Source organism: Lissotriton helveticus, chromosome 1_1, assembly GCF_964261635.1.
Source record: "Lissotriton helveticus chromosome 1_1, aLisHel1.1, whole genome shotgun sequence".
In the NCBI taxonomy this organism is placed as follows: domain Eukaryota; kingdom Metazoa; phylum Chordata; class Amphibia; order Caudata; family Salamandridae; genus Lissotriton; species Lissotriton helveticus.
Genome location: NC_136057.1, coordinates 1,487,793,840 through 1,487,938,018, shown reverse-complemented (window position 1 = coordinate 1,487,938,018; position 144,179 = coordinate 1,487,793,840). Strand labels below are relative to the sequence as shown.

Sequence of the window (144,179 nt, the reverse complement as noted above, 5' to 3'; positions counted from 1 at the left end):
ATAGCGATGTTAGCGACTGTTTCCAGTCGCTAACATCTTGGCACGCCCACTTTGCATATCATTAGTGATAAATATCACTGACGTGCAAAGTGGGGCCCATGATGGTCGCTATCTCCTATTAGCTGTCGCTAACTGGTGTTAGCGACAGCTTGGTAATAGGGAGATAATTTTATCTCCGCTTTCTTGGCTTTTAAAGCCAAAAAAGCGGAGATAAAACCCCTTGATAATATACCCCTAAGTTCCTTCTTTTGCAAATACTGGAATGAATATTAACCTTTAATAAAACCACTCAACTTTAGTTACTGATTCATGGTCCTTATTTTGTGGCCAAATGGGCTAAACAAACGTTAATTGGCTTTATTGAATGTCAACTCCCTTCTGCCTCACAGTCAACTAAAAAGATTCATCAGGTGAGACATAGTAACCACGTTCCAGCTCACTCCCCAGTGGTAGCATGTTGGATGGTTGGTTACTAAAGCAAAGAGAGTTAGTGCGATACATTGTAGACCTGTCCAAACCCAGCCGAACTCCAAAAAGCCCATGTTTTGTGTAGAAGAATTGGTGGAGTTCCAGCAGTTCAGGAGACACCTGCAACATCGTAGTAGTGATATCAATAGGGTTGCACGTTGCAATTGCTTATGTTTAAATTGCGGTATTTTTGTGGAGTTTGCATTGTGTGATGCAGTAATGTTTTAAGTGTTGTTTAATTGTGGCACTTAATATAAAGAAGTTGAATTTGTTATCATGCTCTATGTAGCCTAAGATCCCAGGATAGTAATGAGTTAACAGTGTAGAAAACAGTGTTGCAATTGTCTGCTGAGTTTTGTGATGCTAGTTGTCAGACGTCGTCAACTGCTCAATTGCGATGGCGACATATCTTTTGTCTGAGAATAAGATGTGGTTAGTGTAATGGATGTGTTGCGCAAGGGAGAAGCTGCACTGATCTGGGTGTTTCTCTCTGGTGGAGGTTTCACTGGAGTGTGTGTCTGAGTAGGTCGGAAAATGTCACAATTTATTGTGTGATTGAATACTTTGATATCTTTAGTGGAGCAGACAAAGTTATGTGCTGAAATTGCTTTGTGTTTTGTGCTACGTGCTTAGTGCTGAGGGAAGAATGCGTTTGTGAAAATTGGTTGGTTGGTGTTGAACCATACTGTTATTGGTTGACTATGTCATAGAGCGCCACATTGTTACAGGTTGTTGATTGGAACGGGAATAGTGGGTAAAGAATTTTTTCCTGATTTGAAAGTAAAAGTTTGTTGTCATTATTATTGAACAAAAGTCTTTAAGGCTATATGAGATTTGATATGGGGAGATGGGAAATTACCCATTGGAGAGAGAGAGGAGGCATCACCTGAATATACGCCAGGTCATTATATGACTATAAACATGGGCCTACATACATGTATTTGGCTGAATCCATAGCTTAAGATTACAGAGAAAGAAGGTGCATTGATGTTCCCACGCTATGGCACATTTGATTTGAGAATTGTAGGAAGGTAGGATTCTTCTGCATGTGTACCCCCACTTTTTGCCTGGTGCTAAGCTGGTTTTTGACTAGTCTGACTGGGATCCTGCTAATCAGGACTCCATTCTATCTGCTTTCTCCAAAACCTGTTATGTTATTTCCTTTGGTACACTCCAGATTGGATACTGGAGTACACTTGTCAGTCCCTAGTATATGGTATCCATGTACCCAGGGCAGAGGTACCCCAGAGGCCTCCCAGGGGCTGAAGCATGTATTATGCCACCCTGAGAGGCCATGCAAAATGGAACCCACAGGCCTGCCACTGCACCCTGTGTAAGTTGGTGCATACACTACTTACATAAGATATAGGTTTGCTATATCTAAGGGTCACTGAATTTAAATCCTATAAGTTACCTCTATAGCAGGCGTTAACGATCCTGCAGGCAGGGTGCTTGGTTCTCAGTGAGAGTGTGCCACTGCATGAGCAGGACACCCCTGCAACCTACAGAGTCTATTCTCCCAGGTTGTCTGTGAGGTAGCCATTTACAACATATAGAGTGGCATTATGCAACTGCGAGATGACCAACTCTAAAACAGCTGAAAGCAACCTTATTGTATTTGGTGTCAAACATTGTGGAATCATACCACCACACCGGTAACCGGTGTGGGAGGTATGATTCCCCTCCTCAGAAGCGATCTTCGTTGGATCTCTGCTGTTCCCGGTACCAGCCTTCTAGTCCTGGGCAGCACAAAATGATTGCTGCCGACAAGAGACACATTTCTGCCCTCCTGCTGCTGAGCCAAGCTCGAGCAGTGAAAGGCAAAACAATAGGCATCCTGTCACGGGGGTGTGACCACCTTCCAGACAGGATTTAGTGTATTAGGGCTGGGTGGGTGTGCTTGCCAGCAACCAAAAGTCTGCACGAGGGGCACATTTGGTGTCCCTGTGCATAGTCCAGTTCAAACCAGTCCTGGGAGCTGTAGACTCCTGCTCTGGCGTGAAACTGGACAAAGGACATGGGAGTAACCACTCCCCTGTCCCGACCCTCCCCTAGGAGGGTCCCCTAACTCTGTCCAACCCTCTCCTGTGGGTACAAAAGGGCTTACCTGGCTGTAGGCCCTAGTTTTGACATGGACAAGATTCTGAACCAGAAGCCATTGAGCTTTGCTGGACTTCGCTGGACTTTGTTTGGGCCTGACTTAATCTCTCTCTCAGCCTGAAGCATCGTCTGTGCCTAGCCATACAGGCTCTGCACAGAACCTGTGGAACATCAAGGACAACCAAAGATATCTCCCTTGGACTGAAGGAGTCACCCCCATGCACCCACAGGCACCACATCATGGTTGACTAGTCTGGTGGTCCTGAGCTCCTACAGACTCTGAAGGATCCAGCAACACCGAGCAAGTGCATTGAGATCTGCGTAGCTCCAACCTCTGGCACTATTTTCCACCAAGAACTCTGGCCTCCTCACACTGAGTGCTGCATGTGCTGCTGTTTGGTGAAATCGCTCAAGGTCCTCTTGCGAGTCCTGTGCCTCCAGTCTGTGAGTCCCCTTGAGGGTCAACTGTGATTTTCTTGGGCTTTCCTAGTTGTTTCAGGCCTGCCCTAACTTCCCTGGCTTTGGTGAGTCTCTTGAACTTTGCTGGTCTGAACCATAACCTTCCTTGACCTTCTGCGTGGGTTGCCATTGCCAAGGCTTGTTGGTGCTCCCGCTGGACACCGACCCCTCAGCACTTGTTATCCTTTATGGGACAGCTCGTATCCGGCTCCTGGTTGACCTCGATGTCTCCTGATTCCAGTGGCTGCAGAGTTAAGAACTCCATCAACGCACCTGAAGCACCCGACATCGGTGGGCATTCGTCTACCGAGCCCTTGGTCACTCCTGAGTGACCCAGACTCTGTCCCCTCTGCTTTCAGGTACTCTTTGACAATAATCCACCTTTGGATTCCAACGGACACTTTCCCCTTCCAGCATCGGCTCTTCTTCGAAGTCCTCCATTGGGTTCGACAGTGGTTTCCGACGCCACTTCAGACCTATGCGCCCGGCTTCCCTGGGATAAGTAACTCTGGTATTACAGTATCAATATGTGGGGTGGCTCTACAATCTTCTAACTTCCATGGGGTTTCTTCAAAGTCTGCTGGGAAGGGTCTTTAAACTCTAAAACTTCAATTGCAGCTTCCCCATAGAATTGTACGGAGCACGCGGTCGTGTTCTCACACTGCACCCCTCCTCCGTGGGATCCCTACGTACTCACCTTGGGTGGTTCCTTGGGGATCCCAGCGATTCTACGTCCTCTAGAAACTGTCTTGACTCGAGTTGTGGTTCTTATACCACTATTTCGGTATATGGTTTGGTCTCCCCCTGGAGCCCACTGTGTATTAGTTCTATTTACTATCGTTTCTGTGCTACAGTATTGTGGGCTTTGTGATTATCTCCGTGTAGGAGCTACTGTGTCATACTAGAGAGTGTTATATTAATAAATACATATTTTTATAACTACTCTGTGGTTCTACTTTCATTTAACCAACACAATAAGGTTTCATTCTGGTAAAACAAGCTGCTTAACATTCCTTCAAGACAAAGCCTGAAGGCTGCTCTCCACACCTACCAGTTGGATGGCTTTCTGAGGTTATCTTTGACCTCTTTAATCACCATAACGGTTGTTTGGACTGGTGAAGTTGCCCACTTTAATTAGTGGACAGCATATACCAGGCCAACTTCTCACATTGTTGTGCAGCGGTTGGGATTCAAGCCTGCATTGTTTTACACGGTAAATCTTTGTATTGGTTAGTTGAAAAACCACTAGTACTAGGTACATATAATACTAGCTTATAATAAGTAAGTTCTCCTGAACTTAGGTTTGGGTAAGTCAAGGGTTTAGCACACCCTTTCTGCAACCTCAGAGAGTTTATTTCCCACTAGATTAGGTAGGTGCATCACCTCACCACACTTAGTATGTCTACTAAAGGAGATGCCAGTGGCTCTCTGCCTTCTAGATACAGGGAGCTTTCATTCCAAGAATTGAAAGCTCTGTGTGCCTCTAGAAAATTGAAGACATGGAGAAGTGCCAACACTCAATGTCTGATAGAGATGTTACTGTTAGATGACCTAAGGAAGACTCCTGGGTCAGATGAGCAGGACAGAGTGGTTTGGACAGGTAATGAGGACAGTTCAGAAGTTGACACCTTTTATGACCTGGAATCTAACCCTGACCATGGAGAATCTGATGGTTCTCACCTGGATAACTCAGATCTTCAAGAGGAGGATGGAGGATGCCATGGAGGGCCTCTCTTTACTCCTCTTGGAAGAGTGCAGAGTTTACCAAGTAGATCTAGACCTCCCTCTGCATAGCCTAATCACTAAGGACAGTCTGTAGGGACCTCTGTATCTAGCAAGAGGGATCACTCTTATGATAGGGAATTAGCCCTTGCTAAAAAGTATCTAAGAGTCCAAAGAGCTAGAAAATAATTGGTGGCAGCAACAGTACCCTGCAGTTAAGGAACATTCCTTTGATAATAGGAACCTGAGCACGATTGTCCCTCCCTACCATGTTGGGGATGACATCCACAAACGGATAACTGCTTTGGAGAGGGCCTGTAAAGTTCAGAGGGTCCCTCAAGAACAGTGGTCAGCTATCTTTTGGCTCTCCTTTGCTGACAAAGGTAGAGATAAGTTCCTCACTGTTAGAGAAGAGGATGCTGATAATTATTCAGTTCTGAAGATTGCTCTCATTGATGAGTTTGGCTTACCACTGAACAATACAGGATTAAGTTCAGAGACACCCAGAAGACACAGACTCAGGATTGGGTAGACTTTGTGGACAGTGCTACAAAGGCTCCTGGAAGGTTGGTTGCTTGGCAGTAAAGTGCATGACTACTTAGGATTGTACAATTTGATTATGAGGGATCAGATCCTTAATAATTGTCAACACCAGCATTTTTCCCGCTGTACCTGGTGGACTCAGATCTGACTTCTCCCCAAGAATTGGGAAAGAAGGCAGATAAATGGGTCAGAACAAGGATTTAGCACAGACTATAGTTTAGTTTAGTTTACAGTCTTATATAGTGGTTGAATCACCCTTGGAAGGGTATCTCAGCGCTCAGGATATGCAGCAGAGGCAACGGCAGTGGGCTAGTCTAGAACAGAGCTGTTTCCAGGGCTTTTCTAAATTTTCGATGGTCTGGGCATTTTCTTAAAGCAATAGGGAGTTGGTTCCATATTAGTGGCGCTTGCTACGAACATGTCTGGCCTCCTGTTTGCGTCTTCTTTATTCTGGGGATCTTAAGTAGGGATTTAGAGCTTGATAGCAGAGCTCGGTTGGGGGTTTAATGGTGGAGCCTCTCCGCCAGGTAGGAGGGTCTTTTGCCCCATATTGCTTTGTATATTAGGCAGCATATCTTGAACTTCACACGCTTCCCTATGATTAACCAATGTAGCTGGTGGAGGAGGGTGAGTAAGGCTGATCTGTGGGGGGCATTTAGGACTAAGCATGCAGCAGTATTTTGTATTAGCTGTAGGTGCTTTACTGAGGCCTCGTTGGCTGCAATTATTAAGGAGTTACAATAGTCCATCTTGCTCAGTACTAAGGTCTGAATCAAGGTCTTTCTCACTGTGTCTGAAAGATAGGGAAAACTCTCCTCAGTAGGCCTAAAACGTGAAAGCATGAGCCCACAGTGTGTGTAACATGTTTTTTCATGGTGAGGGTCTGCTCGAGGTGCACTCCCAGGTTCTTAGCTGTGGTAGCGGGGGTAGGGGCGTTTCCCAGTTCCTGTCGCCACCAGTGAAGTGTCCACAGAAGTGGGGCGTGTCTGAAGAGTAAGACCTCTGTTTTCCGGGCATTCAGCTGGAGGAAGTTATTTTCCATCCATTGTGAGATTGCTAGCATGCCGGAGGAGAAGGTGGATTGGGCTGTCTGCAAGGTTTTGTTGAAGGAGATTTGAGTTGGGTGTTGTCCGCATAGGATATTGGGACAAACCGAAAAGTTCCTTAATAGAGCTGCCAAGGGTGCTATGTAGATGTTCAACATAGTTGGGCTTAAGCATGAACCCTGGGGGTACCCCCTTAGTTAGTTCTTGTGATTTGGACCGTATGGGCCAAAGTTAATGGTCTGGGAACGATTAGAAAGGAAGCTAGCCATCCATTTAAGGGCCACTCCCCCTATTCGTGCCTCCCTTATTCTCTTGAGCAAAGTCTGGTGGTCGACCATATCAAAAGCGGAGGAAAGATCTAACAGCACTAGAAGGGTGGGTTGGTTCTGATCTAGGGCAAGCCTGATGGTATCGGTGATGGCCACCAGGGCCGATTCTGTGCTGTATTTGGGTCGGAAACCCGATTGAGCCAGTTCCAAGTAGCCAGCCGCTTCGATATGGTCGGATAGATGTTTGTTGACATGTCTTTCTAGGAATTTGCTCAGATAAGGAAGGAGAAGATGGGGCGGAGGTTTGAGACATTTTCCATAGGCATTTTGTTGTTTTTCCGGATGGGGATTACCTGGGCCGCCTTCCATTAGGGAGGTAGGTGTCTCCAGAGATTGGTTCAGTATGGGGCAGATAGGGTCTGAGAGTAGTTTGGCAAGGGATGCAGAGATCCTAGCAGGTAGGACATCAAGCGGAGATCCAGATTATATTTTGCACATTATTGTTTCAGTTTCTTCTGGGGGGAAGTTCAGCATCGTTTTCGTTTTTAGATTATAACTTGGAGGGGGTGCTGAGAAGGTGCCTGCAGAAGGGGGGCTCTGGTTGAGGTGATTTTGTTATATACGGTATCAATTTCCAGTACAAAATAGTCACTTATTTTATAACAGAGCAATTGGGAAAGGCCTTCTTCTGATGCACATGCTTTGGGGTTGGTGAAAGCTTTCAGAATTTGATGCACGGCTTTAGGGGTGTTTTCGGCTTGGTTAAGTTGTTGGGCTATATGGGTTTTCCGGGCAAGCTTAATGTTTTTGTGATAGAGGGTAAGAGCGACTTTATACTGTTCTTTATTGGCTATGAGGTGGGTGTGGCGCCATTTCCTTTCAAGGTTTTTGCAATTTGTTTTTTCCTTGTGGAGTTCCGAAGAGAACCAGGCTGCCTGGGCTGGTCTGGGTTTGATATGACCCGCTTTTAGTGGGGTGATTAGATCGATGGCAGCTATGGTAGACTTGTTGAGGTGAGCTAGGCTTACTTCAATGTTGCTATGTGGTAGATCATTAGTGATAGTGAAGGTAGATGCGAAGGTAACTGGGTTGACTTTATGCCATTGTCTATATAGATATTGTTTTGCGGGATAAGCCGTTGTGGTTCTCTGGGCCCCTGTAGCTGGAAATCAATAAATGCATGGTCAGACCAGTTGACTGACTTAGGGGCTTCAAATGTGAGGAGGGGGGAGTTAGAGAAGATGATTTCTAGGGTATGCCCTGGTATGTGAGTAGGGCCATTGTTAGTTTTATTGAGATTCAGTGTGGTCAGGTCTGCTAGGAAGGATGAGGTTTCTGTTCTGTCGAGGCATTCGCTATGGACGTTAAAGTCTCCCAGCAGTATAAAATTGCTAGAGGAGATTACGTGTGGGGCTATCAGCTCCATAAGTTGGACGGAGAATTCTGCTAGAGGTCCTGGGGGGCGATAGACCAGTGCCCCTTTCCAGTTGTGCTGGGGTGAGAGATCTACTTTTTTAGCAACAAGGGACCCCAATTCAGTCAGCCAGGGACCTCGGGGAACAATTTTATGAAACCACAACGGTCCCATGCATGGATTGATAAACAACCAATAAATATAGACGAAATCAATTCTATATTTTAGAAGGACATGCCAAGACGGACAGAGGTCATTCGGGTTTACTGAATAAACAGAATTCTCAAGATAAAACAAGAATACCTTCCACAAAGCCCCTATGTGGTGCACAAGCCTGTGCCCAACACTCACGGGGTGATTACAGTTGGAGAGAACAGGAAAGGTTCAAAGGCAAAACAAGCGTTTTCTGTTTACATATGCATTGTACAGAAAATATCAAGCTGCACCGTTACAGAAAATCAAACAATCAGATATTTGTATAGGGTGCATGAGCAAGTCGACGGCGTTTCGGTTCCACTAAGGAGTCATAGGAACCATCATCAGGACAAACAATTAATTTTGCCTTTTTCACTAGACCTCAATTTTGCCGAGGCAGCGCGTATTTGGTCAAGGCACAAGTCGATGCTCAGTATAGCCCGGACCGACAGCCCCACTTAAGGCGGCGGGTGCCTAGTTACACAATCGTAACCGGACGACGCCAGGGCAAGCCGATATATTCGGTCATGGAGATGTTCCCTGGCGGGGTGAGAGATCTAGTCTGAATATCATGATTTCGATCTGTTCATTGGAACGTTGTTCTAGTATGGAGATTTTTGCCCTGTCATTATAGATAATGGCAATCCCTCCTCCTGTTTTGGGTTGCCTATCTAGGCTGAGAATCCTATATCCTTCTGGTAGGGCAATGGAGATTCCTGGGGTAAATGTAAATGTAAATGTGTGTATACTTGTAAAGCGCACTGCCCCCCATCTCGGGGCCTCCTGGCGCTGTATACCGCTGTGAAACCCATCCTGGCTTTCCCTCTGGGATGCCCCCTCCAGGGCACCCCCAAGGTGAAGCCAGGCATCCCAGCACTGTTGGGGCCATTGTGGAGATTAAGCAAGCTATTGCCCAGAGTTGCAGAGTGGGACTCATGATTAAAGTAGGCACCGAGGCGAGAATTATCGAGTCCGCGGACATTGAGCCCAAGACCCTGCCGCATCGGGAATTGAACCCTAGTCCCGGGCCTGACCTCTGCTTCAGGGTTTGCCACTTCTAACCAGTGAGCCACACTTCTGCTGGTTGGCTTCAGCCACGTCTCAGTAATAAAGCCAACATCGGGGGAGTTGGTATCTAGTAGGTACCATATCTCAATCGTATGCTTGGGGAGGGATCTCACGTTTCCCAGAAAGCCTTTCCGGGTTTGCCAGGAGAGCGCAGGTTTAGTATTGGGGTTCGGGGTCGAGTCTCCACGTTTCCTTGCCTTTGGTGGGTTTGGGTTTGATATGGGATTAGGGGGTTGTAGTGCAGGCTGTATTTGAGCTAAGTTCGCACTCTGATGCCTGCAATTTAGGCATGAGAAGAACCCTTTAAGGTCTGGGAGGTGGTGTGTACTAACCTTACACTAAGCTGGCACTTACCCTATAGGTAAGTGTCAGCATCCTCAGGGAACTGATCCTACTCCTTGTGAAGGGACTGCCCCAGAGGTGGCCAGGCCTGTCCTGACAGGACCACTGAAGACAGGGGAGCCTTCTAAGGAGGTACCCAATCTGTAGTATCCTGCCCCTCTCTACCCAGCCTCAGTCAGCCTAGAACTTCAGAGGTCAGGGATGTCAGTGGACCCCAGAAGGCCCACTGCCTGGAGGAATCCCCTCACCCACAGATTAGGAACCCCCAGCCTAGTCGTACTAGACAGGTAGATAATCCTCAGCAATCTGAGGGCTTCCTCTTACCTTTAGGCAATAATATTCCTCAGATGGACTTTGTTAGGCAAAGGAAAACCTGGGACCAAAGTGTCCCAAACCTTCACTGGCCCTCCATTGTTCCAGCCAGAGAGGATCAACCAAATGCTGTAGGCTGCCAGAGGTTGGCCCCAAGGGATACATATATGTCAGTCATAGAAAGGAAGGCCTCCGTGTGGCAAGTGCTCTGAGGAAGCTGAGACCAACCTTGGTAGGGCCTCACTCCCCAACTCAGACACCCAATCAGACTCTTTCTTGGCTCAAACAGCTTTCAGGCAGTCACCCCAAACCTTTGAGAGGATCTAAGACGCTACAGGGGGGAACCTCTCTGTGGACTATAGCATAGGGGATATCCATGCAAGTGCAGGTCCTTAATTATATGGCCACTTAGGAAATAAAGCCTCAACTGGGCACGAATAGCCTTATCTCCTTTCGTTTGGGGGGGTTATGTAGCAAGGTAAGATCCATCTGCATATGTACCCCCACTTTTTGCCGGGTACTAAGCTGGGTTTTGACTAGTCTGACTAGGATCCTGCTAATCAGGACCCCAGTCTATCTGCTTTCTCCCTAACCTGTTATGTTATGTACTTTGGTACACTCCAGATGGGATACTGGGGTTCCCTTGTCAGTCCCTAGTATATGGTACCAATGTACCAGGGGCATAGGCACCCCAAAGGCCTCCCAGGGTCTGATGCAGGTAGTATGCCACCCTGAGAGGCCATGCAAAATGGAACCTACAGGCCTTCCATTGCAGCCTGTGTAGGTTGGTGCATGCACCACTTACTTAAGATATAGATTTGCTATATCTAAGGATTACTGCACTTAAAGCCTATAAGTCACCCCTATAGCAGGCCTCACAAATCCTGAAGGCAGGGTGCTTGGTTCTAAATGAGAGGGTGCCACTGTATAAGCAGGACACCCCTGCAGCCTACAGAGTCCATACTCCCGGGTTGTCAGTGAGGCAGTCATCTACGACATATAGAGTGGCATTATGCTACCGGGTGAGGCCAAACTCTAAAACAGCTGAAAGCAACCCTTCATGTTTGTGTCAAACATTGTGGAATCATACCACCACACCGGTAAGGGGCATCTGTGGTGTTCCTGTGCATAGTCCAGTTCAAACCAGTCCTGGGAGCCATTGGCTCCTGCTCTGGCGCAAAACTGGACAAAGGACATGGGATTAACCTCTCCACTATCCAGAACCACCCCTGAATCTGTCCAACCCTCTCAGTGGGTACAAAAGGGCTTACCTGGCTGTAGGACCCTAGAGTTGACGTTGACAATATTCTGAACCAGAAACCACTGAGATTCGACTGTCTGGACACTCTGGACTTCGTCTGGGCCCAACTTCAACTCCCTCTCAGTCTGAAGCATCGTCTGTGCCCGTGCACCATACAGGCTCCGTGGAAGACCTGGTTAGCATCAAAGACAGCAGAAGATATCTACCTTGGAGTGAAGGAGTCACTCCCCTGCATCCACAGGTATCACATTATGACTGACTAGTCTGCTGCTCCTGAGCTCCTATGGACTCCAAAGGCTCCAGCAACACAGGAGGTAGGTTTCTATGTCCCTCGAGGTCCAAGCTGCCATCTTACCAAGTTTGGAGACAGAATCCCTCTTGGGGGCTGCAATACCCGTACCCCTATGCACCGCGTTCACTTGCAAGTGCATATGTTTTTTGGTATTTCCCGAGCAAGTGCATTGGGCTCCAAATAGCCCCAACCTGTGGCATGCACCATTTCCTACCAAGAATGCCAGCCTCCTCAAAGTACTTCGTGGGCTGCTGTTTGGTGAAATCACTCAAGGTCCGCTGTGACTCCTGTGCCTCTGGCCTGTGAGTCCCCTTGAGGGTCAACTTTGCTTTTCCTGGGCTCTCTTGGTTGCTCCAGGCCTGCCCTGACTCCCTTGGCTTTGGTGAGTCTCCTGGACCTTGCTGGTCTGAACCGTAATCTTCATTGACCTTCTGTGTGGGTAACTGACCTGTCCACCGAATCGCAGAGCATAAGGGAGATGAGGGGAGACTAGAGCATCTCTGACTTTTGAGGGAGCCGAGGGGAGAGCCGTGCTTCACAGGGCACCACTCGGGAGCAAACTGCAACTCCCATTTTCCCCCTGTCAGCAGTTCCGTTCACCTGTTTCTGCCTGGTAGGACCTCCCAGGACTTTTAAAAACAAGCAGGCTCCTGGGACAGTCTAATTGACCTGGCCACCGAATCGACGAGCAAAAGGGAGCTGAAAGGAGACCAGAGCATCTTTGACCATTGAGGGAAGCCAAGGGGAGGGCTGTGCTTCACTGGGCACCGCCGGGGAGCAAACTACAACTCCCATCTCCCTCTGTCAGCACCTTCGGTCACCTGTTTCCGCCTCTTAAGACCTCCCAGGACCTTTAAAAATGAGCAGCGCTCCTGCAGCATGGGACATTCGCGGCGACGTGCCCTGGCAAAGCCCTGGCCAAGGGCGGGCCCGTCCACACCCGGAGGAGCCCAGAGGAGGCTGGGCCACCCCCCTAACCTCTGACCATCACGCTGCCTGTAGCCCAAATCAAGATGGGTATGAAAAAGTTACCTTCTAATTCTAACTCAGGACTAACCATATCCACCAACGATTCATTTTTGACCAAAGCGACCTGCGCTATTTCTAGGGAGATTGCCTTGACAGAGTGCAGACTTTCCCTGGGGGATGGAGCCCTTGGTTCTAATGATGAGCTCAAAGATCTCCTTATCACTGAACCCATATCTGCTGAGCCCAATATATGTACTACTACCCATAGTGACTTACCAAAAAATGTCACAGCTCCTGTCACTGATACTCTTCCCCTGCTTAGTAATTCCATTCCAGCTAGTCCTCTTCCCCACTGACAGTGAATGGCAAGAGGAAGAAAGGTCCCATAAAAGAGCCACCCTCCATAGAGCAAAGAAATCCAGGGAATCATCACCTCACCAACCCAGAGCTGGGCCAGGCCCTGAACAGTCGCGGACACTGTCCCCCCCTAGAAGACTGTTTGCAAGACTTTCTCTTTTAATTACTCCGATATTATCCCACCTAGACATTATTGAACCCAAATTGGAGAACTTACCAAGTACAAGTAGAGCCTCAACATGGCAAACCCCATCCACTAATCAACCACTAATCAACCATCACACATTACACACACTACGAGTAATTCTGTCACCACCTGCACCCCCCCATCCTCAATCAGACTGTATCTCAGCACCGGACGACCATGGGAATTCCCTCGAATCCTGGGTTACACGTAAGTGGGGCACCCAGCTAATGCGGGGCAACATCAATAATACCCTGCTCTAATGTCTCTTACACCCTTCCTCCCTATAGCTGAGAACAGACCAGTAGTTTCTAACCCCCCTGAGGGTTGGGAGATACCACTCAGAGTCATGTCAATCATTCTCAGTCAGTACTCACACAGAGTCATTCCAGACATCAAAATCTTGATCTCCCACCAGCGGCCTGCCCACTTTTATTGGTTTTGCTAAATGTCCTGGTACTTACTCCCCTACAAAGAGAATTCACCACCCAGCTCATGGCCAAAGCACGCTACTGGTTAACCAGACATACGAAGCCCGGGCCCCTGATTCAACATAATCTGTTAATGGTAAGGAGAACTCCCTGGGTAGGCCCCCTCTTTAAAATGTTATGAGGGTGATGGCGTTGTTTTACATTTTGACTGTCCCCAATTGGTAAAAAATTTACTGTCACAACCTCCAGTATCCATGGGCTTCTTTTGTCAACCACAAACACTGTATCAGGGTGGGGCCAAACCAATAGCACAAGACCTTCATTCACATGCGAACACATGGGACCTATTATTGATGAATTATTATATTAACAACTTCACCGACCCAGCGATTGTACGACAGTCTCTGGATAACCTGTTAGATGACCTAGTGGAGTCCAGTACTAAACCCCTATATATATTCTGGATGGGAGATTTTAACTTAAAACTATGTTCTCGAACCTCCGTGGAGTTATGTGGAATCCTGGACCACAGGAATGCCTGTATCCCCCATTTTTACCATGATGCCCAGTGGAACGTCCTCAATACCATACCAATGAAATGGCAACTTGTGATTCATAACATTATAGATCCCCATACGGGGTCATTTTCTCCCACTTTTCAAAGAGGTGAATACTTATCTACTTACCTGTTGACTTGCCACTGGATTCAAGTAAGCCGGGCTGAAGACGGCTGAAATGCCAGAAACCGGTCCTCTGAAGCTTGTTTCCGGTCCAGGGAAGGCATGGCTTGGCAGTTCGGGCTGGACTGTTCCCATAAGGCACAGGGTCAGACTGATTTGCATATGGCCATGTCTGAGCTGTGGTGGCAGAGTGGGCTAAAGAACGGTGATGGATTAAACCCAGATCTGTTGACTGGGTGTGAGTGTTTGATTGGTTCAGATGCTCCGTCCATCACCACCCCCTTTTGTACCACTTTGTTCACCATAAGTTCGCAGGGTATGCTCAGACGTGAGTCCCTTGCTCACTTTGCCACTCGATTCAAGCAAGCCGGACTGAAGACGGCTGAAATGCCAGAAACCGGTTCTCGGAAGCTTGTTTCCGGTCCAGGGAAAGCATGGCTTGGCAGTTTCCGGCTGGACTGTTCCCATGAGGCACAGGGTCAGACTGATTTGCATATGGCCATGTCTGAGCTGGGGTGGCAGAATGGGCTAAAGAACGGTGATGGATTAAACCCAGATCTGTTGACTGGGTGTGAGTGTTTGATTGGTTCAGATGCTTTGTCCATCACCACCCCCTTTTGTACCACACTCTGCCATAGCCAGGAAGTTTTTCTAAAGCTTTTTACACAAGTACATTTATGTGGTATTGTACAAACTATAAATTTTTTCATTTTTGATTCTTAAGTACCAGTCAACCATCTTGGAAATATAAATGAAAGTGTTCCACATATATCCAATCCAGACCACAGAATTCCACATCATGCCATAAAATTCAACAGCACATCACATAATTAAACTTCACTACATACCACTCCACGACACAAAATACCAATCTCACATAATAACACTCCATACTCAATACCACATAATTACTATCCACACCACACTATTCTACACCATACAATTCCACAACTAACAGTTCCAAACCACATCATTCCACTACACGCCACGTACATTCATTCACTCCACTCCATGGGTAAAAGTCATTGTCATTTTACAACGCCAATCCCATCTGTCTCATGTGGTTGACTTCAGGTCTTCTAGCACAGTTTCTTTCCTGTGCTTTTTCAAGGTTTCCATCCCTCAATCCCATGCTCTCGTCCTCTCCTTGGGGTGTCTTCTGCGTACAGAATTCCACAACTAAGAATTCCAATCCAACCCACATAATTCCACTCCACAACACATACATCCACTCCACTCCGAAACAAAACACGAGGAAAAAGACATTGTCATTTCCACAACTCCAATAGCTCTAACTCTTTCAAATGCGAGACCTATTGGCCTTGCCAATGCTTGCTAATATTGTGTTACTTCCTCATATGTGTCCATAAAATGACCTTTTGCCCTGAATTTGGACCCTTCCTCCTAAATTATTACAGTGACTTTTAGATGTTGCCTTCTTGTCAGGTGATCCCTCTTCTGACTAATGGTGCCGGTATCCAACATTAAGAGGCTGCATTACTATTAGTATAGCCTGACAGCCTGCTACTCACGCTCTTCGGTCCTTTTCATTATGACTGGGATTGAAACGACGACCTCTCTTGATATCGTTTCACGTCTGATACGTTCCCACTGCATCGCTCTGCCATTTTTCGTTTCCTTCATTGAGCTTGCATCAGCAGCTGCACTTGTTCAGAATTTTACAATTTGACCACATTTTTTTTTACTTCAAAACAGATGGCTTTCAAAATGCCTCGCATGGATGAAGGCTGCGGCAGGAACCGTTTCATAAAGGAGACTTATCGTGCTGCCCGCAGTAATAAATAAAAGGAAATGTGGGATTGATGGAAGCGCGCACCAGAGTCGGGGATCAAAAATACCTTTAATCTTGGGAGACATCCTGCGCTTCAAAAGCGCGCGGCACATACACATCTCACAGCGGGTTTTCTCTCTCAATCATCTTTCTCTCCCCCGCCCATATTTCGCTTGCGCTCTTTCTCGCCTCTCTGTGGCATTGTACGCACCCTTAGTCCGGCTGAGACCGCTTACCACGAGAAGAAGCCGTAAGACTAATTGTGTGCTTTCACCAGCCGGCAAAAATCGACCACCATTATAGGGGAATGGTGGCAACTTGTAGTAGTATACCCCAGAGAAGGCTCCAAACCCGGCAGCCACGCGCCGAACCAGACATCATTCATCCTTTCACATGAGCGGTCAGAGAAAGAGAAACCTATTTCCAGGGCTTAAAGTGAGCCGGGTTTCGCCGGTGCGGAGCACGGCAGCTTTTTAAGGAGGCCTCGAAACGAGTCTCTATTGGAATCTGTTTTGTGTCCTGGCACAGGCCGTCCGTCTTTTCCGGACTGCTGTGACAGTAGGCACTTCGATGTTACGTGCTCACTAGGGTGACCAACTGGCATTGGTTCAAATTCAGGACGGTGAGTGTAAAAATTCAGGACAAAGGGTAAAAATTCAGGACACAAATTCAGGACAGGAGGTCAAAATTCAGGACAAAACTTCAGGACAATAGGTACGTTTTACAGACACATCAGAGGTCGCGCAACAGTATATAAGTAAGCCCAGCCATTTCCAAACATATTCAACCATTTGCAAACCTATCCATCATGTATCCTTCCATCTATCATTTTACTCATCCATCCATTCATCCATCCCCTCATCCATCCTTTCACTCATCCTCCATTATCCATACATCCATCCACCCTTTCACCCTATCCATCTGTACACTTATCCATCCACTCTTCATCCCATCCATCCATCCATTCACTCATCCATTCAGCCATATACCCTTTCACCAATCCAGCCATCCTTTCACTTACTAATCCTTCCACCCATCCACTCTTTTAGTCATCCGTCCATCCTCCCTTTCTCTCTCCATCGACCCTTTCACTTAGCCATCCTTCCTTCCATCCATCCACCCACCCACCCATCCATCTACTCATCCACTCATGAATCAATCCATTGACCCTGTCACTCATCCATCTATCATTTCACTCCTTCACACATCTATTCATCCTTTTGTCCATCTATCTTCCCTTTCACTCACTCGTCCATCCTTACATCCACCCTTTCACTCTTATGTCCATTCATTCACCCTTGCACTTATCAATCCATCAATCCATCCATCATTTCACTCATCCACCTACGCACCCCTCATCCACCCAACCATCCACCCACCCACCATCCACCCACCCACTCATCCATCCTTTCACCCACCCACCATCCAATCCACTGATCCATCCTTTCACCCACCCACCATCCACCCACCCACTCATCCATCCATCCTTTCACCCACCCACTCATCATCCATCCATCCTTTCACCCATCCACTCATCATCCATCCATCCTTTCACCCACACACTCTCCATCCATCCATCCTTTCACCCACCCATCATCCATCCATCCATCCTTCCCCTCATCATCCAGCCATACTTCCCCTCATCATCCATCCATCCTTTTCCCTCATCATCCATCCATCCTTTTCCCACATCATCCATCCATCCATCCTTCTATCCACCCACTCATCACCCATCCATCCTTCCCCCATCATCCATCCATCCTTCCCCCCATCATCCATCAGTCCTTCCCCCATCACCCATCCATCCTTCCCCATCACCCATCCATCCTTCCCCCCCATCACCCATCCATCCTTCCCCCATCATCCATCCATCCTTCCCCTCATCATCCATCCATCCTTTCACCCACCCCCTCATCATCCATCCATTCCCTCATCATCCATCCATCAATCCTTTCACCCACCCCCTCATCATCCATACATTCCCTCATCATCCATCCATCCTTTCACCCACCCCCTCATCATCCATCCATCCACCCTTCCCCTCATCATCCATCCTTTCACCCACCCCTTCATCATCCATCCATCCATCCTTCCCCTCATCATCCATCCATCCATCCTTCCCATCATCTTCCATCCTTCCCCTCATCATCCATCCATCCATCCTTTCACCCACCCATCCATCCTTCCCCTCCATCCATCCCCTCATCCATCCATCCATCCCCTCATACATCCATCCTTCCCCTCATCCATCCATCCTTCCTTCCCCTCATCCATTCATCCCCTCATCCATCCTTCCTTCCCCTCATCCATCCATCCTTCCCCTCATCCATCCATCCTTCCCCTCATCCATCCATCCTTCCTTCCCCTCATCCATCCATCCATCCCCTCATCCATCCATCCTTCCCCTCATCCTTCCATCCTTCCCCTAATCCATCCATCCTTCCCCTCATCCATCCTTCCCCTCATCCATCCATCCTTCCTTCCCCTCATCCATCCATCCTTCCTTCCCCTCATCCATCCATCCCCTCATCCATCCATCCATCCCCTCATCCATCCATCCATCCCCTCATCCATCCGTCCTTCCCCTCATCCATCCTTTCATCCATCATCCATCCTTCCCCTCGCCCATCCTTCCATCTCCTCATCCATCATCCTTCCCCTCATCCATCTTTCCCCTCATCCAACATCCAGCTACCCTTCCACCCATACATCCAGCTATTTACATTTTCTCTCCATCCTTCCCCTCACTCATCAATCCATCCATCCATCCATCCTCTCTCATTATCCATTTATTCAATCTTTCATTCATCCATTCACCCTTTCACTAATTCATCCAGCCATTCACCCATCCCTTCACTTACTTACACGCCCACCTTTCCATATTAATTTTGAGCGCAGCCCTTTTGAGAAGAGGCCCATCAAGAACTTCACCCTCGCTGTAGGGGCCGTTCCAGGACTGGGACAGAAGCCACCCAGGGCAGAGACAGGAGCCATCACAGGGGGGGCAGGAGCCATCACAGGCGGGGGGGGGGGCATGATCCACCACAGGGGGGGGACAGGAGCCATCACAGGCGGGGGGGACTGGAGCCACAACATGGGGGGACAGAAGCCATCACAGGCGGGGGGGTGGACTGGAGCCACCACATGGGGAGACAGGAGCCATCACTGATGGGAGGACAGGAGTCATCACAGGAGGGGGAACAGAATCCATCAGGGTGGGCACAGGGGTGGGCATGCAGTATTCTATTATCATCTTGGGCTCCTCGCCCCCTCCTGCACAAGACAACGAGAAGACAGGCTCTCTGTCCAAAATGCCACCCCCCACTGTGATGTATAGTACTTACAGGAGATACTCGAAGAGAACTGATTGAACTGATTGTCCTCCATACTTTGTTCATCAGTGTGGGTGCGATTGTGCCATTTCTTTATTGTATTACTTTATAGATTTCATGTTTGAAGAACCGAGGTTTGCTTACAATTTAGTGACAGTAATTAAGCTCCGTGAAGAGAAGCACGTGCTGCCTCGGTGTAATCAGGGGTGTAATCTGGTCCAGTCTAGGATGTTTGGGGCCCTGGGTAGAAATGGAATGTGTAAGGCCCCTCTAAATAGCAGAGACATGATGCATTTAGGGCTGTTTGCATGTGAACAGATGTCGCTGCTCCTGAACCTGCAGCCCCTCCCTCTCAGTCACCTTCGAGCGCCTCTTAACAGGTCATCAAGGGCTGGAGGTGTGAGGGTGCCATCCCGCTGGGCCTCTCCAATGCTGCTGAGTATCTGAGGAGCTTTGGTGCAGCATCAGAGTGAAGAAGGGAGGTGGGTGCAAGCTGTGCCGGCTTTAGGGTGAGGCAACCGGTGCCCGGTTAAAATGACGGACAAATGGCGTCCGTTAAAGAATCCTTCACGGACAACGGACAGACGGCCGAAATTACGGACTGTCCGTGAAATTTACGGACGGTTGGTCACCCTAGTGCTCACACTGCTCACGCCTCACTAGTGGAAAAGTTAGGGCATGACGTCATGCAGGAGAGCGTTGTAGGAGAAGGGAAATCCTTTCAAGAGAGTCATTTTCTCTCTGGATTTCCCTTCTCTTTTTGAAACTCAGGAGCAGCAATATTGTCTTGGTGTCACCAGGGTTTTAAGGGGAAGCTTTTTCAATATTGTATACAAGCCATAGTTGCTGCTTATTTATCTTATGCAACTAACAACCATTAACAAAGCAAATAGTCCTGACTTGTTGTAGGTATGATGTCACTTTTTTATCCTATATCTGGATTCAATATCGGAAACAGCAAAATACAAGTCGGGCAGCACAGTATGGTAAGGACAGATTTTTGGTTTACGTGTTTTTAAGACACACCCTTAATTACATTGGTCACCCCCCTGTGAGAGACTCCCCAGTTTTTTCATCCCACTTAAAACCCTGCCTATTTCAATGGAGCCACTGAGCTCTCGACCAGTGTATTTTTTGTGACTGGCCGCCGGAGCATCTCAAACACAAGCTTCTGCTCATAGAGCAGTAGTGTGCTTATGTGCAGAGTGTATTCTGCTGAAAACAGTTTACAGATGTCGGGGGCATAGCCTCATGCGCATGGAGGCATTGCACTATGCAAATAAGGAAACTCCTTTGCTTTTGTACCAGTGCATCTGTGCCATATTTTAGAGTTGCACTAAGACAATTAATCACATCTATTATAAACACTTCTACAATTTGAGAGGTATGAAAAGTAAGATATGTGCCAATAATCACAAAAGTTTGGTCAAGTGCTGATATATTCGTAAAAAAATTTCAATTTCACTTCCCTGATTGCCACCTCTATCTACCATCTCTCCCATGTCATGTCTCCTCCACTTGTCTTCCAGGAAGCACCCAGACTCCCCTGATCAATCACAACGCAAAGCTGCAATGCTGCGTTGTGATTGGTCTGATTGCCGTGGTTTGGCACTCAGATGAGGAATGGGAGCCTGGGTATGTTCTCCACCCAGGCTAGAAGGCAGCCTGTGTGGAGAATATGCAAAGTGCGCATGATATTTAGGCTGGCCTGACAGGGCAAGCCAAAGCGTCTTGCAATATCTCATATATGTATTTATGCATCTCCCCTGTTGCTTTGGTCCTAGCTGCTTAGCCAGTGTGACTGTTCTGCGTTGGTGTGGTGATGATGAATGGAATGTTTAGGTCAGCACTTAATTTGTGAAAGAAAAAGTGCCGGTGCCCGAAGCTTTGCTCAGATGCCTGCCGCCAATTCAAATAAACTGTTCGCATGCCAAATGCCAAGGCTGACAGTGTTAAACCCAAGTAATGTCTTTTTAATCAATTACTTGAAACTCCCTTACCCTTTATACAACTCTTACAGATTCCAGCAATCTCCCTTTGTGGCAGTTTTTCCTTCTTTGCTCTCCTCCGTGTTTCAGATTTGATTATTTCCCCCCTCTCTTCCACTTGTAAGTATCTGATGGGGAAAATAAGTGCTGGACCCTATAAATAAGTGCTGATGCTCCCCACCAGAAACCACCGGCTGTGAGGCGAGGTGTGACATTTGGAGTATGGGCTAAGCAGTAGGAAGGCTGCTCCTGGTGGAGCTGCTCTATATGGATTTACCAACTTACAACTAAGACTAAATAAATCATCTTAAACTACATCTCGACAACTGGATCTTCATTATTACAGTCATGCACACTTTAGAGTGCAGCAACCACTCCTCCTCCCCTATGTCAGAAGAGCCAAGCCCTGCCCACCCTAACCAGATGATACTAAAGGGAAAATTATAATAACTTCAGTTATTATCATTTTATTTTTTCTTTAACACTGGTCGTGAGCAGTAGGGCGACGCTCCTTCGCTTTAACAGAGGAGCTGCCACTGTAAACTGGTAGAATAAAGGTAAACCCAAATTTGGTTAATGGCCAGATGGTGGACAAAGAGGCTAGTCCAGGAGTCACTAACACTTGTACTGGTGAGGCCTCTGGGGATGTGTCTGTTGAAAGCAGTACTACTCTGAACACATCAAGTGGAAAACTGGAAAGAATCCAAGAGGCCTTGAGGATGTATTCCTTAAGGGAGTAAGTGTGGAAGTTCACGAGGATCTTACGGGGTTTAGACCTTTGAGGACTTTGTGTAAACGGATCCCTGTGAACCCGCTGAATGTCGATTGCCAATTCTTCAGTTGATTGACTTAAGCATAGTGATTCCTTCAAAAGTAGGGTAATAAACTGTTTGATGTCTGACCCCTCTGACCCTTCAGGAACATTAAGGATTCAGATGTTGCTGCGTCTGGCGTTGTTTTCCAACGTTTCCATCCTTTTGGACCAGATCTTCCCTTCTAAGTTTAACAAGATCCTCTTTAGCCTGATCCAAATGAGTCGATAGTACAGCTACTGACTCCTCCAATATCCCTGTTCTTGACGTAAGACCGTCGATCTTATTGTCCAGAGATTCACAATAATTCCTGATCTCAACCTGATTTGCTGATGACTCGTAGAAACCTTTCCTTATATCCAGAGATAGAGAAGAAAACATTGCTAGAAGGGAGGCGGCTGTAATACCGGAGTCCGGGCCCTCTACAACAGTGCTGGAGGGGATAGTGGGCCCGCCGTGCTGAGTCCCCCCTTGGTCAATCTTTTCCTCTACACCTGCACCTGCACCTGCCCCTGCCCCTGCACCTGCATAAGCTCCTGCGACAGCTACAAGCCCTTCATTAGTAATAGAAGAGTCGCTGACAGTCCTGTTGAGAGATTCCTCACCCACCAAAAGTGGCCCCAATGAAGTTAAGAAATCTACAGATGGCTGAGCCACATCTAGAGACGGGCCAACAAGTGCTGTGCCCAATTCAAGGGAAACCTTTTCACCAGGGCTGGGCAATACCAGCAAGCTGCCCGGGGGTGGACTAGATAGCAATAACAATAATGGCTCAACATCAGCATCTGATGAAGAAGAGGCTGCCTTAGAAGCAGGGACAAGGACAGTGGCAACATTTACTGGAATAGACATAGCACGATCCTCTGAAAGGTCAAGCACCTGTGGAACTGCTTTAAAGTTGGAACGTAGCGATGGAGTAATTTTAGTTCCCAAACCAAGCACCACTTTAAGGTTCTTAGTAGCTTTAGAGGACCTTGTCAGTTTTGTCTTCACCTCAGTAGATAAATATGAAGAAGGCTTCTTCCTTACAGAGGACACCACAGGACTCACAATGGGAGGGACAGCCTTTACTAGCGCCTCTTTCTTTTTCCGCCCACGTTTACTTTTATTTTTATTTTGGTGAAGAGACAGCTGGGGTGACACAGATACAGCTGGAAAATAAACAGAATCACCTTCCTTACCGCTTCCGTTTGAACCGGTTACCTCTGACCCCTCCGCCGTCGCGGTGGAGACCGTCTGTACCTCCTCCCCAGCCGCCTCACAGCACCGAGTTACAGCAGAGCCGCTGCAAGAAGCATGCACGAGACTTCGTGCCTTCCTGCCCCTTCTGAGCTCCAGGGCAGCCGAAGACCACAGCCGCAGGCCCAGCGGGGTTATTCGCAGACTGGAAAGCACTTAGTCGCCTGCGGGTGGAAAGAGTGGAATAGGTGCTCCTGCGAGAGCACAAAAATATGGACCAGGCATAGACAGGAAAAACAGACTCTCTTAGCGGTAAGGATAATTAACCGAACACCGCGTTTTCCCCACAAAACCAGTTTAAGCGTGAATTATCGCCTCTGTATAATCCTCGAAAAATCTAATGCACATAACTCCTGGCATAATAGGCAGGGCGGCTTCTAGCCGGAGCTCAGTCACGAAGCGCCGCGGCAGCTCAGCAGGCTTCCGCCATGTTTTCCCCCATCGAAAGCCAAGCTATTCTCATGCTCAATCCTCACTGCTGGAAACAGCAAGAACCAAGGAGTCTAGAAGAGAAGTGTTGGACCCGGCCTCGTGGCGTGGTTCATCTCTGTCCCTCCACACCCTGTGAGCATAGGCCTGTACCCCGAGTCCCCTGCGCAGCCTCCCCGTTAGTGTAGTCTGCACACCGAGCCTGGTCGACCTACTCCCGTTAAGCCTAGAGCCCCCTAGAACCTCGACCAGGCCTGCCTTTCCCGCTCCACGTCCGGCTCCGAGCGCCTAACCTTGCATGCCCCACAAGGCCCGGACGCCATCTTCCCTTCCCGACATCCCTGTCTCCCTGGGCCTAGCGTGACCCCGGCCCCTGCGAAACCCAGACTCCAAAGGCGCGCCAGTCCCGGATGGGGGGTAGGGCTCCCCGAATGAGATAAGCCAGGGAGTTTCGATGGCACCTCCGGCCTCCCCTGAGAGACTGGTATCTGTCACACCTTTGGCCCTCCCCTGTGGGCCAGTTTTGATCACCCCTCTGGCCTCCCCGAGGGCTGGCTCCAGACCCGCTGGGCGTCTGGCAATTCCCAGTCCCATCTTTCAAAGGGATGAAAGAGCCGACCGCCGGACCCCGCCAACGACCAGCCCCCCCCCCGGGCAGGAGACCTCTGCCTGCGAGGGTCCGGAGATCAAAGAGCAAAAGGACTATAACTGGGCCCGCCCGACAACTAGCGGGCAGTTGTATCTTGGACCTGAAGCCTGCTGATCTGATCACGGCTGACCCTAAGAAGAACTCATCTTGAACCTCTGAGCCCTGCTGACGCTGTCGCGGCTCCCTCTTTGCCTCAAGGAACTGAACTACCTGAGCCCTGCTGACGCTGTCGCGGCTCGAGCTGAACTCGTAACCATCAGAGCCCTGCTGACGCTGTCGCGGCTCGACCTCTAAGACCACCGGAGCCCTGCTGACGCTGTCGCGGCTCAAGCTTGAACCTGCAACCATCTGAGCCCTGCTGACGCTGTCGCGGCTCCTCACGAACTTTTCCAGATCAAACCCTGCTGATCTCGTCGCGGCTCGAGGAGTACTCTGGTCCGGCTGGACCATCGAGACCACCATCACGACCGAGCCGACCTGACAGAGGTGAAGCAGTCGGTACGACCATCATCCCGTACCCCCCGGCTCGAGGATTGAGAGCTGTGCGCAGGGTACGCCTCGTACGGACCCAGAGACTAAAAGACTGTCCCGCTTCCCCCTTCCCGAATCCTCAAAGACTTTGTGGTCCCTCGATCACTGTGTATATAAGAGTGCTTTCTTCATTTATTGCTTATGTAAAGGACTGGTTACTAGAATCCAACGGTGTGGTGTCTGTTCGTAGTGTGGTGTGAGCTCAGTGTGTACGATCCTAGACCCGAAGTCCTCCCCGGTGAAGGACCTTTCAATCAAGACTCGGCAAGTTCTGTGGAAGAGGTGGGTCTGGGGGTGACCGGGTGAGCATAACCTGGCCCTCTGAGATCGCCCTTCCAACAAGAAGCACTAGAAGCAAAGTTGTCCCTCTAAAAGTGGATGTTAATCTGCTGAGAGATGACCAGAGAAAGCTATCTGACCGGGTGCAAGGCAAGGAGAATTTACTAACTACACCACAAATGTACTAGGGAAAGAAGTGTCGGACTTTACTGACATCCATACGATATCTGGAGTATTGGGGTGGAACATTGCAAGACAGATTGAGAAGTGATAGCGTGCAAGTGGTGAGTCGTGCTGAAAACATTACTATTGCAAACATGGTTAGATACATTGCGGGCTGACCGACACATCCCCGCAGGGGACCCTCATAAGAGGGCGGCTCCCTCAGTGCCACAAGATGGCACACGAGGCAGCCCAGTGTTCCGCGACCCCTGTGCGGGTCTCGTGCATCATTTCCGGCCGGGTGGGGGGTGGGGAGAGGTAAAAATTCCTCCCCCGCCCACCTGACGGCCTCTTTGTCCCCTCACCCTGTCGCCGTTTGTGTGCCCTCTGGTAGCTCCGTCCAGAGTCCTGGTCGGGGTGCTGTGATTTCCACCATTCACCGGCTTGCTTTCTCTTGCGGTGAGTCGGGGTGAATAGGGTGTGTCGGCGCTTTCATGGCAAGGGAACAGCGGGGGCGCAGAGGCCTTTGCCCCTGCCCTGCCCCCGGGAGGTTCTCCAGTGCACGGCCTCAGTATTTTCGGGGGCATGTAGGCTCGCATGTGTGGGCCCGCGTTTTATTTGCGTGTGCGCTGGTGCGGGGTCCCATGAGAGGCCTTGGTGGGTGAGATGCTGCTTGCCGCTATGTTTGAGCGAGAGATCGCACGGCCTTGGAATGTTCGGGGGCATGTGGGGTCGCTTGTGTCGGCATGCGTTTTTTTTAATTGAGTGGGCATTGGTGTTTGATTCATTGGAGAGGCTACATATGATGGGATGCGGCTTGCCGCTCATCCAGGGTCGCGCGCGCAAAGAAATCGCCCCCCACAACCCCGTTTTTGTTGTCCTCATGTCAGCGGTCCCGGGAGTGATTGGAGGCATGTGGGACCGCTGGGGGTTTGAACTTTATTATCTTTTGGCATAGCTCGGGGAGGAGACAATCACGGGTCTGCTGGCCTAGACCCCGCTTCACGGTTGCAGTACGACGGTGGCTGACTTCTGCTTCAGAGGGGTTTGTTAGCTTGGCAAGTATGATTTCAGACCGCCGGTAGGAACGCTTTGAAGGTTAGCCCGCGGCGCCCGAGTAGGCAAGGAGGCTTTGGATGTCCACTCTTCACGGGCAGAGGTGCAGCGTTAACGAGGGCTCGTCGGTGAGCGGAGCATTGGAGTCATGGTGCACACTGAGCAACAGTATTTGCCGCACTCTTATATTGGGAGTCGACCAATATGTTGGTTTATCGAAATGTGCCTTGTTACTGGGAGTCCCTGCCCCTCACAGGGTGAGGAGGATATAGAAAACCGTGTTTATGGTGGTGTTCATGCACCTACTGCTCGGCCATTTATCAACACTGGGTGCAGTGAGGTGTTTACGCCACAGGGTGGCACTGTTCTTCTGTTACGGTCACTTTACATGCCAATGGTTGTCTTTGTTATGTTAATGGGGTCTTTCTCCAGCATCTCATCACCAGCACGGTATACAGTAACATAGGGCCAGATGTAGGTAGGATTGATTTACCGATTCTTAATTACCGAATTTTACCGATTCGGTAATTAAGAATCGGTAAATCTGAGGGGTGGGTATGTAGGTATTCTGGATGTGCTGGAATACCGAATCGGAGAAAATCGGTATTTACCGATTCGGTGAATACCGATCGGTAATGCCCATTCATTCCTATGGGCTTTGAAGCCCATAGGAATGAATGGGCATTACCGATCGGTATTTACCGAATCGGTAAATACCGAATTCCACAAGGGTGCAGGGGGTGTCACTTTGACACCCTCTGGCCTCCCCCAAAACAGGCTCGGTGCCATGTGGCAGGCATACATGCCCCAAGGGCAGGTCTGCCTGTCATATGGCAGAGGTGTGCATGCACACCGGAATCTGTATTTTACCATCAAATTGGATTCGGTAAGGCTTGTGGGACTCAGAAGAGTCCCACCTACATCTAAAATTTACCGAATCGGTAAAAATACCGATTCGGTATTTTACAGAATTGGTAAATTTACCGATCGGTAAATTTACCGATTCTGTAAAATAGTGCCCCTACATACCGATAACCCATTTACCGGTCGGTAACGGCCGAAATCGTCCATTACCGGTCGGTAAATGGCCTGAAATGGCCACCTACATCTGGCCCTTTATCTCTATGCAATGCCTTCTTTTTCAAAACAATTTTTATTGCATTTTTGTCAAAGAAAAAAAAATCAGACTCAAGGCACAATCCGCTAACATGCCCTCACAGGGGTATCCATTAATCAAAGCTCGCAGCTCATATCCACTGGCACACGCCGCGTCGGTCCTGATATATCCCAATATACCCCAGCTCCTTCTGTGGCCATAAGACCCAGGAGTACAGTCTTGAGGAGGCCGAGGTGTAGTTTCCAATTCGGCTGCGGGTCGTGAGCACCCGGGCCGGCATTCCTTTACAAGTGTCACTGCGTTGCTCGAATCTCGTAAGCCCCTGGCCCCGATCAAGTGTCAGTGTATGCCATCCGTAGGCGGACCCCCGTGGGGCTCCAAGACTTCAAGCTGTGCAGTGTACCAAGAGTCAACCCATAAATATGAAGTAAGCCCCAACTACCCCCCCTCCCCCCAACTCTCACTTCCCTCCCCCCCACCCTCCCCAGTGTTGTTGACGCACTCCAGTAGGATCTTGACCGCATAAAGTACCTCAAAGTTGGAAGAAATGCATGGCCCTAACCGTGGGCGGGCAGACTGCGGAAGGCAAACACTTCGAAAGGAAGGAGACAAGGGGTCCCCATCGGAATGCAAAGTTCTTAAAGTCTTCTCGGGATATATCAGACATGCGCTCTAAACTCAACAGGTGCCACAGTCGAGAGTGCCAAAGGACATAGCATGTGCCACCTTTTGCTTCCAAGCTGCTGCAATAGCTAGTTTAGCAGCCCCCAGGCAGAGCCACATAATTCTCTTGTCGGCCCTGGTCTGATGTTCCAGTAGGGGATCCCTAACTCCCAGTAGGGCCTCAGTCATAGAGATCGGGACGGGGAATCCCAGGATGGTCTTAATCTGTGCTAGGATCTCTTCCCAAAAGGGCCGAATGGAGGGGCAGTCCCACCAGACCACATCCCCTCCAGCAGCGATCAGAGGTCCCGGGGAGCCTGTCCTTTTTCTCGTGCCATATTAGGTCCAATATTGTACGACCCGCTATGCTACGGTCCATATGGAGCCAGTGCTTCTCCGACTCCTTCTGAGACCATTCGACCAAGATACGAAGCTGGGCCGCCTTATAGTAGAGCTTAATGTCAGGGAGACCAGCTCCCCCCTCTATTTGCGGCCGCCGAAGCATGGAAAAAGCGAAGCGAGCCCGCCCTCCTTGCCAAACAAAGCGCAGGATCATGGATTTTGCTTGTGTGAAGAAATCCTCTCCTAGTTCTATGGGGAGGGCCTGAAATAGATACAGCAGCTTGGGGAGTAATGTCATCTTAACAGCGTGTATGCTCCCCAGCCAGGAGAGAAAGAGCGGTTTCCATCTAGTTAGGTCCGCCTGGATGCGGGAGAGTAGTGGGGGAAAGTTAGCTGCAAACAGTTTCCCCAGGGACGGCGTCAGGTGCACCCCCAGGTAAGATATGGAAGAGGTCGCCCATGCAAAAGGCGTTAGGGATCGGAGTCTCACGGAGTCCGTGTGGGAGAGGGTCCGATTAAGGATATGGGACTTAGTCAGGTTAATCTTAAAGCCCGCTGCTCTCTCAAAGGAGGTAAGTACTTCCTGCAGGAGCGGGAGTGAAGCCGCTGGGTTAGCTAAGGAGAGGAGGACGTCGTCCGCAAAGAGGGCGATCTTATGGGACTCCTCGGTGAATGGCAGACCCTCGATCCCCCGATGTTCCCTTATCGCTATAGCCAGGGGTTCAATGCTAAGGGCAAACAACAGGGGGGACAGGGGGCAACCCTGTCTGGTCCCCCTGGAGTGGCAAAATGAGGCAGACTGAACTCCGTTCACGGAGACTTTAGACGTTGGACATCTGTAATTAGCCTGAAGCATTCGTATGAATGTGGTGGAAAAGCCGAACCCCTCTAGTGTGGTCCACAGGAAATTCCAATCCACCCGATCGGACGCCTTCTCAGCGTTTAGGCCGACCAGGACCGCCGGAATATTAAACTTGTTGGCCTTCTCGATCAGGTGGATGATGCGCCGGCTATTATCATGCGTTTGGCGCCCCTGTATGAAGCCAGACTGGTCCGGATGAATAATGAGCGGCATGAGGTCAGCCATGCGCTTGGCCAGTATGGAGGAGTAGAGCTTCGCGTCGAGGTTCAGGAGAGCAATGGGCCGATAGGAGGAGCAGCAAGTGGCGTCCTTACCAGGTTTGGGTATTACTTAGATTACCGCTTCCGCCATTGAGGCAGGAGTGTCACCCTCCGAGGCCATCTTATTAAAGAGTCGGACAAGGCGATGACCAATGTCCGCCAAGAACGTCTTATAAAAGACCGCGGTATACCCGTCTACACCAGGTGCCTTATGAGGTTTTAGTGACTTGACAGCTAATTGCACCTCCTCCGTAATGCCTTATTTTGAGTTGTCTGGCGGAAGGGGTCCGGGTGATTTCAGGCACGTTCACATGTTTCTGTGTTTACCCATGGGAAACATCTCTCGATTTGTCTCTCACATATGCGGCTTGTTCAACACATTGCCGAGCAGGGGAGTTGGCATGGGTAACGTACCGTTGATCCCCCCAAGCGTGTCGGAGAGTAATAGGGGGAAGTGCCTTGGGGTTTTCTCCCATCCCTTCGGGATTGCCCCTGGCTTCGCGTTGGTACATTAAGCTTTGCTTCCCCTTCACCGTTGACCTAGTATAATTGCAAGTTCAACGGCGAACATCCAAGGATGCATGCAGATGGGCTGTGTTGGGTTCTGGTAAGCCCCAGTTTTCCAGTGACGAGTTGGTGTGCTGGTCAGGAGGTATTGGTGGGGCACGAGGAGGAGTACATCTTAAAGTGGTACGCTCGGTTAGTGCAGCGAGGTGCCGGATTGTGTGTAAAGTATAGGTCTAAGCAGCGGTGCGTCCATTGGGGCGTAGGGGCGTAGCCCCACTAAGCCTGTGGACGCACCTGCGCTGCGTGACATTGTGAGAGCACCGACGATAATAAAATAAAGCGCCGCTTGAATCTGCTTGCGGGAAACACCCGATGTAATAGGGAGTGGCAGGGGGTGGGGCTGGCTGGCTGGTGGTCTACAGTCTGCGCATGAGGAATTTAGGAGGAAACTTTCCGGTGCATGCGCGTTAGCGTGAAGTTGCAGTTCCCATTAGAGGCTGGAAGGGGCCAGGGGGTGGTGCTGTTTTATCCGGGCCCCGTCATTGGTCATTTTAAAGGTTCCAGGGCGAGTAGTCTGTGTGCCTCTCTAGCCAATCCTGGCGCTTATGCAGCAACAGGATTGGTTGGGCCACCGCAGGCAATCCATTATTGGATGCCGCGTGGGTGGGGCACACTGGCTAGGCTCAGCACATCATGGCCAATCACTGTGACTTCAGGATGGGAAGCCATTCAGTGATTGGCCATTCGGGGACGTGCGCCGTGACATTGCAGAGAAGTTTGAGTTTCTAGTAGGGGCCGGGGCTCCCTCTCCGTCTCTCGTCTCGTGGCAGCACCGGCGGCAGTAGCACGTCCGTCCAACGGCATATGAAAGAACAACTCCTGCATTAGAAAGAGCGGCCCCTGGTTTCAGGAGGTGAGTGAGTGGGGTATATTGTTACGGAAAGTAATATAAGCGAAAGTTTGTCCATGTCCGCATCTCCTTATGCCTGCCTGCGGCCTGCCTTAAGAAGTCGGGCAGAAAGAGCTGTCCGTTACGTAGCACTAGGACAAGACGATAGCTGTGTTTACTTGTTTTTTAGTTCTGGAAATTAGTCTGCTGCAGTACACTTGGCATCTTCCATTTTGCTAATTAAAAAGTTCCTCTCTATCGCAGAAATGTGCCAGTTGTGCTTCATTTTCGGTAAACTGACCTCAAGCACAGTCACTCTTAGTGGCTCATTCACTAAAGCACTAAAGTCTTCCCTTCAGTGTGCCTCTCTCCGTGTCAGACTCGCCCTTTACTTTTGTCTCTATTCTTCCTCCACACTGTCACTCCCCTCCCTCCTCACCTGTGCTCCCTGCGCTCCAGTCAGTAACCCGAGTGAGCTCAGCGCTGCAGTTACTTAGGAGGTCGTCTCGCAGTCAGTTGTTTCTCGCTCTAAGTCGCTGCTCGTCCCAAGTCCGGACCCCGAGGGGAGAAGCTGCCTGTGAGGATGAGGCGCCCAGAGACGATTCTGCTGTTGGGGGTCCTCTTGGCCGCCCTCCTCGGAGAAGCAGGTACCTGCTCACTTTACAGCTCATTCACAAAGTAATAGTAGGGAGGAATGGACAGTGGGTGGCACAACCTCCCCGCCCTACTTCAGGATGTTCTGGAAATTTCAATGACAGGCCATGGCTAGCTAAGTAGTACTATGCATGCACTAGGGTTCATGTCTTTAAGGAGCTCGCTATAGCCCAATTTACTAACAACGTGGCGGCCACGGAAGCATATTTTCCTTGCTTGCATTAGGTCCTATGACAGTAGTACCACACTGAAATTGCTACGACGTCAGAGTTGCTGAGTCTGACTTAGCTTCATATCTATTTATATCTTTTATTTGCTCAGCTCCACATGTCACCGATCAAACAGCTTCAGAGCGCTATGGATGTTACTAGACAGGAAAAGCTAACCTGTGACAGGTCACATTGGTTACTACTCAAAGATAGGCTTGTCAGTTGATGCGTAGCCTTATCTTGTAGCTGAGCCATGAATAATCAAACGTGGTTTGATGTTCCAGCTGTTCTTAAGCAGGGCTTCACTGCACATGAACACCTGCCATGGTGTAGCGAATGGGAATCTGGATGGGTGGATGCTGAAGGGGGAATGTCCTTTGCCTGTTCTACAGAGGCAAACTCGAGCCGTGTAGGGTGTATTGTCCCTGTTTGCTCTGTTGCACAACTTCAAATGTGTGCACTGGTCTCAAATAAGGGCAGTGCGCCCTTATTACTGTGAAAATGTGTTCCCCGAAGGCAGACGCAAGCTCAGAGCTCCCCTGGAGGCAGTGCATTAGAGAAAGACGGAGCAGCTGCTTAAAGCAGCCATTTTATTATGGTCAGGCAGTGTTAGCTTGTTCAGGTCTCTCATCCTGCATGCCCTAGTTTGGGAACTGTAGTGTATAACAATGATAACAGAGGAAGGCAAGCTGTGCTCAAGATCAATACCCCGGAGTAACGTGCTACTTGCCGAAAAAGCACTTTGACGCCTCGTCAGGGGTAGTAAGTGCTAAATAAATGCAATTACAATACAATACACTGGATGGCCCCTTTAAGCAGAGGAGTTATGTGGAAGGATAGGTGAACAATCACAAGAGGACTGTTCAAAGGGAAAAGCGTATTTCAATTAAATAGATTGAAAAGAATGCTACCTATTAGTGATCTAATAGAAATGTTCCGAAAAAAGCTAAAGGGAAGTGTTCGCATTAACGTTAATAAACAAAAAAGCGAGAAAGGTGGAGGGGGAAGAAAGTAGGGCATGGGTAAGATGGCAGTTTCAGTTTGCTTATGGAATCAGTTCACATTTAAATAGAGGCGAGTGGGAGTAAGAAGACAGAAGTAGTGTAAAAGGAACAAATCAAAGGGTGTCTCCGTTTTCAAAAAGTACAGTTTTTCTCAGACAAACAAATCTTGCTTTAACCACTTGACTGTGAAATAATGAACTTTATTTGGCACAATAAGTTGCACAGACTCGGAATATTTTACACATGGTGCGCTTCCAGCTCGACCTTCCCATGAGCCATGTTTATATGTTACAGGGTCTGCTGATTTCAATGCCCATGTAAAATTGACTGCACAATTCCATGCATCAGTCTTGGAGGGCCTCTATAAAGTAACACATAAGCTTCCATTATGTGATCATCAAAGAAGGCAGTGGGCATTTATGTACCTGTCTGCGCTGCACTTCCCTTGTGGCAGAACTCTGTACTTCCAGATCTGTGATTGTGGATGTAATTGGCACGTATTTTGGTTCATCCCCCTCTGAATAGCATTTGCTCCATCACACCCTCTTGCATGACTGAGCCCCAATCTTCATCACGAGGCAGATACATGGGAGCAATGTGTACATACATAACACATTTGTTTGTGTGCAGATGTGTGAAGATTTTGTTAGTCATTTCATACCAACTGCACTAGTTATTCTGTTTCGGTGGTGTTTAATTATACATGTGGGCCGTGGCTTGTGGCATTGCACATTTTCACTGCTTCCTGCTCAGTACAACAGTAAATGTTGCTGCACCCACCATAATGTGCTGCATAGCTAAATACATATAAGGTCCCAAAGGCTAGACTGATTGGATTGCAAATGCTTGTTGTTATGGTGATACTTCCAGCCAGGGACAATGGCAGACCCGCCCAGAGTTTTGATTTGCGCTCCAACCAGTCCAAGAGTTTGACAAAGTTTATGGACCAGATGTCCAGATGTTGAACACGCGGGGTAATGTTTGCAGTATCATCCAGTGCAATACTACCGTGGCATGGTCCGATAACGTGTGCAGCAGGTGCAGTGCGTCTATGGTCCAGGATGCAATATCACTTGTTACAAGCCAATAATACAGTCTGGACCAGGTGCTGTGATGTAAAGTGATGCATGTACCCTCTCTGGCATCTGGATTTCTGCTACGCCAGATATCAATATGACTGTGGACCAGAATGATAGTGTTTAGTTGCTGAGCTGCCCTAATATGTGGAGAGCGTGATATATTCAGACTCAAGGCAAGAGAGAAAGGATAGAAGGGTGAGGAGGAAAGGTTACACGGCCAGTGGTGGGGTGGGCTTTAGTGACTGGGTCTGTCAGGTTCCCGCATCTTCTATCCCCTGGACTCCCTCCTCGCAGAGGAGGGCCCTGGCCTCTCTGCTCTGCTGCACCTCTGGGCCAGAAGTGACCTCTGCTCTTTTTCACCTCTCAAGGTGAGGTACCACCGGGGCAGGACACCTGTGTGTTTATTGAGGCCCGGCTCACCTGTGTGCCTGTAACACACCTAACGGGGTCTGAAGAGGCCTGGCTCACCTCTGTGTGCCTGTAACATCTACAGGGTCTGAATAGGCCTGCCTGCCTGGCTCACCTCTGTGTGCCTGTAACACACCTCACAGGGTCTGAAGAGGCCTGGCTCGCCTCTGTGTGCCTGTAACATTTACAGGTTCTGAAGAGGCCTGCCTGCCTGGCTCACCTCTGTGTGCCTGTAACACACCTTACAGGGACTGCCTGCCTGCCTGGCTCGCCTCTGTGTGACTGTGTAACGCATCTCATACATTATAAAGATGCCTGTCTGCCTGGCTCACCTCTGTGTCTGTAACACGTCTAACAGGGTCTGAAGTCGCCTGGCATGAAGGGTGTGAGCATAAGATGAAGTCATCTCACACACAAAAGGGGAGAGGGTCTAAATACCTGTCTACCACCCCGAACCCCCAGTAACAACTACAATAACCACACAAAAGAGGGGTGGAGACAACAAACAAAAAACACACTCAACACCCCGGTGCAAGTACTGGCACGCTTCTGGGTGGTGAAAAACTGCCCTCACTCACACACAATGTGTGTGACATGCTTCATCATAGGGTCTGCTGCGACGTCCGAGCGTAGCCACACAACGGACGGAGCATAGGGAGGGGGAACAGAAAATGTATATACACACAAACACAGACACTGGACGTGACCATAAGGTCCACATGCAATGACTCGAGACTGGACACAACAAAAGACAACTCAAATTGCAGTAGGTAATATTAAAACTGACTCATGGATACCAAAGGCAACTTTATTATTAGGTTCCACGGACAGGATTAAAAAATTATAGGATGGTGGTGTTATAAGTGGTAATTAAGACCCACTAACACCGCACTCTCACTGCTTGCGTCATAAGATGTAGGCCTGCTGATGCAGGGTTACATGGAACCATTCTTATGGGGCTGTGGTACAGAGCGGGGCTGTGTGTTATGGAGCAGGCACTCAACATCACAGGGCTGATGCAGTTTGCTTTGGAGCTGTAGCATAATGCGGCAAGGAGCTCTGGCCAGTGCCATATGACGTTGTGTAGAGGGAGATATGGGGCTGCTTGCATAATGTATCACTGCAGTGTATTAAGAGGGCGTAGCACAGTTACTTAGGGTGGTACAGCTTGTTACAGAGTAATATAGAATTGATGAGTACAGTATGCACTTCACGTGGCCTGCACCCTGTTGACTTTTTCAAAGGCAACTGCATATTGCCTACACCACCTTCTCTGCATTTGTGGTGCATTGGAATGTTAAAAACAAGTATGCTGTTTGACTAGTGATGCATGAGTACGGACTGTGACTGTTTTACCATGTTGTTAATCCAATAACTGATATTATGACTTTATAGAGAATTTCCAGCAATGTTTGCTCAGAAATACACAGCCTATACTAGAGGGTCATTATGATATACATTCCCGCAGGGGCATTTGAAAGGTGTATGTTCTAGTCCGCCTTTTTGCACGTGGCTTCAAAACGCTGTTATAATATGGATTCTTTAATTCTGCGTTTTGCGCATCTGGGGCCGCGTGACCAGCCCTGGCCTGTCTTACTTTTAAATGTTGTTCATGTGCCCCGAGGTTTATTCCCTTATAGATTGTTACTTGCACTTTATCATACATTGGTGCTGCGTGTCGTGAACTCTTTACACACATTTGTAAGAGTAGTTTTTATCTAATGAAATATTGTTTAGCCTGTATCATTCACAAAGGCAGTGTAGTTGCTATTCTCTTCTGCTTTTAATCATGATGCTATTTTAACAATGTTTTAATTGTTTTGATGAATTATGAAACTGTACTGTATGTGGTGTTAAGGATTTTTTAAATCCGAAAATAACTTGAGGATGATGACTAATAGTCGCTAAACAAACGATAGTCTGAAAAATGATAGTGGTGAATTCACGGGTTGGTTTTTTATTGATTTGTTTTTTATCTGCGCCCTGACTGTTGGCCCTATGGTGTCGTTTGTCAGTGTTTTCTTTCTGTTTTTCTGTCTTGGCCCAAGTCTGGCTTCTGATAGGCTTTCAGTGTTAGCTGTTAACTTGCTGATCTGAAGGCTCGAGTACCCATTAATGTTTGCAGCACATGGTGGTTTCTCACAGTACACCACATGTCGACTGCCCCTCCACATTTATTCATGTTTAAGGGTAGGTTATGTGTATTTGTAGAGCGCTCCACCGCCCACGAGGGTATCCAGGCGCTGTGTACGGGTCCAGCCACGCCTAGAGGACCTAGGGAGAGTTATTCGAAGGACCAGTTCTTCTTCAGCTGTATGTGTGGTGGGAGTAAAACACAACTTGTTCTTTATCCATCACATCTTTTGTTTTTGATGTGCGTGTAAGCCACTGCTAATCGCCCAAAATTGGCCTCCGAGCACCTGAGGAGTACATACAGAGCCGGCTTTAGGGCGGTGAGACTGGTGCAGCAGCACCTGTTGCTGACCTTGGTGGGGGGCACAGTTTAAATTACTTATGGGTTTAAAAGGACTCTGATTTTGGGCAAATCACTTAATCTCCCTGTGCCTGAATGTGTCCCTGTGTAACATAACCGGTGCTCATGTAAAGTGCTCCAATACCTTTGGGTCGAGTTCGTGCTATATAAATCTGCATTAAAAAAAAAGGCTTATTGTATGTTGATGGCAAGGAAACCAGTCGCACCTTTTCTGCTGGTGCGTTTGAATTACAAGGCTCATCTCTCCCGTTTTGTCGCTTTCACTCAGAGTTTTTTGGGAATATCCTGATTAAGTGATTTGTAATGAATCTGTCACACATATATTCCTCATTGCTTCCCCAGTGACTTCCCAGCCAAAAGACAACTGGATCCCCTTCCAGCAGTATCTGAGTCTGAAATGTGTCTCTGTTATGTAATGCTCACCTTAAATTTAGCCTTTACTACTCACATCAGTGGCACCTCATTGTTTTGGTTGTGGGCAAAGTTTTATAATTGGGTAGCTCATGTGCATTTTCATGACTAATGGGTGGGACAGATGCTAGTCTATAAGCGATCCTTGGGGATGGTCTGAGAACGGTTCAATACATTTTACTCCTCTGCATGTACCATTGTTGCTTGCTTGGCATCAGTCATGGGTCATTGACATCCCATTCTAGTTGCTAAATGTTCTGATTTAAAGCTGTGAAAACACAAGGAATCTATTTACTCCACATCAAAAACTGTTTATTGGTAATGGGGTAACAGTCAGTACCAATGTTGTAGGACAGGATCTTGATATGGCTGCCATCCTTCCATCATGCTGCCTTATCCATGGTTGCTGAGTCCATCTTAGAATATCTTCACTCTGTCAATGCCACCAATTGCAATGATTTGATCTTTCCTTGTGTCATCACCCACAACAACTTCTTCTACTCTTAGAGCTGAGATTTTCATGAAAGTCTTATAGTCTGAATTCAGCACCTGAGCGTTATAGGGCGGAATGTATGAAGCTCTGTGGTTATACTGCATAAGCAGCTACCTATGTTATGCCATCTATTAATGTAATAACAGCACTTTCACAATTGCTTTATTAACCTTCCTGCTTTCTCAATTTTGCTTGAAAATGCACGATTTTTCTTCTTTTTTTTCAAAATTTTCGTGGGGGGGGTTATCCCCCCAAACCCCCCTTTTGGGGTTCGGGCTCGCTCGCTGCGCTCGCTCGCTACGGTGCAGTATGCAAGTCACTTTGCGCCCCACCACTTTGAAATGTCACCCACCGCCCCTGATGACAGGCGCCTTGAGCATTGCTTGCCTGTGCCGTCGACCGGGGTGGTACTAGGCTTTTCTGGAATTGGCTTTGGGGATCTGGCCACGTCTCCGCATTGTCCTATGGCATGGCACAGAGGGGCCCGATTATTTAAAAAATGGCGCCCACGCGCGGAGGTCGCACATCCCCCCTCAGGGCCTCGAGGCGGAGAAGGGAGCAGCACATCCCGTTCCCTTTAGGGCTCACAATAGGGTTTGTTGGCCCGGGTGCCTTTACAAGCTGTATATCCGTCCTCGGTCGTCGTTTTTACAGTTTTAGTGGCTGCCGTGTCCGGGTAGCTCGGTGGTTTTGTGCCCCTGCTATTTCGTGGGAAAAGAGTTTTTAATGCACTTTCATGTATTAGGCTGTCTGGTTTTCCGCCGATGCTCTTGTGGGCTGAGCAGTCGAGAAAATAGGCACGTTATCTTTTCAAGCTGCACGCACGTGTTCATTGAGGGTAATTTGTTATACCTCTAGGCAACTGAAGGTTTGGTTGGTCTGTCTCTGTGTGCAAGGTAGCGGGACTCTCAGACCAGTGTGCCACCTGCCAGGAGCGCTGTCTTTAGTCTCTATCGGGTGTAGTCATTAGCGGAGCTCAGAGCTCCTAAGCGTCTCGGGTCCCTTGGTGTCCTTTATTAGGGTCTTGGGCTTTTGTGGCTCAGTTTAGTCGAGCAAAGGGGCAATGCAAAGGGGCAATGCATGCAAGCGTGCTGCCTTCAGAAGATGGCGTATATTAGAGCTGACGGCACTGCCACTGCGGCCCAGACCGGTTGCCTTTCCTCTCCGTTAGTCGTATGAGGGCTAGAAGTGCTTTACACTTAGGTGCGTGCACAAGAGTGCCGCTGTAAGCTTGTTGTCAGGTTTTAGAGACTGCAGCACGGCGGGGCAGGATGCATTTGTGAAGCCACCGCTTACATGTTGCAGGGTGCAGGAGTATGTTTGGTTTCTACTCGCTGCCATGTCTGTTTTATTATGTTGTTTTTATATTAAAAACGTTATCAAGTAAGGGTGGCTCGAATGACAACCCTCAGGCCACGGTCAGTCATAAAACAGCACTCACACTGACCTGCCAGCTGGCCTAACGGCTAGGGCGCTCAACCTGGGGAGCTGGGTTCGAGTCTAGATAACGACGTCAAAAGTCCTGTGATTCTGGGCAAAGCACTTTATCGCCTTATATGTTTGTGTTCTCACGTTACCTAACTGGTGCCATTTTGTAGTGCTCTGTTACCCTATTCGGATCGGGCCTAAGATAACCTTAATCTATTTCTTAGCCGTTGCCAGTCGGTGCATGGTAGGTTGTCATGCAACTATCCTTAGCAGGCGGTTCTTGCGCCCCTCCTTCTTTCTACAAAACATTGCGTCTTGTACTATATAGTTCTTTTTCTCGAAACATGCTACGATGGGCATGTGGCTAGTTTTATCCGGCCTGAGGCCTTGCTTCCTCAGCGCTAGGTGGCCTTCACCCGTTCCGGTTTCAATTGGCTGTTTCTTGAAGTAGCCACATGGCAAGGCCAGAGAGCGTGGGTTAGGCCTGGGTACATTGTGATACTTGACGCCTCTCCTTTCATGTGGCTACAGATTTTTCCCTTGCGGAAATATGAAACGGAGGGCAGTGGGGGAGAGAGTCTTTCATCTTCCACCCTGCCCTGTAAGTTTCTGCGAGTTACATTTTTCTCAAACACAAGAACAAACGTTACGTAGGCAATGGTGGCACTTGTGCAAAATGTAAGAAGTAGCCAAAAGTGTGGTACAAACAAAAGTGAAGTGTGCATGTTACAATAGAGTACCAAACACAGGTAGGAGGATAATACTTCAGAAAGGGCAGACTCAAACCACATGTACACACTGGGAGGACACTTACATAGTCCAGGAGAACAGAATTCTCTATAATAAAGGTCTTCCCGCAGATAATAGAGAGGGCATGTCATTTTGTAAGTGTCTTTGCAAGGGGAGAACGTTGAGGTCAGTTTTGAAGGCCTGGGAGGCGGAGGTGGTTATGGGATGAAAACTAATTAAAGTGCAACGGTCATTATTGACTTAGCATGCGAATAATTATCTTGGTTTTTGCCTCAACCAACAGCTTATGAGAATGTGAGGTGGCTATCTAGTTCTCGTAGCTGTCAACCAGGCTTTAGCCTTGTTAGCGTGGTGGCATGGATGGCCCCAGTCCCATGGGATACATTTGCATACTTGGGTAATTTATTGTTGTGTTTTCTCCATAACTTGCATCATCTCGTTTATTGTATCAGTTATGTTTAATTTAATAATGTGGATTGCCTAGGATTGTTACTTTTCATATATATGGCCCCTGTCCCATGGCAGTGAATTCATATTGGTATATAGGGGGGCAGGGCTTTTAATGAATGTGTTGTCTCAGATGCAGAAACAGCGATGGAGAACCGCCCTATTCACATGGGGGGCCACCTGAAGTTTCAACAGGTATAAGGGCCATAGCACACTGGGATTGTGTGGGGCTGTGGGCACAGCTGGGCTGCGCATAGGTCAACTATTAAGGGGTGTGTTGCATGTCCTCCTCAAGTCTCAAAACAAGGGGCAGGTACTTGGGCATGCTCCTTGCTGTATTCAGCGTGCGTATCACAGCTGGGCTGCGCGTAGGTCAACTATTAGGCGGTGTGTCGCATGTCCTCCTCAAGCTCAAAACAAGGGGCAGGTACTTGGGCATGCTCCTTGCTGTATTCAGCGCACGTATCTCAGGCATGTGTATGTAAGGGCATGGTATATCTTAAGCACTGCATATTGCATACGTCCGCCAGTCCTGCAAGAGACAGGCATGCCCATTCTACACTCTTCGGTGGAAGGCTAGCAATTCTGGCGGCTACTAGCGATCCGGGCATGGTTGGTTCAAAACCAAGTCACTTTTGGGCAGCAGGTAGGATTACCTGGGAGAGGACTACAACAATTAAGCTTGAAGGGATTTGGATGGGTCACCCCACAGGGGATGCAGTGACTGCCCGGACTTGATCAACATTAATACATTGTGACTACAGGACGACTACTCATTCATTTAGGACATTAGTCCTTGATTGCAACATGAATTTGCATACTGCAGGGGAGAGACTCAAACACACTTTTACCTGCCTTAATAAGACTCAGCATTAGACAATCATGCATGTTAGTTACTGCCTCCTGGATAGCAATTTATTTCATTGCCTTGGCCCAGTTGCACCTGGGAGCCTCACAACGAGGCCAGGATAAGAGATTATCGCTCTATGGTATTTTGGGGCATGTCCTTTTGACATGTACTAGAGGTTAGTACATGTAGACAGTTGGCTATTTTTCCCAAGCATATGTTACTAGCAGGCGATGCATTGCATCTACTTGATAGGGCTCGTGGAGTGCATTACGCTACGAAGTGCAGCTAGTAGATTTGTGTTAACAAGCTTTGAATGGCTCTATTCAGCTATATGTTGAACCCCGTTATGTTGCTGTGCGAAAGAATACCTGGACACAATAAAATACAAAAGTACATCTTTCCTGTCATAGCAATCCACCTGTGTCACACAAGGGGGAGGGTCCCTTACCATTTTCCCCACCTAGTGTTGCGGGGTACACACTTGTCACCTGGTAACTATTAACCCCAGAGGTGAGAGAGTCTCCCTGGACTTCCATAAGTGCAGCTAGGGCCCGCCACTGCTATTATCAGCAGCAAGTTCACCGGCGCTCTATTTACAGGGTGGTTGGTTCTGGTGCGTGGCACCGTCCCTCAATTGTCACTACATAGCACTGTCTGGCTTTCAGAGAAGACCGCTACAACAGCCACTGGGTAAGTCAAGATCATTGGTGACTTTGCCTTTGGTTTTATTGGTTTGTCGTAAATTCTGTGGCCAGGATATTTAGACACTTTCGGCACGGTCGGCCAGATAGGGTTGTGTCGTAGCAGGAGGGCCTGTGATTGATTTGTCTGGGTTTCACTTGTAGGGTCCAGATGTGGGCAGGTAATAACCACAGCCTTATAACGAATTGCTGGGGTTCACATGCAGTGGAGGGCCCTTTGCTCGGTGCACTGGTAATAGTTCGGCCTGAGTCACATTTATTTAGTCGTTATTCAGGATCTAAGGTGGGGAGATCGTAGGCAGTATCTCCACGCCGGGAAGTACACAGTGAGAAAGTAGTAGTGTCCAAAGTTGCCCAACTTGAAATATACATTTGGTAATAGCTGCCTTGGGTCCAACGAGTGCCCAATCGGGGTGACTGGTCAAGAGACAGACATTATTAGTTACTCGGCATGGTGTACTAGAAGGGAGTTTGCATAAGAAGGTCCCAACTGCCTTATACGCATGATGGAGACAATTAGTGACATGCCTAGAGGTAAGCCTTGTGTTTTGGGACGGGATGCCAAGGGAGGTAGTTTGGTCGGCCTACACAGGCAGGTGATTTCCCCAGGGGCTTAGCTAAGCTTGCGGCCAGGCAGGGGCTTGCACAACCAAGGTGATTACATTAAGGGCAAGCACGCACCAAGTGATGGATGCTCAAGTTCATTCAAGGCAGACAATTACATCTGCGCAAGCGCCAGTGAGCTAGGCAGTGGTGGTAACTGCCAGTTAAATTGTGGGTTGCGGTGCGAGAACCTGAGGAGAACGTGGGGTCAACATAAAAGGGCTTCAATGATTGAAGAAGTTTGTTTTGGCGGTCCGACTGTCCAAAAAGGGTCAAGTGTTTTGCGTTCATGTGTTTCCCCCTTTTATACGACAAAGACACACGGACACCCGTTTCTATGTCACTTTTCCCAGGGCAGGTTAGTACCTAAGGTGGGAAATGGCCTCTGATATTCCTCGCCAGGACAGGGATAGCCGTTCACACGAGCTGGAGCCTGCAAGGGAGAGAAAGGTTAGAAATTTTGACGGGGAGCGCTGGGCTCAAAACCCCCTCTCAACGTAGCGGGGGTTATACAGCTGTAGGTGTCTTTGAGGGACGGGCTAATGCATTATAGGGCTGTAGTGGGTGACACAGCATTGGCAGGGACACCGACGGGTCCCAGCGAATCCACCATACAGGATTATAGGTAAACATGTGACTCACTATCTTGTACTTTGTCACCATTACTGGTTGTAGGAAGGTGGATACCTGACTATGGTTACCCCAGATTTTTTGCCTTGTGTTTAGCTGGTTTTCGACTTAGTTGGCCTGGGATCCTGCTAATCTTGGTCCCAGGCTATCTGCTCTCTCTTTAAAATGGACTCCATGTACCCTAGGTGCATAACTAGATTGGATTGGGTCACCTTATCAGCCCCTGTACAGTGCACTATAGGTGCCCAGGGCATAGGTGCATCCAAGGCCTACCAGGGGCTGCAGCATATCTTTTGCCACCCCTGGCTGGCCATCCAAACTGACACAACTGGCTGATCACTCAGCTGGGGCAAGGTCGTGTAATCACCCCTTGCTTAGATCTGGACACATATGCACCTATAAGTCACTCCTATGGCAGGCCTTAACAATCATGGAGGCAGAGTGCTTGGTTTTATGTGAGATGGTGCTCTAGCATGAGCTGAGCCTGTCTTTAGAGTTCGGAACCATTTCCTTACTGCTGTTCCAAGATATTGCCATACCATATACTCTTAAGTGCATTATAATCCTTGCGGTTATTGCTAACTTTGGTTTGGCTTTATCAAAACATGTCGTGTAAGGTGTCATACACTTTGGAATACTACCCCCTCGCGGGGGTAGCATTCCACCCTTCTAGAGGGAGAAGACATGTTACTTTACTTAAAACGCGGTTAATCCTAACCAGAGCCTCAGCATCACAAAACGGATGCTGCTGCCCCGACACAAGTCTGGCCTCCTGCTGCTGACCGAAACCTGGCAGGGGAGGCTTGGACAAAGAGTTTCCTGTCACAGGGAGGTGTTACACCACCCCAGACAGGAGATAGTGGATTGGAGCAGGGAGGGTTGAAAGAAACTAGACACTGCCTGGGGCACACAAGGTGTCCCATGCAAAATCCAGTCAAACCGGTTCTGGGGCACTCCAGCCCCAGCTCTGGCGTGAAACTGGACAAAGGGAAAGGGGTGTAACCACCCCCTTCCTGGGTCCCACCCATAGGAGGGACCTAGCAGGCAATCCAGCCCCATGATTTGGAATAAAGGTAGGAGCTGTGCTAGTGCACATCAGATTATCCTGACTGAAACTTTGGTACAGAACTCTGGACCCTTCGACATCCCACTCGACGTGGAAGACTGAAGAATCTCCCTTGTGGTCAAGGAGTGACCACCCTGTGCAAACAGGCATCATCCAGCGCCCAATGGTTTGCTTTGTTGCAGTTCCTGCCAGAACTCGAGCAACAGAGATAAACAAGACCAGCTCCCCTCAACTTCTAACAGCCCGATCCACAGTCCCAACGAATCTGAGACTCGTGGAGGCGACGTGAAGCGTGGAGCCAACCATCTTGGAAAAACTACAAAGTACTAGCCGTGCAGTTCCCGAGGATTCCTCGAAGCTGTGCATTGGGGTTTGAGAAGCCCCAGCCCCGAGCAGCTTTTGCACCGAAGATCTTCCCTCCACACTCACTGAGTGCTGCGTGGGGCCCTTTTGCATTTTTCTGCTTGATGCGTTGGTCCGGTCACTTGCACGTTGGCTAGTGGCCCCAATACCGATGATCCTTTGAATTTACAATGCTAGTCTAGTTGCTCCAGACTGGCCCTCACTCCCCTGAAAAGGAGCAATCTATCTGACCTTGCTGGTCCGAACAAGAAGCGATCTTCCAATCCTGCGTGGGTTGCACTTGCCAAGGCTTGTAACTCTGATCCAGAAGCCGACACCACCGACAGCGAGAGCCTTCATGGGACAGCTTGTGATCCACTCCTGGACATCCTCGATGCCCCAGAGTCCACGTGGCAGCGGAGACAAGCTTCCCATCAAGCACCTGATTGCGCCCGACATTGCCTGGTTCCCTCCTGGTCACTGGCTAGTGACCCAGACTCTGTCCCCTCTGCTTTCAGGTACTCTACATCTTCGATCCACCCTTGGATCCAACCGGACTCTTCTCTCCTGGCCACCTGCAGTATCTTCATCTCCAGTCTCCATAAATCTACACGACGAAACCCGACACACTTTGGCACCTATGCACCCGCTTCCTGTGGGTGAGGTAACGATCTAACACCGGTGCTCCTGTAGTGGTTTACACCTCTAGTGTCTAAGTTAAAAGTGTGGTAATTCTATTCCAGTTGGAAGACTCCTAAAACTGTAACTCGATAACTTTTACGCACCATTGACTTTGCATTGGTGCATGCGTGTGCTTTTAGCGCTGCACCCGATTCCCGCGGGCTACTCCAGTCCTAACTGCTGTTAGTCCAGTGTAGTCCCAGCGATTCCCAAGGCCCCAGGCCTTACCACAGTTCGAAAGGTGATACTTATACCACTTTTTTGATATATGGTTTGAGTGGCCACCGGCCTCATCCATAATTGTGCAACTTTCATATGTTATACTGTGCTTTTGTTTAAACGCTTGTGCTTCTATACTCATAAAGAGTACAGGGGATTATTCTAGTAATAAATACATATATTTTTATAATATATAACTTGTGTGGTGTCCTTTCATTTGATATTACAGGATTGCATATGGTAAAACAGCTGGCTTCACATGTCCTCTTGAGTTAAGCCTTTAAGCTGCTTAGTCCATGCTACCATTAGGATAGGTTGTCTTTTAAGGTTGACTTACAACCACCACCTTAAGGGATTGTTTCGACTGATACAAGGTGCCCCCAGAATTGGAGACATCATACATCAGGCCAACTTCTCACATTGGTGTGCAGCGGTGTGGATTTGAGCTGGCTGTTTTACCATTGAAATCTTTTTATCAAATTGAAAGATCACATTAAGTACCATAGGTACATATAAACAAAGCTTACATATTTAAATTCTACTGAACTTAGTAGTTGTAGATCAAAGGGCCTAGCACGCCCTGCCTACAACTCACTAGCAAGGTACAGTAGGAAAACACTTAGTGTAGGTAAGTGCATCACTTACACCTCACTAGAGTCATGTCTGGCACAGGTGAGCAACCCATTGCTCTGCCTGTGGAAGGCGACCTTACCAAGGCACCCTCCAGCTATGACAAACTCAGCCATAGGGACTTGAGTGCCGTGTGCACTGCAAGGAGGCTGGAAAAGGGTCACAACCCTACCATTCCTATCCTGATAGCCATCCTGGAGAAGGATGATCTTGAGAAAGCTAGTGCAGTTCCCTCAGGTAGTTCAGGAGAAGGAGTGAATCCCCCAGAGACTGAGAACACCACCCCAGAGGTAGAAGATGAGGAGGTGGACCCTGAATCAGAAGGTGAAGAGTCAGATCATGATCAAGGGGATAACCAGGTATCAGTTGGGAGGCTTAGCCAGATCAACTTGGACCTACATGTAAATGGAGAGGGCCAGCACCTCCCCAGATTACATAACAGAATACTCCCAGGCAATAGAAGAGAGAGATCTCCTTCCAGGGATTCTCACCTTTCTAGTGCCTCAAGGGAATCTCAAAGGGGAATGACTTCCCCCCAGAGAAAAGAGAATAAGGCCAGGATGAGAGCTGTCAAACTCCAGATAGAGAGGGAAGAGATAGCCCTGGCCCAAGCTAAACTTGCTTTAGAAAGGGAACAAATACTTTGTGGGGAGATACCCACTGGTGGCAGCATTATTCCCAAAGAGAAAGACAGGTCCTATGATACTAGAAACCTGACAAAGATTGTGCCCCCCTATAGGGAAGGGGATGACATCCACAAATTGATAACTGCTCTGGAGAGAGCTTGCATGTTACAGCAGGTTCCCCAAGATCGGTGGGCAGCAATTTTATGGTACTCCTTTTCTGAGAAAGGGAGAGATAAGCTCCTCACAGTTAGACCTGAGGATGCCAAAAACGAAACAGTCCTGAAGAGTGCTCTTATTGATGGGTTTGGCTTAACCACTGAGCAATACAGGTTGTTGTTCAGAGATACCCAAAAAGCTCAGACTCAGGACTGGACTGATTTTGAAGATTGTGCTACTAAGGCTCTGGAAGGTTGGCTACTTGGCAGCAAAGTACATGACTATACAGGATTGTATAATTTGATTATGAGGGAGCAGATCCTTAGTAATTGTCAAAACCAGCTTTTGCACCAGTACTTGGTGGACTCAGATCTGGCCTCTCCACAAGAATTGGGTAAGAGGGCAGACAAATGGGTCACAACCAGGATTAGGCCTAAGAATCAGGGTAATGACCAAAAGAAGGATACTTCCAAGGCTCCAGAGAAAGGTGGGGATAAACCAAAAGAAAAGTCTCCCCATGGGCCCCAAAACTCCAAGGATGGGGGTGGGTCCCAAAACACTTCCTCTGTCCCAAAGAAACCTTACTGCCATGTCTGTAAGCAGACTGGCCACTGGAAAACAGATAGCTGTTGTCCAAGGAATATCAATAAAGAAAATATACCTCCAAGTAAAGCTTCAACACCCCCTGTTACTATCAGTAGTAATCCCCCAGGTGGTGGGAGCATCCCCAAGAATTTGGCTGGGTTTACTTTTGGAACTCAGGTAGACTTTGGCCTAACCAGGTCCCCAACTATAGCTACTCTTGTCTGTGAAAATGGCATGGGGTTTGCCAACTTCACTGATTGCCCAAACACTTTGAGCAAGTACAGACAAGAGCCCCTCATCAATGGTCAGAAAGTTGAGGCCTACAGAGACACAGGGGCTAGTCTCACTATGGTGACTGAGAATCTAGTCCCCTCAAGGCAACTTTTACCTGGTGCCACATATCAGGTGACTAACATTGATGGAGTACAGACAAATCATCCCATGGCAGTGGTACATCTTAGCTGGGGAGGTGTCACTGGCCCAAAGAGAGTGGCAGTGTCAGCAAACTTGCCTGTAGATTGTCTACTTGGGAATGATTTAGAAATCTCAGCCTGGGCTGAGGTAGAACAAGAAACCCATTCTAAAATGGTAAATGTCCATGGAAAGGTTAGCGGGGCTGTGATGGCCACAGCCCCAATCCAAGATGTCCTCCCTGAAAAGGTTGGTAGGGCTGTGCAAGACTCAGCCCCATCTTCAGCAGAATCCCTTCCTGAACAAGTTAGCAGAGCTGTTATGGTAACAGCCCATACCCAAACCGAGTCCCTTCCTGAAAAGGTGATGGCCACAGCCCAAACTCAAACTGATTCATGTGTTGTGAAGCCTGAAACTATGGATCACTCCACACAAATAGAGAGCATTGAGGAGGAAGAGAAATCTCCCTCCCACCAGACACTAGGAAAGGATCAGCCTCCTCAGGGAACTGATCTTACCCCTTGTGAAAAGGGGCACAGCACAAAAATATTTCAGAGCCAGTCACAAAAGGGAAGGGGTCCCGTGGGGACCCTTCCCATTTGTGACTGCATTACCACCCTCTTGAAGAGGGTGGTGATTTGCGAGTGTAAAACATTGGTACATGGCTTGTGACTCACTATTAGGAAGGGAACGTCCCTTCCTAATAGTGAGTCGCAAAACACTATTTTGCGAGTCGCAAATGATTTGTGACTCACAAATAGTGTTTGTACCTGGCCCTATCACAATTAGCATGCACTTATTTCTGGAATATCCAATCCATGCCAAAAAGCTTTTTTCTGCAGATGAGTCATAAAAGCACAGCACATAAAAATGGGAATATTTCCTACATAATACACAATAATTAAGCAAAGTTTAAAACATTATTAGAGATAAATGTAAACTGTGAGCAATAATAAAACACAGTTAATGTAGGTTAAAATGACTGGAACAGATAAAACGAATAAAACAGTTGCAATTCATAACAGTAGATAAAACCATGATGCCTCAGTTAACTTTCGGGAACTTAATACGTATAAAATGTACCACTCATTAATACAATACATATTATGTGAGTAGCCAACTACGTTTACACAGGCACAAAAAATAGCAATGGAGATTCTTCAGTATGCAGGGAATGAATATGATCTAATAACCCACGTCCATCTCAAAAATGTTGCTATTGCAATGGCACTGCAGGGTGATGTATCTGTGTGCAATAGGCTAAGCGCGTCACCACTTCTTCGGGTACCCAGTGACCTACAGATTGGCGTGAACCACGCTCGGTGGGGGGCAGCGTATGCTGGGCAGACAAACAATAGGTGGGCCAGCGATTCCAATTGGGCCTGACAAGAGGAACAATTACTATTGCCTGAAGTGACCCATTTTGCTGTATAAGACCTTATTGGTAATGAGCCCACCCTAAAATGTAAGTACAACTTCTCATCGTACGGTTTAGTTATTAGGTCCCAATACTGCCCCAGACTTGGCCAGGGTTTGACTTCTAAGAATCCTCCTGCCAGTGAAGACGTGTCGCAGTTTCTGCGTGTATTTTGTGGGCATGGAAGGACAGGGGCCGGACACCAGTGGTGAGGTATCAAGCACAACTGCTGCACATGAGCAAAGTGACACAGATGTGACCAGTGCCTCGGAGGGGATCAAAGTCTGCTGGAGCAATCACAGCCAGAGGAGCAGAGCACAACATCATCAGATGCCAGCGTTGATGCATCTACATTGGCGGGCACAGGGAACGGGGACTCTGCCCCCTCTTCCACCACACAGCGTCCTGTGCCCACCCTCCCACCTACGTCCACTAGTGCTGGCTGTGTTGGCACCAGTAAGAAGGGAAGAGTGTCCTTCACCCCAGGCGGGGTGAATGGTCGGCCCGCCTAGGGAGGGATGGTGGCCTGCTGGGCTCAGCAGACCTCCATGTCTGTGACTGCTTGTCAATAAATCAGTTTAAAAAAAATGCAGCCTCTTTTCCTTAAAGGAAAATGGGATGAATTAAAAAAAATGAAACAAAAGGGTAGATGGTGGTCTGCCTGCCTGCCCTTAAAAAATATTTCAGAGACAGTCACATAAGGGAAGGGGTCCCCTGGGGACCCTTCCCATTTGTGACTGCATTACCACCCTCTTGAAGAGGGTGGTGATTTGCGAGTGTAAAACATTGGTTCATGGCTTGTGACTCACTATTAGGAAGGGAACGTCCCTTCCTAATAGTGAGTCGCAAAACACTATTTTGCGAGTCGCAAATGATTTGTGACTCACAAATAGTGTTTGTACCTGGCCCTATCACAATTAGCATGCCCTTATTTCTAGAATATCCAATCCATTCCAAAAAGCTTTTTTCTGCAGATGAGTCATAAAAGCACAGCACATAAAAATGGGAATATTTCCTACATAATACACAATAATTAAGCAAAGTTTAAAACATTATTAGAGATAAATGTAAACTGTGAGCAATAATAAAACACAGTTAATGTAGGTTAAAATGACTGGAACAGATAAAACGAATAAAACAGTTGCAATTCATAACAGTAGATAAAACCATGATGCCTCAGTTAACTTTCGGGAACTTAATACGTATAAAATGTACCACTCATTAATACAATACATATTAGGTGAGTTGCTAACTACGTTTACACAGGCACAAAAAATAGCAATGGAGATTCTTCAGTATGCAGGGAATGAATATGATCTAATAACCCACGTCCATCTCAAACATTTTGCTATTGCAATGGCACTGCAGGGTGATGTATCTGTGTGCAATAGGCTAAGCGCGTCACCACTTCTTCGGGTACCCAGTGACCTACAGATTGGCGTGAACCACGCTCGGTGGGGGGCAGCGTATGCTGGGCAGACAAACAATAGGTGGGCCAGCGATTCCAATTGGGCCTGACAAGAGGAACACTTACTATTGCCTGAAGTGACCTATTTTGCTGTATAAGACCTTATTGGTAATGAGCCCACCCTAAAATATAAGTACAACTTCTCATCGTACGGTTTAGTTATTAGGTCCCAATACTGCCCCAGACTTGGCCAGGGTTTGACTTCTAGGAATCCTCCTGTCAGTGAAGACGTGTCGCAGTTTCTGAGTGTATTTTGAAACACTGATTCCCAGTATTTTAAGATCTCCTTTGAAGGAAATAGGGCACATGTTGGGTTTTCCCACAGGGTAGCCATGCCAATACTGACTAGGAAGGCGCTTACCTCCCATAACCATCTAATTTCATGAAAGCAATCTGCCTTAATTAAATCTTTGAGGCCTGCAGCAAAGGTTGCCAGTTCTGGCGTGCACCAGATTCTTCGCCAGTATAATATGGGACGTAACCTGGCTATATCAGCCAGTGCTTTTCTACCTAAATTGTGTAGTATTGGGCACAATGGGGTGCTTTGCGGAAGGCTTGTGATCTTACATAGAAAACTGTTTTCTGCAACTGTTAGCTGGGAAAGATTCTCATACCCCCAGAGCTCCACCCCATATAGAGCAGAGCTAACAACTTTCATGCTATAGATCTGCAGCACCGGACTAACTGGTTTAGTGAGAGAGTTGTTAAACTCGGTTTGTAAGGCACCAGATAGTTGCAGATGCTTCAATGTGGCTGTGTCAAGCGGACCTTCAAACTCATATTGTTTTGCAAAATAACCCCCAAATAGGTGAAGGCACTAACTTGTTCCAGGGGGTCGGTTGTTTATAAGTATGCCTCCTCTGACCGATCTATGCTGATTGAAGGTCATAAATTTTGCTTAAGAAAAGTTGATTTTCAAGCCCCAAATAAGGCAGTACTCCTCAAAGAGCAGCAAAGCACGCTGAAGACTGTTAGGAGTTTTCGAGATAATTAATGTGTCATCAGCGAACATTGAAATAGGGATTTTTATACTTGCTAAAACAGGGGCATCATGGGGACGACCATTAAAAACTTGACTAACCCCATTAATAAAAAGAGACTATAATGTGGGAGCCATAACACAGCCTTGGCGCACACCTTACTCTATGGGAAAGGAGCTGAGAGCCCCACCGTATTTGGGCAAAGTTGTTATTGTTATTCGTACTTATAAATAACACTGTAACTCTACGGGATCCTGGCGCTGAGATACCTACCACAATATAAGCTGCAAAGAAACAAGCAAGGTTGACATGCTTATACTCTAGGGAAAAGCCAGGTCTTTATTTTCTTAAGAAACAGCAAGAGGTTCTGCACCTATCTCAGTTCAGTGGACAGACCATTCCATGGCCTGGCAGATGCAACACTGAAGGCTCTTCCCCCTGAATTTTCTCTTTTAATTCTTGGTATTTTTACCGGATTGGTCAAGGAGGAGCGAAGAGTGCGGATAGGAACATACCAGTCAAATTTGCTCTGCAACGTTCTAGGCCCAAACCTGTGCAGTGCCTTATAAACAATGAGTTGCCCTCATGAAGGCGAGCAATAAGGGAAAGCAGTTCTGATGACATCCCCAGCTCCTGCAACACTGCCCACAGTTGCTGCGGAAGACAAGGTCAAATGCTGACTTGAATTCGACAAGGGCAGCATACAAGCTGCCCTTGCTTATGACGACAGTCCGCCAATTAATTTAAATGAACCGAAACACCTGATCGATGGTACTGGTGTGTGCCTGGAAGCATGCCTGTAGTAGGGATTAGATACCCTGCTCATCTATCCAGTCTTGGACCTTGTTTAATACCAGCAGCCTCATCACCTTTTGCAAAGAATCTATTAGGCTGATGGGTCTGTTGTTGCCTGGATGGGATTCATCCCCTTTTTTATACACTGGGATAATCTCAGCCCCTTTCCAGGAATCGGGGACTGGGGCACCTAGGGCAATTGCAATAGCCAATAGTGCAATATACTGTCACCATTTAGGCTTGTCATGGAGGATGATGTCAGCAGGTATACCATCTCGGCCCGGAGTTCTTCCCCCCGGTACTGCTCCTCGGACAGCGTTGACATCAGCCAAGACAAAGGCCATGTTTTGATAGAACAAATACGAAGGCTCGACAACATCTCCCTCATCTACGCTACGTGCATATTGGGGTTTAAAATGATTGACCTATTGATCCTGAGCCACATGGTTTTGTGGCGGTAATGGCTGTCCTCCCCTGTCCCATTTTACTATGTTCCAAAACTGTTTGGAACTATTACTGGCACATGCCAGTCTAAGGTCCTGCCATCTGCTTTCATCCCATTGCTGCTTAGACTTTTCCTGGTTCCTCCTGTTGTTTCTCCTGGTTGACCTTACGTTGCCTGGATCCCATGCTTTAATAGCTTTCCCAAAGTTCTACGTGCTGTCCTACCTTCCTTGTTGAACCATTGGCAGGGTTTCTTTTGTTTATTGCTTATGGCGCTACATTGCTTGAAGAAATGAGAGCGGAGATGAGTGAAAAATGTGTTATGAGTGGCAGTTATACCCATAGGAAACTCGGGGTTGACAGAACAGGCCTCTAGCTCAGCTATCATGTGGTCAATATCCTTAGTATTGGTGGCTAAGAGTTCGGGCTTCTCTACTATCTTTACCCATTTTAGTCGCCACAGAGCATTTGTGGGGACCAAATCAAGAGTGATCAGGTCATCATTAACTGGCTGTATAAAAACCCTCTGAGGTTGTAGATCTAGGGTTGAGCACAGGAGGTTGTGATCGCTCTGTAGGCGGTTCCTCACATGCATATCCCCCAGGGCCTGCCATAATTTTAAATTGATTAAAAGATAGTCTATACGGCTTGTCCTGTGGCCCTTATTAAATGTGTTTGCCCCATGTCTATCTGATGCAGTTCTTACATTTGCCACCAGTAGCCCTTTTTCAAGACAAATACATTTAATTTGGATTGCCACATCCGACCATTTTTTATGGGTGCTAGTTCCTGTCTTGGGATGCCCCACTGGGCGTCTTCCTCTCCTGTGAGATCATACTCCTTTTTGCCAAGGGGCTCAATGGTCGCGTTAAAATCTCCGGCAACTAGCACTAAGGAATCCCACGAATACAGGTCTAGAAGATCGTCGAGAGCCGCAATACAGGTCTAGAAGATCGTCGAGAGCCGCTAAAACTTCCGACTTCTTCCCCCCACTTAATCCCCTCATATAGACATTGTAAATGTCGATGTTACATTGTGGACCTGTCTTCAGCCGAATTGCAAGTACCTGGATGTTATAACTGATTGCTTGATGAACCCAATTGTTAATACCCCCGATGGTCGACCTTTCCCCTCACTGGTAGCTGGAATGTGATAGTTTAAGTAGCCTACACAATGGAGAAGGTTCACCAGCCATGTTACCTGGAAGAGGCAGATATTGTGGTGCTCAATGAAGGTGTGCCAATCAGGAGATATACCCTTTAACCTCACCACAGCAATGTTCCATGATATTACAGCTAGCCTGGAGGATGTGAGAGAAGGTGAACTCTGCCTGTTACACCTATTAGTTAATTTTACTCTAGTATCCCTCTTTCCTGCTAGTGGGGGTATTGTGGGTATATTTCTTATACGGTTAATGATGGATTTTGTACTGCAGCATCCTCACTCTCGTGGCAGAAGTTTGAGTTGTATACTCCATAGGGGTGCTATGTAGAGGCCTAGTGTAAACTAGGTCTGACCGGGAGCTCACCCCTGTGTCCCGAAGGTTTCAAAACATTTTTGTAATTAAACGTAATTACTCCAATCTTTAAAAAAATTGATTAAATCACATTATTGTATACAAAATGAAACTTTTTTAGTTCACCATTATAGGCATGAATGACAACAAAGTATATTAGATACAAATAGTCATGAAAAATGTAATTTTTTTAGTTTAGCAATCACATTATTTTCTGTTATAATGTTCAAAGACAGTTTGAATAAACAAAAAATATTACAAAAAATATAACATTTCCCAATGCATTTCGGGTCATATTCGACCCTTCTTCAGGGGAATATTCGAGCGTAGAAATGAATCCAAACTTGTTTATCTGTGTAATTCACATCAGTTCCATGAACGGGCACTGTAAAATTAATAGAAAGTAATGTGTCTCTGCTAGACATCGTTACATATAAATTAATACATATGAAGTGTGTACATATGAAATTACATATAGAATTAACACTAATCCCACTGAACACAGAAAGAAATGAAAATATATGTGCGTTTTAATAAAACGTGAAGAATGCGAAAAACAGAAAAAACCAAACTCCCAACACCCTAGTGGGAGAAAATCTTAGTGCAGAATCCAAAGACTAGGTGCCTAACATGTGTACACAGTTAATAAAATATAGTGATTGAATGTGTTTACTATGTACCTGACTGATGTAATCCTTAAGTCCGTATATGTGGGCTAGACAGGTCATCAAAGGTGATCCAGTCTGTAAATGTTGAAAAATCATGAATAACGATTCCAGTGTTACTAATTAGAATTGCCTGTTAAAGGAACGGGTTTCTAATCTTACCACGTCAAAATTAGTTGTGGCGTGTCCCAAAGTTCTCAATCAAGGTGTTCGAACAAACAATGTCTGGTAAAAAGAAAATCACGCGATGTAATAACTCCTGAGTAGGATAAAAGAGTGTAAGAATAGTGTAAGTCAGACGCCAATAAGGCGCGAACGCCTACCTTACTGCTAACGTGTACCACGATCTCTGACCTCCCAAGGTGTTCGAACGAACAATGTCTGGTAAAAAGAAAATCACATTATATAATAACTCCTGAGTAAGATTCGGGAGTTTAAAAGTAGTATAAGTCAGACGCCATTCAGGCGCGAACGCCTACCTTACTGCTAACGCGTACCACGATCTCTGACCTCCCAATCACTTCCGGTGTAAACATCTGGTGTGGGGCTGCATCTTAAAGTAGAGGGACGTACTGAATAAAAAACGTAATACCAACCCTAGAGGGTTACCTCCGGGTGATAGTAAAATGTGTGTGAACTACTAAGATGAAAAGAGTAATGAATAATAATTAATAATAATTGACGTGTATGTAAAGAAAAACGAATCAAAAACAGTGGAAAAGATAATAAGAAAAGTAAAGGGATATAGTGTCAATCCTGTACAATGGTCAATAAAGGAACAATTCTAAAAATTCGATAGATGTCAACAACTTAGCGGTATTTACTGTATGGAACATCCAAATCCATGGTATGATATGCAATGAATATATGATCCTCATAGAAAACACACCATCTCGTACTGATCATTGAGCCCACCCGGTATTAGTGTACCCAGTTTTTTTATCCAAAATGTCTCTCTACGAGCCAGAGCCACGTTATGATCCTGACCCTTGTGTTTCTCTACCACTTCTAAAATAGTGAATCTAAGTTGTGGTATGGTGTGATTAAATTTTAACCAATGAGTTGCTAAGCAAGATGTTGTAGACCTGTTGCGTATGGTGCTTTTATGCTCGATAATTCGAGTCTTGACTTTCCGGGAAGTTCTTCCCACGTAGGTGAGTCCACAAGAACAAACTATCGCATAAATTACCCCAGTGGTATTGCAATCTCCATTGAATTTCAGTTGAATTTCTTTACCGGTGTGAGGGTGTGTGTACTTTTTGCTCACCATCGTGTTGTTACATTGTCCACAATTATGGCACTTCCCCATGCCTTTGTACTGAGTCTTTGAATGATGACAAGGATTCTTTAGTATTTCTCTAATGTTCTTTGCTCTGGTGTGTGCAATAATTGGAAAGTTTTTAAATAAATTGGAAAAATCTGGTTCGTTGGCTATCATTTCCCAACGTTTCTTTAGGATCTGTTTTATTCTTTATGACTGTGTAGAGTGTTTCATTACAAACACTATCCGATCATTGGCAGATTTCTCTGTTTTTCTCAATAGAGTACTCCTGTCCATCGTGGAAACCTTTTGCACTGAGGTTGCTAGTATTTCTGGTGGGTAACCTCTAGCGGTGTATTTTTCTACCTGGTCTTTGATCAAAAGGTTGCAGTTCATTGGGTCTGAGGAGATCCGTTTAATCCTAATCAGTTGGGAGGTAGGTAAATGATCTTTCAAATTTTTAGGGTGGGCGCTCGTGTAATGTAGCGCATTATTTACATCTGTAGGTTTGCGAAAAACAGTGGTTGCAATGCCTTCTGGTGATTTACTTATTTCAATGTCCAAAAATTGTATTTTCTGTTCTTGAATGTTATGGGTAAATTTTATCCTTGGGTTCCGGTCGTTTAGTTCTTTGATTAATTCTTCCAACTCAATTTTGGTACCTCGCCAAATTATCAAAATGTCATCAATGAATCGTAAAAATAGAACTAGATTTTCCGTCCACCTGATGTTTGATAAAATGAACTGTTGCTCAAAATACGCCATAAAAGTATTGGCGTATGCCGGTGCTCCTGAAAATCCCATGGACGTTCCTGTTCTTTGGAGAAAGAATTTAGATTTCCAGGAAAAGTAACTGTGGTACAATGAGAAGTATAGGAGTTCTAGTAGAAAAATTCCTAGTTGATGATCAAAATCCGATTGTAACAGTCTCCATTCAATGGCTTCAAGTCCTTCAGTGTGTGCGATTGATGTATATAGTGCGACCACGTCAATGGTGCACAGTAATGTGTTTTCTCCAATGAGATTGTTGACTGCTCTTAATTTCATTAAACAATCCGTAGTGTCTTTCAGGTATGTGTCCCACGTTTGAACCAGTGGTTGTAAATGGTGGTCAATAAATCGGCCTACGGGTTCATGAATAGAACCACATCCTGCCACGATGGGTCTAAAAGGTGGATCATTAATTATCCTTATGTATCTTGGGCAGCATGTATATGTGTGGCACTTGTGGCGTGTTGGTTCTGAGATATTTGCCCGTGTTAGCGTTGATAATACCAGAGTTCTCCGCTCGACTGATGATTTCATCCAGTGTTTTGCTGAATTCATGTGTGGGATCCTGATCCAATGGTATGTATGTTTCAACCTCCAAAACGTGCTCATCTACTTTCCGATCATAGAAAGTGATGTCCATCATCACCAATGCGCCGCCCTTGTCCGCCGGTTGAAATGTGATTGACGTGTCTTGTTTAAGGTCATTGAGAATTCTCTTTTGTTTTTTGGATAAGTTCTGTTTCTTAGGTGTTTCATATTTGATTGCCTCTGGGTCTTTTTTCACTAGAATTTCGAAGTTGTCCAATATTTTATGCGAAATGGGGGACATAAATTTGCTTTTAGGTTTAAATTTGTCCTGAGTTCTTGTAGTCCCATCCATCATTGTGGTGGAGAAAAACCATTTCAGTCGTAATTTCCGTAAGAATTTGAAAAGGGCTATCTCCGTTTCTAAACCGTTAGATACGTAAGTGGGTACAAAGGATGTCCCTTTGTTTAGTACTCTCTCTTCATCAAGTGTTAGTATCCTGCTAGAAATGTTCACTACTAAGTCACTTTTTTTGTGACTTGTCTCTGTGGTCGTCCTGTCTCTACAGTTTTTTTTGCGACCTTGTCCCCTGCGGGTGCGGCTGTTCTTGTTTCTGTGGACTGGTCTGGTGGGTGGACTGCTGCTTGACCCTCCGCTAAAAAAGAAGGTTGTAGGTTCTGCGAGGTGCCTGATGTTGTTGCTTCATATGGTGCAGTGCTCGCTGCAGTTGGCGCTGGTGGCCTCTGTAACGACAGGTCTTCGTCTGGTACCACACTCTCCTCTGATGAGGTGTTCCTAGGAGTTTTACTGATGAACCTTCTATGTGCATAGGCTTCCGCCCGTGTATAAACCTCATCTAATTTATAATCAATCGTATCTCTACGAAATTTGCGGATCTTGCTTTCATGGACCTCCTTAGCATGAACATCTAATCTAGTGTTAATGTCTTCAAGTATCTTCGTCCAATCTTCTTCTGGGATATTCTTGGACAGTTCTTGTTGAAGTTTAAAAATGTCTTCTTTCAAATCATTGAGTATTTGTGACAACTCTTCAATAATCAGCAATATGAGGTCCAACGAGCATTTGTTCAAAATTGCTTGCCATTTGATTATGAATGCTTTATTAAATTTGAACAGCATCGGTTTGAGGGCAATTAGTAGTCCCCTTGGTATTCTCTTTACCTTGTGATACTCAATTAGAGTTGTTGCGTGAAGTCGTTGATTTACCTCCTTTCGCATGGTGTATTCAAGTTGTTTTAACATCTGAGTGGTTGTGCCCTTAGAGGTACTGAATGTGCGTACTTGTTCAATTAAAGAATAAATGGAAGCTGCTTCATCTGTACCATAAACCTTAATCTCTGCTTGGTTTAAAGTGAGGTTAGCTATTTCTTGAAAGGAAGCCATTATCAATTATAATGTGGGTGCTGGTCTAGTATGGGGCTGTGGGTAAACTGCTATGTAAGAGTCTAGCCTGCACACCCTTTTTTTTCAAAAAAGTTTTATAATTTTTGTGACGTTTTATCTGTATCGGGAGCTACCCAGTGGTAAGTTGAGCCCACAACTGTAATGAAACTGCTATGCATTTTGATAATTTTGCGAGGTACCAAAATTGAGTTGGAAGAATTAATCAAAGAACTAAATGACCGGAACCCAAGGATAAAATTTACCCATAACATTCAAGAACAGAAAATACAATTTTTGGACATTGAAATAAGTAAATCACCAGAAGGAATTGCAACCACTGTTTTTCGCAAACCTACAGATGTAAAGAATGCGCTACATTACACGAGCGCCCACCCTAAAAATTTGAAAGATCATTTACCTACCTCCCAACTGATTAGGATTAAACGGATCTCCTCAGACCCAATGAACTGCAACCTTGTGATCAAAGACCAGGTAGAAAATACACCGCTAGAGGTTACCCACCAGAAATACTAGCAACCTCAGTGCAAAATGTTTCCACGATGGACAGGAGTACTCTATTGAGAAAAACGGAGAAATCTGCCAATGATCGGATAGTGTTTGTAATGAAACACTCTACACAGTCACAAAGAATAAAACAGATCCTAAAGAAACGTTGGGAAATGATAGCCAACGAACCAGATTTTTCCAATTTATTTAAAAACTTTCCAATGATTGCACACACCAGAGCAAAGAACATTAGAGAAATACTAAAGAATCCTTGTCATCATTCAAAGACTCAGTACAAAGGCATGGGGAAGTGCCATAACTGTGGACAATGTAACAACACGATGGTGAGCAAAAAGTACACACACCCTCACACCGGTAAAGAAATTCAACTGAAATTCAATGGCGATTGCAATACCACTGGGGTAATTTATGCGATAGTTTGTCCTTGTGGACTCACCTACGTGGGAAGAACTTCCCGGAAAGTCAAGACTCGAATTATCGAGCATAAAAGCACCATAAGCAACAGGTCTACAACATCTTGCTTAGCAACTCATTGGTTAAAATTTAATCACACCATACCACAACTTAGATTCACTATTTTAGAAGTGGTAGAGAAACACAAGGGTCAGGATCATAACGTGGCTCTGGCTCGTAGAGAGACATTTTGGATAAAAAAACTGGGTACACTAATACCGGGTGGGCTCAATGATCAGTACGAGATGGTGTGTTTTCTATGAGGATCATATATTCATTGCATATCATACCATGGATTTGGATGTTCCATACAGTAAATACCGCTAAGTTGTTGACATCTATCGAATTTTTAGAATTGTTCCTTTATTGACCATTGTACAGGATTGACACTATATCCCTTTACTTTTCTTATTATCTTTTCCACTGTTTTTGATTCGTTTTTCTTTACATACACGTCAATTATTATTAATTATTATTCATTACTCTTTTTATCTTAGTAGTTCACACACATTTTACTATCACCCGGAGGTAACCCTCTAGGGTTGGTATTACGTTTTTTATTCAGTACGTCCCTCTACTTTAAGATGCAGCCCCACACCGGATGTTTACACCGGAAGTGATTGGGAGGTTAGAGATCGTGGTACGCGTTAGCAGTAAGGTAGGCGTTCGCGCCTGAATGGCGTCTGACTTATACTACTTTTAAACTCCCGAATCTTACTCAGGAGTTATTATATAATGTGATTTTCTTTTTACCAGACATTGTTCGTTCGAACACCTTGGGAGGTCAGAGATCGTGGTACACGTTAGCAGTAAGGTAGGCGTTCGCGCCTTATTGGCGTCTGACTTACACTATTCTTACACTCTTTTATCCTACTCAGGAGTTATTACATTGCGTGATTTTCTTTTTACCAGACATTGTTCGTTCGGACAGCTTGATTGAGAACTTTGGGACACGCCACAACTAATTTTGACGTGGTAAGATTAGAAACCCGTTCCTTTAACAGGCAATTCTAATTAGTAACCCTGGAATCGTTATTCATGATTTTTCAACATTTACAGACTGGATCACCTTTGATGACCTGTCTAGCCCACATATACGGACTTAAGGATTACATCAGTCAGGTACATAGTAAACACATTCAATCACTATATTTTATTAACTGTGTACACATGTTAGGCACCTAGTCTTTGGATTCTGCACTAAGATTTTCTCCCACTAGGGTGTTGGGAGTTTGGTTTTTTCTGTTTTTCGCATTCTTCACGTTTTATTAAAACGCACATATATTTTCATTTCTTTCTGTGTTCAGTGGGATTAGTGTTAATTCTATATGTAATTTCATATGTACACACTTCATATGTATTAATTTATATGTAACGATGTCTAGCAGAGACACATTACTTTCTATTAATTTTACAGTGCCCGTTCATGGAACTGATGTGAATTACACAGATAAACAAGTTTGGATTCATTTCTACGCTCGAATATTCCCCTGAAGAAGGGTCGAATATGACCCGAAATGCATTGGGAAATGTTATATTTTTTGTAATATTTTTTGTTTATTCAAACTGTCTTTGAACATTATAACAGAAAATAATGTGATTGCTAAACTAAAACAATTACATTTTTCATGACTATTTGTATCTAATATACTTTGTTGTCATTCATGCCTATAATGGTGAACTAAAAAAGTTTCATTTTGTATACAATAATGTGATTTAATCAATTTTTTTAAAGATTGGAGTAATTACGTTTAATTACAAAAATGTTTTGAAACCTTCGGGACACAGGGGTGAGCTCCCGGTCAGACCTAGTTTACACTAGGCCTCTACATAGCAGTTTCATTACAGTTGTGGGCTCAACTTACCACTGGGTAGCTCCCGATACAGATAAAACGTCACAAAAATTATAAAACTTTTTTGAAAAAAAAGGGTGTGCAGGCTAGACTCTTACATAGCAGTTACTCCATAGGGGTGCCAGCTAGTGAGGATAACCTTCAATCTACCTTCCTTAATGGCGACTGACTAAGATGTGAATCCTACTCAGGGGGATCATATGTAAGTCTAATGTTGGGTGCGGATGTAAAAATTTACGAGGTTTTCCACAAATGGTGGTGAGGAAGTGACAGCATTTTATCTATTGGCTGTAATAATGTCGTCCCTTATTACGGGCCTACAGCTCCTACCATGGCGAGTCTCCTGGGTGCACTTATTCAAAAGGGAATCCTAATCTTCTCTAGATGATTCTCCAGAATACTTGGGGACATTAATCATGTACACAAGGTTTCTTGTACCTGGCATACTACTACCTGCCAGTATCTGCCCACCACTTCTATTGAGATGGGGGATTGTGCGGGTGCGAAGCTATAGCAGGAGGCAATGAGAGCCTAGGGTTGGACATGGAGTTACACTCCCTAGCAGATTGCAAATGGCTCTAACTAGTGCCTCCCATAGGTGGTTCCCTGATTAGCCCACTAGCCCTTGAGCTTTGTAATTCCTAGCTTTACTATGATGCGTTTGGCAATTGCTAGCACCCATATCCTGTTGTGTGATGTGGCTATGTCTAGGGTATGCTCCCAATGAGGATTTGACCAGCTCCACAGCTAAATGCACATTTCTTAGGGAGTCGCTAAGATTACAGACAGTCACCTTAAGAACATTCATTTCCTTTATCAGGGCTAAAAACTGGCTGGACACTGATCTTTGAAAAGAATCATCAGTGGGCCTACTAGGTTGTACAGCACTACCATCAGGTGCTATGCTGCTCTTACTAACATTGCCTGCTTCATCTGTGTCCCTTGTATTGTTATGTATACTACACTCAGTACCTTCCGTGCTCGTGCTATGTACCTGAGTCCTGTTACAGGGGAAAATTGCTGGTGGGTGAGGCTGGTCTTACAAGGTAGCAAATCTATTACTATAGGGAAAAATGGGCAGGGCTTCTCTGGAGTCTGGTTGGAACTGGGGAAGACCCTCTAATACATCACTGGCCTCAGATTCTCTCGGGGGTTCAGGGGAAGGGATCCTACTAACTGCCTTTTTAAACATATATAGTATGCACCCTTTGCCTGTTTCGCTACTCTGGCCTGCTGTGTACTATCCCTAAGTGTCGTATCAGAGAGTGATGAATGCAAGAGGCCCTCACATCCATATAACACAATATCTATCCTCTCCATAACACCACTCTCGGAATCATTACTGGGACCTAGGCCTTTCATTTTTGCCTTCTTTTTTTGACCACCACCCATCCCTCCTTCACAGGGTTTTCTCTTTCCCATTCAAGCCCTAGAGATGACAGATTCCAATAATAAACGTAAAACAACTGTCTAAAGGCCTAAAAAAGAAAATTGCGTCAATGGCCAATGTCCTTTAGCTCTTTAGCTGCAATAACTGCCCCTTATCAAGAAAGCTGCCTGTACACAATTTAAAGCTGTCAAATGATCACCTGTACAAGGGTCCTGAAGTTCAGGTGTCAGAGGGATTTCCCAGCCTCCTCTGGACTTTGCCCAGACGTGGCCCGGGCACACCCACACGTGTCCCGGGAACCACATGAAGCTTTTAAGCGCCTCCGGGCACAAAAAACAGGTGACAGTGCCACCTGACGCAAAGTGTTCTGGGACTAGCAGTCTCCTTGTAGCAGCTGTGACTGTGTGCTGCTCTCGCACTGCGGAAACTGCGTGAAGCATTTAAGCACTTCCAGGCGTGAAAAACAGGAGACAGTGCCTCCTGGCGCAAGGGGGGCTGGGGGGGGGCAGCCGACTGTAGGGAGGCCCCCCCCCGGGCAATTTGGGAGGGTGTGTGGGGGGGTTTGTAAGCTGGGCCCGCACATTTTAGTTTTGGGCTTGTTATAGTTAGTATCCCAAAAGGAGCCCAAGCATAAATGCTTTGGACTCCTGCTCCCAGCCACCATTTTAGGTTTGGTGACCTGGTGGCTGGGGGCTTAGTCAGGAATTTTTTCTGTATTTTGCGAATTTCGATAATTTAGGTAGCGTTTAGTTAGCATATTTGGAGTTTTCTTACCTGTATTATGGAGGACTATAGGGTTTTGGAAGCGCTTCGTTTGCTAAGTGAAGCCGTCAGAATGGACCTTGTTATCGGCGGTCGGTGCGCCCACCGCGACAGGCCTCTGCTGGCGTCGCGGCGGCTGTGGCAGCGTGTACATCCCCTAAAAGGCGTTGCGCGTCCCCGGTAAGTGAGAGGGGCCGGTCCCCTACTCCGAAACCGGCCCATCAGGTGCGGGTCGTGTAGGGGGCGGGGAGGTCGCTGGCAGGTCGGGCGGGCCTCCGTGGGTCGAGGCGGAGGGCGGGCGCCTCTCCATCTGGTACTAAAAAGCGTGGAGGCCGGAGGGGGGGCAGGAAGCGCTCCTCTTCCCTTTCTGCCACGGAACAGAGGGCAGTGATGGGAGCTGGCGGTGCAATTAGGGCCACGCGCGGAGGCTCATTGGCGTTGGGGAAGGGGCGGAGCGGCTGGGAGGCAGGAGGGGAGCCGATGGTTCCTTGGCAGATTGCCCTGGTTGAGAGTTAGAGGACCACTCGACCAGAGGGCGCTGAAGGCATGCAATCTATGAGGCAAGGAAGTGTGTTGTGTGTGGTGTTATCCCAACATTTGAAAGAAGGGGAGTGTGGCACACAATACATTGAAGGGGAGGAGGATGAATTAGAGGATGAAGGGAACATTGGCAGCCCTTTGCTATTTTCGCCCCCTGCATCTTTGAGGGGGGGTGTTTTATCAGTGGGGGGAAGCTCCAAGGGAGATGGTGAATGGGCTCAAGTAGAGGGGGGGTGAGTGGCAAAAGGGGAGCTTCAGGTTTTGGTGCAGGGCAGGTTAGAGAGAGTTTTTCTTGTAGTGGTGGTGCTTTGGTGGATACACCAGGAGGAGCATGCAACATGTCTCCTGGTGGGAGTGTCGGAGGTTTTGTTCCAAGTTCATGGTGCAAGGGTGCAAGGGGATTTGGAGCCAGCGGGCAGTGGTCAGGATTGGGAGGGACTAGACATTTTTCCTTCTTGGTCAGTAGGATTGCGGGGTCGTGGTATGGTTAAACGGTCTGATCGGAATGCGCACCTGGTGGGCCTGTCGGAGTTAAGGGGTCCAGTGGGGAGGCAACATGGGAGAGTGATGTTCCTAGGGGGTAGGAGTGGGGCCAAGCTTCGGCAGTGGTACGGGCTATGTTGGAATGGAGTGATGATGAGGAAAGGGGGTCTTATCTCCCGATGGTAAGTACTGGCTGGGCTGAGCAGTCTGGTCGGGTAAGAAGGTGGTCGGCGGGGTCGGTTCTAGCTAGCAAGGGTCCCAGCACATCAGTCCAAACTTTTTCTTTTCAGGATACAGATCGTCATGGCATAGCAGACTAGGTAGGGCGTGGAACGGCCCAAATGCGCCGAGGTGAAGGGAGGGTGGAGCCTTGCGCAGCACTTTCCGTACCAATGAGGGATCCCGTCGCGTTCAGCGCACGAAGGTCCGGCGCGACCTCGCTGGCCCCAACGACTAGCAGGTCTAGATGGTCTACCTTACCGACGGCTATGGATTATCAGAGTCAACGCATGGGGGAGTACTGGCGCGTACAGTTGGCTCCCCCACCAGGAGGACGCTCAGAGGTCATGAGGGCCAGTGTTGGTAATGCTGGGTCTAGTAGGACCCGTGAGGTGCTATTTGATACTGATGGGCTTCAGGTGGTGGAGCCAATTTTGCTTGATTATGATGAAGACAGCCCAGAGGAAGGTGAATTGCATGAGATGGAGAGGGGAGGGCCTTCTCATTTGTCTCATATTGTTTTACAGGTTTCTGGAGTTGGGCAGCAGCAACAGGTTGTGGCGCCAGGAAACAGAAGAGAGCGCGGCCCCTCGGTGAGGGCTCCTCGAACAAGGTAGAGATCGGATTTCTCGGCACTGTGGTCGGAGTCCACTAGAGCAGTTTCTTTAGAGTCAGGTGACACCGCTGGAACACAGGCCAAACCAAAAATGGTGTCTGTGGGGACAGGGGTGGAGGGGGGTGGGGTGGTGACGGAAGGAAGACTGCTCAAAGGTAAATATGTTAAGGACACAGGAGTAGGCACTGATGACGGAGGTGTTGCATTGAGTTCTAAGGCGGAGAGCGGGACTAATACAGATGCAGCTGGGGGAGTTAAGGAGCCACTTGACAGTAAGCAATTGAAAATTAAAAAACTACCTTACATGGGGGTAACCAAGCCTTTGGGTGCTCGTTTATTGTTGGCAACCAAGGAGCGCATATGGAAGGATGAGTATGTTGAGATATTGAAACTCCTGCATAGGGAGGTCAGGTCTAATGAGGGCTTCTAAGGAAGAGGAGTAAGAGTTGGCCAAGTGCCCGAAAGTGCCATTGACCATTGAGAATTGGACGGCAGCTTTCTTAATCTATGGAAGGGTGTATTGTGAGAAATTCCCAGAGCGCAGCGTGCCTATCTTTAGAATAGAATAGAATAGAATAGAATAAGACTTATATTGCGCAAACTTAGCCCGGATGGGCATCAAGGCGCATATCTACACAGAAATAGGGACAGGAGGACAGATAAGACAGGAGGTAGGTTAAGTAAGCCTGAGAAAAGAGCCAAGTCTTCAGGTGCTTCCGGAAAATCGACTGGGAGGGTTGGCTAGACAGTTCAGGAGGGAGACTATTCCATAGTTTCGGGGCAATGGTAGAGAAAGCTCGGCCACCCCATCTAGATTTTTTAAATCTGGGGACAGCCAGAAGATTTTTCGAGGAAGACCGAAGTGTTCTATTAGGGATGTAGGAACTGATGAGTGTTTTTATGCCTTCCGAACCAGCACCAAACAGAGCTTTATGTGTAAGACAGATGATCTTAAAGGAGATTCTGGCTTGTATAGGGAGCCAGTGAAGGTCCTTCCTGGCTTGGGTTACCGATGAAAGCCTAGGTAAATTTAGGACCATCCTGGCTGCAGCATTTTGAACAGTTTGAAGGCGATGGATGGATTTCTTATTGATGCCTCCATACAGCGCATTGCAGTAATCTAACCTGGAGGACACCAGGGCCACAGTTGACTGCTTGCGTGCCTCTGATGACAGGTATGGAGCAATCTTTTTAAGCATCCGGATGATGTTGCAGCAGGTGGAGACTGTTCTAGTGACCTGAGGATCAAAAGAAAGAGTTGGATCCATAAGAACCCCAAGGTTCCTGGCCGAGTTGGTGGGCTGGGGGCAATTTCCCAGGGCTGGTGGCCACCAGTCTCCTGACCAGATGTCATTACTTCCCCCAAACACAAGAACCTCTGTCTTCTCCCCATTTAGTTGTAGGTAGTTTCGCACCATCCAATTTGATACAACCTCCATACAAGTTCTAAATTTGGCGGCCGCTTCTGTGATGGGTAGGGTGGATGATACGATAATCTGGGTGTCATCTGCATATGACAAGATTTGATATCCAAAAGATCGTACTACCTCGGCAAGTGGGGTTACGTAGATGTTAAACAGAAGAGGGCTCAAGGAAGAGCCCTGCGGAACCCCACATTGCACGGTCTTAGGAGGGGACAGGAAATTACCAAGCTTTACCCTCTGGTGGAGAAAAGAGGACAGGAGACTTAGTGCACTTCCACTCACTCCTATTCCCTTCAGCCGCTTGACCAAGATTGTTGGGGACAGGGTGTCAAATGCTGCTGTAAGGTCTAAAAGTACCAGCAGCGTAGTGTGTCCCCTATCAACCTCCAGGCGTATGCTATTTGCCACGACCGTAAGTGCTGACTCGGTGCTGTGCGCAGCCCGAAACCCATGTTGAGAAATATCGAGAAGACCATTTTCCTCTAGATTTGTAGTCAGTTGACAATTTACATGGGTCTCCAGCATCTTGGCCGGGGCAGGTAGCAAGGAGATGGGTCGGAAGTTCTTTAAAACCTCAGGGTTCAGGGATTGCTTTTTCAGGAGCGGCCTAACAACTGCCAGTTTCCATGTAGATGGAAAGGATCCCTCAGAGATGGCCTGATTCATGATCCCTAGAAGGGGAGGAAGAGCTACCTCTCTACATGCCTTCAATATTTGTAGTGGGCAGGGGTCTAGAGGTGAACTAGATTTAATAGTATCCAAAAGGACACTTAGTTCGTTCTGAGTCAGGGGGGAAAACTAGAAAGACTGACAGAGTGAATGTGCTCCAGGGGTTCGTTATTTAAGAGGGGTATAAATGAGGGCAACAGGTCTTTGTTAATATCCAATTCCATGTTGAGGGTTTTGAGGGATAGATAGATGTCAGAAATTTTGGAATGGAAGAAGTCTGCTATATCATCACATAGTTCCTGTGACTCTGCAATGGGGTCAGTGACTCTGGGGATTGACAGAGTGTTGATGATATTAAACAGCTCCCTTGATGATTTCAGCGAGGTGGTGATTTAGCTGAAATAGTTCTTTTTTTCAGTAGCTATAGCCTTTTTATAATCTCTCAGTGCTGACTTATGTTGCCTCTTCCCCAGGGAGTCGGGGCAAGCGTACCATGCTCTTTCCTTCTGTCGACATTTTTGCCGTAGAAGTCTCAGTCTCTCTGAAAACCATGGCGCTGAGGGAGTCTTTCTTGCAGAATAGTGCTTTTTAAGGGGGGCCAAGGCATCCATTGCCTTAGAGAGTCCATTTGATAGATTCAAAGCGCCTGCATTTAAATCGGCGGGAGAACCTAGATCTGATATGAAAGGAGCAAGAGTAATGTTTGAGATCTTGCTATAGTTTCTTTTAAAGTTCCAGATCTTCCTATTAGCATGGTTCGCTACCCCAAAGGGGGTCGCATTAAGAAAGAATGGGACTGCCCAGTGATCAGACCATGACAGAGGGATGGGAGTTCCTGTCGATAGTCTGGAGTCGTTGGAAAATATACCGTCTAGGGTATGTCCGGCAAGGTGTGTAGGACCATTCACCAGCTGGTTTAACCCACATGACAAGAGTAACTCTATTAGAGATGTAGTATCATTGTCATCGTGTCTCTCCAGATGATAATTAAAATCTCCCAGGAGAGTGAAGTTGGGGTTACTAATAAAAGGCTCTAGAAGTGTAAGTAAGTCATGGCAAAAGGTAGTTCTAGGGCCAGGGGGTCTGTAAAATAGAATCCCAGCAAATGATGCAGAGGGGGCCAACTGAATAGTGAAATAAAGTGCCTCCTGGTTGCCAGACAAAGACGAAAGAGGCTCAATGCGACATGTGTAGCAATCTTTGCATAGAATTGCCAGTCCTCCACCCCTACGTTTCGGTCGGTCCATTCTGGTTAAGGCATAGCCATCTGGAATAGCCTCCACCAGATCTGGTCCTGAGGAGTCCATGCACCAGGTTTCAGTTATGAAAACCCATGGGGGTTTCCTCTGTGTTACAAAATCGTTAAATGCAACCTTGTTTTTTTATCAGAGATCTTGCGTTTATAAGAAAGCCTGCCGGATTTCCTAAAGGTTCAGATCTAACACTTCTGGTCTGGTTTGTAGTGACAGATCTGTTCTGGACATGTGTAGAGGAGCAACAACTACATGTCATGGTCAGAATAGCCTCAGGAGGAAAAGTATAGTGGCAGAGGGAAGGGGAAGGTCTACGAGTCAACAGTCTAGAAAGAAGATTTACTTCCTGTTCCTCAAGAGAGAAGAGAGAGCCAAGCCGACCTTCCTGCGGCCCATCCTGCAGCCCGTCCTCAGCGCGGACGGGCGCAGACGGGCTAGAAACTGGCGTGACTCCGGCGAAGTTCCGGCGCTTCCGCTGCACGCGTCCGCTGCGCAGAGGCATCGCCGATTCTTTTATGTGTATCACTAGTTCCCCCACCCCACTACCTCTGGCCGACACTTTTTACAACCCCTCTACGTTTTATGTATTTCCCCCCATCGACTCCAAAACACTATCTGAACTGATGGCACGTGTTAAGTCAGGATCACCAGATGACATTTGTCCACCTTACATAATTAAGGAGATAGCACAGGCTATCCCCCAAAGCATTCTCCCGCTCTTAAATAAATCTCTTGAACAAGGCATGGTACCTGATAGTTTTAAGCAAGCGCTGTTGATCCCTTTGATCAAGAAACCTGGCCTGGATCTTCATGATCCCTCAAATTACTGGCCGATCTCCTTGTTGCCTTTTTTGTCGAAAATCCTAGAAGCACATGTTTCCAACTGTTTATCCAATTTTATCGAAAGTACAGAATATCTTGAGCCCAATCAGGCAGGGTTTCATCCCTGTCATTCTACAGAGACAGTGATTTTGGCAGTTCAGAACACCTTGCGTTGCAACGCAGACGGGGACGTCCACCAGGCACTGGTACTTCTGGATTTGTCGGCCGCGTTCGACACGGTTGACTATGCCATCCTGGTCAACCGTGTCGAACAGGCCGGCCTCAGGGGGCCTGCCTTGTGCTGGCTGAAGTCCTTCATCTCCAGCTGCACTCAAGCTGTGAGACTGGGAACTTTCACAGCCCCCAAGAGAAAGTCCACCTGCGGAGTGCCTCAGGGATCGTCTCTGTCTCCACTTCTATTTAATTTGTATCTGCGCCCCTTACTTTACTCTTTGAAAAATTATAAGGTCACTATTTTTAATTACACAGACGACCTGCAACTGGTGTTTCCTCTGAATTCCTTTGATGCCGTGTCGGAATTTCAACAGGTCATGTGCCACATCCAGAGATGGATGAATCTAAACCACTTGAAACTTAACCCAGGCAAGACAGAGTTGGTCCTGCCTGGGAAAAGTGAAATTAGCTGGGGGCCTCACTTTTGGCCTCCTGACCTGGGTGCCCCTCCGACTAAATCTAACACTGTCAAGAGTCTAGGGGTTACTCTTAGCAACAATTTATCTCTTAAAGCCCAGATTGGAACGGTTGTATCCTCTAGTTTTTTCCAACTGCGGAAGATTAAGAAAATTTCTCATTTGTTGACCCACTCTGCCCTCATTCAAGCAGTCATTGCCCTAGTCTTGTCCGGCCTAGATTATTCTAACAGTCTGTACCTAGGACTCCCAGCTGGGCAACTGAAAAGATTACAGTATGTCCAAAATCAGGCAGCTAGGCTTATCTATAATTTACCCAAATGGCAATCTATCAGGTCAGAACTAGCCAACCTTCACTGGTTACCAATAGGTCAGAGATCTATATTTAAAACCGGTTGCATTATATTCAAGGATTTACAAGGGAAAGGCCCCAAATTTATGATCAACCTGGTGTCTAAATATACCCCTTCACGCAATCTTAGATCTGCTCACAAAGATCTGTTAACTATCCCCTTAGGAAGCGTCAAGGTGGTAGCTCGTTTCAGTTCTTGGCCGCCTCTTTGTGGAACTCTCTGCCTTCCTCCATGAGACAAAGCGATAGTCTCCTCAACTTTAGACACGCCTTTAAGACCTGGCTTTTCAGACAGACATATCCTTAGATTAGTGTTCTGACTCTCATGTTGTTGTGCTGTTGTGTTGTAGTTCCCAAAAGATTCGATAGCGCCATGAAGCCCACGGGCGTACGTGCGCTGTATAAATTAAATTTAACATAACATAACATAACATGTGCTCAACAACATATATCTTTAAATATATGGATGTGATTCGGAAGGCGCAGATTACTGGGGGGGTTATGCATGGGCTCATTACGATGAGGAATTTCGTGCTCGCATGGCATGGGACCCTGAGGCAAAGTGGGGGGAGTTAGATACAGAGTTATGGCACCATACGATGGGGGCGGCGTCAGGCGGAAAGACGATTTTTACAGCTAGTGGTTTACCGTTAATATACCGGCCCTTTCAGGGGAAGCCTACTTGGGGTGGGGTCGGAAGCGCAACGGCTACACAGATTGGAATGGGGCATTCTGGGATTTCAATAAAGGATTGTGCACAAGGGAGTACTGCAAGTACCGGCACGAATGCTCCAAGTGTGGTAAGCTGCATCCCCTTGTTAACTGTTGGGGAGTTAAATCGCAAGGAGGTCAGCAAGGGCATCAGACAGGCGCAGGCGCATCTGGCACCACACAGCAATTTCAGGGTGGACGGGGGAGTAGAGGGGCACAGGGCACTGGGCCAAAAGGGCTCCTACGCCAAATAGGCTGTCAAGGCTAGAACACGCACTTCGGGGGTATGAGGATGTAGGGGTGAAGCAGAAGCTTCTGGAAGATTTTCAATATGGATTTCATTTGGGTTATCAGGGTCCAAGGTGGAGAAGGTGGGCAGATAACTTGAAATCAGCAGCAGAGCATCGAGGGGTGGTGCAAGAAAAACTGAGCACAGAAGTGCATGAAGGGAGGATGGCAGACTGGTTTGATGATTGGCCAATTGAGAACTTGATAATATCACCTATTAGAGTGGTGCCCAAAAAAGAGGAAGGGCAATACAGGCTAATTCAGCTTTTTTCATGGCCTGAGGGGTCTTCGGTGAATGATTTCATTGATGAGGAGTCTGCTTCGGTTTCATATTCCTCAGTTGACGTGGCCATGTCACTAGTGGTGACCGCGGGCGCAGCTGCAGAGATGGCAAATTGTGAAATTAAGTCTACGTTTCGGTTGCTTCCAGTCCATCCAGATGATTGGGATCTTCTGGGTATCCATTTTGAAGGAAAATGGTACGTGGACATAGCATTACCGATGGGTTGCTCCATGTCATGTTCTCTATTTGAATGTTTCAGCACCTTTTTGCAATGGCATTTCATGAGCTTATGGAGGATCTGGGAGTGCCCGTGGCTCCTGAAAAAACAATGGGACCCTCTACAGTTTTATCCTTTTTGGGTATTGGAATTGATTCTGTGGCAATGCGGGCTCGCTTGCCGGATGACAGAAAGTTGAAAATGCTAGACATGTTTGACACTATGCTGTCAAAACAGAAGGTGGAGATGAAGGAAGTTCAGGTGTTGTTGGGTAATCTTAACTTTGCTTGCAGGGTAGTCAGGGCAGGGAGGACTTTCTGTAGGCGATTGGGCAGAGCTTTAGCTGGTCAGAATTTACCTCACCATCATGTCAGCTTGTCAGCAGGAATGAAGGAAGATCTGCGTATGTGGTCTGTTTTTCTTACTTCATTTAATGGAGTGCCTCTGGTCAGGGAGGAGGATGTACAGTGGGATGTTCACATTTTTTCGAATGCAGCAGGCAGTGACTTCAATTCAATACTTATTAAAGATTTGGAACTCCAAGGAGGTCCACATAAAATACATACAAGTTATTAGAAAATAAAGAGGAGGCACATAACAAGCACAGTCCTTAAACTATCATAAAATTGTTAACAGCCTACCTTAAATTTGCTACATTTTTTGTAAGTGGAGGCAAACAATATTAATGGAGAGCCCAAGTCATACAGTACTTAAGATTTTCCACATTACAGCTCCAAGAATGTACATAGGACATTATAACAGCTGGCAGTTCATTTAATGAAAGAGCTGAAATTCCAATTCATCTACAAGATCAATTTAAAATTAAGGACAAAAAAATTAAAACATGGGTATATTCAAACCTGTGCAAAAGGCATTACGATAGCAGCCGGCTCATTAAAAAATGTACAAGATGCAAATTAATAAAAGCTAAAATACTAATGTTTTACAGATGGAGGAGCTAGCTAAAAGGCTAGCTGAAAAAATAACCATCCATTTAAAAAGTGTGCTAGAAAGGTAGAAGAGATTAAAACATTTTAATCACGCTGCTTCGTTTTTTTATCCAAGATTATTAATATCAAGGTGTTGCTACACTTTTTTTGCGATCTTGTGAGAACATCATTACAGAATACAGAATTAAAATATATGCATAAATTCCTTGAAATAATTAAATAGTTTTACGCACACTGCTTCATTTTTAGGACAGAAAACATCATCTCAAACTGATGCTACATTTTTAACAGAGTTTTGCAAAAACATCGGACGAAGCCATCGATGACTGCTCAATGTCAAAGCTGGACATACAAACAAAACGTGGTCCAGAGTCTGGTTACTCAGTGTACACAAGTTACACATTTTCCCATTATTCAGGTTCTGAGACCAATTTGCTGTAAGGTAATTTAAAGGCAAGAGATTCATATGTCCTAGAATAAGCAAGATTCGTATGCCATGTTCTAAATTCCAGAATAAATATTTTTGTGCTGTTCTCGGAGAATTTGTCCTAATTTTTACTTTTAGTCTTTCTTTATAGTTACGGGATTGAATATCTCTATCAAAAACTAATTCGGCCACTCAGAATTTTAAGAGAGACTTAAATCCTGATAATGGAAGAGTGAGCACTGATTCTTCTTGTATGCAAAGGTTTTTAATGCCAATTAAAAATCACGGTAAAAAGTATATTTACCTGCCTTACCATCAAAGATTTCTTGGCATAAGACACCTCTTAGTGAATCTGGCTCACTATGTTTTAGCCGGTAGCCCCATCGTTAATCCCTGGATAAGCCTTGGATATAGGAACTTATCAAGCCAAATTCCAATCTAATTGCCGCCGTAGGAACTAAAGTGTTAAAATTACAAATTTTTCGAAGTATCTGACTTTCAACCTTGTCCAAAAAACTCCAGTCTTTAACAGAAATTGATGCTATCGCATAAAGAAAGGTTGGAGGGATTTTTGCCTTAAAATCAGTCAATAAATTAAAAAAATGTCTTCTACCCATAACACTATAAAAAAATGCGCAAGCCATTGGTTGTGCGAAATAGCTTTACTAGTACAATGTAAAGTATGAGATTTATTTTTCAAGCTGCTTGTTAAAAGGTTCCCTAGGTAAAGGTAAGAGTCTACTACCTCCAGCCTTTCGGGACCGATTTGCCAATTAAAATCATATGATTTTCTGTTTTTAAAACTTTTTAGGATTAAAATTTTACTTTTGAATACGTTTATTTTCAAGAAGTGGCCCACAGTATATTTTTGCAGGAGAGCCAACTTTCTATTCAGCCCAATAGGGGTTGAGTCCATTACTACTATGTCATCTGCATATAGTAGACATGCAAAAGAACGGGTACTAATCTTTGGGGCATCTCCACCAACTTAAGCAAAACAATTGGGTAAATCAGCTATATATAGGGAGAAAAGCAGTGGTGCTAATGAACAACCCTGTTTAAGTCCGTTTTCAGTAGGGATTACATTTGATAATCCTTGATCTCCACCCATTAATATCTTGCACCAGGTTTGAGAGTGGAGTGCTATAATCAAGGATAGTAGGGGAGAAGGCAAACCCATTTTTTGTAGTTTTCTCCATAAGAGAGGTCGATCTACCTTATCAAAGGCTGTAGAAAAATCTATAAAAGCCATAAAAATGTTTGAGTTGCGATAGATTGTATATTTTTCCTCTATCAATTTCAGCATAAAAATGTCATCTAGCGTAAAGTGATTTTTCCTAAAGCCTGCTTGCTCGATGGGGAGGACTTTCTTCTCTACTACCCATTCCGTAAGGTGTTCAAGAATTCTGTGTGCAAAAATGTTCCCCGTCACATCCAGTAGAGAGATTTGTCGATAAATACCTAGATGCGATCTAAGGCCCTTTTTGCATAGAGGGATTAAAATACCTGCTGACCAGGATGGTGGGGTTTTCCCATTAGAGTAGCAAAAATTAAATAATGGCGCTAAGTAGGTGGCCCATAAAAGAGGCTCCTTTTTGGTTAGGGTCATGGGAATTTCATCAGGGCCCATTGCTCCTGAAAAGCTCATTTTTTTAATAGCCCCGACCACTTGATCAATAGAATGGACATAGTTAGGTATAGAAATTGAAGGCTGTTCCAAGGCCCCAGGATCGGGGCTGCAGAAAATAAGATTCCCGGAGTACAATTCAACCAAATACGTTTTCCAATCCTCTTCATTTATAGGAATGGGAAGAGATTTCACCCTAGTACTGCAACAGTTGGCGATTATTTCCCAATACCTTTTAGGATTATTTTTTGAAGCTGCCTCTTTTAGCAGTGTCCATGCACTATCTTCCTTTATTTGCCTTATGGAGCATTATTTCCTCTTCAATTTTCTCTTTGGCAGGTTGATTAGATTGCTTCGCTCATGCGAAAAATATAGGAACTGGGTTCTCACTAATGTATTTATTTCCCTATTTAAAGTAAGCAATGGATTAAAATATGATCTCCGTTGAGCAGGGACATAGGTTGATTTGCCAGATTTAGCCAAAAGGCCAATGTTATGGGAAAAAACTTTGAGTAAATCAGGTTGAATACAGTAATACTCAACTGATTCTAATTGCTGCTAATCTTTTATTATTAATGCTAGGTGTGCTTTTAGTTTAGATGTCGCTTGGGTGTTCCGGTGGTATCTTCCATTTGTTATGTTAAAACCTACAGTAGCATCTTTAAAGTTCCAGGAGCCTACCTTATCACAAATGAAATTGATTTTGAAGCAAATTAGTAAGTTTATGAAAAAAGTCTGCAGAGACCACTAGATAATCAAGAATTGATCTCCCAGTAGGAGCCTTATGGGTATAGTTTGCTGGAATATCTTTCCCCAATCTCCCATTAACAATTATAAGATCTAAACTTCTCAGACCTTCTAGAAGTAAAACTCCTCTTTTGTCTGTCCTGCAATTGTTTGGGAATTGAGCAGGGGGAATGTTTAGGGCTTCATTTTTTTCCGAGTTTTGTCAGACGATCAGTAACACTGACGGTTTTGGCTTCCTGGCAGGACATGTGGTGTGCAAAGAAGTTGCCACAGGATTGGAGGAATGGTGGGAGGAGCATAACATTTCTGGAGCTTTTCCCATTGCTAGTGGCGTTGACCCTTTGGGGGGAGGAATTAGCACACAAGAAGGTTCTTTTTCGTGTGGACAATATGCCAGTGGTCGAGATTATCAACAGGCAGTCAGCAAGAGATGAACAGATTTTGTAGTTGATGAGGGTGTTTGTGCCTGGCTGCTTGAAGCATGACATTACATTTCGAGCTTTACACATTCTTGGTGTGGACAATGACATCGCTGATGCTTTGTCTCGTTCGCAGTGGGGGAGATTCCGTGGGCTGGCCAAGGAGGCGGACAGTACACCGACCCCAATGCCGGAGCATCTTTGGTATGTAGGCAACGTAGGGTATTACAGCTGGTGGTAGGCTCTTTGTCTGCGTCCACTCGAACAGTTTATTCCCTTGCATGGAAGGAATTTTTGGCATCTGGGGCATGTAGGAGGGAAGAAGCATGGCGTCGTTCTGAAGATGTTGTTCAGTTTATCCTGGACCTTATAGACAGAGGCCTTTACTTGGTTACCATCGCCGGGAAGTTAGCAGGGTTTTCCTTTATGCGTAAACTTTTTGGGGTTATTTTCCTTCTGCTGGCGAGGTAGGGAAGAGAATGCTTGAAGGTTGGGCTAGGGAGCGGGGAGGTGTTCAGTTGTCCCGTTCTCCTCTCTCGTGGCAGACTTTGACTCGTTTGTTAGAAGTTTTACCTTTGGTTTGCAGGGATGACTTTGAGGCTTGTTTGTTTGACGCCCTGATGGTTTTTATGTTTTTTGGGGCCTTTCGAGTTTCAGAGCTTTTGGGTACCAAATTAACCGCATGCGTGCGGGCGGAATTCCGCTCGCACGCTGAGATTTTTCAAACCGCACTTTACATGACGAGCTGGGCTCGTCATGAGCGTGCGAGGAGGCTACCTCATGACGAACCCAGCTCGTCATGAGCGTGGAAGGGGTTAAAGAAGGGAATTACTTGACAGGAAGTATTTTTCTCGGAAGAAGGTTTGCATATTTGGCTGTCTAGTTCTAAAACCGATCAGAGGGAAGCCGGAAAGGGGGTTTGGTTGGAAGCAAGGATTTCCAAGGCTACTTGCCCCTTGCGTTTGGCCCGTCGCTGGAAGACCCTGTCAGGGGGTTTAGAGTGTGATTTAGTTTTTCAGCATATCAATGGGTCACGAGTAACTGCATACCAATTGTGCATGGTTTAGCGTAAAGCTTTGCGGAGGATTGGGTTGGATGGGGAGCACTATGGAACTCACTCTTTTAGAATGGGTGCAGCGACTGATGCGCATAACAGGGAATAGTCTCAAGGGGAAATCATGCGGCTAGGCAGATGGTCATCAAACTTGTTTTCAGCGCTATGTGAGGGGAAATGCGGGGGAGGTGCATGCGTCATCCTCCTTGCTTTGAGAATCATTGTATTTTTCTCTTTACAGGTTCTGTGGCTGGGCCCCAGTCTAAGGAAATGACGGTTTGGATAGTGGGGCATTCGTTCATCAAATGGGCGCAGGTTCAGGTGGCCCAGAGTTTATTTTTGGAAAATGTTGGGTTTTAATGACCAAATTTTTAACATTGTGTGGAAGGGTAAGGGCGGGATGCTTTGGAGGGAACTTATACCATGTTTGAATAATGCGATGGTGAAGGGCCTATGCCCGGATATTTTATTGTTACACCTGGGAGAGAACGATCTTTGTGGGGTAAAGGGTGTGGTTTTACTTAGGGCAATGTAGAGGGATTTGTCTTTAATTAAAGAACGCTGGTCTGGTTGCCATGTGTTGTGGACGGAGTTGGTTCCGCAGAGGATCTGGAGAGGGGCGGTGAACCCCAGGGCTATTGAGAGGGCTAGGAAAAAGACGAACTCGGAAACTTCAAGGTTTTGCCGTCAATTGGGGTTTGGGAGAGTGTCACACAGGGATATTCGTTTTGAATCCGTAGAGTTTTTACGGGATGATGAAGTGCATTTATCCAGGCTTGGTATGGACCTCTATTTGCTGGAGATCAGAGAAGTGTTGTCCCGTTGCTTGAAATGTTCAGAGGCCAGGATTTTGAATGTTTTTTCCTACTTGGGGGCAGAAAGGGGGTAGTTCCTTCCCCCGTCTTTCTGGGTGGCGGGGTCTATTTGTTTTACGGCTGGTTTGGCAGAGGTTTGGTGTTTAACAGTTAAGTTGTCTTATTGTCAGGGAAATGATAGGTTGGTAATTTTTAGCTCGGTTACACGTTCGGGGGATTGACAGCTGTGAAGGGGCAGGCAGGGGAGTTGGTTAACGGAGGGTTTATATTTACAGGTTTATACTGGTTGATATGGTGATGTATTGTTTTTGTAATGTTTGAAATGTTGTATTGTATGGGTGGGGGCGGGGTCATGAAATGTTAGGGGAAGGGGCAGGAGGCGGGGTTAGGTTTGTGATTTATTTAGTGAGGTTTAGTTTTGGAAGGCTTTTTGCCGAGGTTTATAAATATGTGATGTGCACCTGTTCCAATAAAGCGGCCTTTTCCACATATTCATTTGTCCGTGGTCTGCTTTGCCCCCCTCACCCCTCCCTCCCGAGGGGAGCTTGGAGGGGCAGCCGACTGCAGGGAGGTCCCCCCCCCGGGCAATTTGGGAGGGTGTGAGGGGGGTTGTAAGCTGGGCCCGGCCATTATAGTTTTGGGCTTGTTTTAGTTAGCAGCCCAAAAGGAGCCCAAGCATAAATGCTTTGGGCTCCTGCTCCCAGCCACCATTTTAGGTTTGGTGACCTGGTGGCTGAGAGCTTAGTCAGTAATGTTTCCCTCCCTACCCCCCCTTTATGTCTTGTAAGTTTAGGTTTTGTTTTTTCCATTTGGCCGGGTTTGTTCTTTCTTTTTCTTTTTCTCTCTAGTTTGGTTTGCTTTTCTTGGAGCAGGTGAGCAGGGTTTTTTTGCTGTACTCTGTCGCTTGGAGCAGGTGCTGTGCGGGGTCTATTTGTTTTTGGGCTGGTTTGGCAGAGGTTTGGTGTTTAACGGTTAAGTTGTCTTATCGTCAGGGAAATGAAAGGTTGGTCATTTTTAGCTCGGTTACACATTTGGGGGATTGACAGCTGTGAAGGGGCAGGCAGGGGAGTTGGTTAACGGAGGGTTTATATTTACAGGTTTATACTGGTTGATATGGTGATGTATTGTTTTAGTAATGTTTGAAATGTTGTATTGTATGGGTGGGGGCAGGGTTATGAAATTTTAGGGGAAGGGGCAGGAGGCGGGGTTAGGTTTGTGTTTTTTTTAGTGACGTTTAGTTTTGGAAGGCTTTTTGCTGAGGTTTATTAATATGTGATGTGCACCTGTTCCAATAAAGCGGCCTTTTCCACATATTCATTTGTCCGTGGTCTGCTTTGCCCCCCCCCACCCCTCCCTCCCAAAGCATTCTGTGGCTAGCAGTCCCTTTGTATCAGCTGTGGCTGTGTGCGGCTCCCGCACTGCGGGAGCCACATTAAGCTTTTAAGCGCCTCCAGGCTTGAAAAACAGGTGTCAGCGCCGCCTGACGCAAAGCGTGTTGGGGCTAGCAGCCCCCTTGTGGCAGTTGTGGCTGTGTGTGGCCCCTGCACTGCGGGAGCCGCATGGAGCTTTTAAGCGCCTCAGGGCATGAAAAACAGGTGACAGTGCCTCCTGGCGCAAAGCGTTCTGGGGCTAGCAGTCCCCTTGTATCAGCTATGGCTGAGTGCGGCTCCCGCGCTGCTGGAGCTACGAGAAGCTTTTAGGCGCCTCCGGGCATGAAACAGTTGACGGCGCCTCCTGGCGCAAAGCGTGCTGGGGCTAGCAGTCCCCTTGTAGCAGCTGTGGCTGTGTGCGGCTCCCTATTTGCGCATGCTAATTCTCTTCGTACATCTGTCCCTTGGTACTTTGGAGTGAACAAATATGGTGTCCTCATACTGTAGAATGCTTAAAGGTAACACCCTCACATTGCAGAATGCAGTTGTGGAGCCCTCATACTGAGGAGTGGATAAACGTGAAATGCTGACATAGCCAAATGCACAAACTTTGAAAACTCGTATACCAAAATGGTCCAACAAGGCCTGGTCAGAGCTGACTGCCCAAAGCTAGAAAACTCACTACTGCAGAATGCCGACTCCTTATACCACGGAACCAGGGGCATAGTTATCAATAGTGCTGCAAGTACAGTGCCAATGGGGCCCATGGGGAGTGACGGTATATTGTACCCTAATTAGTGGCTACTTTTTTAACTACCAAATGATGGGGCGGGGGCCCAAATTGCTTCCCTGCTTTACTGCCCGAGGCAACCTTTCAATGGCACTGTGCGGAAGGCTGAAAGGTGAAAACCTGTTCCCGTAATCACCGCACATGTAGGCACTCATATTGCAGAATTCTGAAATGCCAAACCTTCAAAGTATTGAATTCAGAAAAGTGCAGCCCTCTAGTTAAATACTCAAACGTGGAACCGTTATTTTGTAAATGGAGACTCTACAGAACACAGATTGTTCAGACATTACCTCTAAGCCCAGAATATTCAAATGTGGCATAAAACGACACCGTATATGGGGATCCTAGTAGAGCCTTTACTGTAATTCTCACATAACAGAGTGCTGACGCACACATCCGACTCCTCACTACTGTGAGGTGAGCAGAAGAAGACGTCTCAAGCTGTAAAAAAGATCTTCCTCCTACAGAGTGCTATAATGGAAAAGCCCTGTTGCTCGGTGTGCTCAAATGTAGAACCATTGCACCTTAAAATATGTATTTGTCATTGAGATGTGCTTAACTATTACTTTCTTGTACATCTTAATAGCATGCGTCTTGTCTCGACCCTTTACTGCTAGGGCTGAGCAGTCTTCATTCTTTGATCCCACTATATGAATCTGTTAATTCATTCAGAACATGACATCCATAGTTTGTACCCTCTGACTTCGCTCTTTTATGGCACAGATCCTGTCCAACTCCCTTTAAATATACGAACTCAACTGCGGGGTCACTTTCCACTGCAAGCTCTTTTATTAAACAATATTAAATTTTTTTATAAATAGCCAACAGCAGGGTTGCGTTGTAAACAAAGAACTCGAGTCAACATCCCTCCTGCATCACTTCATTTCGTTCCCTGCATAAGTGTTGCCAGGAGTGGCATGCATACCCTTGACGAGCTGCCCTTCTGATGGAAAATACTTGTTTTATGAGAAGCACAAAAAGCAGAAAAATTGTAACGGACTTTGTCTGAAGCACTGCCAAGTTCCTGTCAAGCCTTTTCGTGGAAAGAGCTGTTTGTTGTTTTTTGATGTTATCCACGGAAAGCATTGTGTAACATGTCAAGAAAGATTAGAGTGGTGTATTCAAATATTACGCAGAAGACCTGCTCTTGATATCAGAAAAATACAAGCTGTGGGAGTGTGAAGTGACCAAGACGTTTCCGTGGTGCAAATGGCGGTTTGGGGGTGGCGAACAAGCATTCAGCTCTACGTTTCACTGTGAATAATTGGGCTGCCAATACGAGACAACAAAAATGTAAATTTCGCCATCAAATAGAAGTGCGCCAAGAGATAACGCCAGGGGCCTCATTTATGAAAAGTGACGCATCGCTGCGTGAAAACAGCGATGCGTCACTTTTCACTGCGCTGTCCCTGCGACATGATTGATGCGTCATATTTATAATATGACGCATCATGTCGCAAGGAGTTACAGATACGTCAGTATTTCTGACGTATCTGTAGGCGCAAAAGTGACGCATTGCTGGAGTGTGTCACAACAGTGACGCAACTCCAGCAATGCGCCCTTTCACATGGGGAAAGCCCCATGTGAAAGGGCTTGCGTCAGTCTTACGCCTGCTGTGAGGCAGGCGCAAGTTTTTGACGCAACAGCGTCCTAAAAGTGACGCAGTGAAATCTCGTAGATTTCACTGCGTCACTATTACGAGGCTTTTTGCGGGTGAACGCCCCCTCTGCATACATTATACCTGACGCAGGTATAATGTAGCGCAGGGGTTTATAAAGTGACGCATCTGCTTAGATGCGTCACTTTGTAAATAGTGCGCATCAGGAGGCATGTTTTACGCCGCCGATGCGTCACAAAAAGTGACGCATCAGAAGCGCAAAACTCACGCAAGGCCTCATAAATGAGGCCCCAGAGATGTGTATGAACAGCAAGTTGCCGAATCTGTGTTTAAGGAAACCTTGAGGCCTGGATATGTAAAAGCACTGAAGCGTGAGCGTGACTCATGTTGTTGACAAATGGTTGAGATTGATAACTGACTGGCATGAGGGTGACAGGAAGTAATGCCTGAATTTCTTATTGGTTATATTAATTCAGGGCACACATCCTATAAAAAAAGAAATGGGGGACTGACCAAGTTGCAGGCAGTATGGAAGTGGCATTATGACACGTGCCAACACAGCACATGACGTCACGACACGTGAGATCTCAAATGACATCACAGGAAGTGGCCTCACTGGAAGACTCTGCATTAGGATGAGCAGTGATATAATAGAAATAATTTATATTGTTATTTGTGCAATACTGGGACAGACCATCCCATCTGACATTCTTACAGTTCGTGCACTTATATAAAGAGACTGAAAAAAGTAAAAAGCATGCATCTCTTAAGTGTCTGGAAAGAGATAACAAGCTATGTGCTTTTGTTTCCTCTCCTGTGCATTTGCATAGAAGTGAGAGGTTCCAGGCAGCCTCCCGCCCCCTAACTGCCTACACGTTGCTTCTGAGAATGAAAAGCAAACACAACAATTAAATGGACAGAATGCAGAACAATGTCATACATTTACCCCAATACAGAGATCTGGGCCTAAATCCATCGTTTTTTTTGCTCACTATGCCATTCCAGTTTGAACCCAGCAAATCAGCCTTGATCCTGTGCCCAATGGGAACAGTCCTGCCCGAACTGCCAGGCCAGGTCCTCCCTGGACTGGAAACAAGCATCCTAGGACCGGTTTCAGGCTTCCAGCCCTCATCAGCCAGGAAGCTTGACTCCAGTGGCATGGAGAACACGGGACCCACGTCTGGGCATACCCATCCACCTTGTGGTGACAAATGCAAAAAGAACAAATGATGGACAGAATGCAGAACAATGTCATATGTTCACCCCAGTACGGAGATCTGGGCCTAAATCCATAATTTTTTTGCTCACCATGCCATTCCAGTTTGGACCTAGCCATATGCAAATCAGTCTTGACCCTGCACCCAATGGGCACAGCCCAGCCCGAACTGCCAAGCCAGGTCCTCCCTGGACTGGAAACAAGCATCCTAGGAACGTTTTTGGGCTTTCAGCCCTCATCAGCCAGGATAGCTTGACTCCAGTGGCATGGAGAGCACGGGACCCAAGTCTGAGCATACCCTTCCCACTCGGGGTGACAAATTCAAAAAGAACAATTGATGGACAGAATACAGAACAATGTCATACATTCACCCCAGTACAGAGATCTGGGCCTAAATCCATCATTTTTTTAATCACTATGCCATTCCAGTTTGACCCAGCCATGTGCAAATCAGTCTTGACCCTGCACCCAATGGGAACAGTCCAGCCCGAACTGCCAAGCCAGGTCCTCTCTGGACTGGAAACAAGCATCCTAGGACCGGTTTCGGGCTTTCAGCCCTCATCAGCCAGGATAGCTTGACTCCAGTGGCATGTAGAGCACAGGGCCCACGTCTGGGCAGACCCGGCTCATTCGGGGTGACAAATGCAAAAAGAACAATTGATGGACAGAATGCAGAACAATGTCATACATTCACCCCAGTACAGGGATCTGGGCCTAAATCCATCGTTTTTTTGCTCACCGTTCCATTCCAGTTTGGACTCAGCCATATACAAATCAGTCTTGATCCTGTGAATAATGTATTTAACCCACATCTCTTGACTAGGGGTGAATGTTTTAATTTGTTCTGCATTCTGTCAATCAATTGTGTGTCTTTTGCTTTCTCGCCTTAGTGCATCAGGTATGCCCAGACGTGGGTCCTGGGCTCACTGTGCCACTGGAATCAAGCTATCCTGGCTGATGAGGGTGGAAACCCCGAAACCGGTCCTAGGATGCTTGTTTCCAGTTCAGAGAGGACCTGGCTTGGCAGTTTGGACTGGACTGTTCCCATGAGGCACAGGGTCAAGACTGATTTGCATATGGCCAGGTCTAAACTGGGGTGGCAAGGTGAGCAAAAGAATGATGGATTTAACCCAGCTCTCTTGATTGGGGGTGAAGGTTTTGATTTGTTCTGCATTCCCCCCATCAATTGTGTGTCTTTTGAGAATGAAAAGCAGACAGTCTGAAAATGACACTGGAACAAGTTCAACTGTTTTCTGTGGGGCCCAACTTCTTGGCAGGGGGGACGGCATACACCCTGTGAAAAGAGTGGGTGGACGCCGTGTACCCCTGACTCGTGCCCTGTATTAATTGATCAAACTCTTCCTTCCTCGTTCCAGGGCTTACTTCATGAGATGAGCCCATTTCACCTCAAGCACACTTTGTAGCTGAAGTCAGCCCTTTTACTTTTTATAAATAGGGTCTTTCGGCATGTGCACATTACTAATACAAAGGCGTATCCACCACAAATCCTGTTTAATCCTTAAACTCAGCCTCAAAGGTGTGAAAATGTCACAGGCTGAAGGATGAGTTGTAACTGATAAGAGAAGTAAAGGAGAAGAGGAGTACTGAATGAAAACAGTACATAATCCTGTGATTACCTCATCATTTACAGTGTAGTTCCAGTCTTGACTCTAATCAGGATACACTGAAGCAGCAAGGCCTGGGCCTTTATTTATGGTTTAGTGGCAGGGATGCCCAGTCACAAACATGGATTTTTCCCTCTGACACTTATAACATGATGGAGGAGACATCCATCACATTATGACGAGTATCCCACCTGCCAAATTCTACAAAAGGCTATTTGTTTTCATCATATTCGGTTAAGGACACTAACCAGTATTGTTAACAATGCCACACATCGTTTTTAGGTCTTGCCTAGGCAGCGCTTGTGCTGTCTTGTTGAGACATGCGTTATATACCAACTGTGTTTGTCCGAGTTAGAGCTATTGGCCCTGTAAATGACAATGCCTTTTACCAATGTGTTTTTGGCATCCACTCCACTCCAAACCAAAACACATTGGTAAAAGACATTGTCATTTACAATGCCAATAGCTCTAACTTGGACAAATACAAGACCGATGGATTGCAAATTGTGCTATATTAAAAACAGAACTTTGCACTATACCATTTCCCACTCAAAGGCAATATTTCTCTCCATGTGTTCCCATACCTGCAGTGTCAAGCAGTTTAGTGCTCACTTTCCCTCCTTAATAAAGAACAGTACATGTGTGAGCACCCAGGCTAATATGCTGCTTCGCTAAATACATATAAGGTACCAAAGGCGAGACCGATGCATTGCAAATGCTTGTTTAATGATCTCAGGGCTCAAGTCTGAAATATTGAAGAGAATGCACAAGAGCTAAAATCTAAAGATCTGTTTCTTCTCCAGTCTGTAATGGAGCCAAACCTAGAGGGTCTCACTCACGTAGCTGCACTGTATAGGTTCATCATGAAAACAGTAAGGCCCAGTTTACTAAAGTTTTGCACCTGATTTGCATTACTTGTGTAATCAAATCTGATGCAAAGTAAAATGTTGCGAGAGGGTATGCAGTTCCTTAAGTGAGAGGGGAATGGGGAAGCCAGGTCTTTCTTCATGATGCCCTCACACACCCGAGAGGTGTCATGCTTCATCATTGGGCTTTGCTCCTCGTTGGGCCGGCGCTGCAATGCCCGACCGGCCCACCGTAAATGGGGCTCTTTGCCGGAGATCTTTTTGAAGAAGCCGTGGGGTGCATGCAGGTATGAGGGCATAGGAAGTGTGGTGCACGTGAGGTGAAATTTAAAAGAAGTCTGGATCAGTCCTATTCCTGAACAATTTAATGGTGTAGGTAGATCCAGCATAGTTAAAAAAGGAAGGAAGCCCTATGAGGATATAATGTTCCTAACGGGTTGTCATTGTGTGTAGGGTCGACATGTTTAGTGCCTAGTTGCTCCTAAAAAGTCAAGTGGTACAAAAGGGGGTGGTGATGGACGAAGCATCTGAACCAATCAAACACTCACACCCAGTCAACAGATCTGGGTTTAATCCATCACTGTTCTTTAGCCCACTCTGCCACCCCAGTTCAGACATGGCCATATGCAAATCAGTCTGACCCTGTGCCCCATGGGAACAGTCCAGCCTGAGCTGCCGAGCCTAAAAGTCAAGTGGCACTTCTTCAGGACCTACGTAATGGTGAAGTGCACAATTAATGGTCAGGCTCCTAGAATTAGGGGGCGTCTGATGTGGGACCCTAGTAGATATGTACTGGGCGTTTGAAGACCCTCAGTACGAGAACTACTGCCCGATGGGGATGTGACAGAGCACGTTGTTGCCATCACTGCGCATAGTGGTGGATTCCAGATATGTGTAAGCAGCGTTACTACGTTCTTGTGAGCCCATTTGTGTTCATGTATACAGAGTTGTTGACTCACAAACTGTAATGTCTCATATTGATTACGTGGGATTATCATATTCTTTCAAATATGTGTAGCCTGTGGTGAACATGTAAACTTGACAACTACAGAAGTTGCATTCACAGCGCAAACATTATTGTGACATGGTGCTGACTGTGGAGTCGGCATGCGCTACCCCTGTGACAGGAGTCAGTACTGACTGATTGGCCAGACAGAGGAAGAGATGTGGCACCGCGCCCAGGGTGACTGACACCGGTCACTGGGCTCACGGTTTGATCCCCGGCTCCGGCGGCAGGGGTCTGCCCAGCACCATGTGACTCTGGGCAATAGCTCGCTTAATCTTCTCAACGGCTCCCAGCACAGGGATGCCTCCAGGTAGCTGTGTGCTTTACAAATACTGGATTTACATTTTACATTTACATTTACAGGCATGTGGCCTTGTGTTTCACAATAAAATATGGAGCATGCAGTATTGTAACTTGTCTGTTGTCCTGCAGCCACACCGTTGTAACATTGCGGTTCAAGACAAGAGGCCATCCTGGTGTCTGGTAATGGAAGTATGTTCATCATATCAACAATGAGTTTGACCATCACAATTGCTGTCCCAATGGCCGAGTCACTGGTCTGAGATGAGACATATGTGTAATAACACATGACAGTAAAGTTCTTTGCAGATCAGACAACTGGGTATTCAGGAAATGCCTGCCCATGTGATGACTGACATCATACATACTATGGACCAATGGGTCCATTGCCAGCATATGTACAAGAAGCATGGTTTACTGGCAGACGGACAATTGCCAGGTTCTCATATGTATTGTCAATTTAGCTTTGACTTTTAATTGATGCCAGGGCTTGCTCAGTGATGTGTCGCAATGTAAGTCAAGTGTCCAGTAAATACAGGTGACTGATGTCAATCAATCAATCAATCAATCAGAGCATTTATATAGCGCACTACTCACCCGGGGGGTCTCAAGGCGCTGGGGGGAGGGGGTCCGCTACTGCTCGAACAGCCAGGTCTTGAGCTGCTTCCTGAAGGCGAGGTGGTCCTGGGTCAGGCGGAGGTGGGTCGGAAGGGAGTTCCAAGTCTTGGCGGCCAGGTAGGAGAAGGACCTTCCTCCTGTGGTGGCTCTTCGGATGCGGGGGACGGCGGCGAGGGCGTGGCTGGTCGATCGAAGCTGGCGTTTGGGAGCGTAGAAGTTGAGGCGGCTGTTGAGGTATCCTGGTCCTTGGTTGTGTAGGGCTTTGTGTGCGTGGGTGAGGAGCCGGAAGGTGATTCTCTTGTTGACCGGGAGCCAGTGCAGGTCTCTTAGGTGTCCGGAGATGTGGCTGCGGCGGGGGATGTCCAGGATGAGTCGTGCTGAGGTGTTCTGGATCCGCTGGAGTCTCTTCTGGAGTTTGGCGGTGGTTCCGGCGTAGAGGGAGTTGCCGTAGTCCAGACGGCTGGTGACGAGGGCCTGGGTGACCGTCTTCCTGGTCTCGGTGGGGATCCACCGGAAGTTCTTACGTAGCATGCGCAGGATGTTGAAGCACGACGAGGAGACGGCGTTGACTTGTCTGGTCATGGAGAGGGAGGAGTCCAGGATGAAGCCCAGGTTGCGTGCGTGGTCTGTTGGTTTGGGTGCGCTGCCCAGGGCGGGGGGTGAGGATCCCAGGATGAGGACTTCCGTCTTGTCCGAGTTCAGTTTCAGGCGGCTGTTCGACATCCATTTGGCTACGTCTGTCATCCCTTCGTGCAGGTTGGCTCTGGTGGTGGCGGGGTCGTTAGTGAGGGAGAGGATCAGCTGGGTGTCGTCGGCGTAGGAGATGATGTTCAGGTTGTGCTGGCGTGCGATGGCTGCGAGGAGGCTCATGTAGACGTTGAAGAGTGTTGGGCTGAGCGAGGAGCCTTGAGGGACGCCGCAGATGACTTCGGTGGCCTCCGATCTGAACGGGGGAGGCGGACTCTCTGTGTCCTTCCGGCGAGGAAGGAGGTGATCCACTCCAGTGCCTTCTCCTGGATTCCGACGTTGCTGAGGCGCTGTACTAGGGTACGGTGGCAGACAGTGTCGAAGGCCGCGGAGAGGTCCAGGAGGATGAGGGCCGCTGTTTCTCCGTTGTCAAGCAGGGCTCGGATGTCATCGGTAGCTGCGATCAGGGCGGTCTCGGTGCTGTGGTTGGCCCAGAAGCCAGACTGCGAGAGGTCGAGGGAACCGTTCGTCTCGAGGAAGGCGGACAGTTGCTTGTTGACGGTCCTCTCGATGACTTTGGCCGGAAACGGGAGCAGCGAGATGGGGCGGTAGTTCTTGAGGTCGGTTGGGTCTGCTGATGGTTTCTTGAGTAGAGCGCTGAGTTCGGCGTGCTTCCAGCTCTCCGGGAAGGTGGCGATGTCGAAGGAGGTGTTGATGATGTCCCGCAGGTGGGGTGCGATGACAGCGTCGGCCTTGTTGAAGACGTGGTGCGGGCAGGGGTCTGTCGGAGATCCGGAGTGGATGGAGTTCATCGTGCGGATGGTGTCTTCGGTGCTGATCGGGGTCCAGGCGCGGAGGGTGGTGGTAGGGGGGCGGTGGTTCGGTCGTGGCGTGCGTCGGTTGAGTGCTGAAGCTGTTGTGTATGTCCGCGATCTTGTTGTGGAAGTAGGAGGCGAGGGAGTTGCAGAGGTCTTGCGAAGGGGTGATGTCGTTGTTTCCGGCGTTGGGGTTGGAGAGCTCTTTCACGATGTTGAAGAGTTCCTTGCTGTTGTGTGCGTTGTTGTCCAGTCGTTCCTTGAATGCGGTTTTCTTGGTGGCGTGGATCAGCTGGTGGTGTTTTCGGGTGGCGAGCTTGAGGGCAGTCACGTTGTCCGGTGTTGGGTCTCTGCGCCAGGTTTTCTCGAGTGCTCTGCAGTTCTTCTTGGAGCTCTTGAGTTCGTCGTTAAACCATGGGGCTTTCTTGCTGCCGGGTCTGCTCGGCGGGGTCTTCAGCGAGGCGAGCTCGTCTGCGCAGTCGCTGATCCATTTCGTGAGGTTGGTGGCTGCTTGGCTGGGGTTCGTTGTGCTGGTGGGAGGGTTCTTGCTCAGGGAAGTAGCGAGCTGGTCTGCAGTAATCTTGTTCCAGCTTCTGCGGGGAGCCTGTTGCTGGTGATGGTGGAGCGTGGTCCTTCTGAAGCTGAAGTGGACGCAACTGTGGTCCGTCCAGTGGAGTCCCGTGGCGTGGCTGAAGGCGATGTCCTTGCTGGAAGAGAAGATCGGGTCGAGTGTGTGTCCAGCGTAGTGGGTGGGGGTGGTCACCAGTTGCTTGAGTCCGAGGTTGGTGAGGTTGTCCAGCAGGGTGGTGGTGTTGCGGTCGTTGTTGTTCTCCAGGTGGAAGTTGAGGTCCCCGAGGAGGATGTAGTGGGCGGAGGGAAGGGCGTGCGGGCTGATGAAGTCGGCGATGTCCTCGCTGAATTGTGTGCGTGGTCCCGGGGGTCTGTAGATGAGGGTGCCTCTGAGGGTGGTCTTGGGGTTGACGTGGATCTGGAAGTGCATGTGTTCGGCGGGTGCGAGGGTGTCGTCGGTGTTGGTCGTGATGCGGATGGTGTTCCTGTGGATGATGGCGATGCCTCCTCCTGTCTGGTTGACGCGGTCCCTCCGGATGATCTTGTAGCCGTCCGGGATGGCAATGGCGATGTCGGGCGCTGAGGAGGCGTTCATCCAGGTTTCCGTGAGGAAGGCGACGTCTGGGTCTGTGGTGTCGAGCAGGTTCCAGAGCTCGACGGCGTGTCTGTGGACGGAGCGGGTGTTGAGCAGGATGCACTTCAGGTGGGTGCTGCTGGAGTTCGGCTTGGTGGGTGATGGTGTGGCGTGGGTCCGGTTGCAGGTGAACATGCAGGAGTGGCAGCTGAAGGGTCAGTGGGTGTGTCTCGGTGTGGCTCGGTAGCAGCCCGGGGTTCGGCCGGTGTTGAGTGCGTTGAGTTCGGTGGCGTCATAGGTCCGTCGGGTCGGCTTCCGGCAGTGGGGGCAGGGGTCCTGACACTGGGCGCGGTCCAGGCGCGGACGGGCGCAGACGGGCTTACCTTTGGCGCACCTTCGGCGCTCAATCGGTGCTCCCGCTGCGCGCGTCCGGTGCGCGGTCGCTCTGGGGGCGTCATAAGAAGGGAGCAGGGAGGGCGGGTCAGCTGGGAGGCGGGAAGGGGTTGCCCAATCGTCTGGCGAGGGGGCGGGGCCGCCGGCAGGAAGCGGCGGGAACGAGACCGGCAGAGCGGGCGGCCCAGCGGCGGCTGGGCCGCTGCTGTCGGCGTCGGTGATGAGGAACTCGGTCAGCAGGTCAGCAGGGGCTCTGTGGCAGGCGTGGAGAGGAGCAGGGGGGCGACCAGGCCAGAGGCGCAGTGGTCAATCTGTTTCTCCTCCTTGTCTACAGCCTCATCGGCAGATACTGGAGGGGACAGCTCCATGGACGAAGAGGAGGCGCAGAGCCAGACTTGTTCCACTGTGGAGGAGTCGGAGGGACCCAGCGGGACGGAGGGTGAGGGGAGCCACACTGAAGACCAGTCAACAACAAGTATCTCAGCTGAAGACGGCTCCAGCTCCAGTGAGGAATCCCTTGTGGAGGCGGATGTGACAAGACCACAGACCACAGATAGCAAGTCTGTCCCTGCCACCACCACCGTCTTCACCCTCCCATCCCAGATGTCCGTGGAGCCTCCCGTGTTAGGGAGCATGTCTCCTTTGGCCCAGGCACCGCACCCCCTGCCTCTATCTCCCCTGCTGCCCTGAGTGTGGAGTCTGTGGACTTGCTGAAGCAGATCCATGTGGGGCAGACATCGATGCTGAGTGTCCTCCATGCACACACCGGTCTTTTGACCCAATTGGTGTCATATGTGGAGGGCATGACATCACACATGTCTACCCTACAGAGGGCCAACCAGTCCATGGCCTCCTCACTGACAGCCGCAGTGCCCTTCCTCCAACAGTCCCTCACCCCTCCTACCTCTGCCCCATCCACAATCCCACTACCCAACCTGTCCAAAGCCCTCTCAAACAGGCACATGCACGTACCCCAACAGACCCAAGCAGCACCCAGCAATGTCAGTCAAAGCACAAACAAACTCCCACGCACACTCAGGGAACTGACAGCTCTCCTATAGGGGATAGGGTGAGAAAGCACACACACACATCCACTACCACTTCGCAGTCCTTAGATACCTCTCCCTCCAAAACCCCTACCCTTGACTCTCCTGCAACCCCACTTCCAAGGAGTACTTCCTCTGTGAGCTTGGCCTCTTCCCCAACCAACTCAATAGGGGACAAGGAAGTCACCACTCAGAGAGAGGAGATCCCCCACCACACAAACACCCTCCCCAAGAGCAGGAACACCGCAGCCCCCGATCGTACATCCCCAGGACCAGAAAATCCAAAACCCCACCACAGTCCGACACTTCCACCATACAGTCTCCGTCTTCTTGACCCCAGGCCACCCCTCCCAAAGTCCCCACACCACACCCTGTCCCAGGTTCACCAACACACCGGTACATCAGTACCAGGATGCTTAGGCCCTCCCCCCTTCCACAAGCACTTACACTCCCACAACACCACACCCTCAGCCAGTTCCTGCGACTGCAGTGGAGACCATCTCCCCCCAAACTGACCTGGACACTGCAGTGGTGCCCCCGCCCACTCCATCGGACATGGTCATTGCAAGGGAGCCCGCACACACTCAATCAGGCACATCCACTGCAGTTACTTCAGAGACCCCTGTACCCACTACCCCTCCCCTGCCCCATTCTGGTATCCTCTGAGCCTGTCCCTGCGGTGCCTGGCCTGCGACCATAGATGCCCTTCCAAGGGGAGATGTCCCCTACTCATGTCAGTGCAGGTAAGCAATGGGTGACAACTTGTCACATACCACCCATGGAGGACTATTGACATGAACTGGCCATTGGTCTTTTGTTATTCAGTACTTGGAATCATTTTTTTTACCTGCTGAATAGAGCTTATTTTTGTTATTTACTCGTATTGCATTTCATGTACATGATTTTACTGATGCGTGTACTGAAGTTGTTGTTGTGATATTGATTGTTGACAATAATAGATATGGTGTTGTGATGGACTGCATGTGGGCCATGGTCCATGTGTCCTATTATAGTATGTCTCCAAATCATCACTGGCTATGAATTCAGGTCGTCACGATCCCAATACATTTGCACAGGGAGTGTAACATCCTTTGTAGCACTTCACATCTTTGGTTTCCACTGTTGCACATATGTAGTGCTGACATTAGTTTTTTCTGACTAGACCCGTCTCCACTGGACATGCATTTTAACGCATGGATGATGAACAAGTCATCTGTGTTATCCGTGAAACTTGCTATACATTATCCTATTGTATAATTGAGGCATTGTCAGCCCCCATGGTTGATAATTGTATGCACATAGATGAGTGTATTTTGTAGGTACAACAGCGTTTTCCTTAACATATCTAGGTTTGTGTGTCACACAACCACTACTTACTCACTACATTGCTTGTGTTTTTGGAGCCATCATACCAGATTGTTGGCACATGGTGGTATTTGGAACCCCACACTCACCTTTTTATCACTGCAGTGAGGGAGGGTTCATCCCATTTCCTCATTAATCCTGACATTGGGGGTGGATGAACCCCACACTCATATTTTGGACACTGCAGTGAGGGGGTTCACCACATTTCCACAATAATCCTGACATTGGGGGGGTGGAACCCCACACTCACATTTTGGTCAGGGCAGTGGGGGGGATTCACCCCATTTCCACATTGATCCTGACATGGGGGAGGTGGTTGAACCCCACACTCACATTTTGGTCACTGCAGTGAGGGGGGTTTCACCCCATTTCCACATTACTCCTGACATTGGGGGGCTGGTTGAGCCCCACACTCACATGTTGGTCACATTAGTGAGGGGGCGGGGTTGTTCCTTATTTACACATTCTTCATGACAATGGGGGTTTGAACCACACAATTACCTTTTGGTCACACCTGTGATGTGCATTAAAGTAAGTTTTCCCTTTCTGTGTCACTGTGGCTGGCATTTTACACACAATTTACAATATGCCCATGATAGTGGTTGGTGAGTATTAGACCATCCACCCCCTTATGGGCTGGACAGTGCTGGCAGTGATAGCTGTCCATCCCCCTTTGGGTAGAGAGTGCTGGGAATGATAGCCATCCAGCCTCCTATGGTTTGGGACTGCTAGCAGTGATAGCCATCTACCCCTCTATAGGTTGGGACTGTTGGCAGTGACAGCCACCATACGGACTGGACGATGCTGGCAGTGATAGCCATCCACCCCTCTGTAGGTTGGGACTGCTGGCAGTAGTAGCCATCCACCCCCCTATGGACTGGACAATGCTGGCAGTGATAGCCATCCACCCCTCTATAGGTTGGGACTGCTGGCAGTGATAGCCATCCATCCCCCTGTGGGCTGGACAATGCTGGGAGTGATAGCTATCTATCCCCCTTTGGGTAGAGAGTGCTGGGAGTGATAGCCATCCACCCATGGTTTGGGACTGCTGGCAGTGATAGCCATCCACCCCTTTATAGGTTGGGACTGCTGACAGTGACAGCCATCCACCCCCCTGTGGATAGGACAATGCTGGCAGTGATAGCCATCCACCCCACTATATGTTGGAACTTCTGGCAGTGATAGCCATCCACCCCCTATGGGCTGGACAATGCTGGCAGGGATAGCCATCCACCCATCTATAGGTTGGGACTGCTGGCAGTGATAGCCATTCACCCCCCCTATGGGCTGGACAATGCTGGCAATGATAGCCATCCACCCCCTATAGGTTGAGACTGCTCGTAGTTATCGCTATCCACCCCATATGGGTGTCGAACTTACCGTTTGCGGAGTGCGTATCGATTCCTGTTGTTGATTCGGTCATAGATGTACAGTACAGGGATGACATGCGCAATCAGATACATGGTTGGTTTCTCTTGTAGGCCTTGCTCATAGGTTTGTGCCGTGGGCGTAGAGCGTTGGTTCGTCTCGTAACCGTGAATCGTGTTGTGGCACAAATCGGGGCGGCGTGTAGAAAGTACGCATCGTACTTGACCGGCCGGAAACTGCTGTGAAAAAGCTTCCGGACGACTCCATTTCAGCGTTTATGGAGCCGGCTCATAAAGAAAATTTTGCTAGTTTCAGAACGTACATGTCGCTCAGGATTTGGATACATTTGCGTATCATACTTCCTAGTCCGGGTGAACCTGCTCCCGGAACGAGTCGGTCGAAAGGTAACGCTACGGACAGCTTTGGGAGGGCTGTCCGAGCTAGATCGAATCAACCCCTTAGGGTTGACTTTTGCAGGTGTCTCCATAGACATTGGTTAAAATGGTACTAGCCACCCAGATTGCTGTACGTGGGTAGCATTTAAATGTAGAATTAATCATGGCTTGTTCAAAATCAATAATTATTTTCTGAGGAAAATTATTATTCGTTTCTTGTTTCATTTTGTTTAGAATTTCAAGGTAGGTAGAATGTTGTTTATTGGGGAGTAGTGTATAGAAAAAGAGAATATTAGTATTTTGAAACAGACCATGGACTGTGTACAACTGATAAAATGTTTGGAATACATTTCAAAGTTTCATCCACCATCCATGTGTCACATTGTTGTAATTTGAATAAATTGTTTGTAGTAGCAAACATAATGATTCTTTTATCTTTGCATTTATTATTAAATAGTATAAATGGTTCATTATTGTGTGTTACACTTAGTTCAGGGGGAATCTCTACCTCGTGAAAGGTTTTAGGGGCACGTATAGTAGTTGGAGTGACTTTCTTTTGTCTAGCTATTGTTCTTTTTAATGAATCAATAGAGGGTAATTGGCTAGATGCATTTTGGGGTACTGTTAGTAACTGTTGTTTTAGTATTTCTGTGGTAGGTCTATCTGTACTAGTGCTAGCTTCTTTTACTGATTCAAGAGCCTCTCTTACTTCAATCTCTGTTACATTTGGAGGGTGATTATGTCCTTTTTCAGATACAACAGTAGTTTCTTGTGCTATAACTCTCCATAACATTTGTTCGAATAATATTTGCTACATTTCCAAAACACTTTTAAACCAGTTTGTTTTTCTTGTGTTTATACATAACCCATGTAACATAATAACATCTTCCCTTTTAGAGACATAATACATTGTGGGTCTTCAGTCATGGTGGTCTTTTTAGTGCTAAGGAAAATATATATAAAAATAAATACAAATAATACAGTATAGTTTTTAAATAAATAAATATACATTGCTTTGGATATACTTACAATGTTGCTTTTGATTTAAATGAAAATGCTGCAGCAATTTTTTCAATCTTGTATTTTCAATTTGTTGGGAGGAAAAAATATAATTTTAATATTTTTGTTGTATTGTGTTGTAGGTGGTGGGGACATTGTGAAAAAGTGGGTCTTTGGGTGGGTATTTTAGGGAGAGGTTTAATACAAAAATATCATATACTTACTTTCTTAGTAACTTTATTGTTGATGCTGCTGTAGTATTTTTTGGCTGCTTTAAAAGATATCTGTAGAGGAGATATACGTTTAAGAGAGACATATTAGTGAATTATGCTTTATATATATTTTTTGGTGAAGACTATAAGTAGTGTTATATTTTAAATGTAGTTTTACTTACTTAGTGCAGTTACAAGGATTTTTGTCTGTAATGTAAATCTGGGGTTCTGGAAGTAATCCGGCAGAGTCTCCCCTTCTTTGTTCTTGCAGGTTTTAAGTGTAAATTAAATATACATTTTTTGTTGTATATAGTGTTGATTTCATTGATAGTTTAATGTTATTGGTGTATTTTATTAGTGTGAAGTTTTAATTAGTTTCTAATTATTTTGTTTTGTTTTGGCAGTTGGTTTCCCTATATGGCAAACGCTAATTAAGAAGCTGTTAGTGCTATTTTGTTTTTAACTAATTTCGTTAAGTGTGTTTTACATTGCTTTTAATGTTAAATGCTGAATGTATTATATTTTAATAATATTTTACTTATTATTTATTAGTGTGTTTTGCTAATATTTTATGCTTTTATATGTTTATGTTATAAAAAGATCGTATTATATTTGTAATGTGTGTAATGAGTGTTTATAGTGTAAAAATAAATTTTGGTGTAAAGATATGTTCATTTTAGTCATTTTTAAATAGTCAATATTTGTATAAAAACAATAATTTTACTGTCTATATTTTTAATTTTGATATTTAGTACATTTTGTATATTTTTAAAGAAATGTCAATATTTTATTTTACGATATTCGTGTGTTCAATAATTTTTAAAATGATATTTTTAATTGACGATGATATGGTTTCGATGTTTGTGTATTTTTTTTACTAAGTATTGCTCATAGATAATAGTGTGATTGAAATTTTAGTGCCAATATTTTGGTATGTCGATATTTGGTCTGTCAATATTATGTCAGTGATCCATATCCACCTTCTGGAAAGTTAGAGGGATAGAGCTATAAAGAAAGGTAATTTTACGAAGTATAATCATTTTTGCGAGCTTTACCCTCCCATCGAGGTTTAGTAGTAGGTTCGCCCATCGTAACAATAAACTCGTTATCTCCTTACTAACTTTCTTCCAATTCACTACAGGTATATCCTCTAATTTCTGAGATATCAGTACCCCAAGATATTGCATTTGATTTTTGGCCCCCTAACTCTTCATCCTCTGATTCCCCTCCATTATTTCCATTTTTCCAGTATTAACCTTATAGCCCGAGATTTCACCAAAACTCTCCGCCTTCCTCATTAGGTAAGGAATTGATTCTTGAGGGTTTGTAGTATAAAGGTTCAAGTTGTCTGCTTATAAAGACAATTTTATTTTGAACCCACCAGATATAAAGGGAGAAATGATGAGGTCCGCCCTGATCCAATTAGCGAAAGGCTCTTTATATAGATTGAATAAAAGCGGGGACAGGGGGTACCCTTGGCTTGTACCTCTCGTAATACTGAGCCAGTCTGATAATTCCCCGTTAACCAACACCTTAGCCCTGGGATTCAGATATAAATTTTGCACTGCCCATACCATATTTCTCGGAAAACCAAAGCTATTTAAGATCTCCCACAAATATGCCAAGTTCACTTGATCAAAAGCTTTGCTGGCATCTATTGCCACTATAGTTAATGGTATTTTTCGAGTCTCTGCAATATCTATAGCTCCCATCATCTGGAAAGTTAATTCATTGAGCTGCCTCCCTGGTATGAAACCACTTTGGTCAGGGTGGATGACCCATTTTATAACCTTGGCAACTCGTGATGTCACAATTTCTGAAAAAATATTATTGTCTACATTTAAAAGAGATATAGGTCCATACAAATCTATCTTCTGCGGATCTTTATTTGGTTTTAAAATTAACGTAACCATGGCCTCTGCCCGTGAACTAGATGGATTTTCCCCATTGTTATACATTTTATTAAACAGAGTTTTTAGAACTGGCACCACTCTATCTATAATGCATATGTATACCTTAAACTGCAAAACCGTCTAGTCCAGCTACCTTTCCCCTTACCATTTTTTTGCACTGTACCCTAACTTCTTCTTCTGTGATGTCTGCTTCTAGGGCTTTCTTCTGTTCTGTTGTTAATTGAGGGGGTGTCATCATTTTTAACCAGTTCTCTATACTCTCTCGATCGGGTGTTATATCTTCACTATATAAATTGCTCATGAAGCTTCGAGCTTCTCCACAAATATCTGTATCGGCATAGAGCACTTCTCCTGACCCGCTTCTAATTAGATTTCTTATTGTATTTCTGGCCCTATCTGCTATCGCTTTCCAGGTCAGCAATGAGCTACACTTCTCTCTATAGGCGAAGTGCTGAAGCTTACTCGCTCTCCATCTGTCTAGTAGCTTTTTATCTAGCTGCACCTGGAACTGAGCCTGCCGACTCTCCAATTCCTTTACTAATACTGGTACATTACTTAAACCTTCCATCAATGCTTTCTGCAGGTACCCTTCTTTTTCCTTAATCTCTCTGATTTTCTTCTCTTCTTGTTTCGCAGCCCTCCTTTTTCCCTGTTATAGACCTTAGTAACCCCTTTACATATGCATTAAAAGCATCCCAGACCATCTGATCTTTTGCTGAGCCCATATTGAATCGGAAATACTCAGCTGTTCTTTCCTCCAAATCACATGTCACTTCCTCATCTAATAAGATAGTCCTATCCAATGTCCACCTCCTCTGTCTCTCTTTTTGCTAAAACCTCAGGGTTATAACCACTGCTGAGTGATCCGATAAAATTTCAGGAATATGATTTACTGCCTCCACGTCTGTATATAGCTCCAGATCTAAAAGGAAATAATCTATACAGGAATGGTGTCTGTGCATTTTACTATAGAAAGTAAAATCTCTAGCTTCCCCCATTTTGCTGCGCCAGATGTCCTCAAGGTTAAATTCCCTTAACATATTCTTTAAGCTCGCAAATGTTTTTGGAGGGCTAATGTACTTTACTCATGAAGTACGGTATAATTCTTTATTTAGAATTAGATTAAAGTCACCTCCCATAATAATCTGTGCTGTTGTCTTTAAAAGACAAGATTTGAGCTTTGATAAGGCCTCCGGGTTATCCTTATTTGGCCCATAGTAGACTGCACATACTAAAGGGCTATCTTAAATCATTATGGTGGCCACCAACCATCTCCCTGATTGGTCTGTCTCATACTTAACTATTCTTATTCCTGCTTTAGTTCTTATAAAAAGGGCCACTCCCCTTGTGCTTCCTCTCTGCTCGGAACAGAGTACCACCTGGACCCATCTTATTTTGCTATAACTTTCTCTACATTCTTGTTTTTACAGATGGGTCTCTTGTAAAAATATAATGTGTGCCTCGCTATTCATTAAAAATTCTGTTACCCAGGACATCTTTCCCCTATTTCTCAGCCCATTCACCTTCCATGTTAGCAATTTGATTACATTCAGCCTATCCATGTCTGGGGCTTTTTTTCCTTATAGCATCCTAACTCCTCCAATATAGAGCCCAATTCAATCATGAGGACACATTTTTTTTCTTTTTTGCCCTCTGCTCCCCACACCCAGTGCCCCCCCACCGGAAAACCCCTTTCTACTCCCTAGGCGATACAATCCACCCTTCGTGACCCCCCCATCCTAAACAGAAGCATTAAAAAAAGATGAAAAGAAACAGCCTATTACTTCATATTAAATAGATAAAATTTCTCTATCTTTACTGACGGTACCCACTTTCCTTATGAGACTCATCCCTCCATCTGTGCTAGGAAGGTATCGACTTCCTCCAGATTGCTGATGTTATGCACTTTGTTTTGCCACATTATTTTTAACATGGCCGGAAACTTCATTTAAACCTGGGCGTCCTTGCTCCGCAGGTCATTCATTCTGATCCCCAGCTCCCACTGCCTCTGAGCCCTTCTTTTTCCAAGGTCCGATCCTATTTGGTAGCTAAAAGTTTCATACATTAAAGAACCCTCTTTCAAAGAGCGCCCCAGCACGAGCTCCTTCACCGAATAGGTGAGGAAGTTTATCAGCATTTTCCTCTGCGCCTTCCTAGCTGGGTAAACTGCCATATTTGTCACGGAGCGTCTGCAGCGGTGGCTATGCAACAGCCCTTCCGCCGGCTCTCCCATTTATCACTGTTTGCGATCGTGGAGGTCGGAAACAGCGGAACATTCCGCTGTCACATCGGAACATTCCGCTGTCACATCGGGCCATCCTAATTTTACATGCGGTCACTCCGCTGGCCTCGCGGCAGTTGAGAGTGTTTTCGCCATGAATTTGACCACCGCGGACGGATTTTCACCAGCTCTGCCCGTTACCAGCAGTCTTTCATGTCGTTGTTCCACCGCGGTTGGGATTTTGTGGCAGTTGATCCTAATCGGACCGCCGATTTTGCCGCGGTACCAGCGGATGATTGATTTCCACTACCAATGCGGTTGGGTGGTTTTCCGACCTCCATCCTAATAGACCCCATAGTTCCAGGAGTTTTATCAATTGGAAAAGTAAGCAATACATGCTCTACATTTGTGATGGTCCCACAGTGAAATCCATATTCGCCATCCTTAACATAGTTTGCATTTTGGGGGAGATTTACTAAGATTTTGCACTGGTTTTTGCATCACAAAAGTGATGCAAACCGACGCAAAATCTTTTTTTCCAAATTTACTTTCCAGCCATAAACTTTTTTAGCACTGGAAATAATGTCAAAGTAATGCGAAGCAGCGCATAGCACTTCTTTGCATTACTTTGCACCATGGGGGTGTACCATGGGTGGTGCATGGGCGTTCCCAATGATAAAACTGCCCCATTTTAATCTAGGCACAAGGAAGGAGAAATGCTTTCATTTCTCGTTCCTTTTCTGACTTTGCATTCATGCTGCACTGTGCAGCATGCATACAATGTGGGAAAAGCTTTCTCTCGTGTCTAGGCATAGTATTTTGTACAGGAAGGGAACCCTTCCAGTACACAACCTATGATAGACTCACACACACAACCTAGAGCTATTTCGCAAAGGTGGTGCATGGCGCACAGCAGCTGTAATCAGCTCTGATGCTAGGGAAAGGGGAGGAGAGAGCCATATCTTTGAAAATATGGCGTTCACCTGCTCCTTCCCTGTTGCGCAACGCAGCGCAGCCTCACGGGAGGCTGCACTGCGTTGCATGTAGTTTTGGTAAAACTCCCCCTTTGTGTTTTTTTCAAAATAGTGATTCTCTTTCTTCACACTCTTCTCTTTTTGAGGAGGATGACCTCCATGGATTTAAATGTGGAAAGGGCTGGCCAAGACCAAGATGAGAAGCTCTGGTTCTGTTCATGACCCCTTTTTTATATATATTTATAAATTGTAAAAGGAGTGCAAACCTACAGAACCTTTGCTTCTCTCTTTTTTTATGTCCTTTACCTGGGGGTTGGTGGTTGGTTTACTCCTTCTTCTCTCCTGCGCCATCTTCCTGTCTGCACCGCGTTGCATTGCTGTGGTGCAGGGGAGCTGGGGGAAATTCAAATGCCACAGAGTATGCAGCAGGAAGGCAACATTTCACATAGTGTAATTGTAATTGTATTTATATAGCACTTACTACCCGAGACAAAGCACTGAATCACTTTTTGGTTTGTAGCCTACTCTGGATTAGTGGTGCATTAGTATGGAAAAATTTAAATTGTTAATTTAAGTAGTGGACACAGTAGTTTGTTAGTTTGAGTGAATTGGATAAAGGTGGTATAGAGGCGGGAAGAGTCTAGATAGTGTTATTTGGAAGTTCATATTAGTCAAATGAGGTTTGGGATGAGTCAAAGCAGGGATAGAGAAAGGAAGAATCTAGACAGGGCTATTAGAGACATCATAGCAGTAAAATGAGGTTTGAGATGGGTCAGAGGAGGAAGACAGGATGAAAGAGCTTATAAGGTGTTATTTTGGAGATCATAGTAGTAAAATTAGGTTTAGGTGAGTCGAAGAAGGTGGAGTCTAGAAAGGTTTATATGGAAGATCATAGTAGTAGAAGGAGATTTGATGTGAGTCAAGGAGGGATAGAGTAGGGAGGATCTAAGAAAGGATCTTAGAGAGACCATAGAAGTAAAATTAGGTTTGGAATGAGTCAAAGAGTGAAGGTTGAGGATAAATTGAGAGAGGTGTAGAGTGAGACATAGAGTAGTGCATTGGAGGGAGTTGGAGATTTTTCTTTCTTTTTTCCTTTCTACAGTAGGAGTAAATTAATAATTATAGATACATTACTACATAGTTAGGGTATAAATGCATAAGGAAAATAATAAAGAGATATACAATTGTATTGCTTAAAAGTTCCTTGTGTTCAAGCATGGATAGATGTTGGACATTCAGGTTTTAGATTATGCTGTACATAAAAAGAAATTGTTTGTGCATTTTTATGTTTTTTTAAAATGTTTTATAATAATTTTATTGTTGAGTTTTCCTCAATATTTTAATGGTCAAGCTGTTACGGACACAATTGGGTTTTTTGTGTCCTCATTTTACTAATTCTCTTGTTTGGACTCCTCTTATCTCTCTATGCCGGAATGTGGAGACCCTCAAAAAGAGAGAAAGAATGGAGATTCCCCATAAGAACAGTGCTGTTTCCACTTCCATCTCCTGTTCGCATAGGGGAACCATCGGGAGAATACTGGAGAGGCCAGGACCGACAGCATGTTTGGCTTAATCACTGGACCCACGTGTCTTCTCCGTCCAGTCCACTAGTGCCATCCAGATCTTATCTCTACATCTTGGGTCACAGGCCATATCCTATTCACTTGTGTATATATAATGTTCTTTAAACACTCAGTGAAAGATGGAGGAGTTTCAGATTTCCAGAGCCTACAAATCTCCTGTCTCGCCAAAACTATCACATAGAATATAAGCTTAGACCGGGGTGCATTCAACGGATAGCCTTGAGTAAGTCCAGAGAATATTAAGCAGGAGCTTATCTTGATCGGTTTGCCGAGTCGTTCCCCCAAAAAGTTACATACCCCAGAACAATAAGGTTTCATTTTTGGACACTCCAAGAACAGGTGCATATCATCTGCTGCCATGTGCATACACCTTGGACAATTATATGTGTTGCCTGTAACCTTTAATAGCTTCAGAGGAGACCAGTAGACTCTGTAGGTGGTAAACAAATGATTCCTCTTAAGTGATGCAGGTTTTACCAATGTTCGCAGCATACCAAAGAAGTCAAACCACAGTTTCTTTATGTCTTCCTCCCTAAACTCTCTCCCCCATAGGTTTGTGATTTCGGTTCCTATGTTGTCCTCTGCTTCCAAAAAGGCCCAGTACCAAAAGGATATTTCTTTAATCCGCTTATCTGTTCTCATCACCTGGTCCAACTTTGAGTCCTCCTCCTCCTGAGACCAATCTTGTGTAGCCCACCAGGAACAAAGCTGGTAATACTTACACCTGGTCAGTCTTCCTCTAGTAAGGTTATTAAGCACTCCCCAACTCACTAAACTGAAGTCCTTTTTAAGATCTGCCCAGTAATATAAGCCTCCTGCTTTTAAAGGCTGACTAAGTTGATCTCTCAGGCATTCAGGGGTGCCTGGAGATTCCCAGATCGGAGCCAGCGATGAGTAGTATGGAATTTTCAGTCTCTTTCTTATGTAAAACTAGGTTTTAGACCTTAAGATCTTCAGCCTCACTTTAAAAAAAGAACTTTGGGTCGCCATATTTAAAGAGAAAATGGTGCTGGCCTTGGCAGACATCCTCTAACATAGCTTCAAACAATAGGCCCAGTGATGACCTATCAGTCTTATTTGCCAACATGCAGACGTTTTTCATAACAGTAGGTAAGTAGGTCCGGTAAAACCAATTCTCCAGCCTCAAGCCCTCTTCTCAGCTTTTTCCAAGCTATTCGAGGACCAAATAAAACTACCAATTTTTCCCTGTAGCTTGGCTATATCCACCGATAACTAGTCATAATATCGAATTTTTAATATCGATATACAATAATATCGAGTTTAGTATATCGACAATACTAAAATATCGATGTTATATATATATATCAATATCTTAAAAATATCAGATTTTTTCTCCTTTAAAATATAAAATATAAAACATCGAATCAAAAGTATCGTAATAAAACATCATTTTTTAGTGTTGTGTAAAATATCGAGAAAACAAATATAGAATGTATAAAATATTGTTTTTTTTAAAATATCGTTATGGTATTATTTTATAATAAAATATTGTTTTTTTATGTAATAACAGTTGTTGAATATTGTAAAAAATATTTTTTGCAATAGAAGTTTTAGGAGCGGGTGTTGGGTTATTAGGAGATAAGGGTGGGGAGTGTTTTAAAATAATGAGAAATTAATTAAAAAAAATTCAAGTATTTGATCATTTTAAATATGAAATGTTGATTTAGGAGTGGGATGTTCGGTTTTAGGGGATAAGGGTGGGGAGTGTTTAAAAAAAATTAATAAATACAATTTGGAAATTTAAAAATGAATTAATTGAAATTAAAAAATTGTTTTAGCATTGGGATGTTGGGTTTTTAGGGGATAAGGGTGGGGAGTGTTTTAAAAATAATGAAACATTTAATACATTCATTTTAAATATAAATTGTAAATAAAGAAATTGAGTTATTAGGAATGGGATGTTGTATTTATAGGGGCTGAGGGTGGGGAGAACTTTAGATTTGTAAAATAAATGTAAAATTGAAATTGAAATTAAAAAATATAATTTGAAATATTTAGGTTATGAGTGCAAAATTGTGTTTATAGGGAAGAGGGTTGGGGAGTGCATTACAATATAATGTAATATTTTATAAAATGTATATATTTTTTTTTTAACAAAAAATTTACAAATAATTAATTAATTTAAAATATAATAATCAATGTGTCAAATGTATGAATTTCATGGAATTTTTATTATAAAATGATAAATCATTTTGTATTTTTAAGTAATAAGAATGGTAAAAACATTGTTGAAAATAATTAATTTAAATGAATGTGGATTAATTAACTATATTTAGTCAATATATTTGAGTTTATTAATAGATTAAAATATTTAAATTTCTGTAATTGATATAATGAAACAACTAAAAATTATGTAGTTTTGTTTTATAATATTTATTTATTATATATTATTAATAATATTTTATTGTAAGAAATATTAAAAAATAAAAATAAATAACAATTGAGAGTAGTGGCTTTATCAATTATTAATTATGTGTAATATGTTATATTTCTATTTATTAATGTGTAGTCTACAGCACTTTCCATTATTTTATCGTAACTGGAGGGGTAATAGTAAATTATATAGTTTTATTAAACAACATATTTCTTTATTTAATATTAACTGGAGTGGGCATAGTTAATTATAAATGTTTAGTATCCAGCATCTTCTTTGAATTATTACTAACTGGAGTGGGAATAGTAAATTATATAGGTTTAGTGTCCAGCACCTTCCTTGACTTAATACTAACTGAAGATAGCGCTAACTGAGCGCCGTTTGTCCTTGGACCCGCAATTAATGGAAAGATCGTCTTTAGGTTTATTTGCCTCAGTACTCTCTCCAGCCTATTCTGTCGCAAATTCAACCACTGCTACGATTACCAATGAAGTCAGCGGTTCTGTGTCTACACCAGTAGGCTCGTCGGAGAGCACAGTAAAATACTGCTACTAGTGTTCCTTTAATATCGTCAGCTAGATCTTTGCAAAAAAAAAAAATCACTAATAAATCTATTCCTGATCCTGAAGCCAAAAGAAAGAGAGGTGGTGGTTCCCAAAGGCCAACAACTGCGAAAGAGCCTAGAATTAATAAAGATGGAGGATGCGCTGAAGTAGATGAGCAAATCACCATAAGCAATCAAGCTCTGATTCCCCCAGATTTTTACTTTGGGGCAATGGGTGGCCACTGTAGGAATTCCAATGAGGAAATGTGGAGAAGGCTGGAAAACCTTCTGTCAACCTTATCATCTCCCATTACCTATAGATTTGCTAATGTCGAATCCCGAGCAAAATCAAGTCTTTTAGCTCTTGAGGGTCTTTCAGCTCACCTCAAGTCTACATCTGTGACCATAACTAACCAACCAGCGAATTTAGTATCAGCCCAGGTCACAGCTAAACCTAAGCCACCAAGCTGACAAGTAACCAAACCATCTGCTTTTGGCCCACATATAGGTTTAGCAGCAGTAGCTCAGAAAAACGCTATCCCTGCGACGCAGCACCAGGGAACCTGTCAAGTGAGTTTGCCCAATCGATTCTAAGCCCTTCCGGTGCTGGCAGAGTGGAGGTAGGAACCGCTCCAACCAAGGACCCCAGCTGTGACACCTGCCTCCCTGCCAGCCAACCAAGCCTATCAACCCACACACAATGACCTGGAGGTCCGGGATCAAATGATGTGCAACCTAAGTCTATGAATCTTCATCTTCCCCAGGCAGCAGCCCCCTAATGGTTGTTCTAGCAAATGTTCCACCGCTACAGGCAATGCAGATCGAAATGACTGATCAACTTATGTTAAAAGCTCTGCATTGGCTCACCAACCGTCTAAAGGATGTTGGGATCTGGGAAGAGATTGTGGATAAGCACATGATCATGGCCAGACAAAAGCTGTGGATTGGCTTTTAGAGGAAGGAAGGAAATGGTGACTGTGTAATTGTTAATTTCAATAACGTGCACATAACTAGATTTTTATTGGATAATTTATGAGGGATGGAAGGCAAATATATGGATAAGGTGTTTATTCTACCGTTAGGGTTTTTCTATAGATCTGGGCCCTATCCACCGAATGTGCTGAATTTCCACGGGGGGGAATAGGCAATATCGGGCTCCATAGAGCCAAGCAAATAGACCAATAGAGGTCCCCCTGACTAATAGCTACTTCCCATTATCTGATCTAGAGCAGTGCGATTGACTCCTTCCCCCCATTTCTGTTAGGGATGCATACTATGACAGTCCACCTACTCCCCCACTGAGTATAAGGAAGAGACCCCAACAAACACCAGCTGAGAGTTCGGTTGGCTTGGAATCCGCACTTTGTGCTGCAGAACCTATGGGTACCACTTCCCCCCAACTCTCTCTCCTGTCCTGGAATATTGCCGGTCTTTTGCCAAAGACCTTGTCATCTGATTGGTCATGTTTTGTTGAGGGGTATGATCTAATTGCCCTTCAAGAGACATGGTCAGTAGATACAATCCATCGTCCAGGCTATCTGGCTTTTGGCAAGGCAGCAATTGCTAATAGAAGGGGGAGACCTAGTGGAGGATTGATTATTTGGGCCAAGCAACAGACATTGTTCCAAGTAGAGGAACTGCCAATAGACAGCCCAGATATTCTTGCTATCAAAGTACTTGTCAAGGGGGAGATTGACTTTATATTTTTTTCAACGTATATGCGAGAGGGATTGTGGGAGGGAAAGCGTCACCAACCATCCCCAACTTGGATACGATTATTAACGATTTAGATGGCCCAAATTCCCTGGTTATCGCAGGTGATCTCAATTGTACATTTGAGCCTTGATGATTACAGCCTTACCATGGAGGAAGATCAGGGTTGGGGGATACCATCCCTATTGCTGCCGCTTATTAAGAAATGGACTGAGGCAGCGTTACAACTAAAAAGCATGTCCCTCGGGCGGGGGTTAAGGGCTTTAAATGGAAGATCCCCCTCCGATATGGAGGCATTAACACCTTTTCCAATGGTTCTAGAAGCAGTAGAACAGACTATGTTCTTATTAGTTTAGAGCTTTGGCCCGGACTTGTGGACATACAGGTATACCAAAGACCTGAGAGTGACAATGATCCGCTGGTACTTACTTTGGTTGGGAAGGGTTTGGACCTCATAGGGGCAGAAATGGAAATAGCAGTGGGCAAAGTGATCATGTCTCACGATTGCCATCGGCTGAAATGGGCTAAGGTTTCTGTAGATGAGGCATCGGTAGCACAGATTAGGGCTATGGTAGATTAAACATTACTATTACTGGGCTTGCTAGAACTCTTTTATGGCCCATAAGAAAGCGCATGAAGACCTATTTGTCAAACTGAAATCCTTGTTCATAATAAATAAGCGACCTATAAACAAATCGGCCAAATGGTATAATGAGGCTTGTAGAGCCGCATTTAAACAACTTACAGATGTCATTAGGGTTGGAACTTCTCAAGAAGTCAAATTAGCTTGCAGCTAAAGGCAAAGTAAGATTTTGATGAGGACAGGAGGGAGTCTCTAGCTAATGCTAGTAATAGGAAAAATTGGACTACATTCTGGCAATTAGTAAAGTGGGGCAGTGGTGCGATTGGGCCCAATCCAGTGAACAACGTATCTCTTGAATTGTGGGTGGAACACTACCAGGCCCAATTTGCTTCTTCTCCGAGTGGCTTAACTGTTTATCATGAGGTCATCATAGAGGGTGTTCTAATGTTTGATAAAAGGGAAATAGAACGGGTCCTGGAAGGGGTTCCATCAAGGAGGGCTCCGGGCCCGGATTGTATCCCAGCCGATATTTTTAAAGAAGACAGGAGGAATTGGACCGAGTACATTTTTCTCATTATAAATGCTATTGTTAGGGGCACGCAGATTCCAGATACTTGGCGTGGTGCTGAAATCATTCCCATATATAAAAAGGGTGACCGTGCCAATCCTAGCAACTATATACCAATAAGCCTAATTGACACCCTTCGGAAAATAGTTGCTAGACTTGTCCTAGGTAGAATCAATGAATGGATAGTGGATCAGGATGCACTATCTACATACCAAGCGGGTTTTCACCCCCACGTCAGTACTATTGACCAAGTCTTCAGATTCATGCTGATATACTGGAGTACAGTCATTCTTGCGGGGGTACTCTCTACGCAGCATTTGCTGATTTAAAATCAGCATTTGACTTGATCCCTTGCCACAAGCTATGGGATATCCTAAAGGAGGCGGGGATGCCCCAAGAAATCTTAAGCTTTGTTATTAGACTGCACAAGGCAAACTACGCCCAAGTTAGGTGGGGACAGCACGGTGAATTACCTGACCACTTCCCTGTAAATAAGGGGGTGCGGCAAGGGTGTGTCCTTGCCCCTACCCTATTCTCCCTGTTTATTAATAAGGTAATTTAGTATTACACTAACTTTCCGAAAGATGCACCATTGCCGGTTCAAGGGTCCCTCTATTAATGTTTGCAGACAACACTTTAATTTTATCTAAAACTCAATCTGGTCTGCAAAGTGCCCTTGACAGATTTTCAGAATTCTGCAACGATCATGAACTTGTAGTTAATGTTGATAAAACCAAAATCATGGTGCTGCATCAACACAAACATATTAAGCAGAGTTGTAATGAACGAAGTGCCTTTGGAGCAAACAGACACCTTTACTTATTTGGGTGTGACTATGGGTAGGAGGATGAACTGGACTCCAGAGTTAGATGTCCTAGTTCTTAGACACAACCAGCAAACAGGAGCCCTACTTAAAGAATAAAGACTTTCTAGTAATAAACCGGTGGGGCCAGCTTTATCGATTTACAACGGAAAGGTCAGAGCTTATATAATATATGGCGCAGATCTATGGGGGTCTGAAAATCTATTATCCCTAGTCACTGCGCAAAATAAGTTCCTGAGATCACTGACCACCCTGCCTCAATCCACCCCCATCAAGCCCCTGTTGTTAGACTTAGGCTGTCTTTCTATTGATGACGTTGCGGGATTCAGACCCTTAGCCTATTGGAGGAGGATCTGGACCACTCCAGAATTGGCGTCTTACGCCAATGCCCTTATGTACATAAGACAAGCCGCCCAGTCCTCAAAGATTAAATGGTTGCAGAAGATCAAGAGTAACTTGAATGATATGGGGCTCAGCCACTTGTGGGAAGATCCAATAGGGATTCATTTCCCAGCAAAATTTTGTATAAAGATCTCTACTGGGCCATGATTTCTAGGAAGACCCTGTTGATAGTAAGCAGTAGCTCGCTCACAGGTATCTTTATGGAGCATACACTTCTTACGGAATAAGAGGCATACTGGAATTTGATCACCAAATATTGTGACAGAAAACTATACCACCAATTTAGAGAAGGTACCATTCCCCTTAGATATTTCACTGCTAAATGGAATAAGGATACAGATATCAATTGCCCTTCGTGCCCATCAAAGGAAGAGTCGGCAATCCATGTACTTTTTGTGTGCCCAGCTGGGCCCCGTCGCAGATGGCTTAAGCCACTGTGTTCTAATTTCGGTACCAGATCATGTATGACAGAATTTTGTATTCTGGTATCTAATACCCGCCCAGATATTGTTATATCAACTGGTTCTGAGACGGAAAAACCTGGAGGCTGGTATGGGAATTCCACGTGTTGCTTGATTGTGCCCCCGAAAAGAAGGCTCCCCTGTTTGAATTTTATTAATTGGTTTATGTGTTTTTTTAAATATAATATGTTATTATATAGTTTACAATAGTTAGAAATTTTCGATAATGTTGATATTAAATCTTGTAAATATTGTATGCTCTTAGGGCGGTATTTATTATTTTAGATGACACTTTTATGTTGTACTGTGTCTTTTATGATTGAAATTATCGAATAAAGACTAATTGAATTGAATTGAATTAAATACTAACTGAAGTGGGAATAGTAAATTATTTATCTTTAGTGTCAAGCATCTTCTTTGACTTCATACTAACTGGAGTGGGATTAGTAAATTATATTTGTTTAGTGTCCAGCACCTTCCCTGACTTAGTACTAACTGGAGTGGGAATAGTAAATTATATATCTTCAATGTCCAACATCTTCCCTGAGTATATATTGATTGGAGTGGGAATAGTAAATGATATATGTTTAGTGCCCAGCACCTTCCCTGACTTAATATTAACTGGAGTGGGAATAGTAAATCATATATCTTTAGTGTCAAGCACCTTCTTTGACTTAATAGTAACTGTAGTGGGAATAGTAAATTATATAGGTTTAGTGTCCAGCACCTTCCCTGACTTAATACTAACTGGAGTGGGAATAGTAAATTATATATCTTTAATGTCCAGCACCTTCCCTGAGTATATATTAATTAGAGGGGGAATAGTAAATTATATGTTTAGTGTCCAGCACCTTCACTGATTTTAAATTAACTGTAGGTATTATAGTAAATTATACATGTGTAGTGTAGAGCACATTACTTGAGTTTATACTAATTGGTGTAGGAATATCATGTTATATATGTTTATAGGTCTGTGACTTTAAAATATTTGTATAATTTGTAGTAGTAATGTGTATGTATAATATTTTATTTTATATTTACAATTACATTAATTATAACAATATATTTTGATAATACATATTAGTTAAAAATATACGTTGCATTAAAAGATACATTTTTGAAAAATATTTCATAAAAATTAATTAATAGAAAAATAATCAGACTTGTACATTTTTAAATGATCTTTATTTTCTAATAATGAGATAGTTAGAGTAAAGAAACACATTTTATTAAGGGAATATCGTGCACACGATGAAACATACAAAATAAATAGACATTTTTATTTTTGTAACATAAAGGGGTCTATTAGGATGGCGGTTGGAAAATCACTCCAGCCGCCATGGTAGCGGGAAAAAAAACACCCTCCAGGACCGCCGCATAACCCCCGGTCCAATCAGGATGCTCTGCAGTCGAAATCTGACCGCGGCGGTCAGATTCTGGCCATTAACATTGCGGCGGTCGCTGCTGCCAGCAGCACTGCAGCGATGTTAACAGGAGCATGTCCTGCATCTCCCTGCACTGCGTGGCAGGCACTGCACAGTGTCCTCCCATGGGCATCATTGTAGGGGACATCACTTGGGGTCCTGGGATTCCGCAGTGGGCTCAGCAACCAAGGACGGTTGATATATACAGTCACCTAGGTGTGAGATACACTGACCAACTTTGTAATATAACTGTGGCAGAGGACAGCATGTCACACACACAGCACGCAACTTGACTCTGCATACTCACCCACAATCCATGCACACTCCAGAAGCAGATCAGCCATCAGCTGTGGCACAATGCTGTTACGCATGATGTAGGAGTCATGGGCCGAGCCAGGAAATTTGGCACAGATGTGTGAGATGGTCATATCTACCTAGCACACCACTTGCACATTGATGGAATGGAAATGTTTCCTGTTCCTGTAGATGTGCTCACGTGCGTGTGGTGGAACCAGGCCAACATGTGTGCAGTAAATGGCATCAACAACATTGGGGATGTGCCCAAGGGCATAAAAATCACCCTTCACAGCTGCCAATTCATGCCTCCTGGGAAAATGGATCTATCTGTCCTTGTAGGTCAGCATAGCAGACAGGACATCATGTAGTACCATGCTGAATATAGGTTGCGACACCCCACCTGCGCTGGACACCGTGTACTGGAATGATCCAGTAGCATAAAAATGCAGGGCCGCCATCACCTTAGACGTTGGTGTGAAAGTAGTCGGATATGTTCTGTGAGGCCGCAGGTGGGGCTCCAACATAGCACATAGGTCTTGTAGGGTGGGTCGATCCAGACAGAATTTCCGTATGACCTCATCATCCCCCATGTCTGCCAGCGCTGTGAAGGGACGATGCAAATTTGGTCTCCTCCTAGGTGCAATGAAAGGGGACACATGTCAATGCAATCCACCATGAGATGTGTCCTACATGTTACGTTATGACTGACATATTGCCAACAATGACTGTCATCACAGATCAGGTTACAGCCCAACCTACATTTAGGGACACCTTCAGCTACACTAGTCGTACACTTGTCCACTTTTCACACAGAGAGTACCTCCAAAACAATATCTGACTATGTGAATGCCCAAAGGGATATGGCCACATCTTGCATGAGCAGCCCTGAGAGTAGTTCATACAGCATGTGTGTTAAACAGCAACACTACTGTCTCCTACCTAGCTGCTGTACCTGCCACACCGTGCGTAAGTCAAACAGGGCACACATCAACAACACAATGATCACAGTCTGTGCGTAAACAACAAGTGTGTGCATGAGCCAAGCAAAGTAGACAGTGACATATGCAAAATGTGTAGTCAGACACTCATCACTGTGAGTTGCTCAGCCCTATCACACATTGACATGTGTACTCATTGGAGAGTCCATCACAACACTGTTCTGTGTACATGCCCAGCAATATCACAAGTGACATGTGAGGGAGTAAATGCCAATGTTTTCAATCATATAGACCAACATGGCATGTGTAGTCAGCAGTGGGGTAAATGTAAATTGTGTGCACAATCTTGTGCCATGAATCATGTGTATACTGTGCACTGTTGAGAACTGGCCATTGGCCATTCACACAGCATTATGTGTCCATAGGTGCGGTCAAAGTGCTCCGCCACCCAAATCACGGTCACTGGCTCCAATGTATTGCAGCCATATCGTGGTTGCGACCGCCTGGCCCTTCCGGTGTGTCACCGCCAATGCCAAAGCCACACCTGCAGTAGTGATACACATATGTTTATAGTCAAATCAGAGTTGGCATGCACCGCCACCCAAATCACGGTCACTGGCTCCAAAGTATAGCAGCCATATCGCTATATCAAACCACCTGGCCCCTGCAGTGTGTCACTGCCAATGCCAAAGCCACACGTGCGGTAGTTATACACATATGTTTATAGTCAAAAGACGGTTGGCATGCTCCACCACTCAAATCATGGTCACTGGCTCCAATTTATAGCAGCCATAGTGCGGTTGCGACCGCCTGGCCCCTGCAGTGTGTCACCACCAATGCCAAAGCCACACTCATGGTAGTGATACACATATGTTTATAGTCAAATGGCTGTTGGCATGCCCTGCCACCCAAATCACGGTCACTGGCTCCAATGTATGGCAGCCATATCGCAGTAGCAACCGCCTGGCCCCGGCGGTGTTTCACCGCCAATGACAAAGCCCTTGCAGCCAATGGGAACCCCAATCGCGGTAGCCTAATGCAATTTTGAAAATAGCGGTAGGTGTGCTCCACCACTGCGGAGCCGGTGTTGGATGCAATTGAAAGCTGCACGATCGCAGTAGTGACCGCCTAGCCCCTGCAATGTGTCACTGCCAATGCTCAGGCCCTTGGAGCCAATGGGAACTGCAATCGCGGTAGCCTAATGTAATTTTGAAAATAGTGGTAGGTGTGCACCTCCACTGAGGAGCCAGTCATTGTATGCATTTGAAAGATGCACGATCACGGTAGTGACCGCCTGGCCCCTGAGGTGTGTCACCACCAATGCCCAAGCCCTTACAGCCAATGGGAACCGCAATTGCAGTAGACTAATGCAATTTTGAAAATAGCAGTAGTCGTGCTCCGCCATTGCGGACCTGGTCATTGGATGCATTTGAAAAAAGCGGACCTGGAACACCAATTGCATTAGCTTAGAACCACTGCAACTACCTCAGGGGGCTATATATGTGTGGGAGAGAGCCTCACATTTCCACTGCTGCCTGACGCTCCTCAGCACCAACTGCTGCTGCTCCTGTCTCCAGACACTGCTGTCTGACACCCCTCACCACCAACTGCTGCTGCTCCTGTCTCCAGACACTGCTACCTGACAACTCTCACCTCCAGCTTCTGCTGCTCCTGTATCCAGAGCCTGCTGACCGACACCCCTCACCACCAACTGCTGCTGCTGTCTCCATAGCCTGCTGCCTGACACCCCTTACCACCAACTGCTGCTGCTCCTGTCTCCAGACACTGCTGCCTGACACCCCTTACCACCAACTGCTGCTGCTCCTGTCTCCTGGACCCAGTGATGGCATGTTCTGAGAAGATCAGGGCCCGTCCCTTCACCACCGAGGAGCTGGAGGTCCTGGTGGACAAGGTGCTCACACAGTATGGGAGGCTATATGGTGCTCTAGATGTCATGGTAAGCGTTTCAGAGTGGAAGTGAAAGTGCAGGGAGTGCACACATGAAGTTGATCTGCTGTAGTATGTGTCTGACAGTGGGGGGTTGTGTGATACACTGTCAAGCATGCTGACTCCAGGTGAAAGGGGTGTGTAGCCTATTTCACATGTTTCCCTGGCTTCACATCAGAATAGGAGGGACATTTATTGTCTTATCAGCCATACAGTGATGCAGCAAGTTGGTTTAACAGGAGTCAGGACAGAAATTGCCTGTATGAATGGATGTGTGGGTCCATGATGTTCTTCACAGGCTCATCTGTGACATTACCATGGGTTTACGTCCAGAGGGTACTGGTGGAAGTGTGTCTGACTCCAAATTGCCATCATGTATAGGTCAGCACATTGCACAGGACTTAAATGTCAGAGGGTGACACTCTTGGTAATTCACCTATGACACAGCAGATTATTGTACTTTTGTACAGAGCCTGTTCCATTTTCACCAGCATGTGTACTGATTCGCATGTGTAGGCACTGTTTACGCTTTCATATTGCCCTTTCATGTGACATTTCTGATGCCCCACGTTGGACCTCAGTGTGAGTCCCCCTGCACAGTCACTGCCCAATCTGACAAGGGCACATCATTAAATGTACTGAGTGAAACATATAGGTTGTCTTCTAGACTATCCATAAAAGAGCTATCTCAGCCCTGTAGATTGCACACAACAGACCTTATGAGAAGGGTGTGAGATTGTAAGATCATGTCCCTAAATGTGACCTCCATGACACAGTGAGCCATTCACAGCACAAGGACATTGAGGGCTGCGCAGTGTTGGACACAGTGAGTCTGCCCGAAACATAATTTCCAATGTAATGTATGTCTTGCTGACCCACAAACTGGATAGCAGATGTTGGCCCCCTACACATAGCTTTCTGTGCTGGCATCTTGCTTGTGTATGAGATGGGCAGGTACTGTGTCCACCCTCATACCTGCATGCATTTTTGTATGATTCTCCCATGCTAATGTTCTATGTGAGATGCTATCTTGTCTCTGCTAGACATATCTGTGAAGTAGTGCTGAGTTAGTATCATGCTCGTGTACTGAGAGATAGTGGTACAGAGCCCAGTGTCACTGATTTTCCCCCTCTTGTCTCCCATGCCTGCAGCTCAAATTCCACCAGCGTAAGGACGTGTGGATGGCCACTGCATGCAAGGTGCGGTCTCTGAGTGTCTCCAACCGACGGCGCACACACTGTCACAAGAGGTGGGATGACACCTGCCGGCTGAGCAAAAACATAGCAGAGATGACGCTGGGGCTGCTCCCTCGGACAGGAAGGTTGGCACGCAGGAGCATGACACCACTAATGGCCCGCATTTTAGTATTAAATCTTTTTTATTGAAAATTGCACCACAGAGAAAAACAATATCATCAATTGCAATCATCACATCGCCTCTGACATGACAAGAAAAGTGTGACAAATGGAGACAAGCGAAGTAACTGTACCAATGTGGTCTAATCTGCATCAAAGGAAGCTGTGCCGACATCAAATTTATCAGAAGAGAAAAAATATAAGAAAACCAACAAACACCCCCTCCCCGCCCACACCTCCCCACCCCCACCCGTGTTCCAAGTCCACCATTCATACCATTCATACCCTTGCAACTCTCAGTCCACTTTCGAATGCTCAGTGTCAGAAAGGCGAAGTAGCCGGAGGTATCGGGGACACGTGTCCTCATGGATTTCTGAGGCCAATAGGGACAAGAAAGGCAGCCATAACTCTGCATATTTGGATCCCTCCCCGGCTAAGGTTAGGGAAAGCTTTTCCATCCAAAGTACATGCCACAGTCGGTGTAGCCAGCTATTTAATGCGGGGATATTGGTGGTGCGCCAGTGTGCAAGGATGTTTTGCATGGCAGAACCCAGTACTATAGCAATTAGCCGGCCTCTACGAGAGCGTAAAGGATATGTTAAAGGATTTGGGAGTCCCAGAAGTACATATGAGGGGAGGCGCGGGATTTCGGTCTCAAAATGCGCATCCACCGCATCCAACACCTGCTTCCAGTAAGCCTGAAGGTGCACACAATCCCATAAGATGTGGGCCAGCGTGCCCACCTGCCTGCAGCCCCGCCTGCAAGTCGCATCCTTGGTAAGTGTGGGCAAAATGTGCGAATTCGCGGTCCGCAAATTCGCGCGAAATCGTATTTGTGATCCGCATAATCCGCGAATTCGTGCGAATTTGCGGATTTTTTTTCGTATTTGCTGGGTTTTTTGCGTATTCGCGGGCCGCTTGCAGCGCACCGTCCGCGAAGTTACCCATGCGATCGTACATGGGCGCGGCCATCTTGTGCGCGTTGCCTATTTCCGTTTCCGGGCACTATTGGCAATCTCGCGTTGTGTGCGGCGCGCTATTGTGAGTTCGCGTTATGCCAATGTAAGAATGACACAAGAGGGTTCTTGTACTAGACTTTTTAAATCTGGGAGAGGGGTGAGACAAGGATGCATCCTTGTCCCTCTCCTTTTTACATTGTACATTAATGCCCTTGAAACAACATTGTCTCAAGCCACATTAGACGTCCCGCGTATAGGTAGCACCACCATCCCGGTGCTCCTATACGCGGATGACACGGTTTTGCTAGCCCGTACTCCCATTGGTCTACAACGGTTACTGAACTCCTTTGGAGATTTTATGTCCTCTTTGGATTTGGTGGTTAACTCCTCCAAATCCCAGGTTATGACTATGGGGCACTATGCTAAGAAGCAAAGAGCATTCTTTTGCAAAGGGACTGAATTACAAAGAGCAGTGGCATTTTCATACCTGGGGGTCTTATTCGATAAAAACTGCTCCTGGTCCCCCCAAAAGACCGCAAAAAGGAATGATCTGACCCGTGCTGGTTCTGCGCTGCTTAACCTGACCCATTGCTTAGGGGTAAAACCATATGAGGCAATTCTAAAAATACATAAAGCAAAATGTATTGCACTTACCACCTATGGTGCTGCTATTTGGGGTTATACCCCTATGATTGAGATACAAAGGGCGGAAAATAAGGTATTTCGGCGTCTTCTCTCGGTCCCTCAATCTATCGCCACTTTTGCAGTACACCAGGAGTTAGGTATGGGGTATGTAGAAGATCTGATAAATCTAGCCCCCCTTATCCAATGGATAAAAATATGGCTCAACCCAGATTTAACTCTAAACCAGCGAATCATGAGAGATTGTATTAGCCTAGATAAGGGTAAAGATATCAAATGGCTTTCCTATGTCAAGTCTGCATTTTTTAAGCTAGGAAGACCAGAAATCTATGAAAGGCCGGACTCTATCTTGAAAGGAGATATAAATTGGGTTAGGACGCACTTCATGTCTTTAAGAACACAGGAGCAGGAGGTTGAAGAATTGCTGAAACCTACAGTAAGAGCCCATTTTATGATTGCTACCCCAGAATCTTTAGAATTATATTTAAAGGTAGTCACTAGACCATTCCACATATGGTTATTAACAAGGTTCAGGTTTAATCAAAGTCCATTTTTATTAGGAATAAACCAGGGTTGGAGCACTGCCGACAAGGCTCTACCCTGTGACTGTGACAATTGTTCTACCAGGACACCACTCATTTCATGTTTTTCTGCAAACACTACTCAGTAATAAGGAAAAAATACATCATTCCATTACTTAAGGGTACAGGGTTACGTCAAGTTAAACCTGCTCTAATGTTCCTGTAATTGTTGCACAATGCTTGGGTAATTTTTAATATCGGGAGCCACTTGGTGGCAGCAGTAAGACTGAATAAGTTAAGATCCTTAAATAACGTGGAATTATGATGCCCTAGGTTCTAATGTAGATCATTGTATTTGGCTATTGTTTTTTTGCACCATCTATTTGCTATGTATATCATGTGTGGTACTTGGCTTTTATATTTTATGAATGTCATTGATTTTATATTGTATTTACCCGTCGATTGAATGTATTTATATTGTATTTTATACTGTGTCCTTTTATGATTTTAATTAATCGATTAAAGTGTATTGAATCTGAATCTGAATCTGAGTTTGCGTGTGTTTTTTTGCGTGCTCGCGGGGGAAATATTGCGCAAACTTACCCACGCGGTCCTCAATGGGCGCGGCAATCTTGTTTTTCATTCATTGCTATGGTTCTGGGCCTGGCTTTTCTATCCTCTTTTAATCTTTGCAATCCTTTGTTTCTTTGAACTTTTTTTTGCTCTTTTTTGCTCATTATCTATCTCTCTTTGTCTAGATCTATATTTTGTGTTTTTTCAACTTTTGTAACTTTAATAACTACTTTTTTTGTTCAGCTCTCTCTTTTATTTTCTTTATTTTTCCCCCTATTCTTTTCTTCTTTCGGCCAGGACCATGGCAAAGGGAGCCGACGAGTCAAAGGGGAAGGGTCGGCACCCCGTAGCCGGCTCCCTTGCGGGAGATTGAGGGGAGAGGATGTAGTGGCCAGGGAGGTTTTTACCGCGGTGGAGGTGGCCGCACTTATATTTTTTGTTCGGCACCACCTCCCTAAGACCGTGGCAGCAGGGGGCAGGCCTGGTCAAGGGTATGGCCTCCGGGAGCGTCGGCAGCGGTTGGATAAGGTGTGCCGGGCCACGCGGCGGGAGTCAGGGGTCCGGCGCATCGATGACCAAGCGACGCACCGGTGGGCTGACCTCCTCGACCGGGAGCAGGACCTGCTCCCCCTGCTAGGCGTGGAGATCCCTGGCTTTGGTGAGTAGCTATTTAATAACTACTTTGTTTTCTTCTGCTCTGTCTTATATTGCTAATATATGTTTTTCCCGAAGAGCAAGAATGCTGCAGATGCGATTACATTGCAGGTAAAATAATGTTTAAATAGCTACTGCGATTGCAGGTGCTCGCCTCCTCAGTGGCGTTGCTACTGATAGAGCGCGCGAGGTCACCCAGCCAATAATTTCGCCGTTTCCGGCTTCAGGGCCCATATACTTTCAATTTACCATATACATTGATCGGGCGACTTCACGGGCTCTACCAATTTGTGTGTGTTTCCTACTGTTATTTCTCAGTGTACCCGACTTACCATCCACCGACACGGGTACCTATGACCTCAACGGATCAGGGAGCTAGTTGTAAAAGGAAAGGCAGCAAAATACCAACTCAAAAATGACATTCAATATTGTTGTAAAATGACCACGGACAACTGGAAGTTTTAAAAGCTTTATCTAAAGTTCGTTTTCATCAAGCATCAAGCTTACAAGAATAAGGCAATCAATAACCAAGATAATGAAAAGTACATAACTATAGAGAAATAAAGTCAGTTTAATCATGGAAATGCTAATATGAGATGCAACAGAGAAACCACTATAAATTTATGGCAACAATTCTTTAGACAGTTTAAGTAAAGTCGTTCTAGACCATATCAGAAAATGACAGACTGCAATGCAAAATATGATTTCTAAAAGGTAGGGTAACATGGGAACACGTTATGAAATTATGCAAATGACTTTACGTTTCAATAGTTGCGGCAAAAGCATGGAAAAATCAACATGTGCAAGGTGTCTCTTTATTGAAGCAAAAGACAGAAAAATAGAAAGGTGCAAGTTTAAAGAACTCAGAGCAGTATTTACCTAGACTGGTGTGGAAACCAAACCCTGGCCACGGGTCAGTTAAGGACAGGAAACCCTCAAGGAAGGATACCCCTCAAAGGACAGCAGGTGCAGAATGGACACCCAGGACAGGACAGGATACCCTCAGATTAGGAATCAGGACAGGACCTCAGGACAGGACAGCAAACCCTCAGGACAGGACCGCTCAGGACAGGACCGCACCCGCAGTTTGGAAGCAACGCCTGCGCTCCACCCTCTCTGCAGCTATCGATCAAGACCCCGATTGGGTCAGCGAACTCCCAGCAAAGTGCTTCACCAGCACTTTTAAGGTTCAGTAAAACCTTAGTCTATGGTCAATTTCGGACAGAGTGCTCCGCAGCTCTCTGTATCTTCAGTCACCTATTGAGTGCGTTGGGTCAGTGACAGGTCAGCTAAACCAGACAAGTCGGACAAATTCCCTAGGTGAACCCAGGGTAGATATACTCTTTTGGGGCAGTGTACCACCCCCCAATGTTGCAAAGTGTCAGAATCCCTCAATTTGGATTGGTCCTAAGGTAGGATTTGGGTAACACACCAATCAAAACACACTATTTGGATGCCTAATTTACATCTCTGGGTACCGCCTAGCAAGATTGGGGTTCCCATGAGAAACTGCAGGAAAATACAATAGCAATTTTACATTGTTGCGGAATAGGGACACATGACTCCGTTCTGCTGGGTTCGCAGGTCAGTTCTCAGGAGCATCTTGCCCATCCCTGCCAGCTGGCAAAGTTCCATCAGCCAAGGTTGTCAGTTCCCCAGACAGAGGAGCATGCGCAGAAAGGCCCTCCAAGATGGCATTTGGCTCAGTCAGACCCCCATTCCCCGCGGTACATGAAAAGTAAGCGAGAACAAATTAATACATAGAAATAACATTATGAAAACACATCGCAGGGTTTGTACTTTCAACTTATCACTATAAAATATACTTATGCAGTCTAAATGTTAGCTACATATAAACAGATACAAGAGCAGTGGCACGAGCAGTACCACGTTACAGGCAAAGCTATGTATTACGCATGCGCACAAATCTCCCTCCAAACCTGCAGACATGTCAGGACACGTGAGTGTGGCTGACGCATGCGCAGTAACTAAATACAAGCAGCGGCCATATTAAATGACTCGAGTAAATTATTTTAGTAAAACACATAGGCAAGCGTCAGGGAACCTCGTTTTAACATAAAGGAAATGTTAGTAAGACGTACAAATTATTACTTTGTTACACATAGACGAGGTTCATGAATTCGGCAAGTCGCAAAATATGCGAAGCTTTGCTTCATCAATCCCCTCTTTGATGATATTTACTATCATCACAAAAATAAATGGAACCAGATGCCAACTTTCTTTCACACTTTATACAACTCTATCTCTTCCAGCAATCGCTCCAGCTTCTCTCTTTCAGTTTTGGTAGGGTGAGAACTCTTCACCTTTTTATAGATCTGATTATTCATCTCTTCTAATTCAAGCTCATCCACACTTCGTTTCACCCCTCTGGCATTCACTTCATGCTTTCTGGTGTGCTTACGACATTTGCAACAGACAAATATGAAGAATAGGATGAGACCTATAATTCCAATTGGCATCAGTACCTTGAACAATAAGCTTTTACCTACGCTAGCAAGCCAATGACCTACATTTGAGAGACCATCTACCAGTCTCTTCCAGGCACTATCAACCTCGAGTGGTTTGAGTTCCTTTGCCAAATTAGTAATGTTTTTCACGTATCTTTTGAGCGGTACACTTTTATCCGGAATATAAGTGCAACAATGTTGCGCCTTCAACATCCGGCAGACTCCGCCCTCTTTCGCCAATAAGGTATCAAGAGCAAGTCGATTCTGCAAAACCATTGATCTGATCGCAACCATTTCGGTATTGACCAGCAGAAATCCATGAGCTGTGTCAGTAGACAACACATCCACTATAGTGGACAATTTGCAAATTCTGTGAGTGTTCAGAACCACTCCCACTCCAGGTAACAGTGCACTGAAAATACTACCCATAATTTCACCTATACTTTCTCTTTTACTACGCACTAAGCCATTAGTATTTTCACTGCTTCCAGCAACTCCATTCACATGGTATATTTTCGGGAAGACAATGCCAAAATAGCAGCTTCCATACCAGTGATCCGGCAATTTGAAATAAGCCTTGTCCCCACAAATATAATAAATTCCAGGAAACACAGGCTCTGACCCATTTTTGAAACCCCAACCTCCAATTACCTTGTAATTATGTTCGCATTCACTGGAACCAATGAAAATGTTATTATAATAGCTAGTCTTCTCGCGGTGAAGACATAGCTTGCCTTTCTTTTCAAAATCCAGCAACAGAGCAGGACCCGCCCCACCAGTTGAGGTGCCTTCCATGTTCTCTGCCCATCTTGGCCTTTTCTGACTTTCGTCATTAGCCTTCTTTTGTATTTTAATTCTCCTTTTCTCTGCCATGTTCAGGAACATCTTTTCCTGCTCACGTAAAGAACAAGTCAAGTTATCTCTGTGTGCGTCACCTATGTCGATGTTACCTATAGTCAGAAAGTATTCGCCCATATAGCGAGTAACGTCACTTTTGGTATGTACAGGATTCAGGTTCCCACGTATAGGAAGTTCAGAAAAGATCACGTCATTGTTAGAGTAATAATACTGTAACGGTCCTCTTTTGTAAAATAAACTAGCTAAAATGCTACAGGAGATTCCATAGGTCAACGGCAAGTGATGGTATGTCACGCCTTCAGCTACAGAGGTAGGTAGCTTCATGCAGACATAGCAATCTTCAATTTCCATAGTCTCTACATAATGTACTAACAAGTTTGCGAAAACATTTAAGTGTGTCCTGTTCTTAACTCCATGAAAATGTAGTCCTCCCTCATCTGATGCTTCTAAGTCTTGTTTTGTTTGTCTCCGTGCTCTCTCATGTCTTGCTACACTCTGTGTTGTCAGCTCCTCACTGTCAGTATTTACAATTTCAGTAGGGACAATATTAGTATCTTTACTTACAGCAAAGGGAATAAAAATTGTTAGTCCTATTCAAACTAATATCAGGACAACTATACTACAGACACATACCTTGCAGCATGTTTTGCAACAGCTGCGACTAGGTCTACCATTCACGTTTGAATCAGACATTTCGGCTTCAGAAGAAGTTTCTCGACCCCTCTTTGTGACTTTACACGAGTATCTTACTTTGTGCAAATTCACGGTGGCTCGTCTTCTTCTTCGTCAGAATACTCAGGGACGGGCTCTCCGTCGCTTACGTCAGTTATATCGAGATCTTCAAGTTCTTCCAAAACGAGCGTCCATTCGGGAGACTTGTACTTTTTGTTTTGTCTCTTTATTCGATCACTCCTTCGGTTGGAGATACCCTCTTGTTGTTTAGCTATCCGAGCACTTCTCCTTTCTTCTGCACGTTTTTCTTCTACTGTTTTTATCCTTAGCCTCAATTTCTTGACAAATCCAGGCTCAATGTGCTTTCTTTTCTTAAGTCTTTTATTTGGCACTTGGACTTCGTTTTCTTCTCTTGCCCTCTTATTTTCATTAGCTTGTGGCAATTCTGCTTCAGTTTCTTCTTCTTCTATCTGACTAATTCCAGGGCTAGCAGCTATTTCTTCTGCCTGGGTACTAATCTGGCCTTGTTCAGGTGAATTTTGTGTTTGCTTTTCAAATGTCTCTGATTCTGTTTCCTGAACACGTTCTTCTAATCCTACCTGATCCTGTTCAAGCACTTCGATCTCTTGATTTTCTTCCGCTCTAACTATTACGCTATGTCTAGTCTGTCCCTTCTCGATATCAGGAGTCAGTGGGGGAGTATCAAACACTTGCTCTGTATCCTTCACTTGTTCAGTATCGGGCACTGGCTCCGTATCATTCACTTGTTCTGTATCAATCACGTGTTCTTTCCCTGTCTGACCTTCTCCTTCCTCAGTTTTGATGTGAATCTCAAGATTCTGAGGTTCTTCGCCTGTGCCTTTCTTTTCCTCTCTAGTCCACTCTCTACCTTCCCAAAGTCTCTCACTTGTTCGAATGGGGTCTTCAGTGAGATCAATCAATGCAATCCACTCCTCTGGCCATATGCTAGGCAGCTCGTCTTCAGCTACTTCTGGTTCAGCTTCTTGGACCCCTTCAGCAGGCTGGGCTCTTGGTAGTTCGTTATCAACTATTCTTGGGCCAACGTCTGCTGATTCTTCAGCTCGACTGGTACTGGGCTGTACGTCGTCAGCTACTTCCGGTCTGGCTCCTGCAGAGTCCTCTGCTGGACACCCTTCTTCTTCAGGCTCTTTGTCTGGTAATACCTTCTTGGTGTGGCTGGCGTGTATCCAACGTGGAACCCCGGCACACTTTACTGCTGTGGTAGTTACCAGGATCACCTGACGTTTCTCTCCCCACCTGGGCTCCAGGCAGCTCTTCCGAGTATGCTTCTTTATCTTGACCCAGTCTCCAGGGACCAGTTTGTGGAGAGGAGTCGTTGGATTGAGGATGGCGTCTTCTCCGATCTGGCGAGAGATAGAACGCACTTGGTCACCCAATCTCTTGCAGTATTCAAGTACCAAATCATCAGTAATACTCAACAGTTTGCTTCCTGGCACCCATGCTTGTCTCATCACTCTTCCCATAATGATTTCATGGGGACTTAAGCCTGTCTTGCGGTCAGGAACACTTCTGAGTCCCATCAGGACCAGGGGCAGGGCCTTTACCCAAGTCATGCCAGATGCATCACACAGTTTTGCTAGTCTGTTTTTGATAGTTCCATTTACTTGTTCCACTATTCCAGAAGCCTCTGGACGGTATGCACAGTGAAGCTTCTGTGAGATTCCAAAGGCCTTACAGAGTTCGTCGATCACCTCATTCTGAAAATGTCGGCCTCTATCTGATTCAATAGTGACTGGAACCCCGAACCTAGGTATCAGTTCTTTTAATAAACACTTAGCTACTGTTATTGCGTCATTTTGGGGAGTAGGGAAAGCCTCCACCCACTTTGAAAATAAGCAGACCATGACAAGGACATATCGCTTCCCTTCACACCGGGGCATGGTGATGAAGTCAATCTGTATTCGTACAAAGGGACCCCCTGACCTCCCAATTTTCCCCAGTTCAACCACAGTTTTCTTTCCTGGGTTCATCTTTTGACATGACAGGCACCTCTGGCAGAGGGACTCTGCTACTTTCCTGAACTTTTTACTGTACCAAGTCTGTTGGAACACTAGAATCATGGCGTCCCTACCAATGTGTGATCCTTCATGTATCAATCTCGCCATTGTGCTAAGTAAGTGTCTAGGTAACACAGGCATACCAGTTGGGCCCAAAATGACACCATCCACACGTCTTGGTCGACACCCATCTTCCTTCCACTTCTCTCTTTCTTGCCAAGGTGCCGCCTGCTGCCACTCTTTCACTTCATCCCATGTAGGCACTTCTTCAAACACTTGAAGTTGGCAGCTGGTTCCGGCCCCCCCTCGCTTTGGATTTATGATATACCGATCTCTGGCGCACCATTGGGCCACTCGATCAGCAAAATCATTTCCCAGTGATACAGTGTCAATGCCCTTCTTATGAGCAACACATTTTACCACTGCCAGTTCTTTTGGTAACTGGATTGCCTCTAAAAGGTCCTGAACAACTTTTCCGTTTCGAATAGGGGTACCTGATGAAGTCAGGAACTCCCTCTGTAGCCATAATTGGCCAAAGTCATGCACAACCCCATAACAGTACTGACTGTCAGTATACACTGTTATGCGTATGTTTTTTCCAATTTGGCAAGCTTTTATCATAGCGATCAATTCGGCTACTTGTGCAGACTTTATGTTATATAGATAACCTGCCTCTTCAATTTTGTCTAAGGTGACTACCGCATAGGCAGCACTCAGGCCTCCTTGTTCATGCCTTAGACATGAACCATCTACAAATAATTCTTTGTCATGCTCAGGCAATGGTGTTTCTTTAATGTCTGGATGTGGCTTGGTATTGAATTCTGTTAAATCAATGCAATCATGCTCATCATCCACCCCACCTCCCATATCCATTGGGTCGGGGAGTAAGGTGGCAGGGTTCAAAACACTGCATCTAACAATGTTTACATTTGCAGCACCCACAAGAATCCTCTCGTATTTAGTCAGCCGACTAGGGGTGAGATACTGAGTTTTTGTTCTGGTCAGTAAAATTACCACTCCATGCGGAACATACACAGTTACAGGATGTCCCATGACAATGGACTCGCTCTGCTCTAAACTTGCGCAGGTAGCAGCTACCGCTTTCAGACAACCTGGTAATCCAGCAGCCACTGGATCCAGGGTGGCAGAGAAATATGCTACAGGCCTTCTTGTTGTGCCATGATTTTGTGTCAGGACTGACAACGCGCAATTATCGCGAGTGTCACAGAATAGGGCAAATTCCTTGGAATAGTCTGGCATTCCCAATGCAGGAGCAGTACACAGACAATCTCGCAGTTTGGTGAAGGCTGTTAAGCTTTCACCATCCCATTCTACAATATCTGGAGTTCCTCTCTTGGTCAATTTTATCAAGGGCCTAGCCAGGACTGCAAATCCCAGAATCCACTGCCTGCAGTATCCTATCACTCCCAGGAACATTCTGATCTCTTTCTGAGTACGAGGTAACTGCATCTTTTGAATTATTCTCACTCTTTCGGATGTCACTTTCCTGACACCTTTCTCTATCTGGTGCCCCAGATATTTCACCGATTTTGTACAGAACTGTAATTTTTCAGGGGCCACTTTATGTCCCTTATCACTCAGGTGATTCAGTAGGGCAATGGTGTCAATCACGCAATCCCTATGACTTTTAGACGCCACCAAGAGGTCGTCTATGTATTGCACTAGGACAGAATTCCCAGGTAGGACCAAAGTTTCCAAAATTTTTTTCAAGATCTGATTAAAGATAGAGGGGCTCTCTGTATACCCTTGAGGGACCCGGTTCCAGACATACACGTGACCATTGAAGGCAAATGAGAAAAGAAATTTGCTATCTGGATGCAAGGGAATGGAAAAGAATGCATGACATAGGTCTATCACAGTGAACCACTCAGCATCCCAGGGAATCTGATACAGAATCACTGCTGGGTTCGGGACAATAGGGCAACAGGGGACCACTATCTTGTTGACTTTTCGCAGGTCCTGCACTACCCTGTACTTGCCACTAGGCTTCTTAATGCCCATAATCGGGGAGTTGCATGGGCTACTCATTACTTCCTGTATGATGTTTCCTTCTAGCAATTTCTGTATTTCCAGGGTAACACCAGCTCGCACTTCTGCATTCATTCTGTAGGGCTTAGTATTGGGGTATACTGCATTGTCCTTGATCGCTACCTGTATGGGGTCCACATTTTTCATTAACCCTACATCTTTCCCAGTAAAGTCCCACACCTCTGGCTTCACTGCTTCTTGGAGTTCTTTGGGCAAATCCTGCATGGTCATTCGTTTAATTTCCGAATCAGGTCTGACTAACATTAATTTATAAATGCCGTCTTCATCTGGGGTCTGAATTTCAACACCCTTTGGTGTGCAAAAGATGGTACAGTTCATTTTGCACAGCAAATCACGTCCCAGTAAGTTCACTGGACTGGTGTCGCAAACGACAAATCTATGCATTTCCTTAAAATTTCCAATTGAGATCTCCATGGGCTTGGTAACAGGAGTACTAATCAATTGATTAGATACACCCACTACTTGGATGGCTTCTCCCGATAGGGGTAGGTTTGGAACGTCCACTGTTCTCACAGTAGAACGGGTAGCACCAGTGTCCAACAGAAAAGTGACATCATTTCCGTCAACCTTTCCTTCAATGTATGGTCCGGACTGGTCTACCGGCAAGGAGGCGCCAAGTACGCACTCCTCGTCCTCCCCTCTCAGGCCCCGTCAGTACTGGTCATCACAAAGGAAGGTATCGTTTAGTAAATACTGCGAAGTTGCTGCATTTCTGTTCTCATTGCTTTCCCAGACTTCTATCTCATCCCCCTCTGCCGCTTTCCCCCTATGTACTTGCTTAGGAGCTCGGGGCACCTGAACCGTCTTTACCTGTGGTTGAGTCTTTCTTGGTCTTTCTTTCTGCGTCTGTGGAGTTAAATCAGGTGTTTTGGGGTTATCGTCAGGCAAATAAGGACACTCGTTACGCCAGTGTCCAATTTCTCCGCACTGGTGACAGGGAAATTTCTTCATAGCCTCTTCCCTACTCAATTTGGGCCGGGGCTTACCTCCTCCCCCACCCCCAGTACCTTGGTTCTGAGTGTTCTTGACCATGTTACTCAACTGTTTTTCCTGCTGTTCTGCGAGCTTCACCTGAGCCCACATGACCTTTTCCTTGAGAGCCTTTTTCTTTTCTGCCATCTCGTCCTCGCAGTACTTTGCGTACCGCAGGACCTCGTCTACCTTTTTGGTATGCCAACAGATTTTATTATCCTTTATCCATTGACAAATTTCGGGTCTTAAACCGTTTACAAACCTGTAAATGAAATGCGTCATATCCTTCATCTCGATGTTATCTATACCACTGTATGTTTTAAACACCTGCAACAGCCTTTCATAATAGGAGTGCACTGTCTCCTCTCTTTCCTGCGTTGTTCTATCTATCCTGGTCCAATCAGTTTCCTTTGCTGGCACCTTATTTTTCAAATGCTGAATCACTTGTTCATATTTTTTCATCACTTCAATTGACGGCTCCCCTGTGGTAGAGTCCCTCGGGTACTCCTCACTAGGCCAGCCTATGGCTATTTTACACTCGGTCCATAGATCGACCGGGACCACAATGTCGAAAAACCCACCCAGGTCTTTCCACAGGCATTTTTGCACCTTTACGAACCTTTCCACTTGCCGGTACCAGTCAACTGGCTTTTCGCGCAATTTCGGGAAATCGTTAGTAAAGGACACGATATCCTGTCTGGACCATGGAACGTGCACATATCTCCCACCTGGTACTTCACGCATGGGGCATAATGTTTCGGGCTTGTCTACTTCTCTCAAAGGGTACTCAGGGGTGGCTTGTCTGGATCGAGCCTCATCTTTCTTTCGTGCCCACCTGCTTCTCCATTTTTCCACGTCTCCCCATTTTTGCAAAACTGCAAGCAACTCTTTAATCTGCAACTTCTTCCCTGACACATTCAAGTTTTCTAAATCCTTGTCCGAGAATTCAGCTCTGTAAGGCTTTTGTAAGGGCTTGGATCTTGAAATATCTACCCCCATACTAGCTGCGGTGTCTGTCAGCTTTTCGTGGAGCACTCTGGTACTTCGGGTAAGGCTTTTACACATAAACAGCAACTCTTCTTCAGAATAGGTGTTTAATCTGTCTAATCCCACATTCCCTGCCATCAATTCCTCTATTTCTACCCTCAGCTTGTAGAGGTCTAAAGGTTTCGTTTGCGGAGCCTGTTCCTCTAATTCACGACTCCAATTTTCAATTTCTTCCGGGGTTACCAAAGAAACACTCCTAGTACCTGTTGTTGATTCTAATTTAATTTCTTTCGCATCAAAAGGATTATGCCTCTTCTGCAATCCCTTCCCGGTCTGTTTGTTTGGCAGGTCCAAGAACACAACTTCGGACTCGCACTCACTGGACTGATCATCTATCAGTAGGGGCTCTTGCCTCGGCGGGGCCATTATTGGGTTCATAACTGGAGGGTTCGGACTTCCTTGGTTATTCCCGTACAACGGAACTACTGGTCTGATTGTTACCGGAAAAGTCAAAGCCTCAGGACTAGTATTTAACTGGGAGATCTTCTGAATTATTTCTGTCCTCTGTCTAGCTATGGCCTCTTGCTCCTTTTCATCTAGTACTCTTCCTAAGGTTCGGTCAGGTATTATCTGTGGGGCCAGGTGAGGGGTAAAACTCAGGGCAGTAGGATGCGTTTCACTTGGTCCTCCACCATAATTTGGTTTTGGGAACAAAGTTCCTGTGCCAAATGACCTGCGCTCTTCCCCATATGGAGGCTGCAAAAATGGCACTCCTGAACCTACTGGCTTTTCTTCGTTCTCATAAAGAGGTCTGGGGAAGAAGGCTCTTTAACGGGAATATTTTTCCTCCGCGCTCATGGGCATACTAGGATATATATTTCGTACCTCCGCGGGTCCGGGATTCTCAAAATAGGGCAATACCTGGCCACCTCCCCCCCTACATAGGGATCTGTCCTCCTCCTTGATAGCTGGACGCTGGGGATTTTCTCCTGTACTGGAAGGTCGGGCTCCCTCATTATAAGGGGGCGGACTTCTCGTAAAGATGTCATCTAACAATTCATCGTCTGACTCCCCAAGGGCTCCCCAATGCTTACTCTTTTCTGTCCTTTTCTCTCCCCCAGAAGGGTTACCTGCTGGCATCATGGGAAACAGACCCTCAACAATCATGCTCTGCCTCCACTGTTTCATCCTTTTATCCCTAGTCTCTTGTTTCAGCCTGGGGTACCACTTGGTCAGACCTTTGTCCATCCGGGGTTTCTCTCTTTCAAAAGCCTCAATCTCCCATTCCTCTAATGCCTCATACTGCGTTAGTCTCGGTCTGGGATGCAATTCATTCATTCGGGTTCTCAAATTAAATAAAATCCTACCATTGAAAGTACCGTCTAACGGAAAAGCCAATATTCCGTCATCTTTTGTGTACTTTACCCAATTCTCCAACCACACACAGGTATTGTACCCTCGGTCAAACATCATGAATGAGGCGGGAGTATTCGGTGGCGGGACAATAACGCCCTCTCTAGACTTAATCGGTTTGTCCGTTTTGAAATCATTCTTTACCCTATTTACAAGGGACATTTTTCTCTTAGTTCCGTACATGATATCGTATCTATTGGCTTTCCACTGATCCCTTTCAAACCCTTGGTTTCTTGGATCGGGTCTAGTCTCTGGACAATACGAGTGCCACATACGATTTCTACGCTTAACTCTGTTTACAAAGTCACCTCCAATCAGAACGCGTCTTGCAATTCCATGCGACCAATGAGGTGCACGCGTTCAAATATTTTCGGCCAATGGGTGCGCGGCCCCTTCGTGAGACTGTCCTCACGCTCCGGCGCTTCACCCCTCCTTTACAATTCCAGCCCCGCTACCCGCCCGCTGTTTCTACCAATCCCAGCGCGGCACGGAGTGACGTCAGAGACGCTTCGCGGCTGACTCCCTCCCTTCACAAGGTAACGGAAACTTTCTTTCTTTCTAAAGTGCTCAGTGCTTGGTTATTTAACAAAGAATACACATTCGCCACAGTGCTCAAGTGTCTAGACAGAAAGATTTCTTTTACTGCAAGTAAACTACTTCCATTTACTTTTCACGCGCTGCGGGCAGATCCCTTCCGCCTACCCTTCACTCTAGCATCGGTGAACCTGTTATTTCCCTAAACTCATCCACTTCTCCAAGGAACCTGCTACTCTTCCGATGTGACCCTTACTAGGTTACGCCACTATGGGAATTTTGCCAATGAACCTCGTTACTGACATTTATTCACACACGTATTCAGAAAAACCCTAGTTAGTGCTTCCCGGTTATCCTAACCTGCACCTAACTTTTCCTTAAGCCTGCGACCTCAAGGCAATGGATTCTATTCACCACTTGCCTTTTTCAATTCCCCGGGGAGTTCGGACAACACAATACGAGACAGTTTACAAATGCATGGATTAATACATATAACAATATAAGAACAAGAATAATAATGAAAAAACAATTCATGAATTGTTTTCACAAGAGATTATTCATGCGTATTCACAAGAGATTGATCAGGTCCCTCGGAACGACCGCTCTTATAGCAGCATTAATATACTAGCAGCTACCGACTTAATTAGTCTAACTAGTCCTACCTAACCTTTAGCTATTCCCTAACCATCCTCTGCGCTACCAGAAAAACTGATAGAGCGCGCGAGGTCACCCAGCCAATAATTTCGCCGTTTCCGGCTTCAGGGCCCATATACTTTCAATTTACCATATACATTGATCGGGCGACTTCACGGGCTCTACCAATTTGTGTGTGTTTCCTACTGTTATTTCTCAGTGTACCCGACTTACCATCCACCGACACGGGTACCTATGATCTCAACGGATCAGGGAGCTAGCTGTAAAAGGAAAGGCAGCAAAATACCAACTCAAAAATGACATTCAATATTGTTGTAAAATGACCACGGACAACTGGAAGTTTTAAAAGCTTTATCTAAAGTTCATTTTCATCAAGCATCAAGCTTACAAGAATAAGGCAATCAATAACCAAGATAATGAAAAGTACATAACTATAGAGAAATAAAGTCAGTGTAATCATGGAAATGCTAATATGAGATGCAACAGAGAAACCACTATAAATTTATGGCAACAATTCTTTAGACAGTTTAAGTAAAGTCGTTCTAGACCATATCAGAAAATGACAGACTGCAATGCAAAATATGATTTCTAAAAGGTAGGGTAACATGGGAACACGTTATGAAATTATGCAAATGACTTTACGTTTCAATAGTTGCGGCAAAAGCATGGAAAAATCAACATGTGCAAGGTGTCTCTTTATTGAAGCAAAAGACAGAAAAATAGAAAGGTGCAAGTTTAAAGAACTCAGAGCAGTATTTACCTAGACTGGTGTGGAAACCAAACCCTGGCCACGGGTCAGTTAAGGACAGGAAACCCTCAAGGAAGGATACCCCTCAAAGGACAGCAGGTGCAGAATGGACACCCAGGACAGGACAGGATACCCTCAGATTAGGAATCAGGACAGGACCTCAGGACAGGACAGCAAACCCTCAGGACAGGACCGCTCAGGACAGGACCGCACCCGCAGTTTGGAAGCAACGCCTGCGCTCCACCCTCTCTGCAGCTATCGATCAAGACCCCGATTGGGTCAGCGAACTCCCAGCAAAGTGCTTCGCCAGCACTTTTAAGGTTCAGTAAAACCTTAGTCTATGGTCAATTTCGGACATAGTGCTCCGCAGCTCTCTGTATCTTCAGTCACCTATTGAGTGCGTTGGGTCAGTGACAGGTCAGCTAAACCAGACAAGTCGGACAAATTCCCTAGGTGAACCCAGGGTAGATATACTCTTTTGGGGCAGTGTACCACCCCCCAATGTTGCAAAGTGTCAGAATCCCTCAATTTGGATTGGTCCTAAGGTAGGATTTGGGTAACACACCAATCAAAACACACTATTTGGATGCCTAATTTACATCTCTGGGTACCGCCTAGCAAGATTGGGGTTCCCATGAGAAACTGCAGGAAAATACAATAGCAATTTTACATTGTTGCGGAATAGGGACACATGACTCCGTTCTGCTGGGTTCGCAGGTCAGTTCTCAGGAGCATCTTGCCCATCCCTGCCAGCTGGCCAAGTTCCATCAGCCAAGGTTGTCAGTTCCCCAGACAGAGGAGCATGCGCAGAAAGGCCCTCCAAGATGGCATTTGGCTCAGTCAGACCCCCATTCCCCGCGGTACATGAAAAGTAAGCGAGAACAAATTAATACATAGAAATAACATTATGAAAACACATCGCAGGGTTTGTACTTTCAACTTATCACTATAAAATATACTTATGCAGTCTAAATGTTAGCTACATATAAACAGATACAAGAGCAGTGGCACGAGCAGTACCACGTTACAGGCAAAGCTATGTATTACGCATGCGCACAAATCTCCCTCCAAACCTGCAGACATGTCAGGACACGTGAGTGTGGCTGACGCATGCGCAGTAACTAAATACAAGCAGCGGCCATATTAAATGACTCGAGTAAATTATTTTAGTAAAACACATAGGCAAGCGTCAGGGAACCTCGTTTTAACATAAAGGAAATGTTAGTAAGACGTACAAATTATTACTTTGTTACACATAGACGAGGTTCATGAATTCGGCAAGTCGCAAAATATGCGAAGCTTTGCTTCATCACTACTATGCTTACTTGTTTGCAACTTTGTGCTCATTTGGCCTGAATATGTATGAGTGTATTACTTTACAGAACTGCGTAATGCTAGAGAGACTAGAGACTCAGTCTAGTCCTTCCTTTGTACTCCTGCCACTAAGAAGCAGAGATAGTGATGGATTGATAGGTTGAGTATATTATGACTTGTTATTAGTAGTAGGCCATTTTTTAGTGCTCTGCAATCATGATGACGGACTGTGTTTGTCACGTCGCGTGCTGCTGAGTGCTGGCAGTCGTAGTAGAACCTTTTTGTTATTGGTTTAGTTAGTGATTTAAATAACTTTCCAAGTAGACGGTCTGCGAATCCAGCAATACTGTACTAGTATCCTCCTAGTTGACCAGATCAGATAGGTCAATACATGTAGTGCAATTGTTGCTAATTTGTTTCCCAGAGATAATTTTAGATTGTGGTCAAAGAAATCAAATATTTCCACAAAAACAATCATCCATGTTTGTGTTTATTTCATGATCATCAGCACCTCCCAAGGGCAAGAAGACAGCAACACCCCAGACTCCGGCGGAACAGAGTGGGCAGGAACGGTCCTCTGCAGGCTCTTCTGCTGGCCCCAGTAAGTTGTTCTGTTGTTAATATAATTATACTTCCCTAACTTTTACAGCTCCTATTCATTCCAAACTGTTTCCTAATTCTATTTTTTACAAAAAAGTCTTTGATCTTCTTGTAGACTGTTTCTACTTTCTTATCCTGCCTCTCTACCATCACTCTCTGTGTTACTATTATTTACTATTATTTCTGAGTCGGTCTGTGTAGGTAGCTAAGCTTGCCCAGTCGGCAAACGGTGTTAAACAAAACTCTGATCCAGCAATAGCTCTAGGGGCACTCAGTGCTGTCCTCTGGGTTGCCCTTGCTGTCTATTCCAGTCTTCTTAATGTTAGTGCTTTGACAATTCCCAATAGCAAAATGTCAATTTCCACCAAGAATAAGCTTGTAGTTGGCTTTTTGATTTGATAGTAGCACATACCATACCGCTAGTGTTTCAGGATCTATTCTGCACATACAGAAGTATGGACAAGAGAAATAGGACATTGTTGATGATAGGTGTAGTTCGACTTTCCACATACCTCAGTTAGAAGTAACTGTGCGGGACTCGGGAGCCCTCACCTTGTTAGAACTTCAAGTCCTCCTGGTGGTGATGAGGAGTAGTTGGTTCTGTCTGTAATTATAAAAATGTTGCACGTTAAAGAGTAAGCATTCATCAGTTGTGTCAAAAAGAGTTGCATGTTATGGCTAATCATATAAGTTAACACCCTCCCCAAAAACCGTGACTTCTTTTCAGTCCCAATAATTAAAAATTGTTTAACATTTTCTCTTCCATTACGAGACGAAGTAGGGGGGTGTATGGCATCTGAAAATATGACATGTTTTTTCTAGGCATCACAACATCGGATGCAGCACTCGCCACCACCAGTGCCGGGGCCAGCAGCACGGAGGGGTCCACTCAAGCGGCGGATGCGGCGGCGCCACCAGGAGGAGCTGAGGGGGATGGCTCAGCAGCGGCGGATGGTGGTAAGTTATTATTATACTGCCTACTTATTGACATTTTAGAGTAGGCTTGCAAAGGAGTGTATGATGTACTGTACAGTAGACAGTACACTACTACAAGTACACTGTACTGTTAAGAACAGTTACTGATTTAGAACTACATTTTTTTTGCCAATCACAAGAAGACACTCACCCTTGACTTAGCAATAGCATTAGCGGCGGTAGTTCTCGAGTAAGCAATGGCACCCTCTATTTGACTTCAAATCAGCTGGGAAACTTTTATCGTGAAGCCAAGTCATATCAGATGAACTTGAGGGATGTGAAGAACAAAAAGGGAAAGAAGGGCGAAAGGAAGGACGAGTGAGTCGTAACATTTATGACTGTAAAGAACGATATGTGTTTTTGAATGCAGGCAGAGGTGGCTGATAGGAAGGAATCACATGCATGGCTGCCTGATGCAAGGATGGTTGGAGGAGAAAGAAAAGATGACTGCCTGTGTGGATGAATCAGAGAAAATGCATGTTTGGTGTGCTTTGCACTATATCATTTGGGTCAAACTCAAATGCAAGTCAAGACGGTGGTTTACCAAATAAAATGAAAAGGGTGTTAGTTGGTTGTTGAGAAAAAGTAAACTTGGTACAGTTGAGACATTAAGAAGAATGATAGACGTTTACTTTGGGAGCCTGGATGGTATCTTCTTCTTCCTCATAGATAGCGGAGATGTATGTAGTAGAGCAGACGCTCAGTGGATGAAGAGTGTTACTTTGAACAGCATGTCCGTGCCAGAGTAGCAAAGCTGAGGAAATCGAAATACTAGAAGTTGTGATTGTTCAGAAATATTCCCTTGACTAACAGTACAGTAGTTTACTTTGCAAGCACAGCATATATTGTCAATGTGTTGTATAGTTGACATTATATCAAGTAAAGTCCCTTCCTCCGGCAATTATGGGTACCACACTCACTCCCTATGTTAATAATTTTCTTTCAGCTGTGTCATGGGTGGACTATTGCTGTTATTCACTCAATCTATCAAAACAAAGCACCTAAAGCCATCCATCATATAAGCAAAGAACATGTGATCGGCAGGACATAGGATCAGAAATGAATAATCTTCATTTTCCTTTTGTAGTAGTCAAGGCCCGGGGGGCCAGTGCGAAATATAAATTACATTGAGCAGTAGCCCTTGATGTAACCGAGTATGGCCAGTGCCAACCCTATAGAAAAGTAAGAGCTTCCCTAACACCACCTGCATGTACTGCTTAAAGTAATGCGAGTCTGCGTCATCATGGCTTGTGTCTGTTTTTCTTGGGTGCAAGCTGAGTGAGCTGGCATTATGCTGCCGGCTAGGCTACCACAAGTTCACATACAAGTAATTTCTTCTGCAAAACAAGAGAAAAAAAGAAGAAGAAGACTGGAGTAGTCTCTGACTCTCTGACTATGTAGTAGTGAGTCCATAGTGCTGCTAGTAGATCCTGAAACTCCCACTAATGTCACAGGCCTACAAAGACGGCGGAAAGATACATGCCAAAATGTTATACTGTGCTTGCAAGTTGCTAGTGTTACTGACTGTGAGGCAACTTTCTGATGAATTATTTTGAGTTAATGTTAAAGACTATTGGCTACAGTATTTTTCTTTCTTTCTTCATATAGATGCTCCGCAACTAAAGCTCACCCGGAAGGAGATGGCTGTCCGGGCCAGGGCCCGTAAGCTGGAGGCCATTTGCGCTGAATATTGGCGTCTGTGGGCTCGGGAGCAGAACGAGGAGGCGGCAACTACTGCATCCTCCTCCAGTGCCCGCGGGTCCACCAGCCAGCAGCCTCCAGCTAAACGGCGCCGTGGCCCGACAGCCTCCCTCTGCCGCCGCACAGCAGCAAAAACAACTGCTGCCACCCCAGAGCCTGGATGACACGTGTGCGCCGCCTCAGAAAAAGAGTGGACTTCCTGGAGCGCCTGGCTGAGAAACAACAACGCCAGATGCGGGACCTCCGCAAAGAGCTGCGGGACCTCCGCAAAGAGCTGCGGGACCACCTGTCTACAGGACACCGCCGGAGGAAGTGACTGTCCCTTGCCCCTTTTTTACAGACTGTTGGGGGGGGGGGTGGGAATAGGGAGTTGGGGATTATTTGGGACTTTTCAGAGGACTATTTGAAATGGAGAATTGTTTGGGTTAGGGAGGGGTGGGACTTGTTTAATTGTGTTAGGGTAAATACAGTTATTTATTTTACATACTTCTACATAGTGTACACGTTGATGTTATTTTGTGGGGTGGTGGGCGGGGGTTACGGCACGTTTGGTTTCCTCAAACTTACCAGCATGAATTATCTAAAATGTCCAAAAATGTTCAAAAGTGCCACTAACAGAGTTAGTGAATTCAATTGGCCTACTAGTACTTTACTAGTACTACTGTCAGTCTCTCCTCCGAGTCCTAGCCCATTATTCTACCTCCCCAAAATGCTTATCTTACCTGTGATTCGTGTTTGAGATAAGAGCTAGGCACAGGGCTGGCTGCATGGCAAATGGCGATTACGCCACCCCGGACCGAAATTGTTGTGGTGTTAGTAGGAGTGGTACCACGATAGCAGTAGCAGCATATGAAAAACAAAGTAAAAAAATTAGACATTGAGTGGCCTGAGAGGAGTATTAGAAGGAACAGTAGCCTAAGCAATACTGAAGATAAGTTTGGGGAAAAAAGAATTGCATGGATGATTATGGCTACAACAAGAACAGATACACAGCAGCTTAACAACAAGTCTTCTTGACATGTAGGAGAAGGATGTTGACGATGGATCCAATCAATGGTGGGCATGAAATTCAGAATTTATTTTAAAATACTCATTGTTGTTTTTTTAACCAGAATAACAATATCCTAGGATTCATCTAGCCGCTTTAAAATTGATTTGAGGAGGTTACTTGCACCTTATCCTCCCCAGCAAGTGTGTGGAATTATTGTTGTAATTTACTCACACCTCAATGAAAACCACACAGCACGGGGGAAGAGGGTTAGGGTTTGAAACTTGGATGGGAATGGGGTTTGTGGGGAAAGTTTTGTGGAGAGAGGAAAGAAAACACAGCATGGACAAACAACAAATGAAGATAAACAAATCTTTGGATACGAAGCTATCCATAAATCTTTTAAGGGACATAAAGGAAGTGCATGCACTACTGTATGCATGAAGTTGCTAAATGGATAGGTTACTTAAAAGTAAGTAGTACTTTCTACAATGTACTAACTATGGAGAAACAATGTGACAGTACAGGGCTGCAGAAATTACGCAATTTCACTTGCCTATCTGCCCTCAGAGAGAAGAACCACTTAGTACATTAAATTAGTTAAAAAAATAGCAAAGAAAAAAGTATACGATGGCTGGAGGGATGAATTGAGAGCAAACAAATTCACAGAGTCACACTCAATGAAGTTCACAGCAATAACATTACTTAAAAAATAAGTAGAAATGAAGATTGATACTGTAACTTTATGTTGTTGTCGTTGTCCTGTTGAATTTGGGAACTTGCATGCATCCAGCCATTCCTCTTTTTCGCATTACTCCTCCATTCCATCTGACGCTCTGTCGATCAATGTTGTGGATCAGAAGACACCTTGTCCACTGCCTGCCTGGCGGATGCTGAATTGCGGGTCGCTAATTGTAAGCCTGAGTTCATCCTTTTTGCCATTGCACAGGGTAAAAGCCGGCCTGTAATTGTTGATGGAAAAACAGGAAGTGATATTAAAACGCCACGGAGAAGAAAATACAAGGTACGCTGTGTATTGCAAAAATAACAATTTCAGTTTCAGAGTCGACAGTATTACAATACATACAAGCATCATTTCGAAAGTGCGTACTCTGAGTCTCCTTTTCAAGGATAAATAACTTGTGTGGGTGAAATTTGCGGATCTTTCCCCTCAAGCTAGGTGTAAAGTGTAAACTGCGATTTTAGAACAAAATTTGACCTTCCCAGCAGTGCTCCCAGACCTCTCAACCCACCCCCAAACATCTAGAACCCCAAGCAGCCCCCCAGAAACATGCGATACTACTAGGCCTAACTTTCAACCGTGCCAAAACGCTCTCTGCAAATAGGGCTAGGCCCAAACCCCCCTTTTCCATCATGGATTTTCTCCAAAACACTTGCATCCGATATTAGACCTTCCCAGCATTGCCCCCTGACCCCTCAACCCACCCGCAAAAAAGGAGAACACCCCCAAACAGGCCAAAAGCAAAAATTGAAAATGTGACACTTAGAAAATTTGAGGCCTACTTGAAAAATCACTCCAAATGCGCCCTTTTCCACCATGGATTTTCTTCAAACCACTTGCAATCAAAATTAGACTATCCCAGCAGTGCTCCCAGACCCCCAAACCCACCCCCAAAAACCTAGAACCCCCCAAACAGCACCCCAAAAACACGCAATACTGCTAGGCCTCAGTTTAAATTTTGCAAAAACGCTGTCTGCAACTAGGCCCAAACCCCCCTTTTCCACCATTGATTTTCTTGAAACCACTTACAATCAAAATTAGACCTTCCCAGCAGTGCTCCAAGACCCCCAACCCACCCCCACAAATCTAGAACACCCCCAAACAGCCCCCCAAAAACATGCAATACTGGTATATTCAAAACATTGCAAATTGCGCTGTTCACAAAAAATTGCTGTTTTCAGCACTTCCACTACTTCGATCCTCTTGAAACTTACCTGGACACTTGTCCCAGCAATTCCCAAGAATCTCAGCAAGGCAGAACAAAATCGAACCACTGCGCTCTTTGAAGAAGAAGAAGAAGAAGAAGAAGAAGAAGAAGAAGGTCTACGACTCGTTTTCACTTTTCACCAAAACACACGCGCCCGCAAAACACCAAAAAAAGGCCAAAATTCTGCCAATTCTGGACCAAAGAACGCCAACCCCCCCCTAAAACCTTGCCAACATCATTATGAATGAGCCTGTATCGGGCCCTGAGCCCTAGACTCAGCGGGAACCCTACCAACATAAACCCAAAAACCCTAGTAAATCGCACTGAACCCTAAACCCTAGATATGCTTTGTCTGTCTGTGTCAAAGAGCCTAGGTATGCTACATCAGGATGCTTCACTCAGTGGTGCCTGCCTTGACCGTCTGCATAGCCCTGCCGGAAGCATGGGCCAAAAATCCGTTCCGGTCAAGAATTTGCGAATTTTCGGTAATTTCGCGAGATTCGCGAAAAACCGAAAAACAGCAAATTTCGCAAACATAACGGATGTTTGGCCCAAGCTTGAGGCAGTGCCACTGAGTGAAGCAACCTGATGTAGCATACCTAGTCTCTTTGTCAGACAGACAAAGCATATCTAATTGTATGCAGCAAGCCACATAGCCCCAATTTTACATGAACTGCTGTCAGGAGTGGACTTTGCCTGGCATAACAACAACAGTACACTGCCTCGCCCTCGACCACTACATACCACGAATAGACAGACATGTAGTTCTGCTGTAGTAGTTGTTGTAGACTGGTTTACCTGTTTGCCACTCACAAATTGGCCATAGTTCTTCCCTAAACCGACGCTGATGATCCACTCATCCCAGAGAGTGACTATAAAGAAAAAAAATATTTTTTTTTATCAATCATCATGGTATATTGGCAAGTGAGTCCTCTCCAAGGACATTTTGCATATTGTAAAATGCAACATAGTGGCCCCTGAATTTGAAGTACAATTTGAATTAAACAAGGTAAAAAAAACAGAGTAGTAGACACGAGTTACAATTACTGTGTAAAAGATTAAATAATAACTAAGACAAGACATATGATTTATTTCATGCACAAAAAACAAACAGTAATTGGTTTCATCAGAGCCAAACAGCCATTGCTGTCCACTGCATGCCATCTCCTAATTATTCATTACCTGTTCTACTTTTTGTCCACATCTTCTTCGGAAAATGAGGGTCCTCTGGGCAGCCTCTCCTGTCACTTTCAGAAGTAACTCTGTCAGCAATCAGCAAGCATGTAGTCAGTCAGTAATTTCAGTCGCACTTGAGGGGACTCGTCTACGAAAACAAAGTTTCTTTATTCTTCGTAATCCATCCATCTGCCTTGTGGGAAATGGATAGGGGGAGTCTGGAGCAGGAGGATAGAGGAGCATGATTGAGTTCTGAACTTGTGAACCTCAGGAATGCAGACTACAGCACCTTCAAATCAATAAGGAAAATAAGATGAAGGCAGTGCTGCTGATGGGCTTGTTGTGAGAGTTTTGTTGTGTAAAAGCTGCAAAACAAAGAAAGACACGCAGGAATAAAAGTGAATAAGGACAAATAAAAAGGAAGTCATTTTCAGGCCTCGGTGTCAGGGAAGTAGAGCTCATCCTCAAACTCTATGAATTGAGAAGGGAGTAGGTCAGCTAACAGAGAGGAACTTCCGTCACCTAAGTCAGTGTCCTCTTCTTCCTGCGTGCATTCTCGTATTTTGTAATCTGGTGGTATGAAGTGCTGATTCATCTTGATCAGTGTTAACCTCTCCACATTTTTGGGCGAGAGGCGGGTCCTTTTTGAAGTTAAAATGGTACCAGCAGCACTGAACACACGTTCAGAAGACACGCTTGCAAGTGGGCAAGACATATAATTTAGAGCCAGGTTGGTGATCAGTGGCCATAGAGGCCTTTTCCTATACCAATACAGCAATGGGTTCTGATTAACAAAGACCTCTGTTGCGCCATCCAGATAGGGCTACACCATAGACTCAAGGTTCTCCACGGTTGCCCCACTTTGTGTACCATATGTGGCATTTGCAGCACTGGAACAAGCAAACCCTTAATGAGTTAGCCAATCCGCTTCCGACAATATTATGGCTGGGCCTGGTGCAGGTGAGGATGATGATACCGTTGCTGCTGGTGTCGTTAACGGCTTTGAGGGAAAGTGACTCTCTTCGGCCACAGATTCAGAAGTGGAACTTGACGCCGGATGGCCTGCTGATTTAGTTGTACTACTGCTGGCTCCTTTAATTTTCTGCCGCTCTTTTTCGAACCGAGTGGCTGACACAGCTAGCCAATGTATGTACTTTGAAACATCTGCTTCATTAAAAGGAATGAATGCTTTGCTGGCCACTGCCTTTTTGCACTGTGGATCCAGAATAGTGGTACAAATGTAATGTTGTTCTGTATGTATGGTTTTAAGCCTTTCATTGGCAACTAGGCGGCATAATAACCTCTCCGCCAACTGATATGCGTCTTGCTTTTCAGCATCATCTCGGAACGTTGAAGACAACGCCTTCAGTTGGTGCTCTAGCATGACCAACAATGGGATAGCTTTGCCCAAAGAACAGTCCTCCCTGCTGACTTCACGTTTGCAGACCACAAAAGGACGAAGCATGTCTGTCAGGCTTACAACTAGCTTCCATTCCTCCAACTCTAGCCTCATGTCTTTCATAGTAGAACCCAGTTTATAGACATAATCATTTATTACCCCCCACTGCTCAGACAGACGCTCAAGCATGTAAAAGGTTCAGTTCCAACGTGTTGCCACCTCCTGGATGAGTCCTTTGACTGGCAATCTATGTTCATGTTGAATGCTACTCAGCTCCTTCCGGGCCTTAAAAGAACGGCTGAAATGTGTGCAGATTCTTCGGTAGGTGGTCAGTAACTTGCTGACTGTGTTTTCTTTTTTCAAGAAGTCTTGCACCACGATGTTAATACTGTGCGCCAAACACGGCACTCTGAAGTACTCACCATCCTGCATGGCCTTAACTATATTACTGCCATTATCCGTGGAAACATAACCAACTTTGCAATTTCTTGGATGCAGCCATTCAGAGACCTTCCTATCAAACTCATCCAAAAGGTTAGGTGCAGTATGAGTTTTCTCCATGGCAAACATGGCTACTGTTGCATGTTTCCGAGTAGCTTGAAAAAGTGTGTCCGGGTCAACACCTGCATTTATCTTGTCACTA

The 144,179-nt window shown here is 45.8% G+C and overlaps 1 long non-coding RNA gene across 1 annotated transcript; it reads left to right on the top strand.

The window, feature by feature from the left end:
- The first annotated feature begins 30,896 nt into the window (after positions 1-30,896).
- Positions 30,897-138,357, top strand: LOC144773440 (uncharacterized). The gene is made up of 4 exons (XR_013599978.1): positions 30,897-31,045; positions 135,257-135,349; positions 136,171-136,305; positions 137,932-138,357. It is a non-coding gene; the product is annotated as an uncharacterized LOC144773440 (long non-coding RNA).
- Positions 138,358-144,179: the final 5,822 nt, after the last annotated feature.